The sequence below is a fragment of the Cryptomeria japonica genome, chromosome 2, assembly GCF_030272615.1.
Source record: "Cryptomeria japonica chromosome 2, Sugi_1.0, whole genome shotgun sequence".
NCBI classification, from domain to species: domain Eukaryota; kingdom Viridiplantae; phylum Streptophyta; class Pinopsida; order Cupressales; family Cupressaceae; genus Cryptomeria; species Cryptomeria japonica.
In genome coordinates, this window is record NC_081406.1 from 641,209,748 (window position 1) to 641,353,926 (window position 144,179).

General features: G+C 36.5%; 2 protein-coding genes across 3 annotated transcripts; both read right to left on the reverse strand.

Moving 5' to 3' along the window:
- Window positions 1-17,592: 17,592 nt before the first annotated feature.
- LOC131055158 (uncharacterized) lies at window positions 17,593-77,388 on the reverse strand. Of its 2 annotated transcripts, none has more exons than XM_057989777.2 (7): window positions 76,643-77,388; window positions 66,683-66,991; window positions 65,796-66,079; window positions 35,770-36,801; window positions 32,310-32,478; window positions 30,989-31,146; window positions 17,593-18,319 (listed from the first exon to the last, which is right to left on the reverse strand). In XM_057989777.2, the coding sequence occupies exons 1-7, from the start codon at window positions 77,301-77,303 to the stop codon at window positions 18,080-18,082; spliced, it is 2,853 nt and encodes a 950-aa protein (XP_057845760.2). In that variant the 5' UTR covers window positions 77,304-77,388; the 3' UTR covers window positions 17,593-18,079. The 2 variants fall into 2 exon arrangements, with proteins under 2 accessions (XP_057845760.2, XP_057845754.2); XM_057989771.2 differs by lacking the exon at window positions 76,643-77,388 and adding an exon at window positions 72,801-73,532.
- A 1,348-nt stretch (window positions 77,389-78,736) lies between these two features.
- LOC131869190 (uncharacterized) lies at window positions 78,737-86,723 on the reverse strand. The gene is made up of 3 exons (XM_059215731.1): window positions 86,609-86,723; window positions 80,907-81,280; window positions 78,737-78,820 (listed from the first exon to the last, which is right to left on the reverse strand). Exons 1-3 carry the CDS (start codon window positions 86,721-86,723, stop codon window positions 78,737-78,739), a joined length of 573 nt encoding a protein of 190 aa, XP_059071714.1.
- Window positions 86,724-144,179: the final 57,456 nt, after the last annotated feature.

Consider the following 144,179-nt stretch of genomic DNA (forward strand, 5'->3'; position numbering starts at 1 on the left):
AGGGTCACAAAGGACACCCTTGAGATCACTCTCCATAAGGAGAGCCTCTCACCCAAGGCTGTCATACTCCTTCCACTCCAAGATCTTCCTACCCTCCCAAGAGTAGGAGATCTTGGACACTCCCAAAAACAACAAGAACACAAAACAAAACACATGGAAATGAAACTACACATTCTTTACTTCAACAAAAACTTCATAAAACACTTTCTTTACAAGCATCTCTTTCCTTCAACAAAACAACATAAACTAACATAAACAACATAAACAAGAGGAGATAAAAAACCAACCTTATTCTGCCAATAGGTATGCTAAAATTAGTTGGGGATGAGCTGCCCAATTCCACACAAACTTTTCTCCAAATTCCACCAAAAGTTCTATCCTACTACTAATTTTCAAAAAAAACAAGCATAATCTCCAAAAATGGAGAGTGGGTGATTACTCACTAAGTCTCCAATTCTTGCCTAAGAAGGCCTCTCACACACTTCCCAACCCCTTGGGTGAGGTGAGAGTTCCCATTGGTTGCCCTTCCCAAACTCTTACACATCACTAAAATTGGAAAGGGAAAAGGTGGAAGAAGATGGGGAAGAGAGTTTGACATCAAAAGGGAAGGTTGTCCATCCTAGGAGGAACTTTCTAAGTTGAATTTTCGTTCACCTTGGAAACACCACTTTTTGGGGTGACTAAATAGTCACATGGGAGAAGCCACATGTTTCAAAATACCCCTAACCCATAGGTATACCCTTTGGACCTTTGGAAAAGCCTTAAAACTGACCCTAGGAGTCCATTAAACCCTTTAGAAACCCAATTGAAGTTTACCTACGGGTCAAACTTGAGTTGACCCCTCCCAAGACTCCCTACCCAAGGCAAATTTGGGACCACACTCATGTTTTTGAATGGCTTTGGTAGAAACAAAACTCCCTCCAAGAGACAAGTCAAAATCAATGACACTAATCAGCACATGTGTCAAGTGACACAATAAAAATACAATATAAAAATCACACATGGAATTTGTCTCTTGTAGGATTACACATATACATATAAATTAATTTTAACACTCAAGCATCATACACTTCACAAATAAAATACATTACAATGGGGTGTTGTCTCTCCAAATAGACAACTCCCGGCTTAACAAACGTACATTGGTCTAGGCTTGGTTCTCCATATAAATTCCATGGTCACATGGATAATTATCCTGCGCATCTCAATTAACACATCAGTAATTCCAAATAATCACAATTATACATAATCAAATACATGGATTTCATTGCACATCAAACACTTCATACATTGGCAACAATAATTCATTATCTCTTTCAATTAAATTCGATTTTACATAAGCAATTAACGTAATTCTCAAAATTGAACCATTCATACAATAAGCTTCATTTTTCTATCATCAAAATGAAGTCCTGCAAATTCCAATAATGACATTCACCATAACAATGTAATTCTATTCTAGCAACATATCTAAAGTTTCATAATCATCATGCATAAAATAAAGCATCAACATATGTCAGTGTGATCCAAATCATGGAATCATATAAATTCTAAGTCCATAACGCATAAAATAAAGCATCCATAATAGTCTCAATATGCAAATAACTGAAAATGTCAAACTGAGTCGGGGTAGGGCCTCACAAGTAAAATCCCTTAACCGGGTAGGTCCTAACAGGCCTTATCTTGTAAATCCCCTAACAGGGTAGGTCTATATCAGAGTGTTAAATCATCTTGTGAGGTTGATCCTAATAGGTCATAGCTCCTAACGGGGCTTATCATTTAAATCCCTTAACCAGGTGACTCCTAACATGGCATATTTGTAAGACCTTAACCGGTCAAGATTTCTATTCTGCAGATAGTGAATCTTGTGGGTATTAACTCCCAGTGTGGTTTTTCCCTTTTGGGTTTCCACGTATAATCTCTTGTGTTATGTGGAATTTATTTTATTGGGAATTAGGTTATGTGGTGATATTCATCTTATGCTTGATAATTTTTTAAGTGTTTTAAGTTGGTGATCAGACTCATATTGTTTTTGCTTGCACTAATTCACCCCCCCTCTCAGTGCCTTATAAGTTCATCATAGGAAACTCTCATCATCTGGTATGATCCTCATACAATTGGAAGTGCTAGATCCAAAACCACCATGGATCTACTGTCATAAGATCAAACCCTAGGAAGGAATATGATCATCTTAAGATTTAGAACAAAATACCCTTTCAATGTGCTCCCTCTCACTGAGAGAGCCCTCTTGTCTCAATCTTGGCTTCGTAACCCTAGATGTTATCATTACCAGCACAAGTTCCTCTATGGCTTTCACAAGTTAAATGTTGCAACTCTGCAAGTAGATATTTGTTTTATAAAAAAATGGAAATGCAAAATCTCATAATCTCCACTAAAGTCTTCTGCATATTCCTCCTAAATTTTAATATCTTCATCACAAATAGAACTTCAAAACTCTATAGCCTCTTTATTGATTCTGATGTAGCCACTTTACTTTTCCTGAAAATGCAAAGGAAATCCATTTCAAGGATGCACTAAGGTTTGAATTGTCTGTTGCTCCAAAGCATGATGTTTCATTTAAGAGTCATGTCCCTTTGAGAGAAGCTTTTGTTATTCCTTAATAATTATTAGCTATTATTTTCCTTATCACACTCTTCTAATGATAAAAAATGAATCCACTTGTAACGTCCCCATATGAGATATACAATTATTTTATCATATCTTTCTCTCATTTAATAATGGGAATGAACGTACCCCTTGCATTCCACTAAGGACAAGATGTTACTGCCTGTAATTTAATAACAGTTCTAATCTGATCTGATCTGATCTAATCGATGGTTATCTTCCTCAATGCTTTGAATCCTCTTTATTTCACTGATTGGAGTTATAAATTCTATTCATTCCTTTAAAGTATGCAAATAAAGGTGTTGAACCTGCATCTTATACCCCTTCAATCTGAAAGGCAGCATCCTTTGGATTCGATGAGTCAGCCCTATTCATAACCGACTTTTACATAATTATCGATTTGCTTGACCAAGGAGTTGCAATTGTTGTTACTACTAGTTCTTGTGATTACTCCCCTATAATATGTGTCTTATCATAACATACTTTGTAATGTTCAATGTGCTATGCCTTAACGATTCTTTGCTTTCTCAATTATCGTTGACTAATCATGCGATTAACATCGTCTCTTCATTTATTTCCCCCATAGCCTCTTTATTGATTCTGATGTAGCCACTTTACTTTTCCTGAAAATGCAAAGGAAATCCATTTCAAGGATGCACTAAGGTCTGAATTGTCTGTTGCTCCAAAGCATGATGTTTCATTTAAGAGTCATGTCCCTTTGAGAGAAGCTTTTGTTATTCCTTAATAATTATTAGCTATTATTTTCCTTATCACACTCTTCTAATGATAAAAAATGAATCCACTTGTAACGTCCCCATATGAGATATACAATTATTTTATCATATCTTTCTCTCATTTAATAATGGGAATGAACGTACCCCTTGCATTCCACTAAGGACAAGATGTTACTGCCTGTAATTTAATAACAGTTCTAATCTGATCTGATCTGATCTAATCGATGGTTATCTTCCTCGATGCTTTGAATCCTCTTTATTTCACTGATTGGAGTTATATATTCTATTCATTCCTTTAAAGTATGCAAATAAAGGTGTTGAACCTGCATCTTATACCCCTTCAATCTGAAAGGCAGCATCCTTTGGATTGGATGAGTCAGCCCTATTCATGACCGACTTCTACATAATTATCGATTTGCTTGACCAAGGAGTTGCAATTGTTGTTACTACTAGTTCTTGTTATTACTCCCCTATAATATGTGTCTTATCATAACATACTTTGTAATGTTCAATGTGCTATGCCTTAACGATTCTTTGCTTTCTCAATTATCGTTGACTAATCATGCGATTAACATCGTCTCTTCATTTATTTCCCCCATCTGAATAAGTATATCAGAGCATTGAATATATGTATCACATTTATTGTTGTTGATGGTACAGCTACCTCATAGATGCATCAGTGGCTCATTGTTTGACCATCAACCTTCTCCAAATTGGTTCCTCCTCTGTACGTACAATACTAAGACCATTTGAAAAGTATTAAGAGATCGCTACATTGTGTTTTGGTCATTGCTCAGTTATAACTATATCACCTTTATCATTGTTCCACATTTTGTTTTTGTAAATCAATCCCTCCATGTTATTCATCAATTTTTTGGTCCTCCATGGTTTAACGACACCTACGGAACACGATGCTTGGTGTTTATGAATTCTATCGGAAGTATTCTCTTGATAGCAATTACGTAGAAGAATATTACTTCTGACTTGATCGGTATTGTCACCTTATGGACTTGCTTGGGTCGTGGATGAAAGTCACGAACATAGAATGTCTATCTCGATACAACTCTCCATCATTAATTTAATCACTGGGATTGGAACTAAGTCGTTGTTATCCTCAACTTGTTTCTATTGGAATCCAAGAACACTGAGAGGGGGGGGTGAATCAGTGTTCTACCGGTAATATAAGATTTTACCTTATTATAACATACACATATAAAGTGGTAAATGAAGAAACATATAACATGAAGTAAATAAACCAGCCACATGAATGAACATCATAACACACAGATTTTATACGTGGAAAACCTCAAAGAGGAAAAACCACGGTGGGATTTGTGACCCACAATATCAATTCACTGGCCATATGAAAGATATTACATAGCATGGGGGCCTGAACATGCAGGAAGGCACATTGTTCAACACAAAAGAGTCTCACTAACTACAAGCTTATGGTGAGATAAAACAATACTAGTGAACTCACAAAATGCATCTATAATGCCAAAAGAATTTCAGTTAAAGCTTTATTCTGTACCAGTTCATAAACCCTGAATCCTTCTACCGGTATCTCCTTTCCTCCAAGAATTCTTTACAAACCATCTACTGATCATTGCATGATATTACATTCGCATGCAAATGACCTACATACATATCCTTTGCATTACACAGTTCTACTACCTTGTCATATATCAAAATGACCTAAGATACTGACTTATATACCCTTTACAAAAAATATGCCTTATGTCGGCTTACAATACAAAAGATATTCAATGTCAGCCCTTATACAATAATTACAAAATGATTTTACAAATAAAACCTTTTGGATCCCAAACTGATGTCGGCTTCACTGAAGTGTTGGATGTCAGTGTCGGTGATGACCCCAAATGCTCCAATGTCGGTATCCGCCAATGAATGCCTCCAAATGTCGGTATATGCCTTCAATAGAATCTTGTTGGCATCAATGACAACATATGAATCCAATGAGTGTCAATTGCCAACAATATCCCCCTTTAGCATTGATGGCAACACTCATGTGAAAAATGGATTCCTTGTCGATTCAACTGAAACATGAAACATGCTCCCCCTGAGCTGAATGACTCTATCGATATCCTCCCCTTCGATTATGTACATATTTTTCACATAATATACACTCCCTCTTTGGAATCAATGCCAAAGACCGGTGAAAGTATTGAAAGAATAATTACAAATTACTTTACCAGAGCTTGACCAATCTCAAAATTTTTGGGTAAGCTTTCTCTAGCAACTGTACATAGGTATCCCAGGTTTTGAATGTTTTAGATATGGATATAAGTCCACTCAGTAAATGTGCAATTGTTTCTTTCTCAGTGACTTCTGTCGGTGTGGGCTTCGCAAGCATATCCATACATTACCTCTTATGTACACCAAGTGAATCCAATCTTGGACCCACCAAACCTCTGAGACTCCTTGCTCTTTAGATGATCTTGTCTCTTTCCTTTTCAAAAGAAAAAACTTGGTTCTCCAAAGTCAAAATTTGTCCATCAATGGAAGTTGTAAGTGAATTTAGTCCATCAAAAGAATTGGCAATATTAACAATCTTTTCATGTAATTCCTTTAACCTTTGATCTACATTTGTTGTAAGAATCTCTATATTACAACAGACCATGTAGATGTTAGTACACTGTTTCAAAGAATTTTCAATGAGTATAAGTTTCTCTTCAACCTTCCTCTTCTCTGTCTCAATAATTTGGTCAAAAGCAGCTTTCTTGGCCAGAGTAAATCTTTCAAGTGCTTTCTTGTCAGAAATCTGCTGCAATGACTGAAAGTTTTTAGATATATGCTCTGTCAATGCCTTAAGCTTGCCGAAAGGGCTTGCTTTATTTTCAATCATACAATCAGGAATCAACCTATGCAAAATTGTTATTGATTGATCTATTATTCCTTTGTCTGCAGATCCTTCCTTCATTAGCTTTTGAGTAGCCATCGTCATTAGCTCTATGGGACTCAACTCTATGATTGATTTCTTCTCAACTTGAGAAGTGTCAATTGCAAAACGTTTTGTAGGAAAATCAACTGTCGATTCAGTCTCCTTTTCCTTTTCTTCCTTACCCTCTCCCGGTGTATCTCTTTTCTCATCCTCTTTTGCACCGGTGGCTTCGCCACATGGTGCAGTATCTGTTACTGTTGATGGAGTATTATCCATAATATTATCTGTAACCTGTACATTATCTATATTTCCTTGCCCGGACTGTACAAATGTAGTCTTTGTCGATTTAGTCTGTAAACTCTCATCAGTTTTAGGTTTATCTGTTGGTTCATTCAAAATTGGATCTGAACTTCCCAAAATTCCTTTCCCTTTAGATTTGTCCGGAATGGTGGGAGTAGTTGCCTTAGCAAATTCTTCTTGAGAAGTGAGAAAATCAAGATTCTTTTGGAAGAATTTGGTCCAACCATCTCTGATCTCATTTACTATCTCATTGACTCTACCCATCATTAGGCCTATTTATCGGGTTTTTGTTGCTAAAGACTGTTCTATTTGCAACATCTATACACCTTTTCATTTCCTCATTATTTATAGAGCCACAAATACTCAAAAGTTCAACTTCTTTAATTTATTTGTCCCTTCTAATTACATCTAATCTCCTTGCATCTAACTTATTATACAATGATAAGGGAATTTCCTTCAAAATCTCTACCAAAAGCCTTCTTATATATGTCTAAATATAACAAGATTGCTTCTTCTATTTCATTTTTCTCATTATCATCTAAATATTCATAAAAATTTGACACATTCTTCAAAATTCCATCTTTAGTTACCTCATCAATTAACTTTGCACAAGTCATTTTACCAGATTCAGTTGCTTCATCACTCTTTTTCTTCTTGTTGGGGGTTGTGGGAGTAGATGGAGCAGGTTGCCTCTTCTGAGTAGGTTTCCTTGCCAGAGGTGTGGTTGCAGTTGTTACCTCTCTAATTATCTTCCTCCTTGGTTCCACCTTCTTCTCCTCTACCGGAGGCTTGTCAGCTTTCTTCCTTTGTACCCTTCTGAATGCAAGATATTGATTATCCTCTCGATCAGAGTCAGAAGTGATAGAAGAAATGAAAGTCTCAGGTCTCTTCACCTCAGGAGCACTTGTTGTTGTCGGTTGATCTACCGATTTAGATCCAGAACCTAGTTTTATATCTATCCTGTGAATTACATCCTGAACAAATGCAAACATTTTGTCTATCTTCTTTTCTCTTCTTTTCTTGTTGATGCCAATTTTGACCTCAAGAGACTTCTCCTCTGCAGTGCCAAAGTGTTTAGCCTTTTCATTCAAAGGAGAATCAATCAACATTTTAGCATATAGCTCCAAAATATTGTCATCTACTTTATAACACAATTCAGTGACCCATATAGTTCTAGGTTCCACTGCTTCCATCAGTGTCTCATCTATTTTTACCATGAAGCAAATATCAGTGGAGTATTTCTTCACAATGTGTTTAGAAATTCTTTCCCTCGGTCTCATGTTCTCCTGAAAAGTTTTAAAGTAGCCCCAAAGCTTCTCATCCCTATTACTACCAAGACCGGTGATTGTTTCTTTGATCTGCATACCTACCGGTATGTCATGAGCCCAACAATTCTTTCCCAAACCCGATAGCTCATGAAGTACAACATCAAACAAACAATAAGATTGCCAAACCGGAAAGTTCCTTTCTAAACCCCTTTTATCTTGCCAAGATTAATCATTAATTCACTCAACCATTCACACAAGTCATACTTTTCATTATTCTTTATCATTTGGTGTGCAGCATGGATGCATGAACTGGCAACAGAGTTCAATCGACTTGATTGGGTTACCTTGTAGCCAATGATCATGCTGGAAAATTTCACATACATGTCTTTGATGGTGCTGACCCTCATAGATCTTCCATCATGGATTGCATCAGTGAGCTTCTCAACCGCAATGTTGGAGATCTTCTTACCCGGTTCCTGTCCAACTGTGGGTAAGTTGGTGACTGCCTGAACAACTTCTTTGGTGATCATGTGGGGCCGGTCTAGCCAGATGAATTCATTATGGACCCTGCTTAGAACATATTTGATCACTTCATCCTTGAATTCCGATATGTATAGGATTTCGGTTAACCCTAGATCCTCATTGATTTGATATTCCGACTTGATTGTTCCAGAGCTACCTAGTATCACAGATTGATACGTTCCCTTGATTTCCTCAGTGCTTAAATCCTCCAAGGTGCGGTGAATATAGGCCCTGACATCTACATAAACCACGTCATCTGGAACTCTTGAAAACGCGCTAGTAGAGTCTTCCTTCATAGCAATTTGGGGAACTTCCTTGGAAACGAGCCTAAGCCTATCCTTAATCTCAACAACAGTGGGAATCGCAATGAAAGTAGGAGAAGATGCTAATCTAGATGCCATTTCAAAGAAATACCTAGAAAATAGTCATTGATTGAAGGGTTTTGATTACTTCTCAGATGACTGTTGGAAATCTTTTAGAATGCCTTTTCTTTCTCTTGATCGCCTGTGATTCGCCTTTGCTTCACTTTGGTTTGCTTGAGTGCTGGGTGAGTAAAAATGAGTCCATTTTCCCTTTTTATCAACAAGTAAACCCTAATTTATCACTATCATAAATGCTTAGCGATGTACCAGTTTTATGCCGAATAAACCTCCATCAATGATTAGTGCCTCTCCATATCTCTTCCAGATCTCTTCCAAGGAATATGCAAGATTTGCAATAAATTTACCAACCCCTAAGGCGTATGCCTCAGTTACCAGTTGAATTTCCTGTCGGTGTAGGAATGCTCTGTTCTACCGGTGGAGTTAATGGTGCAGTTACCGATGTAGTTGCATCTCCACTTGGTCCTTCATATTTTCTAACCCATCTCTTGGTGTGATCTTGTTTTATTTCATCTACCTTCTGCTTTCCTTTCTCATTTTCTTTATCATTGTTAACCGATGTAGTCTTTCTTCTGCAGTACTTAGCAATATGACCTATTTTGTTGCATGCATAGCATGTAACATTGTTCTTTTGAATTTCTTTGACATATCTGGTGTCATTCCTTGACCTACATTGATTAGCTAAATGTCCAAACCTTCCACATGCATGACATTTAACATTCATTATGCAATCTTCTAACTTATGACCATATTTCTTGCAATTTGTACATTGACCGGGAACTGAATTGTAGTTTTGATTTGCTGTATTTCTACATTGTCTAGCCATATGCCCAAATTTATTACAAACAAAGCATCTACCATTGAATTTGTAAGCATTAGATTGCCTTATCGATTTCCTCTGGTCAGATGAGTTCTGCATACCAGTTATCTGATCTTCATTTGCAGTACCGGATCTTTCACCTTGTACAAATCCAAGTCCTCTAGAATCTTCACTTTGCCTTTGTCTTTTCAATAAATCATCCAACTGTGCAACACTAATCCTGAATTTTTCTTTATACTCACTTGTAGTAGTTAGATCATCTCTCACAGTCATTATTTGTCTCTCTAGCTCTTGTTCATTATTCCGGGATTGTACCAAATCAGTTCTCAACAGATTATCCCATGAGTCAATCTGCCACATTCTTCAAATTTGTTCTTCAGAGATATAGCAAGATTTTCTTCCTTCTTCTTTCTGTCCTCAATATCTTTTGATAACCTCGTAGTCAGGTCTTGTATTTCATTCTTCATGAGCATGTTTTCTTGACTTGGTTTCTGACATTGTTCCTTAAGTGCATTTTTCTCTTCATCGTCCTGGTTTTGCAAAAGTTCCTTTCTCTTAGCTTGAGTTGATGATAACCTTTTTTGTAGAACAAGAATAAACTCATTAGCAAAATTCAATTCATCTTGCAGTTTTAAGTTCTTCATCCTTTTAGCATCATAATCCTCAAGTGTCATCTCAAGTTGCTTCTCCATAGCCATGTTCAATGATTTTGGTTTCAGGATCTTCCTCAAGCTGTTAAACTTCCTCCGAGGTACCATGCTCTAATACCAATTGTTGGAATCCAAGAACACTGAGAGGGGGGGTGAATCAGTATTATGTCGGTAATATAAGATTTTACCTTATTATAACATACCCATATAAATTGGTAAATGAAGAATTATATAACATGAAGTAAATAAACCAGCCACATGAATGAACACCATAACACAGATTTTATACATGGAAAGCTTCAAAGAGGAAAAACCACGGTGGGATTTGTGACCCACAATATGAATTCATTGGCCATATGAAAGATATTACATAGCATGGGGGCCTACACATGCAGGAAGGCACACTACCTATAGCACATTGCTCAACACAAAAGAATATCCCTGACTACAAGCTTCTGCTGAGATAAAACAGTACTGGTGAGCTCACAAAATGCATTTGTAATACCAAAAGAGTTCTGGTTAAAGCTATATTCTGTACCAGTTCATAAAACCTAAATCCTTCTATCGGTATCTCCTTTCCTCCAAGGATACTTTACAAACCATCTACTAATCATTGCATGATACTACATTTGCATACAAATGGCCTACATACATATCCTTTGCATTACACAGGTCTACTACCTTGTCATATATCAAAATGACCTAACAGACTGACTTATATACCCTTTACAAACAATATGCCTTATGTCGGCTTACAATACAAAAGATATTCAATGTCGACCCTTATACAATAATTACAAAATGATTTTACAAATAAAACCTTTCGGATCCCAAACTGATGTCGGCTTCACTGAAGTGTTGGATGTCGGTGTCGGTGATGACCTTGAATGCTCCAATGTCGGTATCTGTTGGTGAATGCCTCCAAATGTTGGTATATGCCCTCAATAGAATCTTGTTGCCATCAATGACAACATATAAATCCAATGAGTGTCAATTGCCAACAGTTTCATCGATGTATCAGCAGATGCAGTCGCTGACTTTTATCATTCTCTTAGATTTCTCCATTAATAAATAGCACCAGTAAGATCCCTAAGACCGACCTGCTTTGATACCATGTTAAATTTGGTGATCAAACTTATAATTTCAATATTATCTAATAGTTGTCTGGAATTACCTCTTAAAGAAGAATCAACTTTGTTTACACCCTATGTTCAATATGCTTTATTAATGGTGATCTACTGAATAGATAGATCACGTGGTGATAGAGAATATGCAAAACAAGGAGTTTGAGCTACTAATAATATTGTATGAGTTTTATATACTGAAAGAGGACTATCTTTTCTTATGCTACTGATCGATCTTCATATGGAGGGAGAGATTGATATTAAATATCTAACGTGATGCATGTGCTAAAGAACACATCTCTTATCCAATCATCATGTATCTCCTCCTAGAAGTGAGTATGTATTAATGCGACTAACTATAGAAATGTTAATACATTTAAACAAAGAATCGATTCATGCATTAGTCAATTCACATATTAATAATTATTAATACCATTTTTATCATAACTAAATATTAATTAATTGGTTAACTAAGTTGTCTAGTTCCGATTAGACAACTTAACTAGACAACTTAGTTGACTCAATCAAATTGGAAGATTGCTAACCGACGCTAATCTTCAACAATCAATACAAAATTCTACAGGTTCATTGAGCAAATTTATCCTTGCTTGATTTCTTAATGTGAGAGGTGGTGTGCTTGCAGATGATTCTTGGCTTGTGATGTTAAATAATCAACTTCTACATGGTAACAAAGCAGATATGTTAAGTTCCTATCTATATTCTTGAGGGATCCATCCTTGAGAGAATTTTTGTGCACATTGGGCTCAAATGGAGGTTGCCATCATATTCACAACGTCCCAAAATGTTCAATTTGATTATCATTTCCTCTAAATCTGAGCAGTTGAAGTTTTGGGTCAATTTTGTTAAGGACAATAAAATTGAGGCCAAATCGACGGGTCAACAAAAAATCTAGGCACTTCGGAGCAAAACAAAAATTACCAACACACCTAAAGATGCCAAAAACCCTAGAATCACTTGTCAAATCACAGAAATCTAAGTCTGAAAAATTAAGGGAAAATGTTTTCAAGTCAAACTTTTCTTATACATAATCCATACAATCATATGACATAGAAAACTTCAACTACTGTTTATTTAATTCGTACAACATAGAAAACTTCGGTTACTGTGCAAGTGTTTGCCAAAAAAAAAGTTAATGCCAAAAAAAAAAAATTGCAAACAAAATTGTTTAAAATTTTTGGCACAACATAAATTGTTTATACCTACACGTGTTTGTATGCACAGGTTGTACCCATGTTAACGTCGTCCCTACAAGGCGACCTACCCAATGGAATATTCCCAAGTCATCAAAATATTATAATTCATTTCCAACAAGATCTTAATAGAAGAGATTCTAATAGAATCTTTGAAGATTCTAAACATATTCTACCGCAATTTTTTCAAGTGATCAGACAATTTTCCTAGCGATCAAATTTTTTTATGGCGTGGACATGTTTTCTAGTAAAAGTGAATACTCTAAGAATATTCCACTAATATCAATAGTACTGAAAACACATGCAAGCCCTTTCAAGCTTTGTTTACCCTAATTGACTTTTTTGGCCATAACTTGGTTATACATAATTCAAAATTGTGTAAATGAGATATCACCAAAAATCTAGTTTCAGTGTCAACAATGGTGTTGGTATTGATTCCTAATTCTGCTTGAATTTTTCCTGCCACAAATGTGAAGTCAAATCTTCAATTTTGTGCTTCTGAGGCCATATCTTGCACATGTAAACTTTGTTTTTTGCAAACGAGTAGGCATTGGTAAGCTAGTTATGTGCTCTACCCAAATGCCATTTATTTTTTCAAAATATTCATCGGATACTCAAACATGTCAGATCTAGTCTTTTGGGTTCCTTTCTTGATACACGTGCAAATCAATTGATTTTTTTGAGATTCAAGTGATTTTTTGGCATTGAGAAGATCTATATTGTTGTATCAATCAATTTCTATACTTTTTTTCAGTCATTTATTATGGATCTAGATCATATTACTCCGCTCACTCCATTCAACTATTATGGTTGGAAAAAAAAATGGAGATTAATCTAAAGAAATAAGGGTTATATAGAGTGACCATGCGTACTGAACTTGAGCCTACATGTGTTGCTAAGAGGAAAAAGTGGTTCAATAGGTGTGATGAGGCTTTTGAGACATCATGCATGTCTATCTCCAAATCTTCACTTTGAATTGAAGAATGAGCTTATTGGCTTGAATCCTGTAGATTTTGATAGCATCCAAGACTTCTTCACCAAACTCAAGTCTCTCAAATTGTAGTTGTAGCAATGTGGTATTCAAAAGGGGCACTCTCAGTTGATTCTCTCTATCATTGTTAAACTTAGTCTTGATTATTTAGTTTTTGTTTCTACCTTTTATGCCACCAAAGATGCATTTGGTTTTAAGTACACCATGCCTTCACTTAATGAGTTTTCTTCTCAACTCACTTGAGAGCAAACCAAGTTGATTAAATGGGTTGATTGAAGTCTACCAAATCACAAGCTTTGCTTGCCTGGGGCACCACAAATCATAAGGCTTCACATGGCAAAGGCAAGAAACAAAAACACAAGGATTCGAAGTCACATAAGCAACCCAAAGACACATACTAACATGATTCTTCATATTCTTCTTCCTCTTCTAAGAGGTCTTCATCTAAGAAGGATAAACCAAAGTGTGCATATTGCACTAAGATAGGACATGATGAGCATTGGTGTTATGCAAAGAAGATTGATGAGCTTCATAACCTTCTCCTAAAGCATAATATTTGAGCCACCTTCATCTTGTTCATCTTCTTTTACCACTTCATGACTTGCACATTCTGAGTCTACTTCTATGGCATGTGGTTAAGACAAGATGAAGGGCCATGCTCTCTTTGCATCCAAAACCTTCATCTATGGGTATGTTCTCTAATACAAGCCTTGCACTTTACCACACATATTGATGGGTAATAACACTTATATGAGCATTATTGAGAGGGTTTCTATTGCAGTTGATGGTGGCACATTTAATGATGTACTATGTGTTCCTTCTTTATCATCCAATCTCCTTTCCATATATCAAATTACTCATAGTGATATAGCTTTTTCTTATGTTTAACCAACTAAATAAATAGGAGTTACAACCTTCATCTCCACAAAAATCTCAAGATTAACCTCCCTTGTAATATTCACTTCAAAATTGCAAAGTTGGAATGCGCCTTGGAATGGACCTCTAGATAATCTTCTTCTAGGAATAAGCCTAGACATACCGACAACTCCTAGAACACACTTTAAAACAAAACAGCCAGAAATAACTCAAATCAATAATCAGTCATTAATGTAGACACTCCAACCACTAAAATACAAAGCATCCTACCCTACAATGTCTCACATGTTTGGATCTTTTCAATCACTAAAACTTCTTGGACATCCAACCCATCGAAAAATTCAAGCCACCTGTCTCAAGTTAAAAAGCAACCCTCCAATCATTGGAAGATTGTGTGCATCACTCGAACAACTTATCAAAAATCTGTCACATAAGTACTAATCAACTTTACACATTGAAGCTTGGACATCACACTCGTTGAAACCCTATGACAACTCCCTTACACAAGTTTGTATTACTCAAATCGTGAAAACAAGGATATCAAATCCACCAAAATTCACTGACAACTTCATCTCACAAGTAGCAGCCCACTCCATACGTAGATCTTAAGAGTACAAATTATGCTTGATACCATCTTAATTTTCAAACCATGGGAAGAATATTTTGCACTCAAAAAATTGTCCTACAACTACGTAGCTTAATACATAAATTTCAATAACAATAATAAAAATAAATAAAGCAGCATTGGCCATGCTAATTTACAAACACTTCTGAAAAATGTGTATAGTGAATACACACTATGGAACTCTCAAACATGCAGCTATCTCGTGACTAAATCTGAAAAACATATTCAAGTGAAATGAAATTTTTAGAACATGTGCTCTTTAAACAAACAAACTCTGCTTTGAATTTAATTTAGAGAAATAAGACGAGTTTTCAAATAAGCTTTCATGTTAAGCTTATAACTTATTGGAGTGACAATCCATTTGAATGAACAATCAATTAATTTGATTAAACAATAAATTTCATCTATTACCAAATAACTTTGAAACTAAATTACATTCACAGATCACTCAAATTTCAAGTAATTAATTAGATATTAATCTTCAAAAAGATTGCATACATAGTTAGACTAAAGATATAAGATTTCTACAGCCCATAACGATAGTCATGAATCGTTTCTGATTTTAATTATGTCTGTCAACGTTTCAGATTGTAATCCATCATCGAGATAATAGAAAGCTAAACAAATAGATAACTAGACCTTATTCTCATATACAAATAGGTCATCTCTATATTTATCTCTCAATTACACATAAGGACTAGATTTGCTGTTGTCACTATTGTGGTATCAGTGTGAGAAGACCAAACAACTCAAGGTGAAACTAATTCCAACATGTCAAACCTTGTTAGCCTTTAAACATAGAAACAAAACAAGTTTGGTAAAAAAATTGGCCCCAAAATTTACCTGGCGACTACAATACTAGATTCTCCTATTTATACTCGCGTGTTGCAAAAAATTGTTCAAAGTCGGGTTCGGCTCGAGCACACCGAGCCCCTGTGGATACTTTAAAAACAACACTTGTTGCTTTTCGCAAAGACAAATGACACTGGTATTTGCAACCACTGCAACTTCGAATGCTAGTCGATCATAAACTACTAGTGTGCCCTTGCTTTTTTAATAAAAGCGATTGTAAAGTTCCAGTTGGCCACTAACATTTTTCTTCAAATGGTGTTTGCGCGGGCTTCCGTCATATGATTTGGGGATTTTGCTTCACAATTTTCACTCTGCAAAAAGGCATCTATGGAAAGCTCTAAAGATGAAAAGTTGCTTACGTGAACCTTTAACAAAGTTGTTTCATGTTTAGTTACCTACTCATTGGAAGAAGGGGCCTCTGTTAATACTAAGTCTCTTGCAAGTTTTCAAAAGAGTGGTCAACAAATACTTTGAAAGTGGCTCAAACGATTGTACTGAAAAGACGGTTTTTGCATTCAATGCACGGAATTCTCTTGTAAATCACAAAGAAATTTTCAAAGAACATGTTTATATATGTTACAAAGTTATATATATATTTTGTTATATACTTGGGGTATGCACCTAGGACCCTGCAAAAAATAAGCATGAAGGCTTAGATTCTGGTAAATATCTCTTTTAATTCTCACGAAAAATGCCCTTCTAAACAGCAGAATAGGGCAAAACCACCAGATCTAATTGTCCCAACGATACCGCCAACCAACGTTGTCACAACATTGATTAGCAGTACTAGAGATTCATATGCATTCATGGTCACAGAGCTATAACTGTATCATATTATATTGCATATACTGTCCAAGTCCACATCATCATATACACAAAACTAAAAACTAACTGTAATAATTATTTATCAGTCCAACCTATATAAGTATCTAAATGGAGGGCAATTTACATGGCTCCCTTCATCTGTCTATACTACCACAAAAGTCCAGCGTACCACCAAAGGCAGGGGACGGGGTGGGGGTAAAGTATGCAGCCTCCCTTTGTGCTCTAGCCTATGATTGCAATTCTTGTGTACTTAGTTCTTTAAAAAGGCATAATGTGTAGATCAATTACCAAGCTCTTCGTCACAACAACAGACAAGGACATGGAAAATTGCAAGAGTACACAAATTCATCTTCAAGCCCTTTGCCAACTCCATGAACGCTTGGTGAAGTCTGCATATATTCTCACTCAACCCATGATAGTGATCCAACTAGCAGTTAAAGGACTCTACCTGGTTTTCAACCCCTTAAATGTCATCATAGAGTAAGTATGATCTAGCTGCTATTGAAAGCATCAACATGCAACTAACCCCCCGAGCAACATCAAAGACATTTCATCGACACATCGACTGACAGGAATCCAGTAGCAGTTTGGGCATGGCGAATGTACACATTCGGTGACCCATCCATATCATTGGCAAGTTCCCATTGGGAATTAAGGTGTCTCAACTTTAGCCATTCCTAGCATTGTATTTATTTAATTAATTATATGATGCCTAAATTGTGATTTCTTGTTCATCATATTCTGTCATCTAATGTGACATACTTTTCTGTAACACATTCTGCAAAACAAGCTCTCTGCTCACTACACATACTGTCTTTATCACAGGTTACAAATCTATTACGAAATCTCAAAATGGAAGAGTAATTAAGAATTGATTATCTATCCAGTAGCACAAAACTATAGATGCAACTTCATTTGCCAAAAAGGAAAAATTGTTTACAATCATATATCATTGAAAGCATGTCGAACACTGTAACTTTAGTTTTGGAAAATAATGAAAAATGTTCCGAACACTGAGACTGTAACTTTCTTCTAATATTGTACAATCAATCATACATTTTACAAGTCGCTACGGTGGCTCAAAAACTTGATGCCACTCACGCTTGGGAGATGTTTTGCTCAAGATGAGTCTTTCTTTTGCTTTTGTATTCCTGAGACTTCTTTTACTTGTATAAAAATCAGGATTCGCTTCCATCCTAATGGAGTGGAAAAGAATATGTTTAAAATGGCGCAAGGATGTGCTTCCATCCTAATGAAGTGGAGAAGAATATGCTTATAATAGCACAAGACTGCTTGGAATGGTATTTTTCAAAGAAAATCTGCTTTGAGGTAATTTTATACAATCTTCAACTGAAACCAACTCCATATCCTTGCTTAGGTTATTGATGGTAAAAGAGGGGTAACGTCCAATCCTGAACCATTTTCTTCATGTTTTGCATGTCGAACTTGACCGAAATGCCTGATATGTCTCAATAATCTAGCCAAAAAGGTATTGTGACAAATAGTTGAACTGTCACATACAATAGCTACGTGTTTCCGTGCCCTTGTTATTGCAACATTGATGCGTCTACTGTCACCTAAAAACCCAACAGCTCCCAGGGTATTTGACCGAACCTGCAATCAAAGAACATAATATTTGAATCCTGCAGATGATTGTTCAGAGAATCAAGCAACAAAACAAATTCATGATAGTACACAATGGCACAGAAAATATCCATAAAAAAAAGGTACTAAAATTGTTATATTTTAAAATAATTTATCATATAACAATATATACATTAAGTACTAGATGTTTGGGTTCCATCTTCATTTGGGACAATATATTGGATCTCTATGGGTTATTGCATGAATAAATTATTTTACATATTCTTTTTCAAATTTCCACTGATATTTTGAGCGGAGAAGTTCTAACACAGCAAAGATACGTTACAATTTTTATAAAAAAATCATGTATGTTGGGGATTAGATATAGTTCTAACATATTTCCCTCGTTGGATTTAGATGTAGCAGATTTCTTCCTATGTAAGAATTTGTTCCTTTTTGGTGAAAGATTAGTTAAAACTGAAGTCTGTTGATTATCTTGATATACATCAAAAATCAAAAGTTCTGGGCTTCTAGAAAGTGACAACGACAAATTTATTACCAATTGCACTTTACTTATCTTCCACGTGAATGTCATAGTTGTTTTCCATTCCTAAAGCTAAATGCATTCATTGTTGCATAAGATAGGCTTGTCACACCTCTCTAACTTTGCATCTCCTCTGAATTGATTTGAGAGATTTATTACAGCACATTTTCAAGGCATGCAGGGTCTTTCATTTATGATTTCTTTCATTAATTTTGCAGATCATAAGAGATATCCAAATGAATTTTGTTGGATCGGCATCTACAGTGTGTTATCCCCATTGATGAAGGTTAATGGAGGCACCTCACCTGTTGCTCCCCTAACTACACAGAAATCTGGGAGCCTTTTCCTATGCATCCACCCATTCTTTTTTTCATTTGCTTAAACAAAACAAAAATAAAATCCCTAGGGTAGATTGCTCGTTTGTACAATATAATTCCGTATTGAGGTTAATGGAGGCACCTCACCTGTTGCTCCCCTAACTACACAGAAATCTGGTAGTCATTTACTATGCATCCACCCATCCTTTATTTCCTTTGCTTAGGAAAAATAAAAATAAATCCCTAGGGTAGATTGCTCATTTGTACAATATATTATGTACTTGGACATTCTTCCTTGGTTAAAGAACATGATATCCGATACACATCAAATCTTTGGTTAAAGAACATTTCCAAACATTAAACAGGATGCAATGGAAAATAAACCTATCCCTAAATGATCAAGATTTAAAATTTGAAACAGAGGCTACTCCTAAGGGCTCAGTCACTGGTACCTAGAAATCCTTTGTTATCCGCATCCTACTAAAGATATGTGGGACTGACCTGTGTAAAGCTAAGGAAAAGGTACAAGAGTGGCATACAGAGATTTTATGCAAAAGGAAAATTATCGGTTCCACCTTGTTGAAGCTAGTCATGATTATTACCCATCACATCAGTTCCCTTTTTAAGTCAATCTACCTCAATCTAGTGGGCATTCTGTGTAATCAACTTCAGAACAAAATAGGACTAGGTAACTTGGACTTGTTTCTATTCCTACAAAGTGTGTTTATGCCAGCCAAGTTGATGATACTGAATCCTAATTAGAGCTCTTGGTGCAATTGCATTTTAATGAAAGTTTGGAAGAGCATTAACTTTAGACTACAAAACCTAAAGTGGTGATTAGAGAACCGTTCCCAAAGACAGAAAAATTCTAATGCAATAAAGGTTGATATTCAAAGCTCTCTTGTACTTCAAAGAATCCAGCCAGCACAACAACTAGCCACTAATTATCTGCCATGGAATTTTTAGGGCCTTAAGCATTGATTCTCGTGGTTTTTGAGATCAATTTGCATGTTAAGGATCTGGTCTATCGTCTTGATATGTGTATTGTAGATAACGATGATCAGTAGTCCTGGAGAGATCTCTCTAGGGAATTAGTTCTTTTCTAGGAAATACAACTTATTTGTACTTGGTAGTTGGTACATATCATTGGTCTGGGAGATAATTTAACAATGAACATCCATTTATAGAGAAGAGGCAATCTAGGAGGATGAAGCATAGTCCAATGATAATGCAGTGTATAAATAATTCAAGCCAAAAACTGGTGTTACTAATAAACTTATATTGAGCAAAAACTTTAGGACCTAGAAACCAAACAGTTCTGTGGGATCAACTCCATTTTCAATTTCAGTGAATTCAGCTGTTTGGATCTCTGTGAAAGACTATAGCCAGTAAGCATATATTTCCCAAAACAATCCCAAACAAATTTTACATTTAGATTACTGTGGGGAAACAGAGGAGTATTAAACATAATTGTTTTAGCCTTTAGGAATGTAACTTTTATTATAAGAGAAACATGTAAGGAAAATTTCAGAGGTTTTGTAATACTTATATTCATAGATTTGTTAGGGAAAACTTTCATTGGAGAAACATGGTTCCCTAGTCAAACATCTTGATTTTAACGGTTGTCCTTAAATATAGAGTCATTTCAATTACTTGGTATGTAGAATGCTTGTTAATAGTATAAAATAAAAATTGTGAGAAAATATTCCTTCTTGGTAGATGAATTTGCAAACCATGCATGTATTAAGCCTCTGTCTAATTTAGGGAGCTAATAAGAGATGCTTGCTCTCCTCTCTAGGAAGCAAAGAGAAGTAAAGCTTTGTTTGATTTCAAACTTTGTATGTTGTCTCTCTTGTATAATATGCTGTGATGTTTTGAGAAAATAGTGTACAATTTTCATTCCATTTCCTTGAGCACATCCAACCTTGTTTACTAATTTTTCCTTTCCTTTCCCAGTTAACTAGCATTTCTTGTCAATTCACACCCAATTTCCAACTAAATATTAAAAAATAGGCATCCATATTTTAAAAAATCCAATTGTCGATAAATAAAGGGGATTCAGAATGTTGCAGATCGTGGCCTTCCTCATACCTATATGCAGATACTTGCAAGCAATTAGACAATCATACACAATCAATAATAAATATGCCAGAGCTTCAATTCCTTTTGCTTGACAGAATGATATTTGTGTCTAAAGATTTTAATGGTGCTGGAAATCTATAGAATTGCCATGAAGGCAAAGTCTGAAAGCAGTAATGGCTAGAAGGTGTAACCCGGGGACATGTCCCCGGCCTGAAAACCCCCATCCCAGCCCTGGGGACGTTTCGGGGACTTGGGGACGGCTAGGGGACGTTTCCCCCCGTCCCCAAATTGCCAAAAATTTAGAGGGGGCGTCGCCGAAACGGGGGGGACGTCTCCCCTAGCTGGGGGGGACGTCCATACATCCCGGGGACGGCTGGGACGTCCCCAATCCGTCCCGGGGACGGTGACACATCCCCCACATCTAAGACTATTAAAAATATTAAAAAAATAAAAAATGTCGTATTTTCAATTTTATTTTTTTTAATTTTCTAATATGGGCCCCTCTTAATTCAAATTGTTATTAAAAAAATTAAAAGGCAACATTAATTAAATTTTAAATCATATCAAACGTTTAAAATTAATTCATATTATAAATAGAAAATATTAAATTGTTAAATTAATTGGTAAACATTTAAAAATTTTAAATTAATAAATACTAAATTATAAATAGTAAATCAAAATAATAAAATATTAATTCATTAGTACTATTTTGATTTTCATATCGTAATTGATAATGAAACTATATGGCAGCAGTGTAGCCTTTGGGCATTTTGACATTTTGTATGTTATTTCTTTAATATCTATTATGATATGCATATTGACAATGTGAATGAATTGAAATTCTGAAATATGAATGCATAATTGCATATCAAGTATTGACAATGCTGTATGTTCAGAATTTACATTCTAAAATGTTTTCATAGTATCATACACATCCTATATCCATGTTTTCATATGAATATAATGTATATATGCATGCTTTATACATGTTTTCATATGAACATTTAGAATTTTCCTATATATTTTAAATTTTCCCTATATTTTATATAACTGTCCCCTTTGCCGTCCCGGAAACTCGTCCCGCTGTCCCCTGTCGTCTCCGTCCTGGAAACTCGGGGCAACATAGGAACTTCACAGGCTTTTATGATTTTCACTATTCAAAACAAAGATCAAGAAACGGCCCAGAAGTAGTGATCTACAACATTCATTATCTATAACAGTCAAAAGAAACCAACAACAGCCAAGGAACAGTTTACGATAGTTGATAACAATCAAATTACATATGTCAACAAAAGTCAATTGTTTGTTACATCTCAGCATTTTTTGTCAATCAAATCTAAATTTACCATGGTCAAACGGTCAAGATGCACAAATTTCTGACATCATTTGTGTTACAATCCTTGATACTGATGCCAGCAATTTTCGAGGACAAAAATTTCAAGAAACAGGTGTTGATGTATGTTGATGTGTGTTTTATGCACATAACATTTCAGAATAAAATACCAAGGTAATTTACCCTCTCTTGAACAAAACCACCTCAGATGCTAAGGGTAAGATCAACTAAAATGATTCCAAGGTTTCTACATGTCAGGTCTTGACAAGTGGGTAACTCAATGGTCGATATGAATTGTTGTGTTCACTTGGGGACTTACACAAATGTAAGGATTATCTTCTTCGATCATGAAATATGTGGAATAGGTGTGTTGACAACTTAGGATTTAACAATATAGTTCTGGATTTAATTCTTACTAAAAAGGGGCAAAAGGAATAGGGTTCAAGAAATCTATCCTAAGCCTAGGAATGTAGGAAATGATGAACAAATTTAGTGGAATCAAACTAGGCAAGGTCTCACAAACAGGTATTGACACAAGCTTAGTGCAATCATCTAAGGTATACTTATTGATTTTCAAATTATTACCATCAAACGTTGACACCATCCAAATTGACGCTTGTCAAGGGACGCATGATAATTGAAGTTAAGCTTACTCAAATTTTCAATTGCCCACACAAGGCGCACTTACCAACGGCAAGAGGCTAGTGGTATGGATTAAGGATTCCACACAAATATATTCGACAAATCTTTCATTCAATCTATCAAACATGAAAACAAATTCTAATCTAACTTGGAGGAATTGATAATCATGAATGAAAAGACAACATTTGAAAAGCAAAACCAACAATTGAACAATGATTTAGATTCAAATAGCTGCAGCATATACCAACAATTCTACAAAAACTCTCTCTTACAAATGAGAGACCAGGAGGTATTTATAGAGTCTCTTGCAAAAATGGATTGCCAAGATTGATTCAAGATCAACGGCCAAGATCATGCCAACAAAAGCATAGAATTGCCCTAATTAGAGTTTACATCAAAAATGGTGCCACCAACATATGGCCCAATAAAAAGATACATAGTCATCAAATAGGAAATCTTCTAGAAGATTCATCCCTGCATCTCTCTCTCTTATAGCATACTCCAAGAATCTAGCCAATACAAAATCTAACTCCTCCATGGAAATGCTAGGCAAGGTATCCTGCTGCAAATCAATCACGTCCAATGAATCCGAGCAAGCGTCCAAGTGTTCTCCCAATCTGGCACGAGCTTCTGCGAACTATGAACATGAATCAACAAAGAGACCAAATCATCTATCTGACTCTTCCTCAAAGAGTCCAACTAACAAAAATACATTAGTTTCATCTTGTCTCTTAATTCGACTAAGTGTAAACCACTAGCATCACTAACATCAACACCCAATAACTCCTCAATTGAGACAAGGATCTTCATCTGAATGCCCTAAATCAATCCTTCCATCTCCATACAACTCAACTGGGCGTTCCCATAAGTTGATTTCTCCACGGCCAAGGAACAATAGCAGCCATGGAAATCGTATCTGTCTCCATTGTGCACAATGTTCTCGCTGATCAATGTGGACTTAGAAATCTTCTTCAAAGCTCTGAGGCATGGAATAGTCTTCTCCTAAATAGGCCGGAATTCTTCTCAAACTCCCTCCAAATACTGGATTCTAAACATGAGCCCTGTTGTCCTATCATATGCCTGGACAAATTGAGTAAGGAAATCATCTGCCTGTTTTCTTGCACTCTCAATCCACTTTTCCACCTCCGAGAATGTATCTCTCGCCGCCTCATAGTGTGAATGTAGTCCATGACCAACCGCAATAGGGGAAATAAGGGTGGGATTCTCACACCTTATCCCTGCAATATACTCTCTAAGTCTGATATTCTCTTCTTAGTACTCCTTTTCAATTTCTCTATCTAACCTTGCGTTGATTGCCTTAAGGTTATCACCAACCTCCTGAAACTCTTGCTCTCTTGATGTATGGCCAAGGGCAACTGAAGTAATCAGGAAATTCATAGGAGTGGTAATGTTCGTTGTCACACCTCCAATAGGAACAGCCACCTGCGCAATCCACATTCCTATCTCATCTCTAGCTATGTGCGACAAAATCTCAGCTCTCTTGGGTTCTTTCTCCTTATTGCTCCTAGCTAGGTAGTCATCAATGTTATCAATAGGTTGTACCTCTATCATTTTCTTACTCTTTTCCATACTTCTCATCAGCCAATCAGGAATAACGGCCATCTCCATACCATCATCGAGACACATATCTCGATCAAGTCCTCTCAATGTCGAGATAACATCATCATCATCATCAAGATTACTCCTAGTCAAATCATATATCTCATTTCCCAAACTAACCTCCAAAAGGACAGTAGGGGGTCCTGGTCGATCATCATTCTCATTTGGTGGAGCAGATGTCGATGTGGCATGTAACTCCTGAATATTCTCTTATAGTATCACTGTGTTGGAACATTGTTGGGTCTCCTTATTCTGTTTTGTTATTTCAATTTCCTTAATTAATGAGACATTGAGAGGTGGTGAAGGGATGATAGGAGAAGGAATGATAGTCTTTTGTTTCTTCTTCTTGACCTCCTCGATTTTCTTCCCTCTGGCCTTGACTCCTCCTGGCGTGTTTTTCCTTCTCTTGGGAGTTTGACTCTCTTCATCTGCATAAATCCTAACATCACTGATAGTCCTCTGATCATCTTCGGAAGTAGATTCTTTCGGCTTCATCTTTTCATAAGTGAAGGAAACACCCATATCAACTAACTTATTCATCTGAATATCTACCCATGTACGGGAGAAACTCAAGACCTCTCTCATCACTACATTCAAATCAATCTCTTCTAATTCTGACCAATTAGGCAATAAGATTGCCTTCTTCATTTCATTCTCATAATGTGGATGCGTATGATCCCAGTCATCTAACACCTAATCAAGAATGAGGAAAAGTCCACACTTCCTCATGAAATCCACTAACATTCTGGACCACATTCATCTCTTCACTGCCTGCTTGTCCATCAGGTTGGCCCAATAATCCTCTATGTCTACCTTGTGGATGAACTTCTCTCCCTTGATCCTTCCAACTTTCTTATCGGGATCAAATCTTATCGAAATCAAATCTTTCTCTTTTCTTGAAGGTTGCAAATCGATAGAATGCAAGCTCCTCACTCGCAGTGCTGGCGGCTAAGGCAAATTGGCAAACCTCCAACGTCTTCCCAACTGAAATAGGGAATGTCATGCATGTCCTACGCCTCTCTCTCTAAATGGAATCAAACTCTAGAAGTTGTCTCACCACTTCCAATAAAATCATTCTGTCGGACAGATACCTAGGAAGCCTGTAGGGTTCGGATTGAAACCCATGAATCCTAAGGTACGTGAAAGTGGGAAACTGAATAAACCACGATCCATATTTCTCTATTAGCTCTATTGCCTCCTTGGACAATCTTCTGTGGATTCTGCCTTGCAGCATCCGCATGATATACATAGTGAATACATCATTCACTCTCTTATAGTCTTCAATTCTATACATGTTCAGCGGGAGATAGCACTCATGACTCCGGACTTGTCCTTGTCCATTCCCGACTTCACCTCTGCATATCAATCCTTTGTATGAAACAAACCGTGCAAGCAGGTATACCAAGTAGGAAGTCATGGCGAAAGACTTGGACCGCTCTACATTCCTCAGCTGAAAGTCCAGATTGTCACTTATGATTCTAGACCAATGTACCAATGTCCCTCTAAGACAATCCTGGATGAAGTAGAGCATCCATCCATCGAATATTGCACCCTGCGGCGTCCCCATCACTCTGTTAAGCAGGAATACTAAGTCACTATATTCCTCTTTGAAGTCTGTGCACATGAGTGTCTTAGGAGCCTTGGAATGATGAAGCCTAGACTCGATCATCCACTATTTGTTTATTATACTCTTACACGCATCCATCTTCTTCGTGTACCGCTCTTCATATTCATCCCTAATTGCATTCTTCATATCTGCTCCACGTGGGATTCCAAACACCTCACCAATCGCATCCTTAGCAAGGTAGGCAATGACAACGCCCTTAGGAGTCTTGATCATTCACAAGCGAGGATCATAACATCATGCACACTACGGGATAAGCTCACTGCATTGTATGGACTGTGGAAATCCAGCGGCTTGAAAAATACCACTCTTCATAATGTTTACATACGTTGGGGAAGGAATCTGATTTCCGACCCGAAAATCCGTTGTCGCATCAAATTCAAGCTCAGGAAATGCATGTTTGTATCCATAATCTCCTTCCATCTGGATGACAACTTAGACTCTGGATAGAATTCAGTCAATAGTATCTTCTGATGTTCTCTTCTTTCCTTCAATCTGGACTTCGACATTGCACTTGTACGAAGCTTGAAGTTAGAACTTAGGAAAAATATAATATTCTTAATAGAATTCCTGACTTCCTAATGATTTTAGGCTAATTAGGGTATGAAGTCGGGAAGATAGTCCACACTCTAAGTAGATCTTAACAATTTAAATACAAAATGTGACAAGACTAGGGTATGAAACCCTCATGAAATCAACACCTCATTATACTTAGAAATTTCGTGCAAATCAGAGTGCAAAGGAGTATACTGGATTAAAAGTGACTAGGGAGAGGTGTGAAAGGTTGTGTTTTCACAAAAAATTATGTCTAAAGACACCTTCCGCAATCAACAATGGAGGTCACAAATCTGAAGACAACCTGAGACAGCCCTCCAATAGTCTGAAAATGATCCCAAAATGCCTCCAAAATGTCTCCAAATGCAAATCGCTATAGTTGCAGATGGCTGGGCAATAAAAGTTTGGTCTGAAGATTGATGGACAGCCAACAATGGAGGTCACACCAGCTGAAACAATGGTGTTAAAACTCAGATCTGAGGCAATGGTAGCAAGTAGGGAGCAATGGCGACATCAAACATGCATGGAATCCATCAAAACACTTGCCAAAATAAAAATCGAACTTTCCAGCTATGGCGCCACTTCACACAAGTCTGAAAAATGTCATCAAAGCACACTCCAATCTGCCAACAATGGTCTGAGAACAGCAAATAAATCAGGTGATATCAAGGAAAAATCTTCAAAGTTTGAAACCTCAACACAAATCGCCCTTCGCCAAAATCGCAATTTTTCAAAAATGGCGAACCTCGCCAAAAATCGTGGCATGGGGGGGGGGGGGGTCTTCAATGGCAGCAAATCAATCTGATAACAGCAACAAAAATGGCAGATTTCACCCAAGGAAAAATCACAAGACTCAAAATCGCCAAAGTTTGGAGAAAAATTGCCACTTAGGAAAAAAATCGTTATCTCCCAAAATCGAAAATCTGAAATCAATGGAGCCAATAAGCTTCAATGGCAGCAATGGAGTGGATTGCCCAGCTGGAAAGAATGGAGGAAACATAAGTCTTCAATCAAACACTTCACTTGAACACTTGGTCCAAAATCGCCAACTATGGAGAAAATCGCCCTTGCATGGAGACACCTGGCAAACTTAATAATAAAATAATGTTGGACTCCTCCCTTTAAACTTGCTTTCATCATCAAATCTCACCACACAAGCAATGTGGGACAAAACACTTGTTCTTATACTTGCTTGGGTGAAACTAATTTGCTTCTAAAAGGTTGAAAACATTAAATGCTCATTGCAAATCATTTATTAATTGTTTTTTATTCTTTTAAATAATCATTGCCTTTTATTAAAAGGCAATTCAAATGAGACTCATTTATTAAAATATTTCGATTTAAATCTAAAATGGGCCAATTGGGAAAATCGATCCTAGTAGGATTAAAAAATCCTCACAAAATCACTTTAAAAATCATCAAATATCCCCTTAGGGGAAAATCGATCCCAATCTGGATGAAAATTCGGACTCAAAATCATCGAATGTGCACAAAATGGGGCTAGGGGAAAATCGATATTAGTGTGGAATAAAAAATTCAACTTGAAATTAAGTCATCACACAAAAGTACCCCTCCGGTGGAAAAACGACCTCAATCTGGATGAAAATCCGGACTCAAAAATCACAAAAAATACTCTCAGTGGAAAATCAATATGAGTCTGGATGAAAATCCGGACAAAAATCCTCAAAAACTTGTCACAAAAGACCTGGTGGAAAATCGACCCAAGTGTGGAATGAATACAAATGTCATCCGCAACCTTGTCCATACCTCCCTGGTGGAAAAACGTGACAGTCAAATTTTATTGCTTCCAAGGGAAAAACGACCCTAGTATGGATTCACAGTGGTGGAATAAAGAGGCAAGTATGGATTTCAGGGGAAATCCATGTCCATTCTGGATTCTGGGAGGGGAAAACCATGGGTAGTTAGGAATATGAAGAGAAAAGCACCTCTAGTATAGAATTTTGACATTTTAACCCTTAGAATATGGATTTTACTCCGAAAAATGATGATTTTTCGACTCAGAAATCACTTAGAAACTTCAAATTTAATAAAACTCAACTGGACTTTGGCAAATTCATCAGAAATTGAAGCGTAACATAAGGGAATCCATCGGAATAAAGTGTGAAAACAACCTGAATAATTCTCTAGGAGAGAGAAAACAACTCCAAAAGGTCTGAAAACACCTTATCACTTAAAATCACCGATGAGGACATTTAAAAAAACACGTTAATGCTCCAAAAGGGTCAAAAAACTAGGATCATTAAAATCTCAATTTATGTGCCTGATCCTATAACCTCAAAAACCCTAAACGGCACTAGGCATGATCAAAACTCTGAGACTCGGCACGAGAAACACAAAATTGCCCACTAAGCAGCCAAAACCCTAACCTAACAACACAGAAAGCAGGAAAGAGATAAAACTAAGGAGATTGGCAGAAAAATAAAGTGATTGGTCAATAATTTAACAATGTAAATTTTATTTTTTAATTATCTTTTCTTGAGAAAACAGGTAAACTGATGTCGGCATGTCAGTTCAGTCAGAAAGGGAAATAAATAAAAACCCACAGTACATTGAATTTGTTGATGTTGTGCCATAAAAATTGATGATTTAATAATAAGTGATAATGATGGCATTATGATATTACAATGGAAGAAAGTTATGAGGATGCCACAGGTAGTTCTTGATGATGTGATATTGTTTTTAGATTGGTTATTTGCCTCTTTTTAATGTCCCTCCTGACACCAACTTGTAGATTTCCATTGAATCAAATATATTAATCATCTCCTTGTCCTTGTGATGTGAAACCCAGATTCTGTTACATTTAGGTCCCAACCATAGCATATGTAGTGGCATGAAGAAGCCACCATAGCATGGACAGGACATATTAATCTTCACCCATTTATTATTCAAGTTGTGAACCCCCATCAGGTTTTGACCTCTCGATGGCTCAATGCAAAGTCAGCATTTTAATATGATTATTGAAAGTTTCTGGAAAAATGTGTTTAATTTTATAGTACTCTAAATATCGAAAGCATTTAAAAACACCAGTTTTAACTTTTCAAAAGTTTTTGAGACAAGACAACGACATTTCACTTACATGTGTGCCTCTAATGTGAACACGTTGAAATAGAATTTTATGGGGGTAATGTTAAAAAAAACTTACATTGGGCAATACACAGATTTAAACAATCTGACAAATTTCCTTTACGCATTAGTCAAGAGTCTCAAGACACCCAGATTTGAAAATGTATAATGAATTTTGAATATTAAATAAAACAATAAGGAATACAATGCAAAAAAAAGAAAATAAATGGTAGCATTGAAGGAATTTCTTTAATATAAATATAATAGAATTTCAAGAGTTTTTTTCTTTTGTGGGTATGCATGTGTATTTTTGTATGTTCAAAATGAAAAGTTCGTGTCTTATTTCCATTCACTAAGTTTCTTTTTTTATTTTGGGTTATTTGGAAGGAGGGAAGCAGCCCCCAAAAATGAGACAGAGGGTTGTGAACCTGTGGTATCCCAGAAATGTTCATTCAGGCACTGGAAATGTTAGGGAATTACATATAGTTCCAGGCATTCTAGAGGAATAAATGTATTCTTCTTTTGGTGAGGGAAGGATGCAAGTAGCCAGTTCATCATTTCTGATTTTTGGTGTTACATGAAGCTTCATTCCTTCTGCACATTTGAATCTCTCTTAATTTATTGGTCCTGCATACCACTTGTATTGATTTTTCCATTATACTTAAGCTATTTCCTAGCAAGATGAAAAAAATTTATATAATTTGTTGTGTAGGAGAGCCTTCTCTGAAGATAAATCTAAGTGCCTGAATGTCTCTCGGCTTACACCACACCAACTCTGTTGGTGCCTAACATAACTGTAATCCAAGTGAACTGTTTTTTTGTAAAACCCCTACAATGCCAATAGTTTTTCTTGATTTTGCATACATTATATTCAAGTATCTTAATTACTTTAACATACCATTGTAATGATGACAGCATCAGCTTCACGACCTTGAAAACTATCCACACTTGCAACCTGAATACCTACAGCTTCTGGTAATTCATCAAGACGATCTCGCAAGAGCTGGACTTGAGCTACATAAGGTGACTGCACAGCAATTTCTGTAGGTAGCACTCCTGCATTGCATGTTTATCTCTAACAAATATAAGTATTCACAAAATAACAATTCAAATTATGGACAGGCTAATGAGATAATCACACACTTTCCTAGATGGAAATGTACATCCATGTCATAGAAAAGCAGCAACTACAAAAAGTAATATAACATACTAATTGTGTAACCCTATTGGGTTGTTTCCTAAGCCCTAAAAGCAGCAACTGCAAAAAGTAATATAATATCAACCCACAAGGAGACATACTATAAGCAAAAATAACCAAAGTGTATCTCCTTCCTTATAGTGCCAGATGCATGTTCATGTGATAGTCTGCTCACGTTACTCCAAAATAAGTCAAAAAGGTTATGCACTGAATAACATCAAAGTACTTAAGCACTGCCTAAATGATATTTGCATGTTTCACTTCTCCATCAGCATATTTGTATAGCATCTAATGAAGGTGAATTGTCATTTGCCTATAAAACATACCAGCAGAAAAAAGAATTCAAAGGAACAATAATATTGATCCTGAATTTCCCTTCCAATTTAATGAAACTGTTTTTTTTTTTTTAAACTATCTTAACTAATACTGAAAAAGTGTGTCCCTTGACACATACTTTTCTAGCATCTATATAAGGATGCCCTGTGTATTGCATATCAAAATCCTGGATATGTCTTAATAACAAATAGTGTGTGTGTCATGTGTGTGCTTGCACCATTAAATCTGGATTTTCTTTCCAATTTAATGAAACTGTTTTTTTTACTATCCTAACTTATGCTGAAAAGGTTTATCCCTTGACACATGTATACCTTTCTAGCATCTATATAAGGATGTCCTGTGTGTTGCATATGAAAATCCTGGATATCTCTTAATAACAAATACTGTGTGTGTGTCATGTGTCTCTACTGTACTATTGATTCTGAATTTTCCTTCCAATTTAATGTAACTGTTTTTTTTTAACTATCCTAACTGATACTGAAAAGGTGTGTTCCTTGATGTGCAACTATATAGGGATGCCCTATGTGTTGCCATGTCAAAACCTGGCATATTTGTTAATAATAAATACTGTGTGTGTGTAGGCATCCACGTGTATGCTGACATTTATCACTTCATTCTCTGTGCAACACAAGCTATGCAATTTTAATTTCCAACTTATTACATCATTGGCAACTGCAAAACATACCAGATAAAATGAGAGATCTCACGTGCTGCACAACAATATCTGCTTCCCCTTCATTGTAAAATGAACCAGTGCCTTCAGGATCCAGATGCTCCTCACAGCCAAGTGATAGACTGCCATAAAGCATACGTGTATCCAACAAAAGCAGAGGGCACCGAGTTATCCATGTAGCCTGTAAAATTGTTATGTCAAAGGATCTCATTAATTGTGGACTTTAAACTTTTATATTCATATAGCTACAATTTAGATGTCATTTGACTCGGAAGCTTACAAAAGAATGTATATAAACAAGAAACCTCTTTGAATGCATTTATCAAGAAGGTGCAGAAGCAATGAACAGATAATACTGAAGATAAAGATTAGAACTGTAAACAATAAATGTGGTTTTCAATAGTAATAAGAATTTAAGATCACTTACCCTATTCCCATAGGTAAATGAAAGATTACTGTTAGTTGATGAATGATGAATCATTATTACAGACAGTTCCAGGTGCGAAAAAAATTGATCTATAATTAACAATGGAAGCTGTAAGGTGAAACACACAAATGTTATCTGGTAATAGTTTTTTTAAACAATATTTGCATAGAAAGCAACATCAGAATCAATGCCCAATCAGTAGAGCACATTAGAGATCACGGAACATTTTTCATAGAACCAAAGAGTAAATTTATAAAAGAAGAATGTACTCAAATGATGTGTACCTTTCGTTTGGAAAACTTGAAGATGTATCAAATCCATAGATATCTAGTAAGGTTTAATCCACTTGATAGCATCTAATGATGATAGATGACAAAGAAACTGCCTTTAAAAATGAGGCATAAACATATATGACTCTTTCTTCATGTGAATGGTCTTTCCATAGTGTATCAAATTATGTGATGATTTATGGGGATTCAACTGTGTAGTTTTGAGTCCATTTTCATCAACCTGTATTTCATGAGTAATGGTTCACAAGAACCCATCTCTTGTGACTGGGAATGATACACTAAGCACTCTCATTGCATTTGTGTGATGTTCATAGGGGTGAAGCATGAGGGCTTACCAAGAGGTCACCTATCCCAATACTATCATAGAGTTTACCCCACTTAACTCACAAACCCATTTGAGTTGTTTGTTATTATTGTTGTTGTTGCTCCCAAGTGCCCCTTCTTGAAATATTTTTACTCAACACAGAGGAAGCAATTGGCATTGTCCTCAAATGAAATCATCTCTTTGATGGGGAAAGCACTTTTATGTTGTTGTGGATAACAATGCATATTGATATTTATGATTAGCACTCATTCTGAATCAATTTTGTGTTCTATTTCTCAAAGTCAGTCATGCCATTTTAAATAGATCTTGAAATATTTGTGTATTTATCTAAAATATTGTGTATTCATTATGGTGGGAGCGATTGGATTGCTTTTAAATACCACATTCATATTCAGAACTGACATCATATTAAAGATATAATATTTTCAATCCATGTAATATATCAAATCACTTCTAATTCTTGCCACCTTTTCATTCATTTTCCTTTATACTTTTATAATATATTTTACTTTTTTTTATCATTAATAATGTGAATTGTTTTTTTCTTTTCCACTTTATCTTTAAGATATTTTGAAATTTCTCCTCCTTGTATTCTAATATCACATATTTGGGATTAATACTGTTACTACTTATCAAGTTGCCATTACTTTTTATATCCAAAGTCGTACTATATACTCTAGTCGGTTAACACTACCGAATCATGCAGTCGGTATAAATAGAGAAGTCGGTATGCACAGTCTAATCGGTTATAGAAGAAAGTAGTCACAGAGCCCAGTATGCACCGAGCTGTCTACCGAGCAGCAAAGATAATACACCGAGATGACATACACCGAGTGAAAAGTGTTACCAGATTCACTGAACCTGGACACAACATATGAAAACGTGTTACAAGATCGAGGCACATCTAACTGTTATCACATTGGAAATTGCACTTAAAGATTGTGTATGATTTTGAGATCATCTAACCAATGAAATATGTTGTATAGTTATTCATTCGAGGAATCATGTTTGAAAGATCAAAGCAATGAATAGGATCACCAACATAAAAGATCTATTTATATAGCATAAATTCAGGGTTAGATATATAGTGTATAAGAGAGACAAGGATATACACAAGTGTAGAAAAGAACACATGTGCAATGCATAAGAAAAGCACTAAGTGTTATGACTATTACAGATACATAGAGGTCACTGAGAAAGTTTTCAAAAAACTGTTAAAAACCAGAGTAAACAGAAGGGTTTACCGAGTTACTGTTTAGGTTACCAAGGTATGCTACAGGCAAGGTAATCTTATTTTGAGCACATAGAATCTGCTTCAGCATTACTGATGTAAAGTTGCAGATAGTTGTAAAGATTTTATTGAACATTTTGAAGTTGTAAGAGAAACCTTTAAACAGTGTAAAAGACTCTAATCAAGTCTATAAATTGTAAAGCCTCTAACCAAGTGCAGCATTTAGATTAAGTGTTGTAAAATCCTTTAGCAAGGTAGATCTAACAGATCTTGATACTCCTAACAGGGTAAGCTATCAAAAATAGCTAAACATGTAGCTCTAACTGAGCACTCTTTATTATTGCAGTCGTGAAGTTGTGGGTGCCATCCCCATAGCAGTTTTTCTCTCTAACCAAGAGTTTCTGCGTAACCAAAATATATGTGTTATGGAGTGAATCATGTATGATTGTTATCTATTTGTTTTAACTTTATTTTATGTTATTGCACTATTTGGTTTATGCATAACAGTAAAGTCATTATTCAAGAAAAATTTTGGAGTACTGATTCACCCCTCCCCTCTCAGTACATTAGCTTTCCATATTGGGCCTAACAAATTCATCATTATAATAATAAAATACCAATTTTACTATCTTTTCTCTCTCACTTGTTTCTAAATTATGCATTACACATAGGGAACCACCCCCCTGGAAGGTTCTTGATATCTGTCGGGGCTTGATAGTCGGGCTTGTGCCTTTCGATCAAGATTGAGTTTGATGGAGATGGAGATAGGTCGATGGAGATAGAGTTGAGTTTAACCTAAAAAATGTAACTCCAAAATAGTACAATTATATATAGATGTGCAAAGGAAGGACCCAGCAATGAAGTGGAGGCAGATGACTATTGTGGCACAGAACCAAAAAATTCGCTTAGCAGCTGTATGGAACCCCACTGTTACTGATTTTTGAAAAAATAAGAAAGATAGATTAGCATCCAATCTAGAGTTTAAAATTTTATTTAAGAATGCAAGCATGCCTTGCATGTGAAACAAAACCAGTTGATTTTCATCAATAAATACCTTGGAAATTGAAGCTAAAGCTTCTTCCTCCTTTGTTACCTCCCTTTCTCTAACCCCCATCCATTTCAAAGTACACACAACACATCAGCTCACTCAGACTACTATCATTATACGGAGGCATGAGATATTTAAGAAGGAATTGTACCTTAACAAATGGAGAGTCCACAAGAAGATGAGATGCTACGGAAGTTGATGACTGCAATAAGCCTCCATACATTTCTTTTGAAGCCCAGCTAGCAATTGCATCATTCATCCTGTATTGGACTGATAGCATATGAGTCAAGGCACCTTCATGTAGTTTTGATGCTCGTTCCAACAAAGACACCCCTAGTCCTCCTTCCATCGCTTTCCTAGACAGAACCACAGGAGCTAACTGGCAAGTGTCACCTGCAAGAATTGTTCTTTTACCTTGCAGTATTGGTATCCAGGAGGAGGGTTCAATTGCCTGTCCTGCCTCATCAATGACAACTAGATCAAAACTGGACAGTTTCCGAATGAAAGGGTCTGCTGCACCTGTATTAGTACAGAGAACAACTTCAGCACTTGATAGTATTTCTTTTACTACCTCCTTTTCTCTTTGTTTAAGTGACTTCCCAAGTTGCTTGAGCAGCTGCCGAATTCCTGCAGCCAATGAATCATCTTTCAAACAATGCCTTAAGTCGGTCCTTAAATCAGCTCTTTTCCTAGCAAGCTCCCCTCGAAAGTCTGCAAGCCTATTCTCAACAATACTTCCTAGAGACTTTGAAGCAACAGAAGAAGACATTCGTACAGGATTTCCAACTCGCACAACATTTAAGCCCATGTCAGCAAGTCTTTCCACCATGTTATCTACAGCAGCATTTGAAGGTGCTGTAACCAGTATTCTTTCACCTCGTTTGACAGCTATACCTATGATTTCAGCAAGCACACTGGTCTTTCCTGTACCTGGTGGACCTTGGATGACTGATACTGCTCGATGTCTATTTAATCCTAAAGTAATGGCCCTTTTTTGCGACTCATCAAAGAAATCTTTTAGCTGTATTTCACCCAAATCATCTTCTGCATTAATAGGAAAATCATTTCCGCCATGCCAATTCACATCTTCACCTGTTCCGAAAAGGGTAGCTACTACAGCTGCAGCAGGATTCTTTTTGTTCAGACCTTGCTTCTGAAGAAGCATTAGAGCTTCACAGTCACGCTGCAGCATAGCAGAGGCACAGAAGAGACACATGTCATGTACAGCTAATCAAGCATTGTTGAAACTTTAAAATTATTGTCGGCAATATAAAAAAGGAAAATCACTGATGAAATCAACAGCAACACAATCTCATCTAGATTTAATGTTAGAAATGGCATCTGTATGTCTAAATTATATTTGCATATCTTATGCTTTTTCTAGAATCCTTCAATCACTTATACCAAAACCCTCTGAAGAGAAAATCAAAACAAAATGGGAACTTTTGTAATCCAAAATGATGACATATAGAGTTACAGATAATATAAGCAGAAAATTCCAATTCAAGTTACAGTATACAGAAATATTTGATGTCTCAAAAATGAAAGGGAACTCTATAAAAATAGTTTTAAAAAAAATAACTACAAACAAGGAAAATATGTGAGCTCCTTAGAAAACAATGAGTTTGCTGTGACATTTTCATTTCAATGTCTTTCAGAAAATGGTTAAAAATAAAAGCCAAAAGAAAGAGCTACCTTTGTTCTGGTTTTTCTAGAACACACACCACTGGACTGCAACTACAAATTGTAATACAAATGCTAATTGCAACTAACAAGTTGGAAACTTCACAAAAAACCTTAAGTAACTTTAAATCACACTCAGATCTGATTAGAAATCAATTTGACAGCGGCAACAACATTGATCTTATTTAATTACAAGATGGGAAAAATTATGACAACATTAATATGCAAACTGCAAAATGAATTTTTAAAGTTACCACTTTCCCAAATCAACTCACAAGTGAACAATGACAAATGTTGTGCAATATGGCTACTAATAAGGCACTCCAAATGACTTACTAATGCTCTCAAAACCAGGTATAGCACTCTCGATGTCTGATATAACATTTTGTATACTGGAACAACACCTTATATGACTGGTGTAACCTTCCAGAATTCTAGAACAGCACCTTATATAAATGTTATAACCTTATGATGACTGGTACAACATGTTATATGACTGATGCAACCTTCCAGAATGCTGGAACAACACCTTATATGATTGGTATAACCTTCTAATCACTGGTACAACACCTTACATGACTGATGTAGCACCGAGAATGATTGTTGGTGGTTGGGAATGATGCAAAATAACTGTATAACTGATCTCAGGTCTGAGATTTACTGATTTTATTCCTCCAATAGTACTGCACAGCTAGGGTTGACTGGAAATGTCATCAACAATTCAGATCCAGCACTTTTTAATACACAATAACTCTCCAAAGTCCTGAAAACCAATGTAGAAACCATCTAATATGATGGGCAAAAATGTAACAACACTGTAGCAGCAACATACAAACTTGAAAAATGTATTCCAATCCTCTACAAATCAACAAATTTGTGATACCCAATTGGAATCGCCCTAAATGGGAAACAAGGGTTTTCGGCCTTGATCTCAAATGTGGAATCCAAGAGGGTTTTCATCCTCTCAAACCCCAAACAAACCAAGGGTTTTTGTGGGATGCCAATGCTCACAATGAGAAATGCGAAAATGAAATCACGATACCAAATAAGGCTAGGCGCTTTCATTTTTATACTTTTCCAGTTTGGGCCCTTATTAAATTTCCCTCCAATTAGTATTTAAAAAATATATATTTTATTTTATTTTTAGTATTTAAAAATGCTTTTTTATTTTGATGTTTAAAAACACTTTTTTATTTTAATAATATTATTTAAATTGCCCCTTAAATTAAAAATTGCCAAGTTCAACTTTAAATTATTTTAAAATTTATTTCCCTTGGCTTTCCCTTTAGCCTACAGGAAAGGGAAATAGGCTACAGGACTTCTTCATGACACTATTTTGGAAAAGGGGCTATGACACTCTACCAGTGAAGCACTGAGCGTGACTGAGATCCCTTTTGCTTTCTATAATGGAGACCATTGTTCCTGATTAAATAGATTGCATCTTCTAAGTTATGGGGATTCCCAAACCCATGTCAATTCACTTTGGGTTCTGGTTGTAGCCTAGCCCCTATTAGTTTGCTTGGTTGGCTGAAGGCAGTATTTCTCCTTGTTACTATTCCTGGATCTGCATTTATACTCCTATGATGGATTGCAATTTATTGGAAGCCTTGTATTTACTAAGGTTGTGGCTGTTTCTGCATTAGTACTTAAGCATAATGGCCTTTGACCAACTCGCAGAACCATGATTCACAACTCTGCATGAATCTAGTGGAGGCTGTAGGATTACATGGGAATCTGCAATAGTTGTTGTGATGTTAGCAGACCCCCCCTGCCCCTCACACACACACACATCCCACATGGTACAGTGTTAGATTAGTAGAGGTTGTCTAGTGGTTAGAAGGTGAATTGGATCACCTATTTTGACATTGCATTAGATCTCATTTTCTGGTCCTTTCTAAAAACCATCCAATTTTATTTATGTACTACGTAATTGATAGTGTTTTCTACTTAGTACAGTCAGTGTGATTGAGTGGTAAGAGTTGAATGTTGGGACAATGATGACCCAGCTTCAAATCACCATGGAAATTCCTGGACACAAATATCCAAGGCCATAATAATGTGGATCCCAAAGCAGGTGGGCAGAATGTTAAAAACCAACAGACAGGGACTAGGTCCTTATTTGTATCCCAAAGAATATGAGATCTATAGAAAACCCATACTACTCAAACCATTAGAATCAGTGTTTTCTACTTAGATGCTATCTTCAAAAATTGCACACTAAATATAAAAGATAGGGTAGAACAACTGGCTCTATTAGAAGAGATCAGAATAATTAAGAAAAGATAAATGATGAAAATTTCAGGTGGAAAGGGACTCAATCTTAATTATTAAAGCAAGCAAAATGGAACTAGTGACTGGAAAATGAATATATCATTCAAGAATTTAGGATCACAACTGATTACTTTAATATTTCTCATCAACATATCAAGAGAACAGGAAATATGGTGGTATATGTTGAACACAATATGCCACTGAGAGGGGGGGGGTGAATCAGTGGTTTCCAATTCTAAACTTCTTAATACTAAGAGTGATTACCGGTTACCAATCCTAATGTCAAGTTAACCTACTGGTAAGAGAAGGAAAGATATCACAAGGAAAGATCACACAAATGCACATCACATGACACCGGTGTATACGAGGAAAACCCTAAGATGGGAAAAACCTCGGTGAGAAATGTTGTTGGAGTCTACTGCTCCAATCCAACCTCACAGTAAAAACAACAATTACAATATTTAGGGCACCAACCCAAGGAGCACCAACCCCTACTGATTTAGGGCACCAACCCAAGGAGCACCAACCCCTGATAGTTTATGGGCAACAACCCAAAGGAGCTACAACCCCTACACCAAGCACCAACCCAGTGATCTACAATGAATATCATCAAATACAAAAGTAATAGCTTGGTTACAAATGTGTTATGTAACCACTCATGAATAATCTCTCTATCCGCTTCCATTCTCCTCAGCTTTACCAGTAGTATCTTCAGTCTTTACGCAGCCTCCTCTCTGTCGGTTCACACTCTGTCTCATTCACTGCTGCCTCATTTTGTCTCTGCAACTGGTCACCGGTTCCTTGTTCTCTTTGTCTCTTCTCCTTCTCCCCAATATCTGCTAACTTGCTGACTCAGGCTCTATCGGTTGTTCATCTGCAGACTCTGCACTTGACTGTCGGTTACTCAGCTTGCCAGTTCAGCCTTGCTCTATCATGTGCCTGTCGGATCTTCTCTGCAACACACTCACAACCCCTTCACTCTATGCAATCCTCTTGCTGGCTTGAACACCACCAGTTCATTTCTGCACTTTTCTTCTTTTGCAGCTTGCCGATTGCTTTTGGCCTTACTGGTTGAGCCTCAACTAAACCCTTTTGCCGGTTGTGTCTTCCTTACACTCAATCACTATGATCTTCTGCTATTTTCACTTGACCGGTCTGCTCACACGCTCGTGCCCTCCTCTATCTCTAGCATCATCAAATTTCTCATTCTTCAGTCTGCACATATATAGCCAAGTTTCCCCGCCAAAACTTGAGTTCAAACATTTGTGTGCTAGGGTTTCTTCCACAAGTTCAAACATTTGTGTGCGTATCAAATCAGCTCAGATCTTGTCTCAGAGATGACAGTTTGCACATCACTGCCATCATCGTGCCTTCAAGTGCACGTTTACTAAACTTAGCAAGCTACTACCTATCTGTCGTCCTGACGTTTTGGTCAACTCACCAAAAATGATATCTCTGGTTCCTCCACCAAATCCGATCTGCAGCAAGGCGTCCTTCATTGATCCTTGCATCATCAATCTTGATCTCAATCTATCATTCTGCTTCGAGCCGCAAACCACTATCATCAACCCATGATTTACATAGTCGACATTTAATGTCGACTAACGCCAACAACCTCTCCGACAAGGCACTTCACCAACCTTTGCATGCTTGCCACTTCAACTCCACATGGCATCTCTATTGGTATTTGTTAGCTTAGACTTATGTGTCGGTTCAGACAGGATCACCGACCAAACACTTAGCCGGTGCACACCTACTGGTCATCTAACCCTACCGGTACATCATACCTTGTCGGTTAACCATCTTGCCATACACTCTCCTGCACTACCGGTCCATCACATTTACTAGTCATCACCTTGCTGACCAGCAGTAGATATCCATGGTGAGTCGTCATGTACCTTACCACCTGATTATGGACACTCCACTTTGCCTCTTGACTCTTTGTTGCATACTGGTAACCACCTTGTTTACCGGTTGACATGGTTCTACCTTCATACCGGTAATATGCATGATGTCTTCATGCCATCAAACCCCAGTAGCTATCAATCTGTGGACCCTTTCACCATCTGCATCCCAGTCACTCCATGTGTACAACTGCAGAGCCTTATCTTCATTTGACAGGTTCTCCTCTCAACCGGTTTGTCAAGGTGACAAACACATCATCTCAACTCCTCCTCCACTGTCCCGGGAGAAAATCATGTCTTCACATGCTGATCCAGTGTACATCCCTAATCTCAAACTCTGGAGGCTTCCTCATCTTCCACTTTGGTCATCCGGTCTATGCATCCAATCACCTGCCTTTTCTTACTCTGACTATCTTATCGCAAAGTGTCATGAAGTATGCCATGTATGTTGTGGGATAAGCAAGGTATTACCACTTACCGGTGGGAGGAATAGACAATTGCACTTCAACTGCAAAACACCGGTGGAGGAGGATCTATGTCACCTGCTGGCTAATGGAGTGACATCCCTGTTATTAGGTAGATGAAACTTCCCTACAATCCTCAGGCAGTATTCTTTCTTCAGTCTTCTCTTCTTCCAAGGATGGCATCATTTACCTGTGGGAGTCCTGCTAGATTGCAACATACTAACATACCGGATAGTATGAACATGTATACTAATATGTTCATCCACTTGTTCACTGGATACCGGTTTCTTCATACCCATTCATCAACCTGTATACTGATGACTCTAGCTTGCATACTGGTTGGCCGCAACTACACATACTGTCGGTTGACATCCATGACAGTAATACCAGTTGACATCAATGACAATACTGCACATACATCTCCCATACCGGTTGCCACCCTATACCAGTTGACATCAATGACAACACAATGCCAACAGTATATCTCACAGTCAATTGAATGGTTAAAAAGTTAGTTACCAAGTTCAAAAATCTAGATATATTTGAGAGAGGGGGGGAGGGGTGGTAGGGGGTAATCTACAAACATTGAATTACAAGAAAAAACATTAAGTCCAGTTCAAATAAAATATGCATGTGCATGTGTGTGTGTGTGTGTGTGTGTGTGTTTGCATCGAGTCTGCATTTTGTGTGTGTGAACTTATGTGCATGTTGTGTGTTGTTTGTGTGCATTAGGTCTGTGTCTGCAGGCGTGAGATGCTAACTCCTAGGGAAATATCCACTTTACACCGAGCCAATGAAAAATAAGTTCTTCTAGAGGGCTGAAAAAACACTCTTTATTACCAAGGCCTCATTACCCACCACCACACAAGCTGGAAAAGAAACATTTTGTACTAACTAGAGTTAACCTCTAACTACTAGGGCAAAGCAATCCCAAAAACTTGTCGCCACATAAACTAGGCAACATCTCTAGAGCTCTAAGAATCAAAACACCACCAAGTAGAATTTTGCAACCAAAAACCATTGAAAACAAGAATAACATTAAAAGAACCTGTAATGTACCTCTTTTAGATATTTTTGAGATTTCCATTTTTGTGTTCTCTGATTTTTGAAACCAAAATGAAACTGTAACAGCAAACTAGAATGGAAATTAATGCTGATCACAATAAGTACAAGCTGGAAACTGTACGTACATCAATTATTGACCAACAATATTCCAAAAATACATGATGTCAACATACCACTTACCACCAAGGATGATGTCTTCATGTGGACAATCACCTTGTAAACGTTGCCACTACTGCACACCATGAATCAATAGTTACATCCTTTACATTGTCAGTATCAATATGTTTCCAGTATACCATCACCACTGGCTTCTCGTTTGCGGTAGCACATACAAACATAACTTCATTTTAAATTGCTTGTGATACCTTGTGTCATCTTGCAAACATAATCTGGCCCTCAAACAGGCTACATGTTCATCAATTCTATCGCAAGTGCACTCAAATCACTGATACTAAACATCTATGCAGTTATAGTTCTTGCAAATGTTTGGATTAAGATGTATTAACCTTGCAAATTCTATGTATCTTTTATATGTCTCCACACTTTTGAAAGGTGACCTTGGACACATAGGGTGTAACTGGAGAAATAATTTGTAATTTAGATTCTATTCAAATTTTGATATTAGTTGTCAAACACATTCATGAGGGAGGTGGAGCACTATGATGGCAGTTACATTTGACTTTGGACTCATTTAAGGCATAATCCCAGTCCTGGGCACTATAGGAAGGAATGAAGAATCTTTTCATAATGAAGGGGGGCCACATGCATTAGTGAACTCCAAAATGGAGTGCTACACTTAAGGATGTGAGACGTCAGAAGAGAAATATGAATCAAAGATGCCTTTGAGGTTAAATTTTCCATTTGAGAATTCATTTATTGAGCCCATGTGATGTCCATCTGAAGTCACTAATTGTATTTACTAATGTTGTAACATACTATCCAAGGTGGGTGTAGTTTTGGGTTCTCTTTTCCTATATATTGGAGGTGTAAGATAGTGGTTTGATATTATGTTTACAAGTACACAAGTGTTGCTAGAATGTTGTCAAAGTGCAAAGAGGAAGTGTGTTGATATTGTATCCATGTTCATTGAAGATTCATATATACTTATCCCTCATTTTTTACAAAAGGATTTATCAACATAACTCCTACGTTACTATGGTCTGTGAATTTTATTCTTATTGTTGATTTATGCTCACACAAATAATCTTTTATTAATTTCAGATTTGCATACTCTTTGAGAAGATTTTACTACAGTAGTTTCACCTTGTTTATTAACATTTGGTATTAGAGCTAACAGTTTTGTATGAAGGGGGGTTGTTTCTTTGAAAAGTGTAGAAGTTTTTTTAGTTGTAGTGGGAGCCTTTGTTCTGTGTGGTTTTGTAGATTCATGAATGATTGAAAACCATGACCTCTACCTCTCATTTGGGTATTATGAGATTCAATGGCACCAAGCATGAGATGAGAAAGCTAAAGGTGGAAGATCTTGTTGAAGAAAAGGATCAATGGAGAACTACTGAAAAAAATACTAGGCCATCTGGAATGTCTGATGAAGATTGGTTAAAATTGAGCAAGAAAACATGGGAAACCATTTGGTTGAACGGCAATTTCCATAAGTTGTAAAGAGTCTTAAAGACTCTACAAATATTCAAGTATGCTCTACTCATGCACTTAGTGTGATATTGAGTACCAAAAAGAATAGTTGCACGTGTATGTGAATATTATTTTGAGATATTAACATCCGGAAGTTTTAGCCATTTGACTGTCAACCTCTACCGCTGTTTTATCCCACTTCAACCTAGTTGCATGACCTCTGAAGACTAATTGTATCAAAAACTTGAAACAAGAAGAGAGCCTTGTTGCTAAATATTGGAGTCAAGTTTATAAAGGTCTTAGATCTACTATCAGCCATCAGTAAGACTTGTATAAGTTATATCTGGGTTCTGCAAAATGTTTATCGCTGTTGGGTTACTCTTTCAAAGCTGAGATTTGAGCCTTTACATCTTTAATTATCAGTTATTTGTCTATGTTATTGTTGTCTGTTGACACTTTTGTTACTTTCCTCTTGTAGATTGAGGTTTGCTCTTTCGTCAAACCCCTATAAGTTATCCCAGATCTTGTCCAGTAACTTATTGTCTAAGCAATGGCTGAATTTCAAAGATCTTATAGATCTTATAATATTGAAAATATGCTAAATGATGTTGAGTTCTCTAAGCACAGCTTTTCATGAAATTATAGTGAATGTATTTCATATGTAGACACTGGAAATTCTTCATATGATAGTGAAGCTATATATGATGAACCTGCTTTTATATTCGACCAAGAAACTTATAAGCATCTACAAATTGTTGTTAACATTATGGGCAATGTTGTACATGTGCTGAAGAGAATATGAAAACAGAAGATGAATTTGGCTCTTTATTTTCTAAAGAAGAACAATATGGCTTCCATAATAATATATCAAGAATTTATCATACACTATCTTCTCAAGAGAATAAGCCTTTTGATAATGCTACTTATGTTTGCTCAGTCTACTATTGATCCTTTATTTTGTTATTATCTATTTAGTCTATTATGTTTTACCAGTCTTTCTTGTGCATCCTCCCTTATATTAAAAAGTGTTCTGAAATATTGTCTTTCCCCAATAAACCTTTTATATCTATTAAGTTAGAAGGTTTCAGTAAAAGTCTTACAGTTCTAATAGATACAAGTTCCAATATAAGCCTAACTAAAAAGCATGTCCTTCCCTTTTTGTATTGAAGAACAGAAAATCTCTGTACAATGTCTTGGTATAATCAAGACTAGAAAGAAAGCTTATAATAGCTCAATGAACCTAAAAGAATTTAGTTCTCTCTGTTCCTTCTAGCAGAACAATGGTATAGAAACTTATTTGATTCTAGGATAGGATTTTCTAAACCAGTTTAAGTCTCTCTTTTCATAATTCTGGTATTGTCTTAGGAAACCACAAAGATATAATATTCCATCATTTTCCTCTTTTCAAAAATGTTGCATATGTTATTGGAAGATTTGATACAACAGGAAATCTTCTCCCCAAAGATCCTCACTCTTCAGCCATACGAAGATAAAACAACTTCCAGAAGAATGTCAGAAGAAAATTTTGTAGGATTATTTCTTTCAAAATCCTCACACTATATTCCAATATGATGGATGGGGCCATGTTCAACCAGTACCAAGTACCGAAGAAATTCATGTACTCTCTAGAATTAACAAGAGGACAAATAGTGGTTTTCAAATACCTGGTTCATCAATACAAAAAATCCCATCTAGTATTTTGTTGCAGGGATGTAACCAAAAACCTCCCTTTTGGTTTTCATAGTTTTGATGAATTGTTTGATGTGTTTAGTTCATCTTGTAAAATATTAATATGTCAAATGAGTCCCTACAAGACAAGTTGTGAATGTGATGCTCTGAATCACAATAAATCTTTCAATCAATTTTCCCAACAATCAGCTTGAAAGGATGATCAAGCACACCACTACACGATTGCATGGAGATTCATATCACCAAAGCACTAAATAGCTGTCAAAACAATCCAACATTATTACGGCTATCATTATGTCATGCAATTTGATGGTGTATATAACAAACCTGGAATCCACTTAATTCCTGACATTGGCAGGTGGCATACTATTGAATACAATCCAAGATGATAACGTAGCAAGCATGGTGGAGTATATTGTACATAATTAAATAGAAAACATGATGGACCCATATAAATAAAGTTTCCTATCTAAATAAATATATTTGTATGATGTTTTCACCTATTATAGTGTGATAATATTATATAGATATAGTATGGGCGACAATGTGGAAGCACGATAGGTGGAGATCATGTACAAAGATTTGGTGGAATCTTGTACAAGAAATTGTACATATCTTGGCATTATATGACATGTGAAGAATGGTGGGTTTTTGTGCATCATATAAAATAAAGTTTTTTTTTCTATTGTGAGATCTTTGTAGAACTATGGATTTTTGTATACGATCCAAATATTAAAAGTAAGAATAGACAATATCTACCAAAAATTATTTTGGTAGATATTCCTCAACTTTTATAGTTTGATAAAACTTATAGTTTTTACAAAATAAATAAAGTTGATGTACTGAAGCAAGGACTGGCAATATTGGCCATCTTAGCACAATATTTCTCCTTTGCTTCAAAACAGTAAGATAGGTGTCATTTAAAAATGGCAGTAATTAACCTATTAATGTAGGTAAGATTTGGTGTTGCTAGATCCCCAAGTCATTTAGGCTCTATAAATAGAACCCTTGAGAATGTAATGGGCATCAATTGCCATAAGTTGCAATAAGTTAATAGAGTCCTGGAATCTTAGAGTTTTAGAGAGTCTGCAAATAATTGCGTATGCTCTACTCCTGCACTTAGTGCAATCTTGAGTATCAAAAAGAATAGTTGCATATGTGTGTATGAAAATATTGGTGCCTTGCAGATTCCATTCTCTTGAAAATGTTGGTGCCTTGTGGATTCCATCCTCTTGAATGTGTTTGAGGAGATCTTTGAATACAAGTTATAAAAAAGTATTGGTGATATTTATCAAACTAAAAGTCTAACCAATAAATTGTATCTCAAAGGACAATTATATTCTTTGAAAATGAAAAATGTTGATTCAATTGCAAACCATTTGAATACTTTTAATTTGATTTTGAGTTAACTTGTTTTTGTAGATAATAAGTTGGAAGAAAAGAATAAACCTATCTTGTTGCTTTGCTCCTCTCTCAACTCTTAGGAAATTTTAATTGTTGCTAGTAGTGGTGGTGTTGCAAAGATCAAAATGGATAGTCTCATTGCTACTTTGCTTTTAGAGGAGATGAGAAGAATATCCATGAATGGCAGCTTGACGGATGCCCTACATGTTTCGAGAAGGTCCAAGGATAAAGGTGAGTCAAAAGAGGATAAAAATAAAGAAAGATACAAATCAAAAGCACAATCAAAAACCCTAGGTAAGAGCGGAATTAAGTGTTGGAACTATGGGAAGAGAGAGCATATGAAGAACAAATGCAGAAACAAAAAGATATATTCAAATTCCTCCACAAAGAAATCTTCTAATGGCAATGCTAGTGATTCTTCACTTATTTCTACTAACACTATTAGTGATGATGGTTAGCTCATTGAATCAAGTTGATCCTACCATATGACTCCTCACAAGAGGTGGTTTTTGACTTACACAACATATGATGGAGGACAGGATTTCCTTGGTGACAACAATACTAATTGGATTGTTAGTAAGGGAAAGGTACAATTATGTTTCAGTGATGGAAGGGTTAAATCCCTTCGTAATGTTTTACATATTCCAAAATTTGCGTGAAACTTACTTTTGTATCCAAGTTAAACTATTCTAGTGTGCACATGACATTTTGCAAGTCTAGTTGCAAGTTAGTGAGAGCGAACTTGATGATAGTTTAAGGATCTCAAGTTGGGACCTTATTTAGACTGAATGCCTCCGCATTTTGTAACTCCACCATTGCAAATGGCAACACCAAAAACATGTGTTGTGGTACCTGTTGATGTGTTTTTTATAACACCATGCAACACAAAATAAAATAATAAGTATTCTATCCTCTCTTGAACAAAGACCTCTTGGATGCTAAGCTTTGTGATCAAACGAGAGGACTCCAAGGTTCCACTAGTCATGTCTTGCCTTTATATTGTGGATAGACTCAGTGATTGTGATGTGATTTTGTTGGAATCACAAGGGGAACTTACATTTCATGAACGTTTGAACTTTGCTACAACGTGAAATTTACTTAACTTGGAAAACAAATAGCAAAAGGGATTAAGGGTTAAGAAAGCTAATCTAATCCTAAAATGTAAGAGACTATGAATGACTTAGTGAAACTCAACCATGCTTTGTTTTGCCATGCAAGGAACAACTAGGCAAAGTTGGTGCAATCTTCTAAGGAGAGCTAATGATGTTGAAATTACTACCAACAAAATAGACACCATCAATGTAATGAATATCAATGAGTGAATAGCAATCGAAGTTAATCTTATGTAAAGAGTTTAGTTGACCACACAAGTATTTAGCAATCAGCAAAATACTAGTATGAAAATCCAAATTTCACCATTAATCATCCACAATAACTTCCATCCATCTAATCAAAATTAAAACACATGAGAAGTAGAGACCATGCAAAAATGTTGAATCAAAACATGAACTTCACCATATCTTCAATGAAAATAATATGTTTCTTGCAACAAAGTCTTGGCAACAATCTCCTTCTCTCCTACTCTACTCTATTTCTAACTGCCTTCTAATATCTATTAACCTTACAAATGAGGAGAGCAAGTCCTTTTATAGAGCTCCCTTTACAAATGAATGGCCAAAGATCAAATCCAAATCAATGGCCAAGATTACAAGCTAAAAACCCTAATTCGGGTTTGTTACACCCATTACATAACATTTAATGCTTGACCAATGATAAAATTACCATTTTTTAGGACACGTGTCCTTTCTAGAATTTTGACCAATAAGAATCGAGGTTAGGTAAGATAAACAATATTTGATGAAGTGACATGTGTCACTTGCTCCACCTTTGAATGAGTCAGGTTCAGTGAACTTGGACATATTGATCTTGATTGATGAATGAAGGTGAGTTGTCACCACCTCAGCTTACACCTTGTAGATCATTGCAAAGAGGAGTTTGTGATTCAAGCAATATCTCTTGATACTAAACATTTTCAAGCCCGTGATGATGATCATATTGCTCAAGTCAGCCTTCTAACCTTGTTTGATTCTTTTAACTTGTCTTGATCACTTTCCTAATTTCTTTTTCTTGTATGCTGAATTTTCCTCTTGCACTTAACATTTGGTTATCTTCATGTTGTACTAGTCTTGGATCTTGGATTTCTGGAGGATAAATGTTGCTCTTCACTAAAATATCGTGGATTTCTTGAAATGAAGAATAAAATATTACAAGGTTGATTTGAGATGGATTCCTTATCAAAGCCAACATAAGCATCAAGTCACCAAAGTCGTGAATTTTGGAGACTTGAGGATAAAACTTGCTTTCTCCCTAAAAGTTGTGGATTTTGGAGACTTAAGGATAAAAGTCACCACTCACCTCCTAGGTCGTGGATTTGAGCAGCTCAAGGATAACTTTGCTCTCTTCAAGTAGTTGGTTGCTTTGATCGCTTCACTCCTTCATCACACTTAGTCGTTCACTTCACTTGATCAAATATCATAATGCTAGAAACCTCTTCATCAAGTTGTGGATTTTGCCAACCCAAGGATAAACTTGCTCGCATCCACCTCCAAGTCGTGGATTTGTCTAGTTCGTGGATTTTCGCAAGTGAAGGATAAACTTGCTCACACTATTCAATCTCGCCAACTCCAACACTTAGTCGATCAATTCACCTTCAATATGATTTTGATCTTCATTCTCCAAGTCAAAGATTAAGTAAAATGATCATTTCTTCTTCACTTCATGGATCAATCTTGCCATCTTCATGCTTGAGGCGTGGATTTTAGCAAGTCATTAGTTCATCGCTATCATTCACCTTCACCATCAAAATATCTTCATCCAATTCACTTCAAGACAAGCTTACTTCACTCACCCTCACCATCAAGGTATTGGGATAGCATCACTTCTTCATTCATTGCTACCTTCAAAGTTCTTCAAGTCATGGACCTCCACAAGTCATGGATTCTAGCAACTCGAGGATAAAATCACCTCATCATCTAGGTCGTGGATTTGAGCAACTCAAGGATAAATTTCATCTAGGTCGTGGATTTGAGCAACTCAAGGAAAAATCTCATCTAGGTCATGGATTTGAGCAACCCAAGGATAAATGTCTCCAAGCTCATGGATTTGAGCAACTCAAGAAAAAATGTTATCACTCACTTCCACTTCGAGTTGATCACTTCAATGCTTGCCTAAGTTGATCATTTCAACGCCTTTGCTTGCAAACTTGGAAGATTCAAGGGGTAAATTCACTCATTGCCATTTCCATTTAACCTCATCATCAAGACCTTCAAGGTCGTGGGTTTTGGTGAGTCAAGGATAACTTGCTTTGACCTCATCACTTGTTGATTTTACCAAGTGTAAAGTGACTTCTTCATAAGATTGACTTGGTGTATTCTTTCCTTTCATCATCGCTTAGACTTGATTGATCTTCATTAAGCATTTCATCTTAGTTGATTGATCATCACTCCTTGATTGATCTTCATTAAGCATTTCATCTTAGTTGATTGATCATCACTCCTTGATTGATCCTCACTGTTGAGTTGGTGGTCAGCACCTCCTTCGGGGTTCGCGTCATGGCTTAACCGCCTCCCGTGGATCTGAGTAAGTCTGGCATTTGCAGCGGGCGTTGATAGCTCGAGCATTTGGCGCAACTGCAAACATACCTACAATTGGTATCAGAGCCTTGGGTCACGTGTTCGAATCCTGGGAGGTCTCCTTCATTCCGTCGATGCAAAACCCTCAGTCGGTGCTGAGGAGGAGACTGTTGACTTGGTGGTCAACACCTCCTTCAGGGTTCGCGACATGGCTTAACCGCCTCCCGTGGATCTCAGTAAGTCTGGCGTTTGTAGTAGGCATTGATAGCTAGAGCTTTTGGAGCATATCTACACTCACTTCTACGCTCTAACCTAAGGGTGTCCACTTATTCACTTGACAACTCATCTCATCTACGACTCACCTAACTTGACCTAGAGGTTACACTATGAAGCATGCCTTAATGATCATCTTGATTCTCACCTATCACTTGAGCACTTAAGAGCTAAAAAGACTCCAAACTAGTCTAGAGGGGGGCATGACTGTTGCTAGATTACTTGACTTGATCACATCTTGACAACAAAGGCATTGTATCCTCTCACAAGCAAGAGGTTAAAGACTAAAGAAACTACTACCAAGCTAGACGACTAAGCTAAGACAACTACGCTACCAAGCAAAAAAGTGGGGGCCCTGTTGACGTGTATTTTGTACACAATCATACACAGAATAAAATACCCAAAGGTACCTTATCCTCTCTTGAATAAAGTCTCTGATTGCTGAAGATATCGCAAAGAAAGGATCAATCAGGGTGACTCCAATGTTCTTTTATGTAGGGTCTCTACGTGTGGATAAGCACCAGTGGTCGTTGTGATTGCTGTTTCATCAAGGGGCCTTACGTTCCGAAATAGAATTTCCTATACTAACAAATTCTCAAAAAAGATTAAAAGAGTAGGGCTTGCAAGAGATTAATTCTAGTCTAATCCTAAGAATGACTTAATGCGGACAGGACTTGGTAAGATTCTACCAACTTCAATATTGCCATAAAATAACAACTCAACTGAAATTGATGCGATCTTCTAAGGTAACAAATGATCTTTCAATTCATCAAGGATCATAGACACTACCACAAAGGCACATGTCTAAAGCTCAATGATGATTGAAGGTTTAAGTGATTCAAGTTTCTCCAGTTGACCACACAAGGCGTTCCTACAATCAGCAAGAAGCTAGTGGTTTGGAAAGTGAATCTTACCAAAGATCAAGTCCAACACTTTGTCCTTCAAACTAAAATACTACCTTGACTGAGAATGATTCAAGAAAGTAAACAACCATGAAGATAACCACAAGAGTTGCAATAAAACACCATAACTTCAATATTTTATTGATCTCAAAGTCATCATAAACAACAATTGCTTGAAATTCCTTCTTCAAAGCTCAATCTTGCTACAAAGTAGCTTGCTCTTATCTAATTGCTAATCTCTAATATCTCTCTAATTCTCTCTAGTATCTAATTTCTATTACAAAATGAAAAGAAATGAGGGTATATATAGCATCCTCAACTACAATGAACGGTCCAGATCAAAAGAAGATCAATGGCCAAGATTATGACACCTAAACCCTAATTAAGGTTTATTACAAATAGTCCCCTTTTTATTGAACAATATTAAATGCATAGCCAAATATTAAATTTGGCACAAAAACCTAGGAGACATAGACCAATGACAATTAAGGTGCCATGTCATCTATAACAACTTTTCTTCTAGAATCTTATTCCCTTTCCAATGCTCCTTTTTAGCATATGCAATGAATCTGGAGACGATTCCTTCGATCTCAGCAATTGGAATCTCGAGAAGATTCCTCATTCGTTCCTCCAAATGGATGACCTGATCGAAAGCCTTGAGGAGAGCAGCGTCCCATTCAGGTTCAAGTTCTTTGGTCTTCTCAATCAGGAGCATGGTAGCAAACATCTGGTCCTGTTGCTCATCTGTGATAATATTCGCATCTTTGCAAAAGATGACCTTGACCCTTTCTTCCAATTCTTGCAAATCCACATCTGTCTCAACTTCGATCCTCCTACCAAGAATAGTACATAGTACCTCAAACACTCTATCCTGGATCGGGTGGATAACCTCCTCAACATGATTGCATCTAGTACTGATGTCCTCGAAGAGAACTTCCTTCATCTGGAGTAAAGTTGACCACTGAAGTAAACTATGAGGTCCTCCATCCATTATTTTTTCTTGTACTAGGACCTTCCTTGATGTTTGTCTGATTACTTGCAGGACAGGAATGATAACATCTTTAGTATGAGCAAAGGCGGCTACCGTTATCATCAAGTTGTGGATGATCTCAAGAACCTGGATAGCTTGGTGAATGGTCTGCATCATTCTTGTTGCAAATTCAATAGCAACAGTATGGAATTTGTCAATCCAAGAGCTCATAAGCTGGACCAAACTCCTAACTCTCTCTGCCTCACCAACTGATTCAAGGGGAAGTGCCTACGCAGGAGATACTGCTGGATCCTGACGTCCCAAAGGCTGATTGAGATGGCTAAAGTAGCCTCTCCATGCACCGACCTCTCTCTCAAGCTTTCTATTTTTCTCCATTTCTTCCCTAAGCTTGTCTTTGTAATGTCCCAACTTCGTAAATCTAAGAAAACACGTAAACAATGAATTTTAATAATTGATTAATTCATCTAGGGTGTAATTAGTCTAAATTCATTTAAGTTCACTTGTTATCAATAAGTCAATTCCATATTTAATTCCTAGTGGGATAAAAAGGATAAGCTACCTTAGGATGCCCGTAGCGCTTATCAGGCCCAAGGGCGGTACACTCCCCCTTGGCCCTACTGCCAGAAGCTCTTTGTCAACTGCAACGGGTGGCCTACCTGACAGAGGCCTAGTTCCTGCTATCCCTGTTGCCTAATTCCTCATTTATCTCACTGGGTTTGGATATGTAGTTGCTTATTTATTATCTTGGTAGAGATCATTCCTATAGTCCTTAATTTCATTATGTGATTCATCCTTAGATAGCAATTGTCTGTTATTTATTAATTTATATAATATGTGTAGATGAATTCATATTATATATATATATATATATTGGATTTCATAATCTAATTTCTATATATATAAAAACATGTATTTTAACCATCCTTGAATATAATTATATTGAATTTTAACAGCTACAAAAATTTATGCATTTATGAAATAAATATTATCTATTTACCAAAATGTAACTCCATTAATGATGATGATATTATTGCAAATTTAAATTGATGCGGTAAGAATCTTACCTGCGTCTCCTGTTGCTGCTTTATCACCCCTTGTTACCTTCGTATCCTTTTCTCCCCTTTCGTTTCCTTCGGCTTGCACTTTAAATATTGGCGGGGAGGGTGTGTGAACGGCTACCTCCATGAGACGTGGATGTTGCGGTGATTGGTGGTGACTGTTGGTAGTCACCGCTACCTCCTCCAGCCGCACTAACCCTTGCGTTTTAATTAATAAACACCGTAGTTTCCTTTGTTGCGTCTACTTAAGGTAGTACGCCTTTTCTTTAATATGTGCTAAATACTATTTGTTTAGTAAATGCTTTGATAAAGTTTTAATAGTATCATATGGTGTTTTAAGGTATTTCTTGGATGCTTTATTTATTATTTTGTTTTAATGTTTATTTTATAATTTATGTGTCAATATAATAATTTATATTATATATCGATATTGCATTGTATGATAAGTTTATTATGTGTCTATATATCATGATAAAGTTCAATTAATAGTTAACATTAATAATTAATTTAATAGTTAACATTAATAATTAATTTAATAGTTAACATTAATAATTAATTAAAAAAAAAATATGATCAATACATATATTAAAATAAAAATAAGGAGTATTTTATTAAATAATTACAAAAAAATGTGGGGTTATGACAGTTTTTTAGTGCTTCAAATGAATCGGTGGCCTCTTCCAATGTTTGCTCGGCTGTGAGTGGACCAAGCTCAAATGTCTCTACATCATATTCCTCTGCGAGGATCTCACCTTCATACTTGTCCACTGCCGGTGTAGCTATCTGCAATTTCCTGGATCCGGTCTCATCTCTAATCATCTTGGACATCTTAGTAGCCTTCCTCTTTTCTATCACTTCCTGAGAATTTCCAACAAGGCTCTCTAAATCAATCACATTATCTTCGTCCTCGATCACAATCACCCTTGTTAATCTCTCCTTTAACCAATCTGGGATGGCAGATCTTGTTTCTTTAACCTGTATCTCCTTAGGCAATGTTTCTTCTTCTCTGAGAGGAGATGTTACTTCGTTATCGTTCTTGTCTTCATGTAGCTCATTAACTTGGAGAGATTGACTTGATGATCGTTGAGGTGCCTGTCCTTCTTCCTGTTTATCGTTTTGTACCATTGATTCCATAGACTCCTCCATTTCAAATGTCCTCTTCTCTTGTCGAGAAGATGTGCCGGATGAACAATCTCGGTTGGCCTCTTGCTTCTTCTTGGAGGACTCTCTTTTCTCAGGTCTCTCTTTTCTCAGGTCTCTCTTTTCTCTTTGAGCCTCTAGGATGAGGATTGCCCTCACTTACGCTTCGAAGGTTACCTTCGCTTGTGCTTCTAGGATTAGGATTACCTTCACTTACACTTGCTCCACCTTCAGCTGGTCTTTCTTCCAAAGTAAAGGTCATAGATATGCCCTGCTCTCTCAACTTCTGATGTTGCACATCAACCCATCTGCGAGTACAAGACAAAACTGGAGCCATCAAAGCATCTAGATCCACAATCTCGGGTTCATTCCAATCTAGCCTCACTGATTTGCTTTCTCGATCATAAGATGATTGGAGATGTCTGCCACTGTCCTGAGCTTGGTCGGCCACTCTGTAAATCTTGCATTTCCTGATGAAGTCTAAAGGCAATCTAGAATGCATCTTTCTTTTCACTTCAAGATCATCTAATAGATTCATCACAAAGTCTTCTATCTGAAACTCATGCTTATATTTTCTTCCGACTGCCTCCTCTATATACCCATAAGGATCAAAGCTCTCTCTCAAGGCAAAGAATGAAAATGAATATAAAGCTAACTCCTTCTCTGCATCGTCCATGGCTAGAGCATTAGGACATACCTCAACTGAATTCCCTAATATGATAGGCACAGGAACTCCATTTCCATGTCTGTGTCTGAATGCCTTCACGCAAGCTGCCAACTGTCTAGTTACCTCAAGTAACACTATTCTGTCTGTCGGATATCTCGGCAACATGTATGGAGGTGAAGGACATCCATGAACTCTAATATATGTAAATTTCGGAAATTGGATGAACCAAGCACCGTACCTCTTTACTAGCTCTTGTGCATCCTGAGATAGCCTATTGCGAATTCCGCCTTGCAACGTCCTGGTGATGTTCATTGTGAAGGTATCATTGACTAGCTTGTAGTTACTTCCTAGCGAATGATGCAAGTGAATATAGGAATCACAAACTCTGACCTCCCCGGGTCGTCTTCCAATTACTCCTCTGTGAGGTAATCCTGCATATTCAAAGCTCCTGATCAAGGTATATATGATGTATGAACTCATGTGGAAGGACTTGGTAGCCTTCAATCTCCTTAACTGTACGTCCAAGCAATGGCTAATCATTCTAGCCCAATGAATTGTTCCTTTTCCCTGAACTATCACTTGGATGAAGTAGAACATCCACTTCTCAAAATAGAAGGCTTGAGGGGCTCCTGTGACTCGGCTGAGTAGTGTTATCAAATCTTTGTACTCCTCCTGGAAATCGATCCTATGTGGTGTGTTTGGAATCTTGCTCAGGCGAGGACGACTCTTGAGTAACCAGTTCTTATTGATGATGCTTAGGCAAGTGTCTAGATCATCTTCGTACATGGACCTGGCTCCTTCTATGCTTTTGTAAATCATATCTCTGTGCTCTAGAAGATGGAAAGCCTCACTTATAGCCTCCTCTGAAAGGTAAGCCAAAGTGTTTCCCTCCTTGGACACGATCGATCTTGACTGTGGATCATAATGGCGAGCACATTCGATCATCAACTCATGGCACTGGACTGCTGGAGGGAAGCCGGCCGCCTTAATGATGCCACTTTCAATTATCCTCCTGGCGACAGGTGATGGCTTGCCAATGTAAGGGACCTCTCGAAACTTCTTCGTACTGAAGTTTCCCAAGTTGGTATCTCCAATGTTGCTCCACTTCGACACGATCTTGGTCTCCAATTCTTCATTCTTTTGATCTTCCTTCATGAGAGCTGGATGACTGGTGGATGCTCCTGCTTTCGGGGTCGCCATCGTAACACCTACACAACATTTCATAATAAGTAATGGATTTTGCAATGTAGAAATATAGATTAGATTAAAGGTTGAATTTAGGAAACTTCATGATAAGTCTTTGAGTTATCATTTCCTAAATACGATTGAGCTACTGGAAATTCAAAATTTCAAAATTCAAAATTCAAGACTAAGACTAGGACGATTTTAAAATTCAAAATTTAGACAAGGAAGACTTCGCCATACCTCACTTTGAGAGCTAACTCTAAGAAAAGAATGCAAAATTAGGAAATTCGCCTAGGCAAAAAATGGAGATTGGAGTCTTCAACGTGAGCTTCTCCTAGCAAATGTGCCTCCTTTATCAACTTCACCACCTTTGGGGTCTTCAACGCCTTGAAGGGAAAATTCGCTCCACCTCTAACCAAAAACAAAGTTCGCACTCCTCCTTGGATGGAAATTTCGCTCCCTCTATTGCTCTTCCAAATTCACATGCAACAATGATTGAATGATGGTTTAAAATGCTTGAAAGTACCCCTCTTATATAGGCGCTCACCTCCTTAATTGCACATAGGCCGACTTTTGGAAATAAGGCAAATAATAAATAAATTTTAAATAAAATGGAGGCCGACTTTGTAAAAATATGGAAATATAACCCAAGCGCTCTCCCTTTTTTATTCAATTTAATAATTAATTAATTTAAGTGCCTTTGTATTTAATAATTTCGATTTTTTAAAAGGCCCAATCAATTATTAAATGCCTTATGCGCTATTTTTCAAATGCCATTTTAATCAAATAATTCAAAGTTTTTATCGAATTTTAGCATTTAATGTATTTCAAAATTTATTGGCGCCAAAACATGAGAGATGTAAGGGATACTAACCACATCGCTCTGGTCCCTGGGAGAGGGACAGGAGCGCCTTAGCCACTTTGGATTGATTTTCACGTTCAAAGTCACTTTCTTTACGTCCAAACTGGGATCTTCATTCGTAACTTGGAGCTTGATCGATTCAATTTTTTGAAATGAATGCATCCTAGACCATTTTCGCCCTGGTCCCTTGGTGAGGGACAGGAGCGATTCTTGCTTTTCTTCCTTGGTCCTTGTTTTTTTAAATTGCCAAATCAACTTGCGAGGTAGGCAATGATCATCCTTGTTTGTTCTACGCATGCCAATTTTGTCCTTCGCAAAGCAAACTTGATTTTTGGAGATTTTCGCCCTGGTCCTTGACTGAGGGACAAGAGCGAACTTTATATTTGAGCTCAAAATTGTCGAGCCTTGGGGTCAATTCCTTGTTTATCATCATCGAAAGGCATTCCTTACTTTGCAAAATTCTTGCCTTGGCGTGATTCTGGAGGGAGATGTTGGATTTCATAGAAATCGCTCTGGTCCTTGACTGAAGGACAGGAGCGAACTTGCATTTATGGCACAAAATTGTTGATTTTTGACGTTAACTCCTTGTTCATCATCTTCCTAAAGACATTTGGGATCCCGCATGACCTTGCCTTGATGTAGCTTTTGAAGGAAATGGTTGATTCTATTGAAATCGCTTTCGTCCTTGACTGAGGGACAGGAGCGCCATTTTGTTCTTTGTGCGAACCCTTGATCATATCAACTTCAAATTGTCTTCAAAGCAAAAAAAAATGTTGTTTCTTATTCCTTCTTAAGTCTTGCAAATGATAGTAGTACTCCAAAATTAGGCACACTTGAAGAGCTCGCTTTGGTTCCTGGGAGAGGGACAGGAGCGATTTAGGCAATTTGAGCAAGTTTTGTGGTCCTTTGCAACTTCGTTCCTCTTAGAGACATTCCAAACATCATTTTGACTTCGTATCTTGGCTTGGACTCGACCAAATTCGGAAGGGAATGCTAGATAATGCATATTTCGCCCTGGTCCTTGACTGAGGGACAGAAGCGATTTAGGCAATTTGAGCAAGTTTTGTGGTCCTTTGCAACTTCGTTCCTCTTAGAGACATTCCAAACATCATTTTGACTTCGTATCTTGGCTTGGACTCGACCAAATTCGTAAGGGAATGCTAGATAATGCATATTTCGCCCTGGTCCTTGACTAAGGGACAGGAGCGAACTTTCATTTGTAAGCTCATTCGTGTTTTGCCAACCTTCAAGATTATCTTCAACGGATTGGTTGGGTCGCCTTTCCTTCATCCCAAACTTGAAATTCGCTTTTCCTTGGTCCGAAACTTGTCCTTTGAGAAAATCGCTCTGGTCCCTGGGAGAGGGACAGGAGCTATTTCTGAAATTCGCCTTGGTCCCTGACAAAGGGACAGGAGGGATTTAACTTCTTGGGTCGATTTTCTCCATAGTGCCCCTTTCAAGTTATATTCAACTGATAAAACGTACCTTCCTTGTTCTTCTCAAATCATGAAATCCTTCAAATCTTGCAAGGACAAGGCGATCTTGGATTTCAAGCTCTGGTCCTTCAGTGAGGGACAGGAGCGATTTTGTCATTTTAGCACATTCCTTGTTTGCAAATTACTTCAAATTATATTCAATGGACAAAAGATGCCCTCCTTGATCTCTTCCAATCCAAAAATCGTCTTGGTCCTGCAAGGACAGTACAAATTTGAGAAACAAGCTCCGGTCCTTCAGTGAGGGACAGGAGCGATTTTTGTCCTTAAGGTCAAAACTCAACTTCTCATTGCAGACGACTAAGTCTAGGTACTCCATCATGTTGATTTCATCCCTTATTGCATCCCCGACACTTCAATTTGATCAAGTAGGGCCAAAAATGCCCTAAGTAAGCTATTTTGCTCTGGTCCCTCGAAGAGGGACAGGAGTGATTTGGCCTTAAACTTTTAAAAATTTGCCATTTTGAGTCTCAAAAATCTTCCAAATCTTCAATTCCTGCTCGATTGCATCTCCTGGCGACCCTGCACAAGACAAATGAAATAAGTCAATAGCCAAGATGCAAAAAATACCAATTTCGCCCTGGTCCCTGGGAGAGGGACAGGAGCGATTTTGGCTCTATAGGCCAAAATATCAAGAATTTAGGCTCTCAGTCACTTCACAAGGCAAAATTAGGTTATCTCCAAGGCCAAGGATCAATTATCAAACTTTCCAAAATTTGGTCAACAATCACCCGGACAAAATCTCATAATTCCATCACTAACACTTAGGCAAAATTTGAACTTGCTTTCAAAATTACGACTAGACCTAGACAGACTTATCTGACATCCTGACAGATTCACCCTATTTCAAAATTTTAACCTTCGCGAGGATGCTCAATAATCATTCAAAATGGACTAGACTCTGGCTCAAAAACATCAAAATGGAAACCTTAAGGCTTAACCCTAGTCCAGACGACTTGCTCACTTACCCAAAACCCTAAAAGTAGAGAGAAGAACAGGCAAAACCGAGCAAAAAGAGGGGGTCCCCATTTTAATGGGGCGATGTGTGAAATGGTCACAACAGGTCCCCATTTGTGATAGGGTCATGTGTGTAAACATCACAACAGTACCAACATTTGGGTTACATAAGTAAAAAAGGTCTTAGGACCATTATTAATAAAAAAATTGGCTAAAGGTTTTTCTGATTACTTTATTGGTAAAAATGATTTCTATGAACATTGTGTTTCATTAACAAAATAGATCTCTATTTCCTACAAGAATCTATAGACCAAAGAGATTAGCAAAAATAATTTATTTTGAAGTATTTGATCCAATAGTTGTGGGTTCTATGGGAAAATCTTGTGCTAAATTTGAAGTTTTCAATAAGTTTAAGGAATTTGAGGCCTTAACTGAAAAAAAGAACATTATTAAATAAATGTATTGAGATCTACAATGGTGGCAAATATTGCTCCAAGGAATTTAATAAGTTTTGTAAGCATGCAAGCATTGTTTGGCAAAAGAATACGCTATACACACCTCAACAAAATGAAATTGCAAAGAGAATGAACCAAACTATAATGCATAGAGCCAAAAAATATGTTGAGGTGGTACGCAATTGGATCGATGCTGTTGGGCAAAGGTTGTAAGTATTACTTGTTATTTGATTAATAGATCTTTATATTCAATTTTTTTATAAAACACCTTATTAAGTATAGATAGGTAGCAAGCTTTCTATTTCACATTTGAGGATCTCTAGTCATGAGAATTATGTTCATGTGCCTCTAGAAAAGCAAACTGAACTAGATCAGAAAGCTCAAAAATGCATCTTCATAGAATATAGTGAAAATATTAAAAAATTATAAACTTTGGAATCCTCTAACCCAGAAAATCATTTAATCAAGAGATGTGATTTTCAAGGAGTTCAGAACTTTTTAAATTTTGAACAACCAAAGGGAAAAAAATGGAAAATCTCGAAGCAAAAAGATGCACATGAAAAAAAACCAAGGTTACTGAGAGATGGGGGTACTTGGAGATGCTAGAGACTGGTACCGGTGCTGATACGACTAATTTTCAAAAATATGAGACGGGGGGCTATTTCGAGACACCAATTTTTTTAATATAATTTAATAATTTTTAGAAAATATCATGACATAGAACTTTGAAAACAAGGAACAATGGTAAAGTTTAATGTTAGATTTAAAATTGAGCAAAAATTGAAATTAAAATGACTTATACTACTGGTACCATAGCCAATCTAAATGACCTGTGCATCGAGAAGTTTTCAGAGACGTCTCCGGTATCAGAGATGCGTATCCGTCTCTGGTACACGTCTCAAGGGGTAGGAGATGCATATCTTGGTAGCGTAGAAAAAAAAATCAAATTGATTGATTAAAGGATGGAGAAGAAGAAGAGGTTGCAAATGAGGATGTGTAGGATGAGCATATAGAAGAGCAAGAAAACTTCCTTACTCCTATCAAATTCCTATTGTGTATTATATTTATCGAATACCGATGGTAAGCCTAGATCTATCAAGGAGGCTCTCACTTCAAAGGATAGTGAGTCTTGGATGTAGGCTATGCAAGATGATGGCCTTGAACAATTGTGACCCTTTGGATCTTGTTAGTTTACCTAAGGGAAGAAATCTCATTGATTTTAAGTGGATGCATAAGAAGAAAATAGGTACAAATGGACAATTAGAGTGGTACAAGGTCAAACTATTGGCCAAGGGCTGCTCCCAAAGAGAGGGAGTCAATTTTGGAAAATAAAATTCACTCTTGCGGCTAAATTAACTTTGTTAGATTTATATTATCTATTGTTACGCTTGTGATTTAGAGATTGCAAAAATGAATGTTATGATTGCTTTATTGCATAAGGATCTTGAGGAAGAGATTTATATTTGATAGCCCAATGGTTTTGCTGAGGAGGAGAAGAAGCATTCGGTTTGCAAGTTAAAGCATTTATTGTATGGCCTAAATTAGTGACTCAAGATGTGATACCAGAATTTTGATGCCTTCGCATTAAGTTTGGGTCATGTTAGGAATGAAGAGGATCATTGTGTTTATATTAAAATCATCAATGATCAGATTCTAGTTATTGTCTTAAATGTAGATGACATATTTATTGGTAACAACAAAGTGATGATTAGGAAGCTCAAATCTCATCTTTCTAACACATTTGATATGAAGGCTTTGGGGGCTGCAAAATACATCCTCGATATGAATATCAATAGAGATCAAGTACACAAAAAGCTTTGGTTAAGTCAAAGTAAGTTGATGCCATTTACAATGCTTTATTATGCATGACTACAAACCAATGAGTATTCCATTTCCTAGCGGCACTAAGCTTTCTTTAGATATGTCCTAAATCAGATGATGATTTTGTAGACGTGTCTAAATGTTGTTGGTAGCTTGAAATATGCAATGGTTTGCACTAGACCAAATATTGCCCAAGCAATGAGATTTTTGAGCTCATTTATGTCTGGCCCTACTAAAAAGGTTTTTGAATATTTGCAAGGAGCATCTAATTATTGCTTGTGATATCATGGTACTAATGATATGGATAATTCATTTGACATACAAAGCTTTGCGGATGCAGATTAGGCAAGTCACTTGAATGGTTAGAGCTCCACTAGTGGCTAATGTGTTCTCTTTGTTCTATGGTACAATGGACTAGATGAGTAAGAGGCAGCCCAAATCAGTACATATAACTTCTACACGTGGCCCTAAGGAGGCGATTTGGTTACAAAGAATTTGTACAAGTATAGGTTTTGATTGCAAGGGTGTTAGAATTGATTGTAACAATCAAATTGCTATTTGTTTAACCAAAAATCCCCTATATCAAGCTCGTAATAAACATGTTCAATATCACTTTGTGCAAAAATGGTAAAGAATGGTAAGGTCTAGTTACAAAGCTTTACACTCAGAAAAATGTTGCAAATTCCCTCACAAGCCCAATGACTACAAACAATTCCACTTGTTGTAGGAAGGTTATGGGCCTTGCATCTTGTGCTTAGTTCATTTATTATTTCCTATCTCGTAACTATGGTCAAAACATATGTAGACAAGCCATGTATGATGCAATACAACAACAATCACAACATCGGTGAATATTAATCAACATAAAATGTATACCGCAATATCAAAATCTCACCACATTCCACCACAATAAAGGCTATAGATAAACTCTTTCCACAAGGACTCTCAATTGGTGAATATCACCCAAGTCCCAACAATTTGGTACATCTGAAACTAGGGATCCAACAAGATCTTGAGCAATCAGTAACTACACTTCTCCCTAAAGGCTCCAAAAGCAAAACAACCTCATTTAGATACCATTTGATGCTCGCTTCAAAAATTATCAAGTCAACAATTTGTAACATGAATTTCTAACTATCATAAATAATTGGATGTCACTAGAATGAATGAAAATCCTATATGTGAGGTAAATCATAAGTTCAATTTATTGTAGATGTCTTGTGACACAACTAACAACAGAGGGAAAATAATTATTAGGTAACCATACCCAATCCTAAAAAGGCATTAAAAAGCCTATTCAATAAAGTATTCATATCACTTAATTGGATTCAAGAATCAATGTGTCCCACTATTATAAGAAATTGTCTCCATAATATCACACAAATTGTCTCAAATCTATCTTGTATGATTGGTTATCATGTCAATTCTAAAGCTAGATTTCTTAGTGAAGCCCTCAGATGGGCTAGATGGTGAAGTGCAATGCAGTTTCAAAAATGATCTAGAAGTAGATTAAAATCATGCAAACGCAGGATTATCCTTCTGTGTAGACCTTGCAATCCCAAAGAGAAATGTGAGATGAGACTTTGGAATGGGTAAAGCCTTTATGTAAGGTAATATACTAATATTCTTTCTCTAAGAGAATTTATTTTGGTTTACATTTATGTTGTTGGTGGTGTGGATCTTCACAAGGGCTTAAAAGACTGAATTTACGCTCAACACAAAAATGAAATAGATTGACTTTGTATTTCTGTATGGCTACCTTGAGGAGTTACTAGCTAAAGGATGTTGGAAAGGGAAGAAGACTAAAGAGTTTTTGGCAAACAATCACTTGCATAAGCCTAAAATGGGTTTAAAATTGTCAAGCATAGTGTTGAGACTTGGATTTAGTGAAAATTCCACAAGCTGTTTTTGAATTGGAGTTGGACTCAGAGAGAACACTAGGTCAAAATTGCCAGATAATAAATACAGAATATATAAATATTGTTTTTAATTGTTTTTCTGTAAAATGTCGTGTTGTTTTCTGTTTTATTCCAGACTGAACCGAGTCTGACAACCTAGAGTTGTGAGTCTGCTGATACTCACAAATTTCAGTACTCACGAATCTTTACTGTCAAACTCAGCCAAGTCAGTGAATTGAGGCCATAGAATCACCAAGACCAACTTAGACTTGGATCGGAGAGTCCTTGTTGAGACTCACTGAGTCTCAACACACTGATTTTAGCAATCGAACAAAGGGCATCACCACATACCACATACTCTGAACTAGCAGATGACATTTAACAAACCTAGTCTATGAATTCAAATAACTTACCAAGTTAGTTCATTACCTGGGAAAGGTATGGGTGACCAGAAAAAGCTTGTTTGGAAGTTTGAAACTATATTAGAGAATCTACAAATGAATAAACTTTAAATGACTTGAATTTTGAAGCCATTTGTTTTGACATATAATAATAGTACCAATGAACATATTCTGTAACAGCCATAAATTCGAAATATGAAAAACAAGTATTTGTTTTTGGAAGCATGTTTGGGTTTAATTTCAAGTTGATGTTGTTCCACAATATAGAATACTTAAGAAGTAACCATTGAAATATCCTCCCTGCCCTGTTGCATCTAGACATCACAAAAGGCACTTTCAAACTCAAAAAACAGTTAAAGCAATAAAAAAGACCTCAAAAGTGATTGCATCTGCCAAGCCTTGAATTCTATCAATTCGCAATGACTTGCGAAAGAGCTTCGAAAAGGTGGGATCTCCATAGCGAGATTCTAATGCCACAGTAATGCTACTCCCATCTTCACCAAGAGAATCCACAAAACCTTGGACACATGATGTGGTACCCACACCCTTGCTGTCTGATATCCGAACACAAACCATATCACCAGGAGAGATAGTAGTCGGTGGTAATCGATGCCCACCTTCCACCCTGAATGTCAGCAAGTGCATCCCTCCCAATCCTGTAGCATTAACAAATTTGCAAAATAATTTAAACTTTGTGGTATGCCATTATAATAGTTTACATGTAGCACCATTAAAATTAAGAGCCAAACAATAACTTCTTGTGTGGGATGTAATTTGTAAGGGAAAGCACTTAAGATATCAAAGATGAACCGAAACAGAGACAAGAAAGTGTAATTTTGAGAAACAACATAAGTTTTGGAAAGATGTGAAAGATATGATTTATCAAAATATTTTACTGTTTTTTAAAGGAAATTCTTGAGTATAACAAACAGAGCAAAATAATACTGTTCCATATTCTATATATCACTACAGAGACAACTTATCAAAGGAACAATTGCATGCCCAAGGCTATGCTAGTTGTCTTGATCAAAAAGCATAAGACAGAAAGTTTCCAGCAATAATGACCAGATATCAATAATCTCATAACATTAAAACCTGCATTTCAACATATTCCATCTTTCATATATAATTGGCAAAAGAAAATATATTCTTTTCTGGAATGACAACTAAAAATTTCTAAAACTTGTATCTAAAAGTTAGTTTCAGCCTGGATATTAAGGATAGCAGGTTGTCAAACCAGATATAAAGAAGGTTAAGACCTGTTGAAGAGCTGACTGCACTCAGATTGCAAATTGTATCACACTGTTCTTGCTGAGATTGTCCATGATTGACCAAATACTCTATTGATCTTGCAGAACCAGAGGTCATATCCGGGGTAGGAGCTGCATTCAGCTCTTCTTGGGTAGCTTCTAATTCTGCATCACGTTCAATTAGCAGAAGTTGTGACATGTGTGCCACAAAATCATCAATCCGGTTCTGAATCTCTGATATCTTTTCTGCAGGTATACCTATGTGACTATGCACTTGAATTGGCTGGAACGATCTCCTTGCAAGAGCTCGATGTTGACCTGCAATACTATAACCGTGAATAGTCAAATTATAAACTAAGCCAATATGTGATCAATGAGGAAACATTTAGCATCACTAGGTACAGGTAGAATAAAACCTACAAAGAAAGAATGAAAGTTTATTAATGTCCTTGATGTTGTTCCAGCCATGATATTTGCATGTGCATTAGAAACATAAAAGATATCTACTTGTGATTTCTCCTACTCCTTTGTCATGGCTACTGCCTTTGGCTCAAAGTCACCCTAATCAACCATGCATGGTCATCCTTTGTAAAGACAAAATCATCAACCTCAATGATCCAATTTAATTATTAATCAAACTCTCTAATGTAATAGAAGATAAATCAAAGCCCAAAATATATTTATGATGGAAGCGAAAGTTGTTCTGCACATAAACAAAGTCATTCAACCTTCGTATCAACAATGTATTGTGCCTCTTGGATTGTGTGTGCTCAAACATATTGTAATTGCATCTTGAAGTGTTGCGTGGTTGGCTCAAGACACATATGGCAATCCTCTATAGATTTAGCACCTTAGCAACAAGCCTATCCCTCTATGCATCTAAAATTAGAAAATCAAATATAATGAACTTAATCTCATTATTCAACTTTAAAATAAAAATGTAAAAAAAAATTTAAGTACGATCTTAATTAACTTTTATGTACCTATAGAATGTTGTTCGAGTTGCCTCACATATATCTCATTCAAAGAGGTCCCCTTGCACAAGTTAGAAGATCTCAATCTTGAAGGTGCTTGCCACTCTATGATAAAAATTTGCTTCCATCCAACCTATTATCTATGTGACTATGTAGCGAGCACAGTCAAAACCTCCTCAACGACCTTAAAATCTAAACAAAATTGGAAAATTGGATTCAAGAAAAAACCAGCTACATGTAAAGGCTTATGAAGCTAATGGTGCTATCACCAATCAATGATTCTTCAATGAGACAATATTTATCTTCAACCTCGCCATTGACATTTTAATAAATCACAAATAAATATTTGGATTGAAGAAGAGAGCACAGATTTATAAACAAATAAAAATGTCATAAAACTAGTAAAATGGGTAAATAAGAAACAAAATAGAAACTAACATCTTCATTTTCTTTCTTCAAAAGTTAAAAGTGTTGCTCATTAAAGACCTAATTAACAATGTCAACTCCAACAATGGTCCTTAAATTTGAAGATTAGAATCATTCCTCACCAACAAACATGTATTTCAAAGCAGACATTGATTAAAGCAAAGATTGCAACATGATAAAAATTGTTGGAAAGTGGATTACACCAAAACAAAGACAAGTCCTCTATATGTTTCTTCATCAACTCAAAGACTCAAGTAGAGTTACGTAAGGATCTACAATATTTTGACCATGATACACAACTAGTTTGATCCATGAAAATTTGTCAAGATCCTCCAACATAAACTCAAACTCAAAGTAATTAAAAAACAAAGAGTCCAGAAATAAAATCGGTGCTTCTCCATTAGAAGTCTTCCGTCGGCAGCATAATTTGTTGTATTATTTGTCATGAGTTGCACAAGGATAGCCTCATTTACCTTAGCCACTACTTCCTTTAAAATCTCATTGAGCAGATATACATTTTTCACATTCTTTGAAGCATCAATAGATTCAAAAAGAACTATACTACCTTTAAAAACAAGGAAATTTAATGACATCTAGTTTGTTCTATCCATCCAACCATCAAAATGATGGTGCAACCCTTTTTCACCATATATCCCATTGCTCATCATTAATGGCCTTCACATCTAGCACCTTTCCATTTAGAATTGGGCCTTTTATCTGTTCAACATTAGGGACTTTGAACCCCACCCCAACAACAACAATAGAATTCACTAGATTTTACCAATAAGGAGATTTCAAACCAAAAATAAAAAATAAAAAAATAAAAGTATTCAATAGAAAAATAATAAATAAAAATACATGTTTTAAAACAAATATAAACACTAATTACTTGGCCATATAGAACAGAATCAAACAATAGAACAAAAAATCCTCAACTACACTTCTTTCTGCTTGATGTCTATCCCTATTCCAACTCATGTTCTCACTATATGGTTTAGAACTTGACAAGTACATGGTACAATATACAAATCTAACCTCGATTTGCAAACTGGAAGAAATGGAGAATTGCAGAACTAAAAGAGTCTCCTTTATCTATGGCTGCCATCTCATTTCTTTGTCTCTTTTAAGGTCCTTTTCCACAAAGGACGCTAACTAAGTTTGAACCTTAAACATCATTTCCAACGGCATCTGTGTCACAAAAAAGCATCTCAGACATATATATGTTAGGTGAAATTTTAAGCAATTAATGTATTCCCCACTAATTTTCATTTTTCAGTGATTGCAAACCAACTCCCCTTTCTTAGCCCTAGGGTAGAATGTTTTTAATATGAATCCTTTCTAGTGCTGGCCTTATAATAATTTGTAAATTTCAAGTAGACTGCACAAGAAATTAAAGGTAAAATTATTTAACATCTGTACTTCAGACAAAATGAAATGAGGAATCAGAAAGAAAAAAATATTATGGAACAAAAAAATAAATAAATATATAAAGAGAATAATAATTTTCCATTTTTCCCTCGTTTTGTTTCTTGATCCATGAATTCAAAATAGAAAGAAAAAAAATGTATGGTGGGATGTCAAATGAAAACAAAAAAAGGAAAAGATTCAAAGAAAGAGATACCATTTCAAATTTGATGTTCTAAACTGACTGTGGGCTCCTTTAAATGCAACGTGGGGTGCTACAAACCTGCAAACACACTATTTGATCACTGCCAAAATCTGTTGGTTGTGTTTTGCTGCAATGCCTTATTTTGGCTCTCTATCGCTTACCCTGTACCCCCCCCACCAAAACCATGGTGGTAAAGTAACCTGCTAGATCCGTGAAAGTGATGCCTCTTTCCTTTAACTGTGCTTTTTTGGGCTTTTTTGGGCTTTTTAGGGTTTTTAAGTACTCTTTCTTTCTTTTTTGATTTAGAAGGGGTTTTAGCTGGCCAGGTTTGATCTGCAGTATTCACAAGTACCAGCATGTACGGTATCTGCCAAACTCAGTGAGACTGGCAAAAACGCACTGCCTCGCGGTTGAGTCTGCAGACCTCGTTTGACTTGGCTTGGCTCAAGATTCGACAAATATTCTATGTACCCAGTGAGTTTGGTAGCTCCAATTAGGGCCAGCCCCCATAATGATGTCCATTTCAGACACATAAAGCATTACGAACTCTCAGTCCCCACTCAGGACACAAAACCAGTGCTAGATCAACACTTAGGGAAAACAACATACAATAACCATGCCCCAGCTTGAGCCAAGTAGTATTAGCAAAACTTGGCCCCCTTTTTGGATACCAAATATATCACATAAGGCCCCATCTTGGAAATGGATTGCTACTGAAATTAAGCCCCTCTTGTGACATACAACACAGACTAGGACCATTCCCAATCTTGAGATGAGAAGTACCATCAGAACTGTGGTCCCACTTGGAACATGGAATAATTCTAGCATTCAGTTATATTTGAGGAGACGGAGATAACTAGGTGTGACAACCTACTGAAACAAGGAAACATCAATTGGCAAAAAGTTGGTACAGAAGCCTTCATGATATCCTAAACCATTCACAACAGTCTAATTCATCATTTTGTAAGCATAGTGATTAATGTTCATCGGTATATGTAATAGCAGGCAAAACTGGTAAGTTAATCAAAAGGCCCTATTAAATGCTCAATCAACAGTGATCTCATTCAATCAGCAGCAGAATCTTCAGTCGGTACAACAAAATATACAGTTAATCTCTAGATGCTGCTGGTACAACAATTAATAGTTAATACCATGATCCTCTTTAGTCAACAAAATCGAAAGGCATTAGTTTGGTGAATGGGGCAGACATGGAAGTAGGCAGACATGGAAGTAGGCCATAAAAACAAACAGAGGCTTATAACAAATGTAGGTGCCAGTAATTCTAGGATCACAAAGATTTATTCTTAATCCACAAACCAGCCTTTATTGGACACCACATGTCCTAACTGCATGCCAAAGAAGGTAAAATACACATTCCTTGGAATTCAATAAAAATTTAATTGTTGACAACAACTAAACATTAACTAAAGCACCTGAATGTTGTCTTTATACAACCACTGTCCATTATCCATGAGGATCTCCATGAATTTGCGTATAAAATCTCTTGAGGTCATTATAAATATTGTCGAGAATATTGCTGAAGTCGCACATACTTTAACTCCAAATAATCACATTGTAAGCAAAGGACTCCTATCTTATAGCGAGTATTATCTTGGTTTTTTTAGCTCCACAATAATCTCATGGTGATAGCCAAAAATCCATTCACAGAGTGTGCTTCATATCCAATCACTAAAAAACTTCTTCTATCATGGAGTAAGAAGAAGATTGTATACACAGCCCACAGGCATTCGTTCAACTCTGTTATCTACATTATTCCAACATTCCTAACTTTATTGATTTGTATCATCACTGTACTTTTCAAGTTGCTTTGTCAACTGGGAAAATCAAACTGACCGTCAACATCCAACCTGTTTGCTTCTTACCCTCGTATTTTATGTTTAGACAATTAGATTCAAACATATGACCTTTTCATTATTGATATAGTCTTAGCCCCAAGTTCTATCTTAATAGTTCCTAGCAACTCTGCAATGCCTTACCTGTAAGGCCACTTCATCCCACGGAAGAAGCAGTGAAGACCTTGCATAATCCGATTGAGCACTTTTGACCACTTCACCTTCTTTAAGAACATGCTAACCGCCTCCTCCTCATTCCTTCGATCCTTATAAACCTCGATTCCCTCTGTTCACATGGCAGAGATGTAGACAATAAGGTCTTCAGAAATCTCCAATTGAAATCCTCTCATCCTCACCACTCTTGAATTCCAATTTTTGGTGAATCCCACCCTTCTCAAGGATGCACCAAATCTTTAAGGATGCACCAAATCTTTAGGTTGTTCTTCACCAAGTCGCAAGATATGGGCCCCACCCTATTACGATCTCCCCCATGTCAACAAACAACTTTCGTTGACGGATATTCCTAAACCCATATATTTTCCAGACCTCACCAAGTCCACTTTTACAATGACGTGCCAGAATGAGAAAGCTAAGCCCAGACTTAAGCACTTAAATGCCTTGATTATTTGCTATAGCTTACCCTCTTTTAATCATGTCCATATTGCTTCTTTCCTTATTTCTGATGTGTTTTGTTTTCTCAAGCTTTTCCGATAAACCCTCTCGAAATCTATTTGATTTTGTCTTCTAATTTTTTCTGAAAAATAAACACTCTAAAAAGTTCCTAGCCCAAGTTCTTTCTTTTTTTATTTCCTTTTCCTCTATGATTTTATGTCAGTAGATTTCCACAATCCATTAGTCTATATGTGTATGCTTCTTCCTTCTGGATTTGATTGTGTGAGTTTTTCTGCATCAACATTAAAGATCACACTCTGTGATCCATCATCAGAATGATAGTAGAGAGCACAAAGAGATGATGGATCAAAGAGATGATGGATCACAGAGTGTGATCCGAAAAGTTGATGCGAAAAGTTGATGAAAAAAAAACTCACACAATCGAATCCAGAAACATGCTTTCTAAATATTAGACTAAAATCACCAATACACCTTATCCTCAGAATTAGAGCAGCCACTAATAATGGCTTGGACATACACCGAGGTCTCCTCCAAGCAAATCCCCCGACTTACTATTCCACCAGACACAAAATCTTAAAGAACGATAATATCATTAATAAGTTACGGAGCATAAGAGAAAAGAGGTTGAAAACCTGATTTAGTGAGCAGCTTAAACAACTTCCAAGATTCAGTCTCCCTCCAATCTTGAACGACGGATTTCTTCTGCAAAGCTTGGAGCCTCTCTCTCAGCTCCCGTTGGAAATGATCAAATAACGTTGGGTAATGTGTACTGGCTTTCAAGCAAAGGGCCTCCTGACCTTTAGGCATGGGATTGGCAGCCAAGAAATGCTGAGCTTGCATGACAAAAGCAATGCCGTGGGATATCTTCTGCTCCAGCTCTCCAACTTCGCCTAGCTCTTCGGCAGCGCATAAATCGGCCGCCATTGCTGACATGCCCCGAGTGATCCATTTTACTACACATTTATTCAACTCTCTGCGCCCCAGCGGGTCTCCGTTTTCTTTCCACTCTAATATCATATCTGAAGACGTTGGCTTGGTTTTCTCTTCGCTAAATGACGGAAAAAATTTCTTCTTCTGTCGCCTCTTTGGATTACCGGTAGCGTTCCTGTTGCTAGTTGTCTGCGAGACTGAGCTTCTTGCAGGGACGCATGCAGGAACAGTTTTGAATCCGTGGTTCAAATTTAACGTCAAATGAACGTCTTTTTTGCAGAATTGGTGTCGTGAGACGGGCCAATTCGGAAGCGTGCAGAATGAGGCGTTCTTGTATGAAGAAAATCCCAATCCCACACAAAATCCTCCTTCCATTGAAATCCCAGACCCTCGTTTTGAGCATATGCGGAAATCCTTCAATTTTCCATCGAGTGGAATTTTTTTCTAAAGAAGAATTTCTTTTTATAGTTAGTTTGTGTGACACGTAGCCATCGTGGGACAGAGGTGTGATCTTAGTTGGAATTGTTTATTGTCATTTTGTTGTGCGGGAGGCAGCGGTACCACCAATAATCTTGTGGAGAAGGACGGACCACCGAAATCTGCGACGGAGGCCTTTATTTCTTCAACTAATAGAAGCGTTACACCTAACTCCACCTTAGTCCACTCGGATTCAGAAGATATCTAATGTTGCATTCGGATCCGAGAATAGTTTTGATCTGCTTTGTAGCCAAAGTCATAAGAATACAATAGTGATGGTCTACATAATTTATAATTTAATTAGATCATATGGATGAACATGTTATATTTTCATAAAATATATGATCATAATTTAATTGAGTCTTTTTTACTTCTTCACCTTCTTTAGAAACATGTTAACGGTTATTTCTTTGTTTTTTTTATTTATGTAAATCTTGAATCTTTCTATTGACATATCAAAGATGTGAATAATAAGGTTCCCAAAAATTTCTTATTGAAAGCCTCTCAACTTCACCACTCTTCAATTCCAATTTTCAGTAAATCCCACCCTTCTCAAGGATGCACCAAATCTTTAAGTTATTCTTCATCAAATCGCAAGATAGGGGCTCCACCCTATTGCAATCTTTCCCTATGTCAACAAACTACTTTCATTGATGAATATTCCTAAACCCTTTTTTTTTTTTCCCAAACTTCATCAGGTCCATTCATTTTTTTTCTTTTTGGTTGCATCAAGTATGTCCATGACCTGCCTTGTTTTGATCTAACTTTTACTATCAAATTTTGGAGCCAAGAAGGTGCAAGACTAATCCCAGAATGAGAAAAAGAAGTCCAAACTTTAGCACTTAAGTGCCTTGATTCTTTGTTCTAGCATATACTCTTTTAATCATGTCCACATTGCTTCTTTCTTCATCTATGATGTGATAAACCCTCTCCAAACCTATTTGATTTTGTCCTTTAATTTTTTATAAAAGTTTCTAGCCAAAGTTCTTCCTTTTTCCATTTCCTCTATGATTTTACTTATATTAGAATAGCTTTCTAAATATTAGACTAAAATCACCAATACACATTAAAGGGTGGGCTTGCTAATTCATAGTAGCATCTACACCATGGTTTCCTCCAAGCAAATCCTCCAACTTACTATTCCACCAAACACAAAATCTTAAAGAATGATAATATAGTATAATCTCATGTCTCCATGAGACAACTTAGTGCATTATGTGCTTAAATTTAAGCAGTTGGTGTGTCCCATGCAAACTTAACTTTTATTTATCAAAAAAGATAAATTATAATCTCTTCCTATTTTAGCAAGCAGCTTATGCTAAAAATAAGCTTTGAAAAAAGGGTTGAAAATAAGCAACAAATACTTATTGAAAAATATTGAAAACCCCGATATAATGTTATTTTCACACTGTCCACAGTCACCTATTTCACAGAGCTGGAGGAGATTTTTTCTTCACCTCTGTCCATCCATTCTCAAATAGGGAGAAGCCCTGGGAATTTTGATCCACATTAGAGAGGGGAGAAGACAACCTTTTATGGTTTGTCTTTGTCACAGCAGAATGAGCATCATCCTTGGCTCCAGATTCAGAAGCATCGAAGGAATTAGCAACAGTATCAAAGTGCTTGGCTTCTTCTCTCATGTTGGTAATATTTGTGCTCACTGCTTTAATGTTAATGTCCCCAAGAGAAGCCCAATAATCAAAAGTTTGAAGGTTTGCAGCAAAAGAAGTGGAGATTGGAGTCAAGCCAACCGGCAGAGGTCCTCCTTGGAGCATGCAACCTTATGAGTTGGAACTAAATAACGGCGAGTTTCAGCTCCAATCCACCATGTAGGTGTACTGCGAGAAGCTTGGGCACCAAAATCAGAAAGTTTTTAGTTTTGGACATTGAGGAGTTGAATGGTCAGTTGAGAAGCACCTTCTACATTTGAAGCCAATCTCTTCATAATCTACTTGTTGTCGCCAAAGTCTTTGCCCACCTTTAATGAGATCTCGGCTGGGAGACCCGTTAAGAGATCCATCTCCATACAAATTCGAGCGCATGTGGTGCTAGCATAATTAACTGTCTCCTCAGTAGCACATAAAAATTTTCCCATACCATTGCCAATGGTCTTCAAGCAATCCAACTCCCAAAACTGGATAGGGAGGTATGGTAATCGAACCCAAAGATAGGTTGAGGTGAAAATCTTTGTGCCGGGGTCAAAGGATGGGTACCAGGCCTTCATGCATAAGAAATTGCCCTGAAATAGCCACAGTCCATTCTGAAGCACCCACTCCTTATCCACCTAGGATTCAAATTCTAAGATAAAAAAACCTCATGCGCAGGAGAAGATGTTGATCTCATCCTCAAGTCGATCTTTCCAAAGAGAAGTAATACAGCCATGTAATTCACACAGCTTTGGCCAAATTTTAACAAATCTGCAAATAAGAGCGTGATCTTGCAGGAACTCCTCTTAATCGCAGGAACTCCTCTTAATTGCATGAACGGACCCATCTACCTTGATTTCTGGAATGTGAGTAGAATGCTGCAAATAGATCGAAGATTGATCTTTCTTACCTCCTCCTGCAGTAGAAGCGTTCTCAAACACCTCGCTGAGCCGCCCGACGAACCTATAGTCGAAACTCTAAGAGGCCAATTTGGGGCAGGAAAGATAAAACTGCCCTTCCGAGGCTGCACATCTTTGGGCACATCGGATGAAGGTCCAGAACCGTGCTAGAAGCCCTGGCAGGAAGAGCGAGGACAGGGAAGCAACACAAGTAATGGAGAAGATTGGCAGGTGCTACTACACAAAGCATCCGTAAAACTCTTACCATTTGCGAGCTCAAGTTCAGCGGCACCAAAACCCTTGTCTCCAGCAATTATCGAAGGAGAGCTAAATTGCGAAGAGCACATTTTTGCAAAGCGAAACTATTTACGGAAACAATAGTTGTAAAAATATTGCAGAAATTATTATTAATAATTTTATCTAAAAATGCAAGCAGCTACATAAATTGCTCCTAAAACAACAACATAGAAACCTACTCTCAATTACAAAATTACTGAACATAAGAGAAAAGAGGTTGAAAACCTGATTTAGTGAGCTGCTTAAACAACTTCCAAGATTCAGTCTCCCTCCAATTTTGAACGACAGATTTCTTCTCCAAAGCTTGGAGCCCGTCTCTCAGCTCCCGTTGGAAATGATCAAATAGCGTGGGATAATGTGTACTGGCTTTCAAGCAAAGGGCCTCCAGACCTTTAGGCATGGGATTGGTAGCCAAGAAACGCTGAGCTTGCATGACAAAAGCAATGCCGTGGGACATCTTCTGCGCCAACTCTGCAACTTCACCAAGCTCTTCGGCAGCGCATAAATCGGCCGCCATTGCCGACATACCCTGAGTGATCCATTTTACCACATATTTACCCAACTCTCTGCGCCCCAGCGGGTCTCCGTTTTCTTTATATTCTAATCTCACATCCGAAGGCGCTGGTTGGGCTTTTTCTTCGCTAATTGACGGAAAAAATTTCTTCTTCCGTCGCCCATTTGGATTACCGGTAGCGTTCCTGTTGCTAGTTGTCTGCGAGACAGAACTTCTTGCAGGAACAGGTTTGAATCGCTGCTTCAAATTTAACGTCAATTGAAGATCTTTCTTGCAGAATTGGTGTCGTGAGACGGGCCAATTCGGAAGCGTGCAGAATGAGGTGTTCTTGTATGAAGGAAATCCCAATCCCACACAAAATCCTCCTTCCATTGAAGCTCCAGACGCCCGTTTTGAGCTTCTGCGGGGAAATCCTTTCAATTTTCCCGCGGTTGGAATCTTATTTTGTTTAAGAGGAATCTCATTTTCTAGTTAGTTCGTGACACGTGGCGATCGTGGGAGAGGGGTGTGATCTAAGTTGGAATTGTTTATTGTAATCTTGTCGTGCGGGAGGCAGGGGTACCACCAGTAATCTTGTGGAGAAGGACGGACCACCGATTTGGATACAAATCTGCAACGGCCGCCTTTATTTTTTCAACCAATAGGAGCGTTACACGTAAGTCCATCTTAGTCCACTCGGATTCAGAAGATATCTAACCTTGCATTTGTATCGGGGAATAAGTTTTTTAATGTTTTGTAGCCAAAATCATAAGAATACAATATATTGAGGCTTCGAATTTGACAGTTTATATGATAGTTTTTTTAACTTTTGGATGTATAGAAAGAAAGAATGAAAGAATTGAATTTTAACGTCTATGAGGTCAAGAATAGTCTTTGGGCCTGTCTGTCTAATCTAAACCAATTTCTGAAGATCAGATCTTTGCCTATGTAAGTTAATGATGAGTGCTCCTAGCTTCTGGATATACTCCATGAGGCTTTGGGGGCATAGGTAAGAGCTTCTAGTGGTAAAGTACAAGGTCATGAAGTTTAATCTATTTCTGGTCAAGAATACTTTAAAAATTTATTATAGAGAATTATAATATAATATTTTAATGTAAAATAAACTAATTTAGAATACTTTAAAAATTTATTATAGAGAAATATAATATAATAATTTAATTTATAATATTATAAAAATATAAATTGATTTAAAATATTTTGAAAAGATAAGATATAAAATTAATAATTTTTTAAAATATTTTAATATGAAATTTTAGAATAGTTTCTATTTTTATATGAATTTAGAAACTTGTTGCAATAGTTAAAATTTAAGATATTAACATTTATCATTAATAATTATTAACCGATCTTGGCATTTATTAATAATATGTAATATATATGATTCTATATATTTATCATAAATATAGATTAATTTAAAAAAAAATTAAAACAAAATATAATTGTAAACAAGATTACCTTGAATTTTTTTTATTTTTTTTTTTTTTTGCTCGATAATGGGTCATAGCTGTATATTTTATTAATTAAAATAAATGATTATAAGTTAATACAAGTTTGGTTCAGTGTGGGCACCGGTAGGAAAGAACCGAACAAAGAAAACCTTCGGTCTTGCCCAAGGATAAATCCTAAAATAACTTACAAATCCCAGAGAGACAAATAGCCAATGGGTGGTTGCTCGGGAAATTACATAAATCATTAGTTCCTCTAACATCAATTTTAAACTTGATCTTCTGTGGTGAGATTCCAGAGCACAGGTCGAGACTCCCCAAATGAGAATAGTCAATTTGTAGTATCCAAGAGATATGCTTTCAATGTTGGTTGCTCTGATCAGGAAGTAAGCTCTTGATTGTCTCTAGAACCTGCGAATCACTAAAACATGGTTCTCCTGTAGTCTGGATGATCAAGTTAATTTGAAGAAAAAATTAAACTAGAAATATGTAAAGAATTGACAAGAAAGGGAAGGTAATAAGCCTGCCCGACTTCACAAAGCAATCCTCAGACACATAGCCAAGTGTCCTTAATGTGAATATATATATATGTTAGGATTCTCAAAGATACTGAGAGGGGGGGGTGAATCAGTATCTGACTGGTATATGAATTTTCTTGAATTATAACATGAAAAGCATTTCAAAACTGTGTACCGATAAACCAAAAATAATGCATTAAATGAGAACAACAACCACAACATGAAAGACACACCATAACACAATATTTTAACGAGGAAACCTGGTGTGGGAAAAACCTCAGTGGGATTTGTGACCCATAATATTCGCTTACTGGCCAATAAGAGAATATTACTGATACAATAGGGGCCTGCACATGCAGGAAGGCCAAGTGCCTAGAGCTCACTACTCAGTTACAAAAGAAGTCACACTGACTTACAAAAATGGATTATACAAATCCAATATCATGCACTGCTTCAGATCAGTATTTGTTATGCCAGGTTCAGTACCGATTTAAGCTCTGCAATAATCATAAACCCTTATCCAAAATCTGCCTTACAATTCGCACATTAGGTCTGCAATAATCCTTCCATATTCACTTCTCTAAATGATCTATAAGATCTCATACTTATATGAGTGTTATTACAATCTGCCATGTCGGCTTACAAAAAGATTTTACAATTAAATACAAAATATAATTAAACAAAATCTTTCTTTTCGGTACCGATGAACTATATGTCGGTGTAGAGTTTGTCGGTGTCGGTGTCGGTGTCTGTCGGTATCATATGATTGTAAGGTTGCCATCAATGACAATACCTTCAATCACCTACAATTTCTCATTGGAGTGTGCATTTGCCAACAATCTCCCCCTTTGGCATTGATGGCAACACTCGTGAGAAAAATCCAAAAAGTGTCCAAAAATAATTTGCCAAAATTGTCTTGCCAAAACTATGTTATCAAAATGTGTGCTCCCCCTGAGCTGATGATGTCTTTCTTCTGATCATTTTTCTCATCTCCACTACTCCCCCTTTGGCATCAATGACAAAGGTTGTCATTCACTGTCAGTGGAGTGTGGTTCCTGCCTAGATCCTTGTAACCGGTGGGTTACAATCTGATAGATGTCTGCCAATGCAAAATTTTGACTATCGTTGAACCTCTCGCTATCCTTTAATGCCGCTTCTGTTCTCTAAATTGTATCAGTGAGTATGTGCATTTGCTCTTTCGGTGTCTTAAGACCTAGAACCAGAGCCTCAAAAATTTCATTTCTCAAAGAAATGAGGTAATCTAGTTTAGGGCCTAGTTTGCATTTTAAATCCTTTGCCTTATGCTTTATCTTTTCTTTATCTTTTTCTAACTTCTCAATTTTCTCCTCAAGGACTGCAATGTTCTTTTCAACTTCCAAAAATGAATCTGATGTTCCTATTAAATTGTCAGCAATATTGTTGATTTCCTTTTGTGCTTTGCTAATCTCTGAATCTATGTCCTCTGTCAAAATATCAGTTTTGCAGGTATCTTTGTACAATTTCTTGAAATCCAAAATTGTTTCTCCTAGTGCCAGTAATAAGGTGTCTATTTGTTCCTTATTCTTCTTCACTATTTCCTCAAAGAATTTTTCTTTCTCCTTATTCATTTTCTCTTTGAATGTGTCTTCATTTATCTGGTCCAGTGTAATTAGATTGTCGGTTATATATTAAGACAATGTGTGTAATTGGCTCAAAGAATCTTTATTATCTATGTTACACTTTGGAGCTATCATTTTCAAAATTGGTAATGTGTCATTTATAGCCTTGTAAGCTTGTGCATTACACTCTGTTATTTTCTTTATTGAGTCCAAGAGTACCTCTGTCACATTTGTTGGTCAGAGTTCAGTCATTGATGTGTCGGATGACTGTCCAACTGTCCTCACAATCTGTAGTCCGTTGGTTGTAGTGATAGCTTTGTTTTCCTCTTTCTCAGGAGGATTTGTTTGAGTTTGCATTTCCACTACCAAAGGTTTGGGCTTTTCAGATGAAGGTGGCACTGTCTCTGTTTGAACCTGTGACTCTAATTGTTTCTCTCCTTTTGTCTCTGTCTGTTTCACTGTGCTCTCGTCTGTCGGTTTTTCTGATTGTTTCTCAGTGTTATTTACTAGTGTTTCTGATGCTTTACCAATGGTATCCACTATTGGTTTCTCTTTGTTCACCTCTGTGCTATCTACTGTTGGTGACTCAGTTGGTTTTTTAGTTTTTGCAGTTGTCGGTGACTCAGTAGATGCAACAATATGCACATCTGTGGTCTCTGCCTTTCCAGTGTCTGGGGGATCATTTGATTCTTCAGTTTGTTGTTGTTCCCCAACTCCAATGTTATCAATTCCAACATTTTTTGTCGATGGCTTTGTTGCCACATCTGTCTTCTCAGTTGATTCCTTATCTACCACAATATTTACCTCTTGGGTGTCTATGTTCATAGTGTACAAAATTTCAGACTCATGATTTGTATCCTCTTGAGGAGTCTCCATACTCTTTGTTGTCGGTTGTGTGTCAACAGTTTCTACTGGTGGAGTATCAGAAAGAGGTGGGGGCAAGTTATCAATTATCTTTAGGCTTGGAGGTCCACCTACCTTACCTTTCCCTTTATCCTTGTCCTTTTGTTAGACTCTGATAGTCTTGGGTCTTTTAAGTTCTTCTTGTTTCTCCTTTTCAACAAAGAATATATCGCATTGATCTGCAATTTCTTTAGTGATTTCATTCACTCTGCCTGCCATTAGTGCTACATGTCAGTGACCGGTTGAAAATACTGTCCGGTTGGCCTCACTGATTAATTCATCTATCTTTTTAGTGGAGTTCACTGGGTGAACTGCAAGTAATTTTTCTATTTTTATCTTTTTATCTAACTGAACAATAGCTAGCCTTCTAGCTTCTAGTCTTCTGTATAAATCATTGGGTATATCATCAACAATCTCCATCAAAAATTTCTTGTAAATGTCTAAGTGTAAAATTACACTATTCTCTATGCTCTCTTTATCATCATTAGAAAGTGTGTTATACAGTTTGCTAATATTTTTCAATTTTTCATCCTCAGTTATTTCATTTAGAAGTTTGTCCAGTGGAGCAATAGCCTATTTTACCTTCTTTTTCTTTGGAGTTAACTTCTTAGCTGGAGGCCTAGCTGCCTGTTGCTTTTGTCTTGTTCTTCTGGGTGTAGGTGAGGGTGTCGATGAGGGTTTTCTTCTCCTTACTACCCTTTTGAACTCAATTGGTATATCGCTTTCAGAAGAAGTTGCAACCGGTGAAAGATGAGCTTCCGGTTGAAGTCCTTCCAACTCACTTTCCTTGATACCAATTTTGTTAAGTACATCTTCTTTAATTGCTTTAGCTTGTCTTGTGCCTTTCCTCACAGTTTGTTCAGTTTTCTTGACTCTTTTTCTGAGATTGGATGCCACTCTCAATTGTTTTTTGCATTGCCAAAAACTTTCTCAAATGGTTCTTTTGGTGCTTAAAAGAGGGCTTTTGCATAGGTCTCAATTATGTTATCATCAGTCTCATATCCCATCTTGGTTACCCAAAGAGTTCTAGGGACAACTACCTCCATCCAGATTTCATCTTTCTTAATTACAAAGCATGTCTCCTTTTGATATTTGTCAACAATTTCTTGAGATAGTCTTATTCTTGTCTTCATCCGGGCCTTCGGTGCTTGAAAATGTTCATTTATATGTTTCTCTCTGTCATCTCCCATGTTGTTCAATATGTCCAACAGTTGCTTTACTACCGATATATCAAAACCAAAGTCTTTCTTACCAATACTGGGTACTTCCTTGGTAATGTATAGCATTAAGCATACAAGCAGATTTCCAAATCTGAAAGTTCCCTTCTTATCACCTTTGATTTTCTTCAAGTTGTCTATCAATTCATCTTTAAGCCATTCACATACATCAATTCTTTTATTGTCATTCACCATGTCATATGCACTTTTAATACATAGGCTGGATACTGAGTTTAACCTATTTGCATGTGTAGCCTTATAGCCAAGAATCATATTGACAAATCTAACATTGATGTCCTTCACATCATTGACTCTTAGGGATCTTTTTTCAAATGTTGTGTCGGTTAAGATTGTCACAGTGTCATTTGAAACTTTCTTAGTCTTGTCAAGTCTGCTACCAGTGGAAGGTAAGCCTGTTACTGCCCTAACTACTTCTTTAGTGATCTTATGGATGGAATCCAACCAAAAGAATTCGCCATGGACTCTGCTTAGGACTGTTCTTATCACATCTTCAAGAAAATTAGGAATGCTAAGAATATGCACAAAACCTAGGGTTTCCACTACCTTGTGTTCCGGTTTGATATTACCATTTTCATCATAGATTACAGTCCTATACATGTTCTTGATTTCATCATCTCCTAATTCCTCAATATGACAATGTATATACATTCTAGGATCCTCTGCATAAACTACTCCCTTAGGTATTTTCGAAAATGCTCCTAGGGTATCATCTTTCTTCGCAATTTCGGGGATAAGTTTGAATACGAGTCTAGGACGCTTGATAACCTCAATCATAGTAGGGTTTGCAATAAATTCAGGTGCAGATGAAGAAGCCATAGTTATAAATACCTCAATCTGCCTTTAGGATGAGTGCTCGGATGAACTGCTTCACTTTTCGCTAAGGATGCCTTCACTCGAAAATTTTCACGCTCTCGAAGATTTGAATGCTCGGTGAATGGAAAAAGGAGCCAAAACACTTACTTTATAATATTATTTTCTTCAACTACCACATTTAATGCCTATCGGTTAAGTCAAACTTAACTCATCTGCCGGTAAAGAAGTAATTTTAACTTCTCACCATCAACCAAGGGTATATTAGCATGTTTTTCAATTAGTTGCCTAACCCCCAAAAGATTTTCCTTCAGTTAGATGAAGAGTCTCCTGTCGGTGGAGTGATACTCTGTTCTGCCGGTGGAGGAGTATTCCCATCAACATTTTGATCTGACGTTCTCATCCATTGCTTTGAGAATTCTTGCTTTACCTCTTCAACCTTTTCTTTACCTTTCAAACTGGGTCCTTTGTTATTTGTTGGTGATGTCTTACTTCTACAGAATTTTGCAATATGTCCAATTTTGTTACAAGCATAACAAGTCACATTGTTTTTCTGAATAGCTTTCCCATATCCTATGCCGGTGTGTATTCTGCATTGATTAGATAAGTGTCCAAATCTTCCACAAACATAACATCTTACATTCATTCTGCAATTTTCTAAATTGTGACCAACTTTGTTGCATTTAGAACATTGACCGGTGGGTACATTAGTGTTATGATAATTTATAGATCTACACTGATTTTCTCTATGACCATACTTGTTACAGTTAAAGCATTTCCCATTAAATTTGTAAACATTAGGTTGTCTTACTGGTTTGTTGTGATCATGATTGTTTGCAGTACCGGAGCTTTCACCAACTTAAAAGCCAAGGCCATTTGTATCATCATTAGGTTTCTGATTCTTTGGCATGTCATCAAGTTCCTCTGAACTTTTCTTGAATTTCTCCTTGTGTTGATTTGCAGTAGCCAACTCATTTTCCAAGAAACATTTCTGTCTCATGAGTTCAGTTTTGTCATGTTCTAAGTGAATTAGATTTGTCTTTAGCATATCATTCTCATGACTGAGTCTTAGATTTTCATTTGCAGCATCATTGATTCTTCTAGCCAAGTCATCTTCATTCTTCTGCTGATTTTCAGTCTCTTTGCAAAATCTCATAGTCATATCTTGCATCTCATTCTTCATTGTACTGTTTTCTTGTCTCAGTTTGTTCACTGGGTCATTAAGAGTTTCTTTTTCATCATCACCGTTCTGTATCTTTTCACAAAGTTCTCTTCTCTTATTCCTTGCTATAGTGAGATTTTTTTGAAGTCCTCGAATGATATCCTGTGCAACCTTCAAATCATCTTCAAGTTTGATATTCTTCACCTTTTCTGCATCAAAGTCTGAAAGAGTTGTTTCCAATTGCTTTCTCAAGTTTTCCATCTCTACCGGTGTCAGGATCTTCCTCAAACTGTTAGGCTTTTGAAAATAGAGGACCAAGCTCTGATACCAATTGTTAGGATTCTCAAAGATACTGAGAGGCGGGGGGGGAATCAGTATCTGACCGGTATATGAATTTTCTTGAATTATAACATGAAAAGCATTTCAAAACTATGTACCGGTAAACCAAAAATAATGCAGTAAATGAGAACAACAGCCACAACATGAAAGACACACCATAACACAATATTTTAACGAGGAAACCCAGTGTGGGAAAAACCTCGATGGGATTTGTGACCCACAATATTCTCTTACTGACCAATAAGAGAATATTATTGATACAATAGGGGCCTGCACATGTAGGAAGGCCAAGTGCCTAGAGCTCACTGCTCAGTTACAAAATAAGTCACACTGACTTACAAAAATGAATTATACAAATCCAATATCATGTACTGCTTCAAATCAGCATCTGCTATGCCAGGTTCAGTACCGATTTAAGCTCTGCAATAATCATAAACCCTTATCCAAAATCTACCTCACAATTCGCACATTAGTTCCGCAATAATCCTTCCATATTCACTTCTCTAAATGATCTACAAGATCTCATACTTATATGAGTCTTATTACAATCTTCCATGTCAGCTTACAAAAAGATTTTACAATTAAATACAAAATATAATTAAACAAAATTCATGTCGGCCATGGTGTTGGTAATCTTTCTTTTTGGTGCTAGTGAACTGTATGTCGGTGTCGGTGCCTGTCAGTATCATATGATTGTAAGGTTGCCAGCAATGACAATACCTTCAATCACCTACAATTTCTCATTGGAGTGTGCATTTGCCAACAATATCTTCATATGAATATCCACATATATGCAGATGTGTCTATATCTCTGTAGAGTGGTATATATACGCACCTACATCTATGTGCTTATGCAAATCTATATATGCCTACATTTATGAAAAGCATTTATAATGTAATTATGCAACTATCCCAATTCATAATTAAGATAACTTGATAAGGCGAAAAACATCTAAACAGGGCAGTATTAAGCATATCTTTGTATATATCTAGTATGAGTCTAATTGTAGCTATATAGTTACGAAGAACATGGAAGGTTCTGAACTTCAAAAAAAAGTCCGCAGCAAACTATAGATAATTAAGTATATCTGAGTCTGAGAAACGAAAAGTATAAAAGAGGATCAACTTAAAAAATATAGCTATAAGTGGCAGACCCTTTCCCTTGGAACCCTGCATGATCCGATGGTAAATTCTTCGATGAGGCTGGAGACTTCAGGTCAGGCTCTTCCATTCCTTTTGCCAAGTCCATGTTTAGTCCTTCATCCCGAAGGTATACACCCAACAGTTCTTGTAGGGAGGAGATTTCACATGAAACCACCACACGAGGAAACTGATATTCCTTTGAATGATGGGATGCTTGTTTGCGAACTTTGCAGGATTATCGATTGCCAGAATTGGGAATAGAGGAACTTGACGGTTATTCCACATTAGGATGTCATAATGTCGGGGTTTAGGGGCCAGAAGATCATTGGTAACGTTAACCATTACTCAGTCAAGTTCTCCCAGAATGTTGTGCTTAAAAACCTTTAAGCATAGCTTCTTGATAAACTTCCTATTAGGCTCAAAATGAAACACTACTGCTACAAACATGGAGGAGATATCAGAGTTTGCTCTGATTCTATCCTTATTTTACATGAAATATTCCCCTAGGATTTGTGAAATACCGTTAATAACCAGGTCATGAGGAGAATTAACAATACCTTTCAACCGGGCTGCCTTAATCTCACCAGTAACAGTCATTTGTCTCTTGGAACATTTGAGCTTTAGAATTATATCCATATCTACTGAATTGCGCTCTCTATCAAAGTTAAATGCCACTTAAGGGAGGAGCCTTTATAAAGCCAAAGGGTTGGTTAAAGAGATAGTAAATCGAGATGTAATGATGGGTATTTTAGTTTGAGCCGAAATGATTATCCTTCATATTGAAACGTTGGGATAAGGTACTTGACAACCATGCCCAAGTAAAAAATTGTAGAGAAATGATTGCTATTACTTTCTCATATTTCCATCATCCGGCGTTGCACATGCTTAGTGTATAATTAAAATCTTGCATGACTGGCATGTGTGAAGGGATGATTGAAGCAATGCAACCAAAGCTAGGAAAAATTTCAAGGCAGGTACCACCGAGTATCCAAAATTCGAGACGAATAAATGTATGGCGGCAAGATGAAGTAATTAGAGTTCATCGTGAAAGGAAGAGAATTTGAGGTTAAAGGTAAGAGATTAGGATACTAGATAAAGGATGTTAAGGAGATTGGGAGTGAATACTCCTTTACATTTTTGTCTCTAGATTAACTAGCAGATAAATTAGGGTGTGGTCTTAACCTTTAGGAATAGGGGAGGGGCTAGAGAATGCCTAATGTAAATAATATAGGAATAAATATATGCGATCTAATAATATATAAGCATAAGAGAGGGAAGACAAGAGCAAATATATGAGAATATAAATGTATATTTGACATAATTATATATAAGCTTGTATGAATAACAATATGAAAAAAATAAATTTACATACATATGTGTGTGTGTGTGTGTGTGTGTGTGTGTGTGTTGTTGGCATTACAATAGAAAGGAGATTGTTGGCATTTCAATAAGGATATTGAGAAGGCTGTTGAACATTATTGATATAACTAAAGAAGGATTATAACTATCTTTATAACATTATTTTGTCATTGATGTCAATAAATTGATTTTCTGATTCAGTATGATGTTGTCATATCTTGAGAAGATTGATTTGAAGAGAATTAAGATGTCGGTAAAAGACACAGAAAGGATGTGATGAATAAGGGGAGAAATAAGTTATTCAATGGGCAACTATTACCGAGTTAGATAATGATGAGATCATGATGTTTAGATTGTTTTGATATCCTACATATGTTGTTGATTATAAGGTTAATACTATACTATGTCACCGAGTAAAGAACCTAGTCGGTAAACCCTAAGGAACCTAGTCGGTAAAACCTAAGGTTATCGATATCGATTAATGAAGGCGGAATATCTACCAAGTAAAGTTTAGTATTTACTGAGTAACAATCAAGTTATGACAGATCACATTGGATGGATAAAAGCATTATTTAATGAAAGATGTTGATGACTTGGAGATGAATAAATGTTTGGTATGCCACGCATGAAGTTTGTTAAGGATCTATGGCAATGGAAAATTAGGAGGAAGATCTACAACGCAGATTGAACCGCAATAACCTAGCACAAGTTCCTAGGAAGGAATGCAAGTTCCAAGGTGAGGTAAAATGTTTTTAGATTGAAGGATACATTGAACCTAGTCAAGATTGAAAATCTGATGGCTATGATTGATCATGGGAAATGTGATCAAGAAGATTTAGCGGTTAGCAAATTGTTTATAAATAAGAAATTATTGATGAACAACGGATGTGGGCAAGTGTAACGTACATGGATGCTACATAGTGAATACTGAGCACAGAAGCTTGAAGACTTGTTTGAATAACAGAGTAGGGAGCCCAACAGAGGGACTAGATAAGTCCTATGACAAGATTGTTTTGAGCAAATAGAATCTGCTTTAGCATTTTAGATGTGAAGTTGAAGATATATTTTTATTACTATTATTTTGTAAGTGACAGAAAATCTCTTAACCGAGTAGACCTATCAGTCTTATTTGTAAACCCTCTAGCAAGGTAACATTCTAAATGAGTGTTTGAAATCCTTTGACAAGGTCACTTCTAAAAAAGTGAAGATCCTAACAGATCTGAGGGAAATCCCTTAACTGGGTCACATCTAACAATGTGTTTGTAATCTTTAACAGGATTTGCTTTTAATCGAGCATACTCTAGAAGAGTATATTTCTTAGTGGGTCCGAAATCCCACAGTGGTTTTTCCCTATTTGGGTTTCCACGTTAAATCTAGTGTTATATGTGTTATGATGATTATGTGTTCATGAGTTAGCATGTTTATCAGTTTTTGGTTATATTGCTGAAGTATAAGTTACCGAGGTTGAATCTGTTGAATATATTGAAGATTAAGTTTGTATGATTCACCCCCCCCCTCTCTCATCTTGTTAGCTATTGGCATCAGAACTTTACAATTGGTATCGAAGCTTTGGACTCCGGAGGAAAAGTTTAAAGGTACTTGAGACAAAGATCCGAAGATGTATAAAAGGGATGCACCAAAGCTAAACAAGTCAAGTTTCTCCACATGGCAGAAAAGGATGAAGTTGCATTTATTAGGAATTGGAGAATATGCAACATATTATTTGGAGAATGATTACATACCACCAAGCACCAACCCGATGGCCTTGGAAGAGATAAAGGCAAAGCAAGAACATATTCAAGCTATGATTGAAATAACATCAGCATTGACCGACTCAGAGTTTAATGATCTAGAAGGCTGTAATGATGCAAAAGCAATGTGGACCAAGCTCATATCTATGTATGGCGGTGATGAACATGTTCAGAGAGCAAAAGTAGATAGTCTAAGAGGACAACTTGAATCCATGAGAATGAATGAAGGTGAGAACATAACCCAATACAGTAAAAGGTTAAAAGAGACTGTCAATCAAATTAAAGGAGTAGGAGGAACTATTGAAGAAAAGGATGTAGTAAGTTGCTTAGAACACTTCTACCTGCTTATGCCATTCGAGTCTCTGCAATTAATGAACTAAGGTTTGTACCAAATATGTCAGTTTCTTTGGATGATACTATTGGTAAGCTACATGCATTTGAGTTAACTAATTTTGATAACAGTGGGTCTTCGGTAAATAAAGTAGAATCTGCATTCAGTTATTTTCATATTGGTGAATTTGATGATTACAATGACAGAATGAGTAAGTACTCTAAAGGGAATCACAATGGAGCAAGTGAAAGATTTCGCAAAAACATGGAAGAAGTGCACAAATTGTATGAGGAAATCAAAAAGCAAGAAGAGTTTGAAGCATTATTAGCCAGAAGGTTATCGAGAGGAAAAGGTAAGTATAAAGGAAAGCTACCTTTAAAATGTTTCAATTGTGATAAAATAGGACATATGGCTTCTAACTGACCTAAGAAAAAATCTAGTGAGAAGAGAGAATACCGAGATAACAAGCAGAAAGACAACCAGTACAGAGGACACCGAGACTTTAGAAGGAGAAAGACATGCCTAGTAGCTGATGAGGAATCCGACGATGATAAATCTAATGAAACTGATACAGAGAAGGTTGTTTATGTGGCTATTAAAGATGGATCAGATGAAGAAAGGTATGAAGAAAAATCCCTAATATCTCACATAAATAATAATGATTCTTGGATCATAGACAGTAGATGCTCACATCACATGACAGGTGATAAACACAAATTTGTTAAAGTAGAAGATTATGATGGAGGCTATGTAAGATTTGGTAATGATGCACCATGTTCGGTAAAAGATAAAGGATCTATAACACTTCTTGACAATGCTAAATGTGATGATGTATACTAGGTTGAAGGTTTGAAATACAATTTGTTGAGTGTAGCACAGCTAAACAATACAGGATACCGAATAGAATTTCAGAAAGGATGTGTCAAAGTTCATGACAGACATGGAAAGTTGGTTGCTACTGGGACACAAACAAAAGGTAATACATTTCATCTTGACTCAACTCAGAACAAGTGTCTTTATGCAAAGATAGATGATACCTGGTTATGGCATAAAAGGTTTTGTCATGTAAATTCTGATCAAAATAAGTAAGAAGCACCGAGTAAGAGGTCTACCGAGCCTGGAAAAACCTGAGAATGCTATGTGTCGAGGATGCCAGATGGGTAAGATGACAAGATCAAACTTTACAAGTAAGTCCTACACTTCTAAAGGAATCTTAGATCTTGTACACACTGATCTTTGTGGTCCCATGAAAGTTCAAAGTTATTATGCTGATAAATATTTCATATTATTTGTGGATGATTACTCAATGATGATGTCAGTTATGTTTTTAAAAGAAAAATTAGAAGATTTTCAAATGTTTAAATGGTACAAGGAAAGAGTTGAAAATGAAACAGGAAGATAGTTGAAATGTCTTAGATCTGATAGAGGAGGAGAGTTCACTTCTGATGAATTTAACTTATTCTGCAATGATCACGGTATAAAAAGGCAAGTGTCCGCACCGAGAACACCTCAACAAAATGGGATAGCTGAGAGAAGAAATAGATCAATTGTAGATTGTGCTAGAACCTCGATGATAGAAAAGAGGGTACCTCAAACATTTTGGAGAGAAGCAATCAACACTACAGTTTACACCCTGAACCGTGTACAACTGAAGAAAGGAACTATGAACACACCATATGAAATATGGTATGACAAGAAACCTAATGTAAGTTATTTTAAAATCTTTGGAAGTAGATGTTATGTTCACAAAGATGACAGAAATGGAAAGTTTGATCAGAAAAACGAGGAAGGAACATTTCTTGGTTATTCTTCTAGAAGTAAAGCATTTAAATGTCTGATCAAATCATCTAACAAAATAGTAGAAAGTGCAAATGTGAAAATTGATGAATTTGCAGAAAGAAATGATGAAGGAAATTCCAAAGAACCAGAAGATTATGAAGAATTTGTTTATGTTCAACCGAGAAGTCCTACCGAGAAAGTTACTGAAGAAAATGAAGATAATGTCCAGTTATCGAGTGATGAAGAAGATCATACAGAGCCTACCGAGCCTATATTAGCCAAATATGTCAGAATAAATCATGCATCAAGTCAGATTATAGGAGATAAGGATGATCCAGTGATGACAAGGAACAAACTGAGACAGAACACACGTCTGATATCTGAATTTGAACCGAGAATAGTAAAAGAGGCATTCAACAATGAAGATTGGGTAAATGCTATGATAGAAGAAATTGATCAAATCAAGAAGAATGACACATGGACACTGGTCCCAAGACCGAAGGACAACAATGTAATCGATACAAAGTGGATTTTCATAAACAAGCTAAATGAAAAAGGTGAGGTCATTCCGAACAAAGCAAGACTAGTTTGCAAAGGTTATGCTCAAGAAGAAGGAATAGATTATGGTGAGACTTTTGCACCTGTGGCTAGACTTGAGGGATTAAGAACATTGTTGGCATATGTTGCTTTCAAAAATTTCAAGGTATATCAAATGGATGTTAAATCTGCATTTTTTAATGGTATACTAGAAGAAGAAGTTTATATTGAACAACCTGAAGGATTTGTTGAAGACGAGAGTAAAGATCAGGTATGTAAACTAAACAAAACTTTATATAGTTTGAAACAAGCACCTAGAGCATGGTATGAAAGACTGCACTCTTATTTGATCAAGATTGGTTTTATAAGGACAAGTGAAAACAACAATATGTACATGAAGAATGACGAGGACAATGGAATACTGATCTCAGCCATATGTGTTGATGATATTATTTTTTGTGGTAATGACTCTTTATGCAAGAACTTTGGAAATGAAATGTGCAAAGAATTTGAGATGTCATTAATCGGTGAGATAAAGCATTTTATAGGTTTACAGATACTGCAAATGAAAGATGAGTTTTTCATTACTCAATCCAAGTACATAAAGGAAATATTGAAGAAATTTGGAATGGAGGATTCTAAACCTGTAAGCACTCCTATAACTACTAACTGTAAACTATCAAAGAATGATGAATCTGCATCTGTTGATGAGACACTTTACTGATCTATGATTGGAAAGTTGCCATATGTTGTGCACAGTAGACCAGATATAGTACATGCAGTAGGTATTGTTGCAAGATTTTCTGCAGATCCCAAGGAAACCCATATGACAGCAATTAAGAGAATTTTTAGATACCTGAGAGGCACTGAAGATTATGGATCAGTATATGAAAAGAGAAATGATTTTGATTTAAAAGTTTATATTGATGCTGATTAGGCAGGAAACATTGATGACAGGAAAAGCACAAGTGGTGGAGCTTTCTTTCTGGGTGATAGACTAGTAAGTTGGCTTAGCAAGAAACAAGGATGCATTTCACAGTCAACAGCTGAAGCTGAATATGTCACTGCAGCATTGAATTGTACCAATATAGCATGGATCAAGCAACTGTTGGAAGGTATAAATGAGAAAGTTACCAAGCTAGTAACTATATTATGTGATAATACTAGTGCCATCAACATTTCAAAGAATCCAGTAATGCACTCTAAGACAAAACATATTTCTATAAAGTATCATTATCTCAGAGAAGAAGTTCAAGAGAAGAAAGTTGTGTTGGAATATATCAGTTCAAAGGAGTAAATAGCAGACATCTTCACAAAGCCACTGCCAAGAGACACTTTTGAGTATCTCAGAAGCAAGTTAGGGGTCCCACCCCTATCTTCTACTCACTGACATAGTTCAGTGAAAGCATCAATTCGATGACTCTATTGAATATTATTTGTGGATTGACGCTATTTTATGCACTTTAGGAGATTTTCTAAAGGTGTGCAGGAAATAGTGAATAGAGACAAGTTTCTCTGACCGAGATTGAGATGATACACATGTAACACAACAAGGCAAATCACTTCACAGGGGAAGAAATCATGAGTTTTTTTCTTTTGGCATTGTTTTCAAAGGGGGAGAGAACTAAATGGTAAAGCCCTAAACGAAGAAAATAACAGAAGACCAATGCCAGGGGGAGAAGACTTTAGGAAAATATTTTAACAGCTCAAGGATAACAAGAGAAGTCTCCACGGCAATCTGAATCCGAATCAATTTAAATATCTTGTTGGTATTACCATTTAATTGTTGGTTTTTCCATCAATGCCAAAGGGGGAGATTGTTGGCATTACAATAGAAAGGAGATTGTTGGCATTACAATAGAAAGGAGATTGTTGGCATTTCAATAAGGATATTGAGAAAGTTGTTGAAGATTATTGATATAACTGAAGAAGGATGATAACTATCTTTATAACATTATTTTGTCATTGATGTCAAGAAATTGATTTTCTGATTCAGTATGATGTTGCCATATCTTGAGAAGATTGATTTGAAGAGAATTAAGATGTCGGTAAAAGACACATAAAGGATGTGATGAATAAGGGGAGAAATAAGTTATTCAATGGGAAACTATTACTGAGTTAGACAATGATGAGATCATGATGTTTAGATTGTTTTGATATCTTACATATGTTGTTGATTATAAGGTTAATACTATACTATGTCACCGAGCAAAGAACCTAGTTCGTAAACCCTAAGGAACCTAGTCGGTAAAACCTAAGGTTATCGATATCGATTAATGAAGGCGGAATGTCTACCGAGTAAAGTTTAGTATTTACCGAGTAACAACTGAGTTATGACAAATTGCATTGGATGGATAGAAGCATTATTTAATGAAGGATGTTGATGGGCTAGAGATGAATAAATGATTGGTATGTCATGCATGAAGTTTGTTAAGGATCTATGACAATGGAAAATCAGGAGGAAGATCTACAGCGCAGATTGAACCGCAATAACCTAGCACAAGTTCCTAGGAAGGAATGCAAGTTCCAAGGCGAGGTAAAACATTTTCAGATCGAAGGATACATTGAACCTAGTCAAGATTGAAAATCCAATGGCTATGATTGATCATGGGAAATGTGATCAAGGAGATTCAATTGTTAGCAAATTGTTTATAAATAAGAAATTATTGATGAACAAAGGATGTGGGCAAGTGTAAGCACATGGATGCTACATAGTGAATACCGAGCATAGAAGCTTGAAGACCTGTTTGAATAACAGAGTAGGGAGCCCAACAGAGGGACTAGATAAGTCCTATGACAAGATTGTTTTGAGCAAATAGAATCTACTTTAGCATTTTAGATGTGAAGTTGCAGATATATTTTTATTACTGTTATTTTGTAAGTGACAGAAAATCTCTTAACCGAGTAGACCTAACAGTCTTCTTGTAAACCCTCTAGCAAGGTAACATTCTAAATGAGTGTTTGAAATCCTTTGACAAGGTCACTTCTAACAAAGTGAAAATCCTAACAAATCTGAGGGAAATCCCTTAACCAGGTCACATCTAGCAATGTGTTTGTAATCTTTAACAGGATTTGCTTTTAACCGAGCATACTCTAGAAGAGTATATTTCTTAGTGGGTCCGAAATCCCACAGTGGTTTTTCCCTATTTGGGTTTCCACGTTAAATTTGGTGTTATATGCGTTATGATGATTATGTGTTCATGAGTTAGCATGTTTAGCAGTTTTTGGTTATATTGTTGAAGTATAAGTTACCGAGGTTGAATTTGTTGAATATATTGAAGATTAAGTTTGTATGATTCACTCTCCCCTCTCATCTTGTTAGCTATTGGCATCTAAACTTTACATATGTATATATATGTGTATATATATGTGTGTATATGTACATATACATATACATACACACACACATATATGTATGTATATGTGTATGCACATATACATAAATATGTACATATACATACATATATATACATATACATACATATATATATATATATATATATATATATACACACACACACACACACACACACGCATGCACACTGTGTGTGTGAGCATATATATTAAATATATGGTGATGCGCATATATATATTTGAATGTAAATATACACAAATACGAGTATGCATATGAGTATATTTTGTAAGGATGTTTTGGATTTTATATTAATGAATGGATGAAATTAAATATCTGAAGATGGGAAGGGTTATATATGGTTGGGAATGAATGATGAGAAAATTTGTATATACTGATGTAAGTATAATGTATGAGATTTTTCTACTGGTGATGGAGTTCAGAGATTATGAGGATATGGAGAGCCATTTCTATTTAAATCTATGCCTATGAATATGTATATACATAAAGTGAGATGTCTAGCTAAAATGTGACTACATGTTTAAAGTTAAATAAGTATGACTATTTATGTGAATATATGTAAATATATAACTACAAATATGTTTATGCTTGAATATCTGAATGTGTGTCCATCTAAATATTTGTCTGCCCTTGAGTGTATATGAGTTTAGGAGAGAGATGAAGAAGTGACCACGGTTAACCGGCCTATGAATTTTTTTTATAGGTATATAGGTATATATGAATGTATACGTGTATGACAATATAGGAATGCATATGAATATATGTTATCCATATTCCTATCCCAATATATATTCACGATCCTATCAACAAGATACAGTTTTAAGCTTTGAATAATATCTGAGAGTAAATTTATGTGACTTCTTAAAGGGTGGAGGAGAAGAGGTTTGAGAAAAAGGAAAACTAAACAAGCCGGGCTTCTAACTTTTGCCTTGATTCTCGAATTCCTTGCCATCTGCTCCTTCATTGGCTAATTCATCTGCTCTTTTATTACCTTCCCTATAGATGTGATTGATGATGACAGAATTAAAGTGTGGAAGTAAATCCCTGGCCCTATTAATTAAATTGTTAATTCTCAAATTGAAAGATTTTCCTGATCTAAGAGAGTTTATGATGATTGCGGAGTCTCCTTCAATTTCCAGATTTTGAGTTCCTAGTTTGTGGTAGAGCAACAAACCTTCTACTACTACATTGGCTTCTACTACCTTATTAGTAACTATCCCTATAGGTTTTGCGAGTGCAACAACCTTCTCCCCGTCCTAAGGGTGGATATCATAGCCTACACCTGTTGTGCCAGGGTTGCCCCAGGAAGCTCCATCAAAGTTGAGTTTGAACCATCCGGGGGGCGGGGGGGCCTAGACACACTGCTTTCTGGGCAGCAAGATGTGATTTTCTCCTAAACCGACATACAGGGAAAGAATGATACTTTCCCAACATTTCCTTATGGCTTCGTCCCTAAGAGAAAATTTTGAGTTCTTCAGGGGGCATTTTCTGATATAGTTATTAGAAATCTCTATAATAGATGCTTCAATTTTAACAAGAAGGGTTGCTGAGTTGAGGGATTTCTCCTTAAAAAATCTTCTAATCCTTTCTTTCCAGACTTCCCAGAGGAGGATCGAAGGGGAAATGATCTAGATATGCCCGTAGTGGCCGAAATTTTGGGAGACTAGCCAGCTCTGTAGGAAGGAGAGAAGGTCTTGTTGATAGGCCACACTTAAATTGAGTTTGTTAAAGAGCCAATGCCAACACAATATGGTGAATTCACAAGTGAGTAATATGTTGTCAACATTTTCCTCCCTTTTGCAACATAATGGACACCTAGAGGGGGCCAGCATAGCCCAATTTCCAGAACCGATCCATTGCAAGGATTCTTTTTTGTAGAGCAGCCCAAAGAAAGGTCCCAGCTTTTGGAGAGTAGGATTTATGCCAACAAAGGGATAGGGGAAGGTTAGAGGCCATTCTAGTTTCTAACTTATGTAAAATCCTATAGCCCCATTTTATGCTATATTCTCCATTCGGGAGCCTAGCCAGATTAGGTTGTCTTGGCTTGAGTTGAAAGAGAGTTTCCTAGACTAGAGAATAGAAAGAAGATGAGATCACCCTCTTTGATTAGAAGAAGATACGATTAAAGGCTTCCAACTCCAACCTAGAGCAGGGTCTGAGTTGGGGAAGGTGACATAGTCTCTGACGAGCTTATCTATAGAGTTTACCAATTCTTGTTTTAGGGAGTCATCATGGATTAAACTGCTAATAGGGGGGTATCCACCCCAGGAGTCCTCCCAAAATAGTGCTTTGTCCCCTTACCCAATATTCTAGGATAATTGATCAGAGATGACTCCTATACAGTTGGAAATGAAGTTCCAAATTATAGAACCTTTGGGGAAGGAAGAAATTCTGAAGATGTTGGATGGGATTGAATTGCCCAGATACTTTCCCTTAATAATTTTGACCCATTTCAATTGTGTCTCTTTATAGATTCTCCATACTAATTTGGCTCCAAGTGCCCTATTTTGACTTTCTAGGTTTCAGAAGCCTAAACTTCTGTTCGGTTTAGGTAGACACAGATTATCCCATGCAATTAATGCAAACTTTTTCTTATCTTCCAAACCATGCCATTAGAAGGTCCTTAAGATCCTAGTGAGTCTGTCCCTGATACCTCCAGAGAGTTGTAGACAGGACATGTAGTACTGAGGGATTACTGAAAGGACAGAACGAATCAAGACAATTCTTCATGCTAGCGACAACCATTTACCTTTCCATGATTGCAATCTTGAGTCTAGTTTGGACAACACACCGTCCCAGAGTTTGTTTGCTCTAACCCCTCTATCCAATGGGAGTCCTAAATAAATACATGGAAGGGTTCCTGAATGGAAGCCTAGAATATTAAGAATTTCCTTTTCTAGTTTCTCATTAGTGTCGAGGAAAAGATCTTGGTTTATTCTTTGTTCACCTCCTGACCAGAGGCTTTCGCGTACCAATCTAGAATTATTTTGAAGCTTCTGGCTTCAGTAAGGGAACTATTACCCAGCAGAAGCATGTCATCTACAAATTGCTAATGAGTTACTGGATCGATAGTGCTAGTCACTATAATCCCTTCTATGTTGCTAAGCTCTTGAGATTTCTGGATTGTCTTACCTAGGGCTTCTGCTATAATAATATAGAGGAAGGGGGATATACGGTCCCCTTGTCTCAAACCTCTGGAGCTGGTGAAGAAACCATGGGGGGAGCCATTAACCAATATTGAGAATTGAGGAGTTGAGATGCATTCAAATATCATGTTGACCCAACTTTTGTTAAAGCCAAAGGCTGCCATGCATTTACATAAAAACCTCTAGTCCACTTTATCATAAGCTTTCTTAATATCTAACTTAATGAGCATAAAAGGGCTGGAGTTGATTTGAGAGGAATGGATTACCTCATGAGCGAGGATAACCCCATCCAAAATAGATCTGCTAGGAACAAAACCAGATTATTCTTCCGAGATGATAATTGGGAGGAGGGTTTTTAGTCTATTAGCTAGTGCTTTTGTAAGGATTTTATAGTGTGTATTACAAAGGGTGATAGGTCTAAACTCTTCCAGGCTAGCTGTTGAAGATTTTTTTGGAATGAGAGAAATGAAGGTATTATTAATCTCTCGTAGGATGCTGCCAGATTTCCTGGTGTCTTCAAGAGAATCCACTAATTCTAAACCTAGAAAATGCCAACACGAATGAAAAAAGGCAGCTGGAAAGCCATCCGACTCGGGTACTTTTTCTGAGTGCAGTTCTTTAACTACTTTCTCTTTTTCATTTGATGTGAAACTTTTATTTAAAGCCATATTATGCTTGTGAGAGATTGATTTAGGAATCATTTGGAGAAGACTTTCCTGGGATACCAAGTTGGAGGATTCCGAGTTGAGAAGGAGTTGAAAGAAGTTAACAGTTAATTTGGCTATTCCTTCGGGATCTTCTATCAAGCATCCATTATCGTCAATGATATTGGTTATCTTATTTGTGCTTCTTATAACTTTAGTGCTAGCATTAAATTTTTTTGTATTCCTATCCCCCTCAGTGAGTGAGGTTTCTCTCGATTTTTGTTTCCAAAAGGTTTCCTCTTTAGACAAAATATCTTCATATTTTTTCGTGAGTATTTTTTCTTTCATATAACTATCTTGATCCATTCCAAGTTCAATCACAAATTCGTTTACTTCTTTTAACTATAATTCAATTTTGGATTTGGCATCAAAGATGTTGCCAATTTTTTCACGATTCCATGTAAGGAGAGATTGTTTGATCATCTTTAACTTGGATACAAAGCAAAAAAGCTTAGATCCTGAAACCTTAAATGATGACCACCATTTTTCTACCATACCAATGAAACTTTCTTCTTTCAGCCACATGAGCTCAAATTTAAATGGGCATTTCATCAGCTTAAGGTCTTTGGCTATAGATAATTGGATCAGAAAGTGATCAGAACTTGAGATAGGTAGTTTGGAAGCCTTAACTAAGTTGTTGTTGAGGGTGCCTAAATTGTCCTTAATAAGGAACCTATCTAATATGTCTACTATCATACTGAATCCAGATCTTCTATTAGTCCACACAAAGACTCTATTGTCTGTAGGAATATCCATGAGGTTATTCTGGAAGGTCCAATTTCTAAAATCTACTAAAGATTGAGGTTCCCTAGAGCAGCCTCCTGATTTCTCAGCGAGATTGCAGATGGCGTTAAAATCTCCACCTATGATACAATTTCTATTCTTGTATCTATTCATGAAAGAGGAGAGTTCCTCCCAGACTATTCGTTTTAAGTCATTTGGGGTGGGTCCATAAACATTAATCGGATTAAAACTTAGGTTATTGCTAATACATTTTACTTCTAGTCCCATCCAGAATCTATTGGTCTCTATAGTTTCTAATGAAATATGTCTGGGATCCCATATAATACCTAAACCTCCAGAAGCCCCTACCGTAGGGATTCCTAACCAATTGAATCTTCCTAAATGTTTTCCAAAAGTTTCTCCTCCATCACTGTCTAGATTTGTTTCCTGAATAATAGTTATTTCAGCTTTAACCTTAAAAATGCAGTGTTTGAGAATACGATGCTTGTTAGGGGCGTTAATGCCCCTAACATTCCAAGTTATTAACTTCATGGTGACATGGGAGGGAACTTCCCCATCCCTACATTGAAAATGTTTGTTAACTTAGATTGGTCTAAAGCCTTCCCATCCAGGAGTCTTAGCTTCGAGTTTGATCTTCTCCCTCTTCTCTTCTAAGAAGATCCACAATCTGGTTTAGTCATGCCTTCCATATTAAGAGCTAGACCTAGCGGGCCTACTTCCAAAGGGGTTTCCATACAAAGATCAGGGGAGGCCTCTCCAGGAGTCTCAAGTTTAGACAAAGACCGAGGAGATGGTGGGGGCAGAGAGGTGTTGATTACTGAATCCAACTAAGTCTCCCTGAGATTAAAATCCTTTGGGCCTCCCAAATGTGAGAAGTGATCTATGTCTCTGAGATCATCATCGTCAGGCAGGCTGCATTCCACAATCTCTATCTGTTTAGCTATATCCGCCTTCAAGGTATTGGTGAATTCAAGTAAGTTGCTAAGGGCTTCTCTGTTCAAGGAGATAGATTGTTTGTCCAAATTGTTGTTAACCTAGACTATGTTGGGATGGTATTGCTTACCAGGAGAAGGATGGCTTGAATTACGATTGTCCAAAGGGGAACGAGATGGGTGTAAAAGTGGATTCCTAAGGGGGGAAGTATGATCTCCTTTGATAATTGAAGTAGATAGTGGGGTTTTAGCTTTCTTGGATGTCGATACTGAGGGGTGAGAGGGTGGTACAGAGGAGGGTGACTCAGCCTTGGTTTTATTGTGAGGAGACGGACCGATTGAGGGTGCGGTTGGGGGAGGGTTGGGATGAGACTCAGGGGCTGAGATTGGTTGCCTAATGTGAATGTTTTGGTTGTTATAAACGGGGCTATGATTGATTATTGTCTCTTTAATAGCGTTTCTCTTATGACAGATAGTCATTTCAGAAGCATCAATAATACCATCATAGATTGAAGAGGTGATCTCCCATTTCCCTGCTGAGGAAATTAATTCAAAAGGGCTCAAGTTAGGGTTAGTAGTTTTGAGGTCGATAAGTAACATCATGTCTCTTTCAAATTTTTTATCTTGTATACCTATAATGGCTAGGCATCTCCCTAGCCCTACCGCAATTGATTCTATTATTTTTGGGACATGAAATTCAACAAGAAGAGGGTCGATATTGACCCAATGCAGAGTGCTATTGAATGCAAAGATTTTAGGGTCAAAGTTGGGAATCCAGTCAATGCAGTGAAAAATACAACCATTAAGCAATTTATCCTTGCTTCTGAGCAAGTCCTGCTTAACACTAGAGTTAATGCATGTAATTAGGATGCACTATGAGCCCAAATTGAAGGTACTTACCAGGTTACGAAACTTAGTATCCCACCAAACTTTGACGTCTTCAAAGGAATGATGGGAGCCTCGCCACTTAGCAATGAAGCTATTGCTTTGATAAAAAATGGTGTTTTGCTGGAGAATATGCGAGTCCAACTTAATCACAGGTTTTCATCCTTTAGGGTTCGATAGATGTGATTGCGACCAATCTTCCTGCTTTGCAGAGTGAGGGGGAGTTGCTCTCCTGTATTTTTTTGCCGTTGTTTGCTAGGAAAAAGCCCATGATGCAGTATTCACCTTGAGCCATCGGTGATTTAACACCTTCCTGAATTCTCTGGCTTGACCCATCGATCTATTAAAATGGCCTTCAAAAGGAGGGAAGGAGGGGGGGGAAGTAGGCGTATTTAGTGCCTCCGAGCAACGATCTGGAAGAAGAAGCAGAGTAGGTCATCGCCCCCAGGGTATCAAATTAGGGCCTGTAAGGATATGATGGGCGTTCCTCTAGTGTTTTGCCTTCCTACTTTCCACCACCTGCCAAGCCCCATCCTCTTCGCTCTTGGTTGGCTTGCACTTGGAGGGGGAAAAGACAGTAAGCCGCATGGTAGATAAATTTCATGAACTATAAACATTCGCTGATAGCCAAAAAAATGCAAAGTATGATTTAAAATAATCTTGAATATTTAATTTAGAAACATAGTAAATTTAAAAATTTTACATATATTACTAATTTGTCATTGTTTTTCAATTTTACATTTTTTTTTATATTTATTTTTTTACAATTAATATTTTTCTTAAGCATTGAAATGGCCAAGCTATCATAATATTTTCATATGATAGGTAAGAATGAACATCAAATTCTAGGGTGAATAGACATTTTTTTACTAAATGAGTTGTAAAGAAATATTATTTAAGATTTTCAAACTAAATGAGTCATGAAAGTATATTATTTTGATGATGAATTTGAAAATGATATTTTTTTGTTTTCCTTATAATAATTTTATAATTACGTCAAAGGCCTATTACACTCACATAAAAACTAGAAGCATTAAATTTGACATCCTTATTGGTTGTCATCCTTCCACTTTTAAGAATTTTTCACTTTTAGTTGCCCTTATTGCAAGACCTTCCAAGACATATATGATAATATAACAATATTAATATAGCCTTAATAAAAAAATAATTTTATTAACAGAGTAATAGAAATGTAATATAATAATTGTAGTCACATAAATCTGTCCACTTAATTAAATGAATATTTATTAATTATTGGATTATTTAACCATCAATAATCAGTTAATTAAATTAATATTTAATTAATTCATTCTCAACCTCTTCTCCTATTAATTAAATGAATTATTCAATTTATTTAAATTAATTCACTAAGCCACACTCTAAATCAATTAAATGAATAAAACGTATTTATTTAATTTAACCCCCTTTTCTCATTTAAATAAATAATCAAATACTTCTTTAAATCTGTAAACTATCCCCCACTTGCATTCTCCTACAAATGCAAGTTGCACCTATTTTGTTGAAATAAGTAATTTTATTTTAATTAAAATCTTATTTTCCCTCACCCACCAAACCCACTTGCATCCTAAACCCATTCTAAATTCTTCTAAACCATTCCTAATTAGCCTAAACCCATCCCCTAATTATCGTCACATCCCTAAGAAACTTCAAGTCACTTCTCAAAGCCTCCAAAGTCATTGAAAAGCATTAAATGATTTATGTCTCCAACAAGCTAACCCCTAAAGTCTTCCAAATCATTAATGGTTCTTACATGACCATTAATGGTTCTTACATGACCATTTATGGTTCTTACATAACCATTAATGGTTAACACAACTCACTCACATGGTTAGAGACTTTCCCTCTAACTCAACCCCCATTTAACTCATGGGTCTCTTCAAGCATTCATTGCTTTGACCATGGTTATCCCCACTAACTCTTGCACAAGAGTTTGTCCATTAGATAAAGGCATTATTCATTGAATAAAGGCTTTATTAATTCAACTCAAGCCTAACCTTACCTCCTAAGGTAACCTTCAAGTAATTTCAAGCATTTAATGGTTCTTCCGTCTCCTCTCAAGCCATCTCATGTTGACATTTGTCATCGTGGGATTGGGTTGAAATCCCTCACATGGATCATAAACCCATCAATCCTGACCCTTGTTGAGATTACTCAAACTCAACCATCTATTTTTCCATTTTTCCTATAAATAGAGCCCATTCTTTCTTAATCCAGATCCAAAAATCTTGTATGTATCTAACCTATAGTAAAATTGAGAGAGCATTTAGGAGCAAAATCATATCTAGTTTGTTATTTTGGCTAAAATCAATATAGATTAACTAGGTATTTTCTCATATCTAGTTTGTTATTTTGGCTAAAATCAATATAGATTAACTAGGTGTTTTCTCGTATCTAGTTTGTTTGCATTTGCATAGTCTTTTATCTTCATTATTCATAAATCTTGAATCTCCATAAGACATCCATAGTAGTGCAAAAAGCTAAGACCTACACTCATGTGGAACTTGGAGAGGAGAGGAACAAGGGATGAGCAACTATGAGTATTTTGGAGAGTATTTAGGAGGTTTTAGTGTCTTTCGTTCATTTTTGTGTGTTTTCTATAATATGTTTGATATCTCTCTTGATATGCATGCTTAGGATTGTAGTTTCTTTCATCTTTCATTGTTGATTGATACTAACTAACACTAACATTTGAATGACTTGTCTTGTGTTCCTAACATCCTTTTTGCAGTGCATCATTTGGTGAACCCGATGTGAATCGAACATGCAACCTTCTGATCAAATAAACTAACTTTTTGTGAAAATTGCCAAATTGCCACACATAGGTTGCGCTTTAGCGCCTTTGATAGCTGAGGATTTATCGCTTTTGTCAGAGTTTTGGTGCTTATGCCAGAGAATTAGCGCCTTTGTCTGAGTTATAGCACTATTGTTGGTTAAATAGCGCTACTGTAACTCTTTTAGCGCGTTTGCGCTCTCTGTCTGACAGAGATTTCATTTTGTTTGACAGTATTAATTAGCGCATCCATTCATATAGTAGCGTTGTTGGTGTTCTTTTAGCGCTTTTGTCAATCTTTCAGCGCGTTTGTGTTATAGTAGCACTTCTGTCTTTACACAAAATAACGCTTTTGTAACAGAGGGTTGAAAAAAAAATTGTAACCGAAAAATCAAAATTTTAGGCTTGTAGAAGCCCACCAAAAACCTTCTTTTTCACTAACTATTTTCATTTTTCTTGTGCAGGTTTTCTAACTTTTTGTTTTGTAGGATTCGAGGAGTTAGGGACTTAGAAAGTTTATTTCCTTTTTTCTAAGCTTTGCTTTTAAAGTTGGATTAAAAATAATTCACTTTCCGTTTTGGACTAAAATCAACTTCATCTTTCCTTTTGGACTAAAATAAACAAAATTTTCAATTTGGGCTTACAAGGAATTACAGAGAGAGGAAGAAGTAGAAACCCCCTTTATGACATAAATTTTTTATTGAGGTCCATATTATATCCACTTTCACCTTCACATATCATAAATCTATTCAACTCTCAAAAACACAAAAAGGTCTTGTCCTAACTTCTTTTAAACCAACATATCACTTTTAGCGTGTCTCTACATCTAGGATCAATCATCCTAAGAGGCATTTCTACACAAGTTAAAAATAGTTTATGAGTGCATCCTCTCATTGCTAGGTAGATTGGTTTGTAACACATCTCAAACCTTGCTATACCTTATCACATCAAAATTGTTGAAAACACAAGAGCAATTCACAAAGAACTTTGGTAACATCCAACCTTCAGTGTTAGAGATCCATCTTATAAGAATTCACAAACACTTATCTTCCATCAAACATTTAATCACCACCTCATCATCACTTTCACCAACTTCAAACTTTCAACAACATGGCTCAAACAAGATTAATGAGAAATTGACAACCAGAGATTGAAGACGAGGAAGAAAACCTCAATGATTTTCATGAGGCCGTTGGAGGAGGCAAAAATGATGAAGATCCTAGCACTCCAACTCCTGAAGATATCGAAAGAGCACAACATAATCCCAATCTCAATAGACTCTTTGACGAAATCCTTAGAAACAACGTAGATGCTCATTTTCTAAGACTTGCTCAAGAGGGTGCCAAACTACCCTCTGACTTGGATACCACACAGATACGACATACATTTGAACAACATAGCCGTAATGATGGGGGAAGAGGTAGAGATTACTTCCGATATGACCTTAATCATCAAGGGAATCCTCCACCTCCTCCTCCTTCAAAAATGGACATGTTGAGACAACAAGTAGAAAATATCGCTCAACAACTCAATAGTAGTGTGAAGACTACTCGGTTTTCACTTAATGATATTTTTCCCTATCCTTTTGATAGGAACATGCATATGCCACCTTTTTCACAAGGGTTCGAAACACCTAAGTTTGAAAAGTATTGGGGCAAAGGAGACCCTAGAGATCATGTATGAGAATTTTACTTAGCTTGTTTAGAGGTGGCCTGCGAGGACACCTATCTAATGTGCCTCTTTCCTCAGAGGTTGGGAGGCACAACCACGCAATGGTTTTCTCGATTACCAGGTGGCATTAGAATATTTGAGGAACTAGTTCAAAAATTCATCGCTCATTATGCACATAGCATAGAACGAGATGTTACCATGGTAGATTTATGCAACACCAAACAAAAACTAGGGGAGTTGTTCTCAGCTTTCCTACAATGGTGGAGGCAACTGTCTAACAGACGGTCTCTTCATTTGCCTGAACAAGAACTAGTGGAAATATTCATTTCCAACTTGAATGATGAGATGGAATTCCATTTAGACATGAAGGGTACATAATCCTTTGAAGAGATGATCACTCAAGGACTAAAATGTGAAAGATCCCTTATCAAAAAGGGACTTATCAAAATCTACAATGAACCCAAAGATGGCCCTTGTCCATGTTATAATAGTGATAAACCAAATTTTTGGAACAAGAACAAGAACAAGAACATTGTCAATGACGAGATAGTGGATGCACAAACGGTAAAAATTGCACAACCTGTGGTCAGGTTTGCAGGACAAAATCCCCCTCCTAAAAACAACACTATCATTCATCCACAAAATCAAGGTCGCAATGCGCCACAAGAGGAACCAAAACAAAGGCAACATAACTACAAACCAAAATGCATGTACACACCCTTAGGGGAACCCATTGAAACAATATTGCATCAATTGGTCTCTTCCAATCTTGTGACCTTGCTGAAAACCTCTAACTATGAGCCTCAGGTCAAACCTCCATGGTGGAGAGATAATGAACATTGTGAATTCCACCAGGGAAAAGGGCATAAGACAAGCAATTGCCATCGACTGAAAGATCTTGTTCAAGATCTTATTGACAGAGGAGAAATTGAAATAGGACATGACCCTAAAACATCCAATGACAATCATCTAATGTTCAAGAATCCACTTCCATCACATGATCAAAGGGGTCCTTCCACCTCCGAGCGAAACAAGTACTACAACTAATTATACACAAGTTGCCTATAATTATATTGTGAATCACCTCTATGATGCTGATGAACAAGTTTCAACTCTCACCTTCAAAGATCCAAATCCTGCATGCAACGTTGTTATGCGTCGTAGCAAGATTACCATTTGATCAACACCACAAGGAACAAAACCCCTGCCCAAGCAATATAATCTTGTGAAACAATTGGATAAAACACCCGCACTCATATCCATATTAGAACTTTTTTGCTTATCCCCTTCTCATAAAACAATCTTAGATCAAGCTCTCCAAGAAGCATCAGTCCCCGCCAACCTCAACACAGATCAATTTCAAGCCATGGTTGGTAGTCTCAGGTCATCACCATACCTCACTTTTTTTGAAAGTGACAACGCTTCATTCCAAAAACTACATAACGCATCCCTTCACATTGAAGGATTTGTAAACCAACAGAGAATCAAGCGAGTCTTGATTGATAATGGAGTTGGCTTGAATATATGCACCTTGTAGTTGGTCACAACATTGGGTTATGCGGTAGAATAAGTGGATGCCAATAAAAAGATAACCATTAAGGCCTATGACGATGCAGAGCATTCTTCCAAAGGAGCTGTTATATTACCTATTAGAGTGGAGCCAGTGGTGAAACATATAGTCTGCCAAGTTTTGGACCTTCCTTTGCCATATAATATTTTGTTAGGAAGACCTTGGATACATGTCATGCAAGCCATTCCATCTACCTATCATTAGTGTATCAAGTTTCCCCATAACGATGTAGAAATCACAATCCTTGGTGATGTAGAAATCACAATCCTTGGCGATGCAAATCCATTTGCATATTGTAACAATATTAACCATCAGCCAGAGATCACCATACCTAACAACAGAGAAGCTATCCCTTGCACATCATATGTTAATCCAACCTCTCTTTCTAGTTCAATCACCCCTATACCAAAGCAAGAGATGTTGAAAATGAAAATGGCTGAGGAAGGTCCCAGGGAATATAATCTTAGCCAGCTCTTTTGTATTGGGCAATTACTCACCTCCCCTAGAACTCATGGCAAACCTCAAAAGTTGCTTCAACCACCAATGGCCAAAAAAGCATGCACTTTGGCTCAATTCATCCCTAATAAAAGTCAAGAAGAGGAAACCGGAGATGAGGACCTGACAGAATGGATCTACAAGGACCCTATCAACATAGAAAGCCCAAAGGCTAAGCTTCCCACTGATAAATATGGCAAAGGCCTCACTATCATGCAAAGAATGGGCTATGACAGTAAGAGTGCTTTGGGACATTGCAAACAAGGGCGACATGAGCCCTTACAACTGGAGTTGAAACCCAAAGATAAAAATGGAGTAGGTTTTCAAAAGGAATCTCTTCCTAAGCTTAGATTCAAAGGGAAACCCAACAAACCCATGTATCAGCCAGTTACTCCAAGGAGTCCATCCTTAATTATCTTTGCATCACCAACAACACCAATCGCACCCACAAAATTGATAATACCATCAGTAGCATCAAAGCCAACAACAACATCAATAGCACTGATAATCCCATCAGTAGAGTCACTAGCACCAACTGCACCACTAGCACCGATACTCCAAGTAGTAACATCAACAACACCGATAATCCTACCAGCAACCCCAACAATCCCACCTCCAAAAGAGCACAAACCTGTAACTAATACACTCTTCAATTCAAAAGACATCCCAGCCTGGTACAACAATCGGATGTTAGAGAGTGATTCAGAGACCGACTTGCATGAGTGGAAATGGGATTCAGTGAATCTAAATACTTCAAACAAGGAAGATGCATCATCTCGACCACCTCGTAAAGATATCCTAGTTTATGGAGAGGCATGGATTAAAACATTTTGGGTTCGTGAGCAGTAAGCAACTTCCACAGGCCCTACCTCAAATCCTACACCCGAATTTGACAAGGAGAGTACCATCGACGGAATTCACTCATCTATATTAACCCTCACCGACGCCTCCTCTGAACTCAACTTAATCGATGAGGTCATGCCCATCATCCACCCAAACTCATCGACTGGAACCAGCCAAATCCCCCATGTCTTGATCACTTCCAAAACGATAAGGTGTTCATCAAATTTTTAGAAATATGGGATAACATACAAAGCGAGGATCATAAAGATGGATTTGTCACTAAACTTAATAGCGCAACGTACTTTGGGGCAGATGCCAAACCTTTCAGCTGCAAAAATATCACAATAAAACACAAATCTTCTAGTAAAAACCACACAGTGGCACTTGTTGATCCCAAAAAAGAAAATAAAGAGTGTATCCAAAGGTGAAAACCTCTTTGAGGCACCTGTGGACGAAAGGTTTGATATCCTCCCCTATAGTACAAATCAGGATAGATTGACGATCCTAATCGAAGAAACAAAAGAATTCAATGTGGGGACCCCTGAGACTCCTCACCAAATACATTTGGCATCTCTATTAACTCCAGAGGAATAGCCAAAATTTGTGGAATTCTTCCAGAAGCGTCAAATCAACTTCATGTGGTCTTATGCAGACATGCCTGGCTTAGATCCTAATTTAGTCATGCATCACCTAATTATGGCAGAAGGAGCTAAACCTATAAAACAAAAGCTCAGAAAGATGCACCCACAAATTGTTGTTCTTTTCAAGGCAGAACTCAAAAAGCTCCTGGATGTTGGTTTCATCAGACCAATCGATTATGCAGATTGGATCTCCAATATTGTACCTATCGGCAAACCTAATGGCGACATTTGTATTTGTACAAAATTCAGAGATTTAAAAAAGGCATGCCCTAAGGATGACTTCCCCTTACCAAACATCGACATGATGATCGATCTAAACAATGGGTCATGCAATGCTTTCTCTTATGGATGGCTTTTCAGGGTACAACCAGATTAAGATTGCTCCAGAGGATCAACATAAAATTGCTTTCACATGCCCATGGGGAACCTACTGTTGGAATGTGATGCCATTTGGTCTGAAGAATGCAGGGGCAACCTATCAAAGAGCTATGACTACCATCTTTCATGATATGATGCACACCATACTAGAAGATTATATTGATGATTTACTCGCTAAATCATTAACAAGAGAGGGTCATCTGGCAATATTGGGTCAAATATTTGACAAACTAGAGCAATATCATGTCCATCTTAATCCAAAGAAATGTGTCTGTGGAGTAACCTTAGGGAAGCTATTAGGATACATTGTCTCAAGAAAAGGCATTGAAGTAGATCCAGTGAAAGTCAAAGCAATCATGGACATGCCACCTCCAAAGAACATCAGTCAATTAAGGACACTACAAGGTAGACTGCAATCAATTCGGAGATTCATTGCACAATTGGCTAATAAGTGTCATCCCTTCACGCATCTATTACACAAGAATATCCGCTTTCAATGGGATACAAAGTGCCAGAAAGCATTCCAAATGCTTAAAGATTACCTGATGAATACACCATTATTGATCCCACTGTTGGGACTGATTAAAATTGAGTCAAATTTTAGAGGCCCATTTCAAAATTTTGCTCTGCATGTCAGAAAAGCACCTAAATAAGTCAGTTTGAATGCCTAGTTAGCAAGGGGGTAAAATGGAGCCAGTTGATTTTCAGAGGGTAAGGCTCGGGATTCATGTCCCACACCTTTCATTTGGCCTATTCAGTGATGTGAAACTTTCAGAATTCATTTTGGATAAATTTATGAGGTACCCATTTTGAGGGGTGAGCTGGAAGTGCATTTTAGGCACAAAATGCAGATTTTATGGAGTAGCCTTCTTTGAGCGATTACATATTTTTCTCTGTTGATCATCATGGAGAAATTCAAAATGGATTCAATTGTATGCATAAAAGTGAGTTACCCTGCAAAATTTCAAGTCTTGACGAATCTGTTTGCTCCATTTTCATAGCCAAATCCATTTGTAGTTTGTGAGGTTTGCACAAGTGTAAAAATGTCCCGGTGAATGTCATGTCAGAATGTTTGTTCCGGGCTAATGTTGGTATAAATGGTGAGCTACATTCCAAATTTCAAGCTTTTATCAATCCGTTTGATCGGTTTTCAAAAGGATTCATTTTGCCATCAAATTCAGTTATCCGCACTTCCAGTGTTAGATCAGTTAATGTAGCCGTTTTGGTGAGCGCGCCGTTTGTATCCTGTCAGTTTGGTGATCGAACTGAGAATTCAAAGATTTAATATGTACTTTAAGGTACCTATGTTCCTAATTTGAGAGCCTACGGAGATCTTTTGATATTTTTGAGAAAGGCATCATGTGTTGCCAGAACATTGACTTCATCAGGTCCGCAGTGTCGACAAAGCCAGTTGACCGTTTTCGAAAATTAATATCTCTTCACTCGGGACTCATCTTGAGAAACCGTTCGGTAGATGTCATTCTTGTATATCAAAGTACACGCCTGTCAGATGGCGAGCTCCAGAAAGGTGTTTTGACAGGTTTGAAAATTACGTCTTCGCGATTAAATGCGAAAATTGTGGCGTAATTGCCTGAAGGATGTAAAATGCAATTTTATGATCTGAAAACGATGTCGATCGTTTCCAGAGGTGTGTTTGAGGTTCCTAAGGTATTCCAGAGGTCAGTTGTTTAAAAGCGAATTTTTTTTTAGTCGGACCCACTTTGGGGCCCGACCTGGCTCATGCCTGTGCCTTATTATTTTATTGGCGACTTGGCTTTATGAGCATTTCTAGAGTAATGTTGATGTCCATTGTTGGAGTCGAATACTTATGTGTTTCCCACCAGAGGATAGTGTAAAATCAATGCCATATTTTCCTTCCCTGCTGGAACTTGGTGGTTGGGAGATGAGTTTTATGAAATATGCAAACCAAATGAAAACCCCAGCATCTTCCCTCTTTGCTGAATGTGTATTGTTTGGATGGCAAAAAAAAAAAGAGTCTATGGCTGGTGTCTTTCATTATTCTCCATCTATAATGGCCTTTACAACTCCATTGCCAAATGGTTATGACCGATTGCAGCCAAATACAAGGAGTGGTGAGAAAAGAGAAGTTTGAAAAGCCTTTGGCATGAAATGAAAACAACCAAGTGCATTGAAACTCCCTTTGATGGCAGCTACAACAGCAATAAACTTTCAGACAAATGCATTTGGCAGGTGTAAAATTAAATCTCCTTTTGCAGCGTTGAAGATGGAGTTTGTAGGGCTCAGAAACTTCAAACAAAATGAAATTGGCAGTTCATGTGGTGTTGAACAAACAATTTAAAAGGAAACCATTCAAACAAATGCCAATAAAGTCCTCCCTGTGTGATCATTAGAAGGCAATGTGCTTTTTTTTTAAAGCAAAGTTCAAATGCAGATTTGCCAGCAGCTGGAGTCTTTTAAAACAAAAGGCCGGGTTAACGAGCGAGCAAGTTCGAGAGAGATCAACGGTGCGCGCTATTTCGCGAAGGGAAGATGCACGTCGTTTAAACCCCGCGAAATAGCGAAAGTGAACGAGAGCCATCCACGTGTCGTGATAGGTGGCAGTCCAGCAGGCGGGTCCCAGTGAGGTGGCACACAGTTGGCACACGGGTGGCAGTCCAGTGGCGATGACGTGGCGACCAAGTGGCAGTGACGAAGCAGATGACGTGGCGGTGATGAGGTGTCATCCCAGGTGGCATCCGGTCAACCCCATCGACCAATCAGAGGCTGCTACGTGGCAAAGTGTCAGAGCACAAATGGAGGCAAAAATCAAAATTAAAATGGATAAATGATATAGTTTAAACTATGGAGAAATTCGAAAAATTTAAATGATGGGTCCATGTTGAGGATTAATTCGCCCAGGGCTCAATTTTTTGCCAAAGTATAAAGTGTTATATGTTTTCGGAAAGCTCTCGGAGTGAGGAATCCGATTATGAGGTTAATTTTGACAAATGTGGGATATTTTAGAAGCAGTTTTCACGGGAACAAAATTCAGTTAGAGAGGAGACACTTGGCAATTCAGTTGCAGATTTGATTTTCTTCTCTCCTTCTTTTTATTCCGAATTCTTCTCAGTGGTAGGGGTTCCAGAATTCTGTGAGGAAGTGCTCCAGTTTTCATGGCTTCCATTTTCTGAAATTCTTGACCCAAACTTGTAAAGTTCTATGGATCTATTCAGGGTATAGAGGCTACATTGCAGGATGACATATTGTTTTCTAGTTGCAGGTCTTACTTGTGTCAGGCATGAGTAAATTTCCCATGATATTGTCTCTGTGTATGCATTTAATTGTTATGAATTGAATCCTCAAGGAGGCTTATAATTTGTCATCTCAAGGAGATTGTATGACTGTTTGTAGGCATTCTTTAATGAAGAGTTTAAATTCTATAATCAATCATAAACAATGGAATGTGTCCCAGATCTGATAATTTTATGAATGGATTGAGTAATGCATCAGTACAAGGTATTAATGCAGGGATATGTTGTAAGGAAAACCAATTTGCAGCTGTGATTAACATTTTGTAGTTTTGTGTGTGTGACTCTTGCCCAATGAATAAGGCACTGGTCTTTGACAGATTTGGGGATGGTTTCAGATCAGCATTTTAAAAGACAAATCTATTTCCCTTTATGTTTAGGGGTGTGTGTTCCATTCTTTCCAAGCTCTGTTTCATCCTATTGTTTGTACAGATCTAGCCAATCTGTAATGTTTCCTAACCTATTGAGCTTGTGAAATGATCTATCTGCTTAATGTTGATGCAGTTATGTGTCTGTAATTGTTGTATTTAGTGCATCAAAAGGGTGTCCCCCCCTAGGTCTAGCAGAACCTGAAGTGCAGGAGGATCAATTAGGGTCCTATGTTATGTTGTCCAAGCCCTGATGTGTTTTGTAGACTGAAATTGGCCATTTCATAGAAAGATTTGCAGGTGCTCTTGGGTTATCACTTTTGGTGAACAACACCCACCAAATCCAAGCAAACCTCTATTGCTATATATTTCAACTACAAATGCGGCATTAGGAGTACTTCTGGCACAACATAATGCAAAAAGGAAAAGAATGTGTTGTATACTATATCTCTCGCACATTGGTAGGCTATGGACTGAATTACACACCTATTGAGCGAGCTTGTCTAGCAGTAATTTTGGCAACCACCAAATTGAGGCACTACATGTTAATGCACAAGGTACAACTCATTGCCAAAATCGATCCACTCAAATACCTACTCAACAAGGCAACATTAACAAGCCGCTTGGCCAAATGGGTTATGAGCTTGAGTGAATTTGATATAGAGTATGTGGACCACAAGGCTATCAAGGGGCAAGCTATTGCAGATCAGTTGGCCGATGCACCCTCGCAGGTGACTATCCTCTTGTTTCCAATTTTCCAAATGAAGAGATCTTCATGGTCACAGCTACACAACCTTGGAAGCTCTATTTTGATGGCTCATATACCAAACATGGTTCGAGGGTAGGTATTCTTTTTATCACACCTCAAGGTGACAGCATCCTGAAATCATATAGGCTCACTTTCCCATGCACCAATAATATAGCGGAATATGAGGCCTTGATCATGGGACTTAGATTGGCTATACAATGGCATCTAAAAGAGCTACAGGTATATGGACATTCCCAGCTAGTCATTTGACAAGTCACCGATGAGTATCAAACTAAGGATGATAAGCTCATGTCGTATGAAAGGATGGTGGATAGTTACAAAGAATTATTTACACCTATCACATTTGATCAAGTACCTAGAGATCATAATTGAGTTGCCAACGCAATGGCTACAATTGCATCTCTCCTAGATCTTTCACAAAATTCAACACACTACAAGTTCTTGGTAGAACAACTTTGGATCCCCACGTATGATATCCCCGAAACTGAAATGATATGTCACCTAGTCGGTTCCGAATCCCCATGGTACGGTGAGTTCTTCACTTACCTCCGCAATCACACACTTCCTCCCAACCAATCCAATAACCAACAAAAAACCTTCATTCACCAAACCGCTCGATTCATCATCATTGCCGAAACCCTATACAGGTGAAGTCTTGATGGTACTCTCCTTCGATGTCTATAACAAGATGAGATAACAAAGGCCTTGGAAGAGGTACCTGAAGGAGTTTGTGGGGATCACTCAAGCGGTCCTTCGCTGGCAAAGAAAATCATGCGTGCTAGATACTACTGGCCCACCATGGAAAATGACTCCTACTATTTTGTCAAAAAATGCAAGAAGTGCCAAGTTCACAGAGACTTGACACATGCACCAACATAGGAATTGCAACCAATCACAACACCATGGCCCTTTTGTCAATGGGGACTTGACCTTGTGGGTAAAATCCATCCATCTTCATCCAACGACCATAAATTTATCATTATCACCATTGAATACTTCACAAAGTGGATCGAAGTCGTTCCACTTACCCAAGTAATAGGCAAGAAGATTGCCTCATTCATCCTTAATTACATCTTTTGCCGGTATGGTGTACCCATGTCCATCATCACAGATAATGACCTTCCTTTCAAAAATCAGGATGTCCGTGAGCTCTGTGAGAAATTTCACATCGAACACCGTTTTTCCACCCCTATTACTCACAAGGCAATGGTCAAGCTGAAGCATCAAACAAAAACATATTGAGGATTCTTAAAAAGATAGTCAATGATGTTGGTCGTGATTGGCACATTCGATTAAATCCAGCACTATGGGCATATCGAACTAGCATTCGAACCCCTACAGGCGCAACTCCCTACTCACTGGTCTATGGAGTAGAAGTCATCCTACCTATTGAGGTTGAAATGTCATCTCTACGAGTCTCTTTGCATAATATAATAGATGATGAAGCATACCGAGTCTCCCGTCTTCAGGACTTGGAATTGCTTGATGAACGACAACAAGCTAGATATAACCACCTCAAAGCCTATCAACAATGCATGAGCAGAAGCTACAATCATCGGGTTAAACCTCATACATTTGAGGTAGGTGATCTTGTTCTCAAGGAGAATCCTCACAACCAACCAAACAGAGAACATTAGGGCAAGTTTGAATCCAAATGGTTGGGTCCATATGTTATCACTGTTGTATTTGGGTCTAGGGCATACCAGTTGGCAACTTTAGAAGGAGAACCACTAGTAGATCCGATCAACAACATGCACCTCAAACGGTTTCATACATAAGCTGCATAAAGCATTAGGCTCATCCAACTATATCCGAAAATAGCAAAAACATTCAGAAAAATTTCTTGAAGAAAAATACAAAAAAAAATCAAGAAAATAGTAAAGAAAAAAAATCATGCATCCAAATGGTGAAAACCACTACGGTGGCACCTTGGGTAAGTACGATGGTGAAAACCTGGCAAACAAGCACCACTCATAAAGACTATCACTCCATTTTTTTTTAGACTTTTTGTGATCACATCCATTGCATCCATTCATCCATTATTCATACCATGGGTTGTTATTGATCTGCAATCAGGGTTAGTACTTCATGTGTCTTGCATCCCGCTTTCATAGCAACATCTATCTGGGGGCAATACTCCTAAACCTACTGATGGAAGTGGATTCTACATTACTTGTGATTCATTGAGTTCCTCATTCAAATTGGCTGGAAATAACACCAAAAACATTCATAAACAACTCAGAAAATACCAAAAACATTCAAAAACACTCACAAAATCCAAAAACATCAAAATAAAAAACATTGCAAACGTATATAATATTATTTGTACATACACCTCACCAACAACACCAAACAAACATTTTGAGCTACTCAAACAATGATCACTTATCAAATCAACCAACCAATCAAAATGTCTACACACAACTGTCTTCACAAGGAAACATCTTTCCTCGTAGATAAGATATGGTAACATTTTCTTTGACAAGAAAATTTTGTTTAAGCTACCAAGTACTTGGTTGGTTTGTTATTTATTTATTCATATCAGGTTCCTACGCTACTCTGGGATATCCACAAGTGATTAGAATAGCTAGGATGGCTCCTGATATCTTTCTTCTTTGTTTTTTATTTGCAGATTATTCCAATGAAGTTCTAAGGAATGTACTAATGGTGTCTATGTGGGAAGTTCACTAAGCTACATGATCCTATGCAAAATATAGTATGGATCACCATGGCTTACTGACTACAACATATACCTTGATTATTTGCGCATGAACCTGAATGGAGGGTAAATTTTCCTTATCTATAAATGATTGCTTACAGGTGAAATGCTCAAACTTGGTTCCTACTACCTCGGCCAAGAATGGTACTACCATGCTCGATGATGAAAATAAAGCACTATGAATAAACTATGGATCGTCATTTCATCTCATCTATATATATTGCATTCCATTTCATTCCATCCATCCATACATCCATATTGTTGCATATCATTCATACATAGTAATGACAATGGATACTCTCTTTTTTCGATCTTCTTCCATATGAATGAGTCCCAGGTCCTCCTTACCTTCTATCTAACATTGAATCCCCCCCACCCTCCCCATCATCATCATAATCTCTTCATTGGTTCCCATCAATCCAATCAAGCCACGTTCATCACCATCCATCTCTAATAGGAGGGGTTGTGTTTCCCATCCTAGGTCATCCTATAAGCCAAGCAAGTTACTCTGTCTACACAGGTACATCTATTCATGCACACCTAGACTATCAATAGATACTTTTTTATCAAGTATCTTTGGGTCTCAACAAGTAATCAATTATGGCAATCCTAGACTACAACATGCATTTACATCAATAGCCTAGTCTCAACGGGGCTGCTATGATTCACCACACACAACCTAAAATGCAAACGCTATAAATTGATCAACCAATCAAACACAATCAAAACAGACAATTACATCAATTGTCTAAGTCTCAACGAGTATTTTGCTTCAGATACCTTGACTTCATTGGGCAAGTACGTCAATTGTCTAAGTCTCAATAGGTCCCTTTGATTCACTTACTCAGACTTTATCCTGTCCAAGCGAACAACTGACATCAACTGTCACGCTTTTACTCAACTAGGGCAATTCAATTGATTGCACCAGATTGTCCAACCAATTTTGATCAATTGTATAGCATCAATCAAAAGCACACACTACCTTTGCACTGTATCTCTTGCATGACCTAAGGGTACTCACTAGCTTGCCCTTTCTCCGTATTCACTCCATTTTCTCCCATTCTTTCACCACTATTTCTAATTTCTTCTATTCTACCTCCCCCAACATCTTTCTCTTTTTCGAGAGATCGCCCGATTTTTCAAAAAAAATCGGCCCATCTCTCGAGGGGGCATACCACCCACTAAATTAACATTTATGGGGCATATTTATCATACCTATTTTTCTTTCTTTGAAATGACGTGATAAACCGCACCATCTCAAAGAGGGGCAAATGTAGTCACATAAATTTGTCCACTTAATTAAATGAATATTTAATATTTATTTGATTATTTAAACATCAATAATTAGTTAATTAAATTAATATTTAATTAATTAATCCTCAACCTCTTCTCCTATTAATTAAATAGATTATTCAATTTATTTAAATTAACTCACTAAGCCACACTCTAAATCAATTAAATGAATAAAAAATATTTATTTAATTTAACCCCCTTTCCTCATTTAAATAAATAATCAAATACTTATTTAAATCCCTAAACTACCCCCCACTTGCATTCTCCTACAAATGCAAGTTGCACCTATTTTGTTGAAATAAAGTAATTTTATTTTAATTAAAATCTTATTTTCCCTCACCCACCAAACCCACTTGCATCCTAAACCCATTCTAGATTCTTCTAAACCATTCCTAATTAGCCTAAACCCATCCCCTAATTATTGTCACATCCCTAAGCAACTTGAAGTCACTTCTCAAAGCCTCCAAAGTCTTGGAAAAGCATTAAATGCTTTATGTCTCCAACAAGCTAACTCCTAAAGTCTTCCAATCCATTAATGGTTCTTAAATGACCATTTATGGTTCTTACATAACCATTAATGGTTCTTAAATGACCATTCATGGTTCTTACATAACCATTAATGGTTAACTCAACTCACCCACATGGTTAAAGACTTTCCCTCTAACTCAACCCCCATTTAACTCGTGGGTCTCTCAAGCATTCATTGCTTTGACCATGGTTATCCCCACTAACTCTTGCACAAGAGTTTGTCCATTGGATAAAGGCATTATTCATTGAATAAAGGCTTTATTAATACAACTCAAGCCTAACCTTACCTCCTAAGGTAACCTTTAAGTCATTTCAAGCATTTTAATGCGTCTTCCCTCTCCTCTCAAGCCATCTCATGTTGACATTTGTCATCCCGGGATTGGGTTGAAAGCCCTCACATGGATCATAAACCCATCAATCCTGACCCTTGTTGAGATTACTCAATCTCAACCATCTATTTCTCCATTTTTCCTATAAATAGAGCCCATTTCTTCTTAATCCAGATCCATAAATCTTGTATGCATCTAACCTATAGTAAAATTGAGAGAGCATTTAGGAGAAAAATCATATCTAGTTTGTTATTTTGGCTAAAATCAATATAGATTAATTAGGTATTTTCTCATATCTAGTTTGTTTGCATTTGCATTCTTTTATCTTCACTATTCATAAATCTTGAATCTCCATAAGACATCCATAGTAGTGCAAAAAGCTGAGAGCTACACTCATGTGGAACTTGGAGAGAAGAGGAACAAGGGAGGAGCAGCTATGAGCATTTTGGAGAGCATTTGGGAGGGTTTAGTGTCTTTCCTCCATTTTTTTTGTGTTTTCTATAATATGTTTGATATCTCTCTTGATATGCATGCTTAGGATTGTAGTTTCTTTCATCTTTTGTTGTTGATTGATACTAACTAACACTAACGTTTGAATGACTTGTCTTGTGTTCTTAACATCCTTTTTGCAGTGCATCGATAATAATTCGGTATTATTTAAGCTTTTTTACTTTTCTAAAGAGTTAAATGAAAATATAAAAATATAATAACAAGAATATATTTAAACGTAATAATATAATCATATCTTAATAATAATTTTAATATTAATTACAATTTATCAATATTAATACAATATAATTATACAATGATTTTTTATATTAAATATTGAACAAATATAATATTTTTTGGTGTGCTTTATCTATATTCCTCTAAAGATAGGTATGCTAGATATATTGGTTCTTTTTAATCTCATAGTTGATTTTATGTGTCATGTAGGTAAGGGTTGATTACTAATGTAGAGAAAAGAAATGCAACTTTTTTTAATAAAATTTATTTTCTTTTTATATATGTTATTTTGATGTTTAATTTATTATATATATGCATACAAATTGATAAAATTAAAAAAAAATCATATTCGTGGCATAAATTGAATTGTGCATGTGCGGTTTTATTTCATAAGTAGAACCATGTTCATAATTATGTCCCCTTTATATGAACTCACGTTTTGCCAATTCCACACAAACTCCTTCCTTATATTGAATCATTGTTATTGACTTCCACACAAGAGTATCTAAATTTAGCACCTGAAATATCATAGTTAAACACAAGCCTTAAGACACTAAAACAATATCTCATATAACATATAAGAATCTAGGAGAGGACCCAATAGTTAAGCACGTTCCAATAGTTATGATAGCATTTGTTGATTTAATGTATGATATAATTTTTAATAATAAGTCACTATTCTAGTTGTGAGTTTATAGTTGTTAGTATTGACCATGAGTATTCATAATTGAATAAAATATATTCCTTAGGTTTAAAAAGCAACAAATCATGTGATACCACATTAGCAGACTAATAAAAAATGAGTTAATGCACCACTATCAATCTAACCTTTTTGGTGCAACAAAAAGCATGTTAATGTGGCATCACAATGTAGCCTGAAATCCTAGTTTTAAGCAAGGGACTTGCCAAGCAAACTACTATAAAAGTTAGGGAGTGATTTGAAACTAGCATACTTGGATATGTAAAAAAGTCTATGTAAACGGTGTCGAGAAATATTATTATAAAGATTTTTTTTATATTTATTTAAATTATTCTTTCTTTGTTGTTTTTATTTTTATGTAGGAGTTATTTAAAAAAAAAATGTAGATTAAACTTGTACACCATAAAATTGTTATGAGACATAAAGATTGATTTTACTATTTGTGTATTTTATGACCTAATTTAACTACAATTGTACTATATGAACCTTATATATAACCATAAATTAATTGTAACCCCTTTTTGAACTAATCGTAGCCCTAACTCTATCATTTATTGAATTTTAATTGTAACCATAAATTTTTTTTTTCGATAAAAGTGGACAAGCCACTAAACTATATTTTATTAATTTTGAATTTTGAAAATACAAACGGGTTCAAAGGGCATACCAGCAGGAAAGAACCCACAAGAAAACCTCCAATTGTGGCCCAAAAAAGTAAATTTAAAACCCCATAAACCCAATTACATATCTGATTACGATCCCTCTCCCATTATATAGCTTTTCAAAGATATACATACCAATATCCAAAAAAAACCCCATATACCCAATTACATATTTGAAATTGATCACCCTCCCATTACATGGCTTATCAAAGATATACATATAATTATCCAAAAAAATTATGAGTAGTAATCTGTAGAGTAAGCTTGCCATGAAGATATATCAACTGATCAGAACCCTGCATCAAAAAAAGACATCAACATATCTACACACATAGTTAGTTCTAAAACCAAGAGCTTGAGCTCTCAACATGGGGCTCTCTATCCATGATCAAAGGAGGAATGCTCTACAAGGGAGATTCTAACCGCAGAGGAGCTAAAGCCAAAAATCCAAAAGAGAGCAGAGAATGTAAACCCGTAAGCACCACTAAGGCTTTATCCACAAGCTGTGAGGGAACCGATTCTAGCAAGGATTCAAAAGCATGCAATGTGTCCCCCAATCTATAACATAATAACCCCATTCTCAACTCGAACAATAAAACTCCATAGTTCCCATTATCCAGTAGATCAGAGCGAGGAAGAAAACCCCCTGTAATAAAAAGAGCCCAGCTCAAAATGATAATTATCCAATGCAGAACTAACAAGCTCCCAAGAGCAAATCGAGGGAGAGATAAATGTATGAACCAAGAGGTGGAGTAAATCCTTATCAAGCAAAATATCATAGCAAACAGTAAGAAATCGAGACAAAATCTCAGACCCAGAAAAGGAAAGACCAAATTGCAACCAGAGAGATCCCAACAACCTACAAACCTCAAAATCCACTTGAGGAGTAAGCAAATAGAACACTTCCCCAAGCATTCCAGAATTATTACTGGGAGCCTTATTTTCCCTCTCAATCGAGCATTCAACAATGACCCTATATCTTGCAAGAGAAAAAATACTCGACATATGAAACAGAGCTCAAGAGAGAATAATCCAAGCATTTACTGTTGTATTGAGAATGAAATCGGCTTTTAAAGACCAGCCACCCTTAAAAACGTTAACAGTAATTGAACTATAATCCTATCGTTAAATAGACCCTAATTGTAAATAAAATCTTATCTTATTCTCTAATCCTAACCATAACCTAAATAAAAGCTTGAATATCTTATCTTATTCTCTAAATTATTTTAATCAATCAAAAATGTTTAATATCTTTATCTTAAATAAAATAGACAATTCTTATTTTAATATTTTATTATCTCATGATATAAATATCATCTCATATTTAAAATATAAAATAATATTTTAAATTCTCAAGGAAATCTTATCTTATTCTTTATTCCTAATTGTAATCTAAATAAAATCTTGAAAATCCTATCTTATATTTAAATTATTTTAATTAATTGAAAATATTCAATATTGGTTATCTTAAATAGAATCTTATTTTAATATTTTATGAACCTATTATCTAAATTTCATCTTTAAGATCTAAAATAATATTCAAAATTTTCAAAGAAATATTATCTTATTCTCTAATCCTAACAATAACCTAAATAAAATCTTTAAAATCTTGTTGCATTCTCTAAATTGTCTTTATCTTGAATAAATTATAAAATTCGTCTTGCTTTTGAAATCGAGAATAATATTTAAAATAATTTAAATAATATATGTTGCTTTTTGATCTTGTAAACATAGACGCATGACCTCTTATATGTGAGTGGTACACGCCTTTAGCATAATTACCACAAAAGATTTTGAGAGACAAAAAGTTAGAGTGCCTAGGTCCTCATACCTCGATCATGATCCTCAAAGTATATTCAAAACTATATCATGTTATATTTGAGTAGTATGTATAGCATCAACAAAAAGAACACTAAAGGCATCCCGCATTCACATGATTTTTATGTTTTGAATTCTTAATAAAACAAGAAAAAATATTTGACTAGGGAGAATTTTAACACATCAATGGACTAACAAAATAAATCCACAAAAGTGTTCCTTAACATTGTATTAATATGAAATCAAATATTATCATGGATGCCTAAAATTGAAGCGTGTAAATTAATAAGAGATAAAGGCATGCAAGGGTAAGAAGAATCATGTTGGAGTGAGATAATGCCACATGTAATTACATATGATAGTTAAGAAAATATCAAAGATAAGTCAAATACAAATATTGTAATCTAATTTTGATATTAGGAACCAATATCTAACCATTGGCAGTCACACACAATCAAATCAAGTGCATTTCTATTTACCATCATTAAAAATCTAAGTACCTTCCAACTTTTTATTTGCAATTATCAATATTGATTCATGTGATTGTTTAGGTATGAGTATTACATTAGTTATTTATCATTTATTGGATCTAAATTAAGAAATCATCACATTACTCATAGCGTTTCCTTTTGTTGGCATGATTAGCATAACTGATGCAGATGAGGAATGATGACTGAACCGGTAAAGGACTATTTGTGATGACATTGTGATGAAGAGATTGAGATTGCATGATTCGATGACTTTGATCAGTTATTTGTGTTGTCATTGATGGCAACTAATGTTTACAATGTTGTATTTTGTCATCTTAGTCTTTTTGGTCTCTGTGCTATATGGAGGCCTTTTTCCTATCATATGAGCATTTACTGTTGGTTTGCATGTGTAGGAACCTTATTAGCACGAGTAAATTTCTCTAAGGATCAGTTGTTTCAGGAATGTCAAGGTATCACTTGGGCACACTAAGGAGTATATACTGCACAAGGAATCCAATATGGGAGCATTTATCAGTGGATAATTCATTATGGTATAATCTAAGATTGCTTTCCAATATGTATCAGACCCTGTGGGATAGATGGGATCACTATTATTCATGGTGGATGGCTCATTTATTCAAAACTATAAAATTTCAATTATTGGCATAAGTAGTCTCGATGAAATAGTATTGGCAAGCAAAAGAAGGATTATTGGCATAACATTTATCGATAAATCAGAAGGTGGACTCATTGGAGCACTTAAATGATATTCAACATGATGCTCACTCTTGGGAAAGTTATACCATTGGGATAGCTTGTTCCGACGAGGCAGAAGGAGGGTGTTTTCTATCGACATGCATCAGCTTATCGGGGAGGTGTAAAACTTATTATACCAATAGCCGATGAGGCTATCAGTATGACTTGTAATGATGAAAAACTCTATCCCAATACTCGATGACTGAAGGGAACTGAAGGCAGGTCCATCAGAGAAAAGGATTACATTGGGATAGTGCAGAAACAATTAGGTCGATCCCCGATGACATGGAGAATCGGAAGGTGGAACCATCAGTATTACCTATACCGATAAAGCCAACTTGGAGGTATAAAGCATAAAAGTGCAACAAAGTAACGTCGAGACTTCAGGAGGAATAGAAAAAGGTTATTCCGACCCCCGATGAAGATAAAAGCGTTTGTGGGGATACCGGTATAAGTTATACCGACAAAATAACATCGATTGAAGACTTATCGGGACGCTGGGAGGAGGAATTTCATGCTATGTCGAATGCAAATGAGATTGATACAATGAATGGTGAATTGCAAGGAGGTATTCGGGGAGAGTTATACCAATAAAGTAGAAAGCTTAGGTAGAATGTGGATTAAAATGCTGAGGTCATCGGGGCATCAGAGGGACATAAAATGAATTAGGCCAATACCCGATGGATTAAACAAGAGTAGAAACTGAAGGCGGGTGTATCGGGGAGAGTTATATCGATGGACCGTGAAAACAAAAGAAAAGCCAAAATAGAAGGAGAGTTGATAGGGATAGTTTACACCGATCAAAGATGAAGTCATCAAGACATCATCGGCTCATTGGGAAGAGACATTTTTGTTATATCGATGCCCGATGAGAAAGTGGAGATGGATGTGAGCAGGGGGATCTGTCGGGGAAATGTATGCCGATAGACTGGAGAAATAAAAAGGATGCGCAAGCATGAAGTTGATTTCATTGGCTCATTGAAGAGACATAAAGTGAGTTATGCCGATACCCGATGGGTAGAATATCACAGAGGAAAGAAAGATGGATCCATAGGCATAACATGTATCGATGAGACACAAAGATGGATATGTCGGGGTGACATACGCCGATCAAAAGGATAAATAAATGAATTAAAGAAGTGTACATTATAGGTGGTGCCAAAAAAATAAATTTTTGGGCTGAGTTACACTGGTTAGCTGTTGAGAAATCTGGTGTGAAAACAGACATGACAACCATTATTTAATGCATCCAACGGACAGGCCTGAAATCGCATGAAGCAAATCTAACCAGGATTTTTTCCAGATGTTAGCTATAATAGAGAATGAACTTATATATGGGGTCTCGTGCACGTTGTTTTTCACAAATTAATCAGAAAGTGGTTTGATATCTCTAGAGTGATAATTGAAGTTGCAGAGTACAGAACAAAGGATTTGCAAAATAGAGAGTTCGAGTACAAAAGGACAAAGGAAAGTCACAGAAATATCTAGTGATACATCTAAAAAATCAAAGGCAGGGGAGACTGCCAAACAAAGGAAGCTAAATCAATATATGACCGATCATATGAGTTCTCTGGGAGCTAGGTCTAGAAGGTCAAAGACCAATTTGCCAATTCGTGACCAGTTGGAGGATAGGTACAAAGAGATTGGCGATGTATGGACTAGAGTGAGAGGACATGAATTGTTCCTGTTCTATTACATAAGGAGAAATGACCAAATGCCTATCTCTAACCCATGGAGTGCTAGTCTAGGTAAACTCACAGTCCTCGATGTGTTTTTAAATATGGACTTGCTCAAGCTCATGGTTAGAAACTATGATGCTGCCAAAAGATGCATCTTGTTGCCTGACATGACTGCTTTCATTCGTTTCACAACAGCAATGATTCAAGAAGTCTTTGGTTTGGATTCTGAGGCGGAGGTGCCTCTGTCTTTTGACAAATTGGAGGAGGAATATAGAAAGATGGACACCACATATTAGGGTTGGAATTTGGCATTTCATAAGGTTGAAAGGGAAGGTTGACAAAGGAGGATGGACCGCCTTACGATATTAACATTTTCAAGAAATATTTCCAATATACCTACATGGCTTGTGGACGGGTGGGAGGAGTCGAGGCTCCAGATGTAGCAAAAATGGGACCGTTGGTTTTTGCAGTTGATATCCAGAGGCATGAGCCAAGAGCGTTTGATTTCGCTGCATATCTGGTAGACAGATTGCATGAGGATTTTCTAAACTTGAAGAACAATCCTGATAAGCATTTCAAGCATTATTCTCTGCTAATGTGTATAATATTGTTTTATGGTCAATTCAAAGGACTATGGCCAGAGGGTTTGAGAGTAAACCAGTTTGGAAAAGGACATGAGCAACCTGTGCAGCTATGGGTTTCTTTATGGGATTCTAGGTATGTGAGTTCCCATTATGTGAAGTTTGAAGATTTTTTCGTCAACCCTTGTTCAGGATGTACAATGAAACTATTGGAGGATCCTTTTCAGAAACCATTAAGAAGTTTCTTCAGCCATTGGAGCACCATAACACCAAAGTGAATCATAACTGGGGTGATTGGTTTTCCTGTGCCAATTTCACTTTTGTTAGGGTGTTTGGTTTTGAGGGTTCACCATATGTATTGCCTAAATCGGTACCTAATCATATTGTATTTTTAGAAATTGTTAGGCAACTTAGTGTTTCCAATGCTCATCATTTTGGGGATGCACGTAAGCAGGCCTTTTTGCCAGGGACTTTGGAGTTTGGAGATTTTAGGATTTATCAACCAGGGCTTATGAAGCTATTGACAAAAAGTTAGCAGATGAATACAATTTGTTGCTACACACACCCAAGAAGAATTATGATCCTGAGGGATATATAAACATGTGCAGGAAAAGGTAGGACCTGAAAGGTTATATCCATTTTATTGATGATATGGAAGATCAATGCAGAAATAAGGAAGTGGAGGAATTGACTAATGTGATGGAAGATTTGGAGAAAAGATTACAAGAGAAAAAACAAAAGTTGGAGGACCTCCAAGGTGAGGAAGAGGAACGTGTAGAAAGTGACTCAAGGGAGAATGAAGTTGTATCAAAATTATAGGTACTTAATAGAGAAGAAGAGCCTGATGCACAAGACAAATTAATCACAATCTTGAATGCAGAGGTAGATGATAGAATGATTGAGCACACCACTTTTGTATCAGATGATCAATTCATAAAATCTAAAGAGTTCAAATCATTCTTGTATCACTTCAAAGGTAAGAAATTAAGGGAAGCAGTGCTGAATATTACCCCTGAGAATGAGTCAGAAATGAAGAGGAGGTTGAAGGAAGACATCAATGCAGAAGTTGAGAATATGACCACACAAAAGGGGAGGCAATTACTAGTGGAGACTAGTATAATTGTGTTTCTGGGATGGGACTTGAGTGCCTCATTTATTTTTGATTCTTTGTTGCACTCAGATAATAAAGATATGAAATTGGATATCCAAGGAGTAAAAGATATTTTTATTGGATCAAGTTATGATCCAAACGAGGAAGAATTCTTGCTATGGGCCTTATACCCTCCCAATAAGAGACCTAAGATAATAGATGTGGATAAGGATTTTGGTCATATGATGAGGTTGAAAGTTGGAGAAGTGGATCCTATGGTCACTGTAGATATAGGGATTGACATTTCTAGGTTTAATAAGGCTCAGTTGAAATGGGAACTTGCTGAAAAGCATAAATACAAAGCATTGTATGAAGAAGTTTTAAAAAGAGGAGGACATCTAGTACCACAAATCACTGACTCTAGTGCCCAATGGAAAAACGAAGTTTGAGAAACTAGCCTTGGAACAAAATAAGATGAAGAAGCAAATGAAAACTATCAGGATGGATGCTGCCTGTGTATTCATGACAAGGAGATATGAAAATCTAGAAAAGGTTTTGGATGAGTTCTGGGGTGTGTATCAAAAGAACATGGATAATTTGGTTTCTAACCAAAGGATTCATGACAGACTCAATTTGTTATTACAGGATAAGGCATTGAAAGAAAAGACTGTCAGAAGGATAACATAAATAATTGAAATTCATGAGAAGTATACTAAAGAGTTGAAGGAAGAGCTCCAGGATTGCCAGGAGGTTTTGCAGAATGAGATTCTTAGTTTGGTTGATGACGTAGGTATTATCAAGGATAAAAGTGCATGGATCTCATAATGTAAGGCTTTACTTAGTGCAACTCTTAGTGTCGCCCAAGCAGATACCCTGGATATGAATGAAATAGTTGACTAGTTAGAGAACCTGATCAAGATGGAGATGGTGCTCAGGGATACCATATTTAATGCAGTTACATACAAAGATGATGGCTACCTTAAACACATCAGGAAATGCGGGAAGAGGCTGGATCCAAAGAATTGAAGTTTTTTCTCATGCTTATATAATTGTCTTATGTTATCTTAGCAGTTAAGTAGTTAGGTGTTAGGTTTTACTTAGATTTTAGTTTAGCAAAATGGAAGGGTGTGTCCTTTCATCTATGCCTATTGATTCACATATTTATAGTGAGTCATTTTGTATGTAAAAAATATCTAGGATCTAGGATAGAAGATTTTAGAAAATTTATAAAAATAACAATCACTGTTGCCTGTAAGGGCTATAAGTTATATGTATCAAGGAAGTCTATAGGAGGAAGATGTATTTTTTGTGCAAACAGAATGTAATGGAGTATCTTTAAGTATATTTTATTTATGCAATCATTTCCTAAGGATTAATATACAAGGTTCGCTTTTTCTCTTCTAGATATTGTGCATACTTTTGTGTTGATAAGTTATCTGCGTCCTCTTGATAAATCTGTCATTTGATTTGTTATGATGTGCCATCACACGTTGTTATATTAAATGTGAGATTGGGTTTTCATTGTTTATGTAACATATATTGAAACCTTCATAGTTGATGATTATTATTGTCTCTGGAGTTGATAGGATTTCCTGTCCACAAAATATCATAAATATCCCTAGATAGAGGCACTGGTTTGTTATTTATCTTTTAAGGTCTTGGTTTGTTATGCATTTAAGGCCCTTAATAGAGAAAAATTCATCTTAAGCCCTATATGAACTAATCTTTGTATATTTCTTTTAAACCCTGAAAGCATTTTATTCTCAAAATACAATCATAATAATTTTCATTTCTTTTCAAAAGTATTCACTTGAAGCACATAATAAAGAATAATTGCAGAATAATCATTTTCCAATTTTGTATTTGCTAACCATAAAGTTTAAATCCACTCTAAATAACCTCTTAGTGCTTGAGAGAGAACAATATACCCACCTAGGTTTAGTGGAGCCTTAAGTGCAGAGGGATTTGGTCTTCGACCATCCCTGTTCATTGGCCAAAACTAATTGGAGTAGTTGAGGATTTGGCAAACCCTTAAGTTTTCCAATCTGTGGTTTTGGGAACCAACAGATTGGCAACTCTACTGGGGAGTTGTTATACAAAGTTTTCAGAATCTTTGGTAGTTTGTTTTAGACTCTACTGGAGGGAGGATCCCAAAATATCAATTAAGTTGGTAATATTTTCCTATTAGGAGGTGGTGACTCTACATTTCAATACATGAATAACAGTTGGTATTTTGAGAAAATAAGAGAAACCCCTAGACATCTATCAATAAAATTGATGCAGGGGAGGAGGTCTCTGCATAAAGGACAAGGAGATCTTGTTTAGTTGAGTCCCAAGAAAAGGAACAAAGAAAAGAAATCAAACATGGCGTTTAAAGGATATAAGACATTTCCTAGTAGGGAGGAAGATTCTTCATCTGCTGGCAAATATGAGAATAGAGAGGAAAATCCTTTTTCTAAAATAAATGCAAAAGATAATAGACATAACCATGATGAGATCATGACTACTGAGGAACATGAAGCAAAACAGTGGGATGAACTTATTCTTAGAATGGCTGATATGAATGTAGATGATGCCAAGATGGTGAGGGCACTTAAAAGGCAACTAGATTGGGTGTTGCAGAAACTTGGAATAGAGAGATAATATTTTAAGCCCCAAGACAAACAAGGTAGAAAAAGATATGGGTGAAACAAGTAGACAAGTAGTTCCAAAGTATAGTCCCCCTCGTATGAGAAGAATAGACCAGCCTTTTGTAACTTATGACAACCCGTTGGTAAATGAAAGTAGAAGATGGAGGGATGTGCATAGGGATCAAAATGAAGAAAGGCAGGAGGATGGAAGAAGAAATGGAGATGGGGAAATGATGGGAATTCGAATAACAAATAGGGGTAACCATGTAGGAAGTAATGGGTATGGCAGTAATCAAAATAATGGACATAATAGAGGTAACAATGGCAATTATGGAAGTGGCAATGGTGGAGGTAGGAACAATAATAATGGCAATGGCAATAATAGTGGTGGTGGAAACAATGGTAATTATGGCAACAATGGTGGATTCAATGGAGGAAGTATGGACAATCAAAACAACCATAATGCTGGCAGACGACCTTTGATCATTGAAAGATACAGACAGTTGGATTTCACTGGCATTGTTGGTTATCCAAATCAGATCACTAATGATTTAAGATTAGCAATCCCCAAATTCTCAGGAAATGGAATTGATTCATCATAACAACATGTCGTTAATGTAAAAAATCTCATTGATGAATTTGAGGTTCCTTGTGAGGATGTATTCATGAAATTGTTTGTTCAATCTTTGACAGAGGATGCAGGAGAATGGTATAGAAGCCTTCCTGATAGATGTATTTGCAACTGGCAGGAATTTGTAACACTGTTCTTGGAATAATTTGGAGATCACAATGATGCTTCATTTGCATCCCATGAATTAACAAGTATAAGGAAGAATCAAAATGAATCAGTTGCTAAATTTAATAAAAGATTTAATAAAGTATTAAATAGAATACCTAGAGATGTCAGACCTGTCGATTCATTTCTAATTAAATTTTATTTGAGTGCTTTTGACAACAAAACCCATTATGAGATTTTGTCTCATAGACCTGATAATTTATGGCAAGCATTCAAGACAACTACTACTATTGAGAATAATAGGAAGGTGGCTAGGAAGGTTGCTAAGAGAGATGATCCAAAGTTGTACAATTCTAGGGTTCCCAAGAAAGATGATCTTACTCAGATCATGGACATGCTTAAAGACCTAAAGGGTAAGCAAAATCCTAATGAAAGGTCACCATACATAAACAATAAGAAAATAAATTACAATAGGCCAAGGTTGCATGACATGCCATATAACACAAATTGGAAGGATGGAAAGCCAGTAAAACCTAACATAAACAAAGAGACTCCTGATCCATTAAAGAAAGCCACAAACTTTGTAGATGAGTATCCATGGTGTGATGTATGTAATCTGCCTCATATTGCAGAACAATGTATGATTGCCCAGGGCTTGATAGAAGAGGAAGATAAAAATGAGGATTATGAACCAACTGTGAATGCCCTTTTGTCTAATCCATATTGGGGAAGAAATGAGGATTTATCTGAAGAAGAGGAATATTCTGATGTGCATCAAAGAAGAGAGAATTTGCAATATAGCATACAATAGGTTTTTTCTGATGATGATGAAGATATCCCTGCTTTGAGAAAATTGTTTTAGGAGGAAGCAGTGCCTTCTTTGAGAAACTTGACTAAAGAAGAGAAGAAATCTTTCACTATTGCAGATGTAGAACAAGTGAAAAGCAATTACCAGCTGAGGAATAGGAATGTCAACAATGAGCAGGGAAAGCCAGTAGGTATTTTTGCCAAGGTCACAAAATCTGGTGGGACCAATAATAACGCAGCCAAGGGCAAGGATGCATGTGCCAAGAAAGGGACAAAATTTAAAAGTGGAGTGTGTAGGATTCTTGGAAGTAATGGAGAATTGATTGCTATTGGAAAGAAGACAAGAGGTAATATTTTTCATCTAAATACTAATGTAAATAGTTGTTTGGTGGCAAAGATTGATGACAGTTGATTATGGCACAAGAGGTTTTGTCATGTTAATTTTGACAATTTGATAAAGGTTAGTAAATCAAGTATTATGAGAAGTTTTCTCTAGCTTGTTAAACTGGATAATGTGTTATGTAAGGATTGTCATATGGGTAAGATAACTTATGTATCTTTTAAGAGTAAGTCTTTAGCTTTAGAAAATGTTCTAGATTTGGTTCATACTAATCTTTGTGGTCCTATGACGACTAAGAGCTATTTTGGTGATAGATATTTCATGATTTTTGCTGATGATTTTTCCAAGATGACGTGGGTAACTTTTATGAGAGAAAAGTATGAGGCATTTAGTAAATTGAAAGCATTCAAAGGTTTAGTTGAGAAAGAAACCAAGAAGAATTTGAAATGTTTGAGATCTGACCGGGGAGGAGAATTTACTTCTGATGAGTTTGTGAAGTTTTGTGATGAACAGGGAATCAAGAGGCAGATGTCAGCTCCTAGAACTCCACAACAGAATGGGATAGCAAAGAGAATGAATAGAACAATTGTTGAAACTGCTAGAACCATGTTGATTCAAGGTGAAGTACCGAAAATGTTTTGGAGAGAAGCAGTTAGCACTGTTGTTTACACTTTGAACCGGGTACTTGTCAAGAGAGGTAACAACAAAACACCTTATGAATTATGGCATGGCAAGACTCCTAATGTAAGTTACTTTAAAATTTTTGGGAGTAAATGTTTCATTAAATGTGATGATTTCACTGGAAAGTTTGATGGAAAGTGTGATGAAGGTATTTTTCTTGGTTACTCTACAAAGAGTAAGGCTTTCAAATGTTATAACAAGAGAATAAAAAGGATCATTGAGAGTGTAAATGTGAAGGTAGATGAACACTATGAGAAATATGATAAGACAAGTAGATCTGAACCTGAGAAAGATGAAGAACATGAAGCAGAAGGCACAACACCGGAACCGATAATAACAAGATATGTTAGACTAAATCATTCAAAAGAACAAATTATTAGAGATAAAAATGTTGGTGTACAAACAAGAAGGAAAATCAGAGAAAAATCCTATCCGATTTCTACTATTGAGCCTAAAATAGTAAGATAGGCATTGAAGAATGATGATTGGATTAATACTATGAATGAGGAATTAGATCAGATAGAGAAGAATAAGACATGGACACTTGTTCCCAGATCAGATGACAAGAATGTGATTGGTAGTAAATGGGTCTTTAGAAACAAGTTGAATGAAGAAGGCAAGGTTGTGAGGAATAAAGCAAGGTTGGTATGCAAAGGCTATGCATAAGAAAAAGGAGAATATTATGGAGAAACCTTTGCACCAGTGGCAATATTGGAAGGAGTAAGAATGTTACTTGCTTATGTTGCATTTAAAGGCTTTAAGTTCTACCAGATGGATGTTAAATTTGTTTTTCTTAATGGCATCCTTGAGGAAGAAGTGTACATAGAACAACCAAATGGATTTGCTTTGTCTAAAGATAAAGATATGGTTTGCAAGTTACATAAGGAACTGTATGGATTGAAGCAGGCACCGAGAGCATGGTTTGAAAGATTGAATGCATACCTGATCAAGATAGGATTCCAGCCTACCAGTGAGGACAGTAATATATATCTTAAGATTGATGGAGACATAGTGTTGATAGCTGAAGTATTTGTAGATGATATAATATTTGGAGGTGATGATGATTTATGTATGGCTTTTATTGAGGATATGGAGAAAGAATTTGAGATGTCTCTTATTGGTGAGATTAAGTTTTTCATTGGGTTGCAGGTCCAACAATTGGATGGTGGAATATTTACCTGTCAGAGTAAGTATATAAAGGAAGTGTTGAAAACATTTGGCATGGAGGATTTTAAACACTCTGATGGTGTCAGATTGTAAATTGTCTAAACAGGATGATTCACCCTCTATTGATGAAAAAAATATAGGTCCATGACTGGTAAGTTGCATTATGTTGTTTGCAGTAGGCCCGATATTGCACATGTTGTTGGTTTGGTTGCTAGATTTCAGAAAGATCCCAATGAGACTCACTTGGTAGTGGTGAAAAGGAAATTTTGGTACTTGAAAGACACAATAGATTATGGCTTATGGTATCCTTATTTCTTTAGAAGTGTTTACTGATGCAGATTGGGCAGGCAACGTTGATGACCGGAAAAGCACTACTGGTGGAGATTTTCTTCTTGAAGGTACATTGGTTGCTTGGACAAGTAAAAAGCAAACATGTGTATCGCAATCAAGAGCAGAGGCAGAGTATGTTGCAACATCAATGAATTTCACGCAGACAATCTAGATGAGACATGTGTTAGAAGTTTTAAAACTTGATATCTCTCAACCAATAAATATTTATTGTGACAATACTAGTGAATTAATATTTCAAAAAATCATGTGTTACATGCAAGAACTAAACACATAGAATTGAAATATCACTTTCTACGGGAGAGAGTATAGGAAAGATAAGTCAGAATGGAGTATGTGACAAGCAAAGAGCAGCTAGCAGACATTTTCACAAAACCATTGCCGAAGACTACCTTTGAGTACCTTAGAGGTAAATTAGGGGTCAGGCCCCTACACAAGAAAAACTAGGATGCAGGAGATGTATCAATCCAGTATGTTTATTGAAAAATTTTCACTATGGATTGATGAAATGATGGCTACTCCACAGGGGGAGCAACTTAGGTGAGATTTGCAGAGATGTTGAAGACAACATCAGTAAATTTGATGACCGACGATGCATATGCACCTTTGGTATTGCTTTCAAAGGGGGAGAATAAGAAATATGATTGTGGAGAAGAAATGAAGATTTAGTTCTAGGTCTAGAAGAGAAGAACCGACAAAAGAGTGAAGTGCATCAGAGAAGTTCCAGAATCGAGCAGGATGATTTTAGTTGAATTTTTTGGAGTTGCCATCAATGCCAAAGGGGGAGAATGTTGGCATGATTGGCATAACTGATGCAGATGAGGAATGGTGACTGAACTAACAAAGGACTATTTGCGATGACATTGTGATGAAGAGATTGAGATTGCATGATTGGGTGACTTTGATCAATTATTTGTGTTGTCATTGATGGCAACTGATGTTTACTATGTTGTATTTTGTCATCGTAGTATTTTTGGTCTACTGGAAAGACCTTACCGGTAAAGAAACAGGAAACTGGGAATTAGGACCTTAACTGGTAAACGAGGAAATGTTTTGATTAGATCTGTCGATTAGTGATGATTGAAGTGTTGCATTTGGAATGTGAGTTTGTATCATTATAATATGTATTTGATCGGAACCGCATCATGTTTTGGTTATCAAAAATCATGTTTATGATTTCTGTTGTATTTTTTCCAGGGCTTAAGAAGGGTTTAAGGACTGGTAAATAATTCTCTTAACCGGTAATGATTTTTGGTTTGGAAATGATCTACATCAAGTTCAAATGTTAGAGGTGATGTGGCACAAACTGCGTGAAGTATTTGAATGATGTTTTGGCATGTTTGAAGATGGAATTTCTTGGGAAACAACGAAGCGCTTAGAAGAGTGTTCTAAGGGTTTGACTTTGTATCAGATCAAGATGCGGTGATCATTCAACAGATGTAATTGATTCTAATGATCCATATGATGATTAATGATGAGTTGTAAAAGATCTGTGATGATCTATGTTGTAAGTCTTAGGGTTTTATAACCGACTAAGTTGTAAAGGTTATTTAGGTTGGTACAGTTGATGTTTGTTGTATTGGTGGTTTTGAGAAGAGTGTGAAGTTGAACTAGAGTGTGAGAGATTTTCCAAAGTGTAACATATTTGGAGCAAAATTGGATCTGATCAAGCAAGCAGTTAAGTGCTATACCCAAATCATTCACTGTTGTTCGCTAACAGTTGCAACAAACAAAATCCCTTAACCGGGTAGGTCCTAACAGGCCTTATATTGTAAATCCCTTAACCGGGTAGCTCAACATCTGAGTGTTAAATCCTCTTGCGAGGTTGATCCTAATAGGTCAAAGCTCCTAACAGACCTCATCATCTAAATCCCTTAACCAGGTGACTCCTAATAGGATCTTCTCCTAACAAGGCATCTTTGTAAGCTCCTAACCTGGTTAGGCTCCTAAAATGACGCATTCTGAAAGAGTGCACAATTTTTATGGGTACCAATTCCCACTGTGGTTTTTTCCTATTTGGGTTTACACGTGAAAAACATGGTGATCATGTGGTGAATGTTTATGAAGTGTTGATTGGAATTACTTTCAGTTTATGCATGTTGATGAACACTTAATGAGCAGTTTTGTTAAATCAGTTTAATAGTTGGTTATTAGTGATTACCGATAATGGTAAAGAGTTTATTACTGGTTTATGATTGGTTTGGTTAAGTTTAATTAATATCGATTCACCCCCCCCCCCCCCCCCCCCCTCTCAGTATTAACTGGATCCTTTAAGATTAACACCTTTATTCTCTACATTGTGCTGAACCTAATCTTTAAACCCCTCTAAGTATACCCTAAGGTGTGATCCTTCTCATTTAAAATTTTTCATTTTTATTTCTAATATTTCTCTTTTATTTTAGAACTAAATATACATATACTTACATTATGTATTTAATTTCATCTTGTATGCCAGAACATGAATCAACCTCTTGTCTTCTACTTAAAAGAAGTCCCAAAGTAAGGATATAATGGTCATAGACCATAAGGCATATCTTACTGTACTATGGATTAAGGGAATATTACCAATAGAGCCCACATAATTAGAATGGATGTTACTGAAGTTGGCATTGGTGCAATTCTTTGGATCTAGCTAATATTGTACATAACATTCTTATGTCTAAATCTTATGAAATTGAAATCCTTAAAAACAATTGTAAAAAGGTGAATGATTTGATCTCTCTTCTAAGTTATTCCCTCTCTTGTCATTCAAAAGCCTCATCTTCCATTATTGTAACAAGCAATTATTCATTAAAATAAGAATCATCAAAATTAATACATTTTTCAATTACAAATAAAGACATATTAAAGTCGAAAAACTTAAGGCATGTCATCAGATAAGGAATAATTATACTCAATAAGAAATAAACTCACATTGTATTTGAATTCGTATAATTAATTGGTAAGTACATATATCTATATATCAACAAACCATACACTTTTAGATCACATGGAGTTTACATTCTTTTTCGCTCACATATGAATACAAAGATTTTTTCCATCATGAACAAGTCTTTGGAAACTTTTAGTTGCATGAGGGAGAGCATCATTAGAGTGATTTATCTCCAACCACACACTGGCGGTCCCTCACACACCTTCCAACTAGAAGGGGTTCTATCTTTCGCAAGGGCAATAGATAGAGGACTATACAATTATATGATGTCATTCCAAAAATAGTGTAATATTCTAATTATATCACATACAATCTACCATACAACTCTAAATACCCTTTCATTATGTATGATAACTCAGAATAGAATGCAACTTGTAGACACCTAAAAGTTGCACAATGAATTAAGTGAATTTTATTAATTTAATTATCCCTAATTCTTCCAATTAATTAAATTAAGATTTAATTAATATCCCTATTCTTCTAATTGACTTTTTAATCAAATTAAAGATTTGATTAAATCTCCTTCTTCTAGCCTAACCTATTAATTAAACTAAGGTTTGATTAAGTACCATTTGATTGAATAAATCTTATTTATTTGATTAAAGTCCCATTTTGATTACATTAACATTTAATTGATAATCCCTTTTGCAAATAAATAAATCATTATTTATTTCTGAATAGTTCCCCCACTTGCAAAATCCTACAAATGCAAGTTGCATCCCTTTTGGCTAAATTAAACCATTTTAATTTGCTAAAATATCTATTTTCCTCACCCACTTGCAAAATCCTACATTTTTCATTATTCCCCTAATCATCCTTCTATAAACCTCCTAATCCCATCTTAATCATGTCTACTTCTAATCATGTCCTTTCCCTATATTTGGGGGAGTCACTTCTCCAAATTTGGAAGAAAGTCTTCAAAATGCATTTAAGACTATCTATTTCAACAAGTTAGCTTGTTGAGTCTTCCAAACATGTAAGGCTCTTACATAAACCACTAGTAGTTTTCCTCTTTGGCCAAGTTAGCCTCCAAAGTCTTCAAAAGGCATTTAATGCCTCTTACAAGCCCACACTCTTTAGCCATTATGGTTGTCCCTTTAACCATTTTCCCATGTTGCACAAGAGTTTACCTCTTGGGTAATAGCATGCCTCCCTAGTTAATGACATTATCCAATGATGTCACTCCTTGAGGTTATCCCTAATTTCTTTCTTAGCATCTAATGCTTGTTTAGCATCCCCTCAAGCCCTCTCAAGGTGACATTTGTCAACTTGGGATTGGATTAAATCTCTCCCATGGATTGATCTTTCAATCCTAGCCCTTGTTGAGATTACTCAATCTCAAACATCCATTTCTCTATTTTTCCTATAAATAGATCTCATTTCTTCAATTCAAGGATCCCAATCTTGTACATCCAAATTATAGTCATTTTGGAGGTTATCAAGGACCTCATTTGTCATCTTCAAGCATCTAAGTCTTCTAACATTAGCATCATAGCATTTAGCTTAATTGCATTACGTTTTTGATCATTTAGCCTAAATTGCATATCAATTACATACTTTTTCATCTTCATCTAGCTTAATTATCTCATCATAATCTTCAATTTGGAAGTAACTTAGCCTCATATCATATCCACCATCTTGATCATAACTAGCTTTTCATCTTGCATCCTTAGCTTTCATTCATATCATCATCTCACCATTCACTAGGATCTTAGTTCCATTCATTTTGATCCTAGAATCATCATTTAAATCTTGTTCTCTAGGTTGACATCCAAGAGATCAAGTGCTCTTCCAAGTGAGGGCCACCTTGAATCTTAAGGATCTTTAAGGATAGAGGAGCATGAAACGCTTTTGAGAGTTTTTGGTTCACTAACATTTTTTTGTGATTACTAACTCCAATGAAATATTTCATGTGTGTGTTTGAGGTGTTTTCTTCCACTTGCAGAATGATCCCACATTTCTAGCATACATCTTTGGCGCCCACCGTGGGGCTTGACCCTTGATTTTATCAAAATTCTAACATTTTTGCGCAAGTCCGGACAAGATAAGTCTGAAGCTTCTTTTAGTGCATACGTTGTACGCTATAGCACATTCGCTCTCTGTTTTAATTAATTTGTCTATTCTTTTAGCGCATTTGTAGTATAGACTAGCACATACACATTATGTTTTAGCGTGTTTGTATGTCTGTCATTTTTTTGGTCCTTGTCAGAGTAGCGCATTCACACAGTATTCTAGCAAATTTGCAGTATGTTTTAGCTCATTTACAGTACGACGTAGCGCATTTGTTTTCTATTTTAGCACATTTGTCACAAAGGCAGAAAATGGTAAGGCTTGTGTTAGCCCACCAAAAGATTTGGATTTTCACTAACGTCTTTTCCTTGTAGGTTACTAATCATTTCTTGCAGGTTGGAGGAGTTAGAATTAGGGATTTGGATTTCTTTCTAGCTTTTCAAGTTGGATTAAGAAGAACTCATTTTCCTTTGGATTGAAAATAACTTCACATTTCTTTTGGGCTTAAAATAAACCACATTTTTCTTTGGGCTTAAAAAGAAATTCATTTGCAAGGTTAAAAAGAACAACAAAATCACACTTTTGCTTTCTTGCAAGTTAGGGAAAAACACTTCAAATTTGGTGCTCTTAAAAAGGACAAAACAAATTCGAATTTCTTGCAAAGAGGGTAAAAAGCACAATCAACCTTATTTTTGCAAGATAAAAAGAACAATCAACTTGTCCATTCTTACAAAGTGATTTACTTTCAAGCAAACGTGCTTTCATTTCATTGACCAGGATTTCCATTTCCTAGTTAGAAAATAAATTGCTATGTGGGATCAAAATAAACATCATGCTTGATTGGAGCAACATCTCCAATTAGGATCTAGAAAATCATTGCTTTGAAGGTTAAAAAGAATTTTGTTTGCCTTGTCTTGAGTGGTAGATATATGCTCTCCCCTTCATTGGGTGACCAAAAATACAAATCCACTATTTTTCATGCTTTCTTTACTTTCAAGCAAATTAAATCCTTTAGAGGACCTGTCTTCCTGAAGCCTTGAGGGGGCTAGTGAGAAGGGTACAACCCAAGTGGGCAATGACTTTATCGCTAAGTTTACCAACCCACTATAATCAAATGCAGAGGTTGATGAAAATCTCTTCCAACGGAAGTGTGTATTTGATAGCCTTCCCCTAGTATCATTGTGATGCGAAAAGCCTTTGTTCTAATGGTTGGGAAGCCTCTTAATTGAGTTTATCATTTTCTGTGCTGAACAAAATCTTTACTACGAACCATAGAAGTAGAAGATTTGAGCCGAGTTAGTTGCCATACATTGGCAATATCATAGTGCAAGGGTGGGGAAGATTCTGCCCCCAAGATTACTCACCATATATCTCCCAAGATAACCACCCAATTGTGAAGCAATTCACTTTGGGTTAATTTCTGGAAAAAGGCAAAAAAAGGGGCACCCTCTAGGGGGTGACAAGGTTGTTTGAGCTGACGGAGTATCGAGATTAGTGGGCTATGATAATGTCAATGACCCTTGAATAAAGAGTCTACTTGGTGTATCTCATGTGTATCCAAACTAGTGAAAACATCGGGGATTTGAACACATCCTCAAAAGAACATACACTCGATGTTTAGCATTAGGATGACCACTTTCTTCATGTGTGCTATGTATTATTGTCATAAATACTAAAATATCTTGCAAAAATATCCAAAAATCAACTCAAAAATCAGTTCAAAAACAAGGAGAGATCATAAGTGAAGAAAAATTTCTAATCCAACCAAGCACCTTTGGAGGCGGTTATCAACATTTCAACTATCTTTAGGCAAGATTTTCATCCAACCAAAATAGAGGAGTATCAAAACTAAGTGATCAAGAGTTTATCATCCAACTATCTCAACAACAATACCTAGCTAGGTATTCAAGTTAGTCAAATCAAGTTTCCATATCGGGAGACTTTATCCATATCATTTGATGTTCTTTGTCATAGGGGCCTATCAAACAAACCCTCTATTCAACTTAGTAAGCTTGACTATCTGAAATGAAGTATCCATCAAGTCAACAATATCAACCTATCCAAATTGAAACTTTGATCACTCATGTGACCATCCCTTGTCGCTTGACAAAGAAGAAGTTTATTTAAAGGAAATGAGTCATAGCCTAAATCAAGATAAAGATATCATGGCTCTCCATTCTAATCCCATTTTTTATCAAGATCCCACCTATCAAGAATCTTATGATGATCCCCTAAGATTTTGATATTCCATCCACGGTGTTCCCCTTTTATCTCAAGAACAGAGTCCCATTCAACATCCATATCCTAAGAAAGAGCATGATATCCCTTCCATCTCCTTCACTAATCTAATTCAAAATCAAGAGAAAAGAACAAACTCAAATGATCCTTCTACAAGTCAAGATCAAGATCAAGGAATCCTTTCATCCTCCAAATCCATTTTAGGTCGTTCCATTCCAAAGTCAAAGCCTTCCTTCCTTATATCCATCTTAGGACCTTACATCCACCCATCCAAAATACCTCCATATCATTCCTACCCATCCATGAATCCCATTCCTTTGGGAAGAAATTTGGATGTTGAGAATAAAATCCATATGTCTAAATATCCACATGCATCCAAAGATCTACATGTTCAATCTAAAAGACATGTCAAATTAAAGAAAAATCTGATCTAAAAGCAAAAAGGAATATCCAAAAGGCTACAAAAACCTTTTAAGCAAAAAGAAAAATCAAAATCAATGTGGATTCCCATAAAAGCATTACAATCCAAAGAACAATCAAAATTGGCATCTAGACTTATTATTCCAAAAGCTTGCTTCAACCATCTATCTAAACATATTTCCAAAACTATTCTTCCATCATTTCTTTTATCTATTTTGGGTCCTTATGTCCCAAAATTCAATTTTCCTCCATCTCTTGATCACCTCTCAAGTTGTGTACCAATGCTCATCTTGAAGACATTTCCATCTATCCTCGCACAAATCTTCAACCATCCTATCTATTATCCAACACCTCTTTTCCATTCTTCCATCCCTTTCATTCAATCCTTTGCATAAATATTTCATATGTGAGATAGGTGTTTGTGTCATTTTGTCACATGCTCGCCCATCTTGAATCTCATGTTCAATCCATTTTCTAGATATCTATTCATGAAACACTTCAGAATACGAGGTTGTTCCTCTTTAACATTTTCTTTTGGTTGGGATGCATACTCAATCCAGAAAATAACCACTTGTCGTATCTTGGTACCGACATCTTTTGGTTGCTATATCTCATACACTTAATCAATTGCTCTAAATCATTGTGATCTCTTAGTCAAAGACATGGCTAGTGAAAAATCTAAAATCTTGCTTTAGCGCCACTGTAATTATCAGACCCATGTAAGTTTCATTTCTTACAAGCCAATGAAATCAAAATAAGAAAATAAAAAAGAAATATCAAAAGGTCAAAAGCATGAGTAAGAAAAGAAATATCAAGAAAAAAAAATGCAGTGAAATGCAATATCAAAATGCTTGGCTATGGGAACATGCAAATAACTCTTTTGGGGCTATGGATGCCTGGCTGGCAATGGGGCAATATTTGTGAGATTACAACGATAACCTTGTCAGGGCTATGGATTCTCATTGGTAGCAAGGCTCTATCTAGGATGCTTTTGAAGTCAGGGTAACTCATGTAGCTAGCCACGTTGGATTCTGAAGATTACAATGATCATATGAGCTAGAATGAATCTAGTTACACGCACATGGGTAATCAAAGACTAAGTACCTTGATCCAGTTTGGGATTATTCTTCCCTTTTGAGTCTGCTTCCTAGTCTCTAGATATGTTCAGTGGAATTTTTTGGAGGTTCTAAGTGTGGGTTGGGTCTCTATCTTTGAAAAGTTCAGGAATACTTATTCGGGTGGTGCTAGATACTGTGACAATCTTACATATCACCTCTTTGCAAATGGAGACCTCTATCATCCACTCTATTCTTCATACCACATCTCCCATTATCCTTCCTCCAATATCCATTACCCTATCTAAATTCATCATTATCTATGATCTTGCTTCACTTTATCCATACCATCTATCCTACCTATTCATTTCTTCCATCATTCATCACTATCTATGATCTTGCTTCACTTTATCCATGCCATCTATCCTAACTATTCATTTCTTTCATCATTTATCACTATCTATGATCTTATTTCTCCTATCCATATCCTATCTCCATCCATATCCCCTTTTCCATCCTTGATCTTGATCAAAACTAAGGACAAAAACATGATTTCAAAAAGCTCTTGACGTGTTTCCTCATAAGCTACCTTCGTCTTTCTCCTATCCATTTCCACCTCAATGGTTCAGTAATCCATTCATAATATTCCTTGTCTTGCTATACATTGGGAAAACCAAATACATCTTTCTTCTAATCCAAAAAGCTCCAAAAATCAGAAATGCCTAAAAAAAATAGCTAAAAATTGACAAAATCAAAATTGAAAATCAAAGCATGAATGCATGGCCCATCCATCAAATCAACAACATGAAAACTCTCAAAGTCTGCAATCAACCTAATCACATGTCTTGTTAATTAATTCATCACTCAAAATCTATCAACATTAAAATGTCTTATATAGGGATAGGTACACTCGAAACTATACAGATCGGTCTTATACGGGGTACCCACTCTTTGAAACCAGACATTCCTATCAATCATCGAGTCTTGTTAATCAATTCATCTATCAACATCAACATCAACATATCTTATACAAGGATAGGT

Bases quoted from the DNA above. Each gene is read 5' to 3' on its own strand.
- LOC131055158 (XM_057989771.2), bottom strand. From the start codon at position 73,473: ATGGAAGGAGGATTTTGTGTGGGATTGGGATTTTCTTCATACAAGAAC. The intron at 66,992-72,800 runs GTTTTCAACCTC...ATAGTATTGCAG, and splicing joins TAAGCTGCTCACTAAATCAG to GTCAACATCGAGCTCTTGCA. The intron at 32,479-35,769 runs GTACAATTCCTT...ACAATTTTACAG, and splicing joins TGGACTCTCCATTTGTTAAG to GCTACATGGATAACTCGGTG.
- LOC131869190 (XM_059215731.1), bottom strand. From the start codon at position 86,723: ATGGATATAATTCTAAAGCTCAAATGTTCCAAGAGACAAATGACTGTT. The intron at 81,281-86,608 runs GTATTTCACAAA...ATATTGTGGTAG, and splicing joins TCATGACCTGGTTATTAACG to ATAAGGAATCAACTGAGAAG. The intron at 78,821-80,906 runs GTTCAAACAGAG...TTGATCATCCAG, and splicing joins AGAAACAATTAGAGTCACAG to ACTACAGGAGAACCATGTTT.